This window comes from Lycium barbarum, chromosome 4, assembly GCF_019175385.1.
Source record: "Lycium barbarum isolate Lr01 chromosome 4, ASM1917538v2, whole genome shotgun sequence".
In the NCBI taxonomy this organism is placed as follows: Eukaryota; Viridiplantae; Streptophyta; class Magnoliopsida; order Solanales; family Solanaceae; genus Lycium; species Lycium barbarum.
Window position 1 is genome coordinate 129,441,795 of NC_083340.1, and position 144,179 is coordinate 129,585,973.

A 144,179-nucleotide genomic window follows, 5' to 3' on the forward strand; every position below is an offset into this window, starting at 1 on the left:
TTCGTGATGTTGTTGAACAAGGCACATTTAAGATCTTGAAGGTTGACACAAAGGACAACGCATCGGATATGTTGACAAAGGTGGTTCCTCTTGTCAAGTTCAGTCATTGTATGAATTCGGTTGGTGTTCGCATCAACTGATGCATCAGGATGGAGAACGGCAGGGCAAGGTAGAGCTACTAGTATGTACAAGGTTTCGGTTAGTGTCTCTTGTTTCCTACACGGAGTCAGCTCACGTAGGCTTAGAGACATTGGACTGAATGACATTCATATGGAAGCTCGAAATTCATCTCAAGGTGGAGATTGTGAAGTTGAGAAGATATTCAAGCCAATTCCTACTCAAAAGCGGAAAGAAATAAAAGGAAATTTTTTTCTTTGTTGGTTTTCGAGTGTTATTGGGATTTAGATCCTTTATAGAAAAGGATTAGACCTAGTAGTGTAAATACATGCTAGCTAGGATTTATTAAGTAGGACACAACATACAACCTAAGGGGTCGTTTTGTACACGGTATTAGCTGGGATATTCCAGCACTAACTGTGGGATTAATTTTATACCATATTTGGTAGAAGGTATAAATTTATCCCAGTCCATCCCAACTTAAAGATGGGATATCCCATCTTATCCCATTAATCCTGGGATAAATTAGTCCCAAGAGATGGGATAAATTAGTCCCAGGATTATAATCCTGGGATAATTTTGTCTACGCACCAAACGACCTCTTATTCAATCTTGTAACTTACTTTCTCTCTTGATATTAATAAAAGTGTCGGCCGTTCTCTATGGACTAGGATCACATCGATCCGAACCACGTTTTGTGTTTTTATCGTTTCCGCGCCAACAGAAACAAAACATACTTATTTAGGTTTTAATTTCAGCAATGGACATTAACAATGAAGGCAACTTATTAGTAAGTCTCTGGGATCAAGTGATGTTATTTTTTTATTTCAGTCCCTAAATTAATAAAATTCAGACTCAGAAAATTATATGCATTGCTATCGTTCTCTTTATTATAGGAATAGAAAGAGAGAAATTCTCCAAAAATACTTGGATAATAAATTCTGAAAAATGGAAGGGATGGATGAACATTTTAGTTATTAACTGCGGGCACTCAGATAATGACACGTACAATTATATAAAATTTCTCGTTAGCTAGGAACTATGAGTGTTTATTTTTTGAATAGAAACAAGTAATTTCATAAAAAAAAATGATGTTATTATTTACTAATATCATGTGAAATTGACCATATAATTAAAATAATATTTCTGCAGTGAATCACAAAATGAAGTCTTTCAAAAAATAATGAATATGTCATTACTTAATTTAAAATTTTCAAAAGAATTTTAATAGTTCAAATAGCATGGATATCAAATTATCAGTTATGAAGCTACCACTTTTTAGCTATTATCTCGAAAGTCACAATTCAATGCTGATCCGCGATGAGCTTTTCGAAAAGTGAGGGTGCATTTTAACCTAAACCTAAATCGTTTGCTATTATTACATTTGTAACTTACTAATTAACGGGATCTGTTTTATGAATCATTACAACAAAAAATATTATATTATTTATATTATGACGATCTAAAAACTATTTGAAGAAAATATATAACATCGGTGCCGGACAAGAATCCTGAACTTCTTATAAGGCTTAGACAATCCTCCTCTCTTTGAGCTAGCTTTGGGGTGTGAGTTAGGCCCAATGCCTAATTTGATATAGTATCAGAGTCAGGCCCAGACCCGATCGGATAAGGGCTCCCAAAAAAAAAGTGAGGGACAGAATGCCAATTGATCGGTGATTGATGGGGGGTGAAAATGCCCCCGGTCCGTGAATGTGCACGCTCCAGACCGGGCAGTGGATCCCGGATAAAAAAAATGTCCGGATTTGGGCATGAGAAGCAGGGGGAGGGGGGTGAAGAGAATATACCACATCGGTGATAGATGAGATCCTTGGGCTTTTTATTAGGCTTGAGCAATCCTCCTCCCATTGAGCTAGCTTTTGAGGTATGAGTTAGACCCACTGCCTAAATTGACATGGTATCAGAGCCGGGCCCAGACCCTATCTGATGTGGGGCCCTATAAAAAAAGGGACAGAATGTCCCCGGATAAATTGACCGGTCCGAACCGGTGCAGGGTGTGAAAATTCCCCCGGTCGATGAATGTGCACGCTTCAGACCGGATAGTAGAACCAGGATGAAAAAATGTTTGGATCTTGGGTGTGAGGGGGGTGAAGAGAATATATCACATCGATGGCGGACGAGAATCGTGGCCTCCTTATAGGGCTTGGCAATCCTAGTCCCTTTGAGCTGGCTTTTGGGGTGTGAGTTAGGCCTAATTTGACATGGTATCAGAGCTAGGCCCAGGCTCAATTCAATGTAGGCCCCCGAAAAAATAGGGGGCACAGTGCCTCCGAACTGATAGGAGGTGAATATTCCCTTGGTCCTTAAATGTGCATGCTCCAGAGCTAACAATAGACCCCGAATAAAAAGAATGTCTGGATCTGGGCGTGAGGGTGGGGGGGGGGGGGGGGGGGGTGACGAAAATATACCACGTCAGTGACGGACGAGAACTCTAGGCTCCTTATAAGGCTTGGGAAATCCTCCTCCCTTTGAGCTAACTTTTGGGGCTGTAAGTTGGGTTCAATGTCTAACTTGGCATGGTATAAGAGCCAGAACTAACTTGACATGGTATAAGAGCCAGACTCAAGCTTGATCTGACGTAGGCCTCCAGAAAAAATAATGGGGGTGAAAATGCCCCCGATCCATGAATGTGCACGCTACAGACTGGACAGTAGTCCCCGAAAAAAAATGTTCGGATCTTGAGCGTGAGGGGGTGAAGAGAATATATTACATCGGTGGTGAACGAGAACCCAAATTAGGCATTAGGCCTAACTCACATCCCAAAAGCTAGCTCAAAGGTTGGAGGATGACCCAAGCCTTATAAGGAGTCCAGGGTTCTCGTCCGTCACCAATGTGGTGTATTCTTTTCACCCACCCTCCCTCACGCTCAAATCCGAAAATTCTTTTGTCCGGGGTCTACTGTCCGGTCTGGCGCGTGCACATTCATGGACTGGGGCATTTTCACCCCCATCGGCTCCCGACCGGTTAATTGGTCCGGAGGCATTCCGCCCCATTTTTTGGGGGGGCCCACATCTGATCGGGTTCATGCCTGCCTCTGATATCATGTCAAATTAAGCGTTGGGCCTAACTCACATCCTAAAAGCTAGCTCAAAGGGAGGAGGATTGTCCAAACCTTATAAGGAGCTCAGGGTTCTCATCCGTGACCGATGTGGTACATTCTCTTCACTAACATAGTAAATTGATAAACATAACATATGAAATATTTATAGTCATTCTCTTTTTATTCAAATTCTAACGTGTTAGTGACGTAATGCTTGAGGCGGAGGTGGAAGTGAAGATATAGGCACAAGTCATACCTAAGAAAGGAAGCTTTAAGTATCTTGAGTACGTCAATAATTCAAGGAGACTAAAGATTGACGATGGTGTCGCACATCGTATTGGAGTGGGGTTGGTGAAATAGAGGCGACTGTGCGATAAGATCAATGTATCACCAAGGCTTAAAGGTAAGTTCTATAGAGTGGTATGCGATAAAAGTGTTGGCTGGTCAAGAAGGTCCACGTTCAAAAGATGATGGTAGCGGAGATGAGGATGTGTTGGCATATATATTAGAAACTAAGTAGGCATTTGGCCTTGAAAACCAAATATTTTTCACTTTTTTTGGAATTTTGAAGTTGAAGTTAAAGTTGAAGATGGAGCTGTGTTTGGTTATAGATTTTCCTAAGAATATTTTGGTTGTTTGAATGTAGTGAAAGTGAAAAAAGTGAAAACAAGTTTTTAGGTGTTCTCCAAATTCCAAATACAACTCTAAGTTGTATTTGGAATTTTCATGGCCAAACGCTGATCTCCAAATAAAGTGAAAAATTCTCATGGCCAAACGAGTCCTAAGTTCTGTGGGACAATGTGAGAGTGACCTCCCTGTCGGACAAGATGAGGGAAGCGATGCTGAGATGGTTCGTGCATATAAGGAGAAGGTGTGAGGATGCGCCAGGAAGGAGGTGTGAGAGATTGACTGTAGCAGGAGTTAGGATAGACAAAGGTAGTTCGAAGAAGAACCACGGGAAGGTGATTAGACAGGACATGACACAACTTCAACTAACTAAGGACATGACCTTAGATAGGAAGATTTGGAGGTCAAAGATTAGGGTAGAACGTTAGTAGGTAGTTGAATGTTGTGGCACTTTATGTGGGAAAGGTCGGGGGCTAGCTTCCTCATATCCTCTTCTCCTTTTTAATAGTACTAGTTTTCCACCACGTGTGTTGCACATATGTTTCAAGTCATATTGTACATGATTTTGTAAGATAAAGATTAATATTGTAAAAAGTATTAACTATAAGTGAAAGAATAATATAAATGAAAGAATAAAGTGCTAATTTATGTGAATAGTCAATGTGGATCGTCAAAGAAATTGCTTACCTTGCACTTATTTGATACATGCAACCAAATTGTATACCAATAAACTGATTTCATTTGATGAAAATAACAACTTTAACTTTAAAACATCTGTTAATACCATCATCACAACTTGCAAATAAAATATATTCATCACATAATAAGCATCTATCCTAACATTTGCAGAAACTAAATTTTATGAACCATATAAAATACAAAAATAATTAAAATGAGCAAAGAAAGTAGATCTGATTTTGTTGTCACTTTCTTCTAGATTCATGCTATGTAGGGGCGGAGCCAAGAAGGGCTGAGGGGGTTCATCTGAATCCCCTTCGACAAAAAATTATACTATTTATACAGGGTTAAAATTATTTTATATGTATATATAGTAGATATTGAGCCTCCTTTGACTTTTTCATATTTTGAACCCTCTAGTAGAGACCCTGGCTCCGCCATTGATCACTGAATACAACTTCCCCTAGAGAACATCATTTTTAGTCATGAAACGACGTTGTTGAGTCCGGAGCCAAAATGGCATATTTTTACAGCAATTAGACCAAAATAGGCTGTCTTTTTTTTTTATACCCAAATGGGTATTTCGTTGACCATTCAACGAAATACCCCAGTTACTGTTCATAGCAGCAACTCTTTTTTTTTTTTTTTTTTTTTTTTTTTTTTTTTTTTTTTGCTATTTCATGGATTGTTCCACGAAATAGCTTTTTTTTTAATTTTTTTTTGCATTTCGTGGAACAATCCACGAAATAGCTTTTTTTTTTTAATTTCGTGAAAAAAATGATTTTTTTTTACATATCATGACACAATTCACGAAATAGATGTTTTTTTATTTTATTTCGTGAATAAAAAAAGAAATAGGAAATTATAATTTTTTTTTTGTTTTTGCATTTCGTGTATTAAAAAACGAAATAGGATAAATATTTTTCTAATTTCGTTCGTATAAAAAGGAAATTGGAAAATATATATATATATATATATATATATATATATATATATATATATATATATATATATATATATATTATTTCGTGTATTAATGAAGGAAATTGATTTGTTTTTTTATTTTTTTTGCATTTCGTAATCTAATGAACGAAATAGGTTTTTTTTTTTTTTGTATTTAGTGAATAAAAAAATGAAATAGGAAATTATATACATATATATATATATATATATATTTCATTCATGTACCAATGAAATATTTCGTGGATTGTTCCACGAAATGCAAAAAAAAAAAAAACAGTTTTATTTATATTAACGAAACTGTTTTATTTTTTAATTTAAAACTGTTTTTTTTTATTTTTTATTTTGCATTTCGTGGAACCATCCACGAAATATAAAAAAAAAACAGTTTTTTTATATATTTTTGAAATTGATCTTATATATATATATATATATTCCAAATTGATTAAAAGCCATTTTTTAATTTTTTTTAAAATATATTTTTCAAAAAACTTAGTGTTTAACTGTAAGGTTATTTTAGTCAACTTTATATATCGAGAAAATTAGTCAGCTTTATTTTCAAAAATTGAAACCGCAGAAGTGAAATTGACATTCACAGATACATTATCCCTGGATTTTTACGTTGAAATCTATTGCGTATCATCATCTTATAAGTAAATAAAACTGAAAATTTCATGCCAATTTGGGGAAAAATTGAAATTGAATGTGATAAAAGGCGTTTTTTTAAAAATCGGCTCGGCCAAACTGCCTTGTGGCAGTTTGTGTGCATAGATCTCGGAAAAATACCCAAAATCAAAAAAACAATCGCGTAAATCGGACGTCCGAGCGCAAAGTTATGACCATCTAAAGTTTGACGACTTTACAACTAGTTTTTCTCCCTATATTTTTTAGAATTATATTTATATTTAAAATAAAGTTATGTCTTGACTTTACAACTATTTTTTTTTTCGTTTATTAAAAAACGAAATAAGATTTTTTTTTATTTCGTGAATATATAAATGTTTTTATAAATGAAACACAAAAATATATATATATATATATTCATCCTATTTCATTGGTACATGAATGAAATATATATTCCTATTTTTTATTTTCCTATTTCGTTTTTTAATACACGAAATATATATATGTATATAATTTCCTATTTCGTTTTTTTATTCACTAAATACAAAAAAAAAAAAAAAACCTATTTCGTTCATTAGATTACGAAATGCAAAAAAAATAAAAAAACAAATCAATTTCCTTCATTAATACACGAAATAATATATATATATATATATATATATATATATATATATATTTTCCAATTTCCTTTTTATACGAACGAAATTAGAAAAAAATTTATCCTATTTCGTTTTTTAATACACGAAATGCAAAAACAAAAAAAAAATTATAATTTCCTATTTCTTTTTTTATTCACGAAATAAAATAAAAAAACATCTATTTCGTGGATTGTGTCATGATATGTAAAAAATAAATCATTTTTTTCACGAAATTAAAAAAAAAAAAAAAAAACTATTTCGTGGATTGTTCCACGAAATGCAAAAAAAAAATAAAAAAAAATAAAAAAAAAAGAGTTGCTGCTATGAACAGTAACTGGGGTATTTCGTTGAATGATCAACGAAATACCCATTTGGGTATAAAAAAAAAAAGACAGCCTATTTTGGTCTAATTGCTGTAAAAATATGTCATTTTGGCTCCGGACTCCATAATTGTTGATGATATTGGTGAATCCTGAGTCCCTATTGATTCTTTTATGCAATCGGAATACTTTAGTTCGACATTAACAATAGAATTACCGGTAATGTATTTCTTTTGTTGATGACGTAAACTTCCAACAAATCAAGGCTTCTTGCATTCTCAATTAGCTTCTTTGGGTTAAAAAATCTTTTTGAGGGGCTGCCAGATGAAGTGGATTTTATGTTGAAAACAGAGTGTTGCTTAGCTAATTAATTTGAGTGACTTAGTTCAAGTTGGTAGAATTTTTTTTTTTTTTTTGGAACTATGTATAAAAACAAAGGAGAATAGTAAGAGGTATCAACTTTCATATCCACTTTTGTCTAATTAATTCTACTGTTTCATAGATTATTTAATGCGTGACTAATTTATATTAATGATGAATGATCATTCATATGGAATGGACGAATTCGGTCTTATATTGAACTAGTGTACGTGACCGCCCTTCACGCGGTTATAAAAGCAACAAATTAAATTTATAAAACATTTTTGTGGATGTAGCCAAGATCAAGGAGATAAAATATGTAAGAACATAACAAAATTAATTTTATAACTTGATAAATCACAAGTATAGTGTTTATCTTCATGGACAACTTGATTAATTTTCCAGAGGATGTTATTACATCCATTAATGTGGAATAATTGAGATTTCGCTTAGTAGTGGTACTGGTTGTTGATTTCTTTAATAAGCTTGGTCAAAAAAATGTTTTAATCATATTAAATGTATTTTAAGGTAAATGAAAATAAATGCAGAAATATAGCAGAATTTGGATCAATTGGGTAATTTGGAAGTACGGAATTTTCACGAAGCATAAAGGTATAAAGTCAATGTAATAATTAATATTGTGACTTGGGACATTTATTTACTTCTGATTTTTCATTTGTTACACTTATATTGGAATATCTTATGTAGTTTTAGTTTGATCAAATGAACTTATGACGCTTAACCAGTTAGTCACTTTATACGACTACAGAGCTACTCTGTCCTACTGTTCCTTGTGGAGTTGTCCGTCTGCGTTCCAATTTATTTGTCACATTTAATTAGAGGCGAAATTAAGGGAAAAAAAAGTTTCTAATACGTAAGTCGAATAAAATATCATAACTTTACCTGTATTAGACAAATTTTATTCTCCTACAAGTAGTCATGTCATAGCAAAATAGAAATGTAAGAATATGTAACTGATAAATGTGTGCTAACATTTTTTCAATTAGATAAAACAGAGAAAATCAAGTTAGAATTCAGATAAATTAGACTTGAGCAGGAAAAAAAAAACTCAATGCAAGCTTTCTTTTATTGTATTGATATCACCCTCGTGTCTCATGGTATGATTCCGACTGTTATCTAATCTCTCAAAATCATGTAAAAACAAAGAAAAACTATCATATATTACATCTCATTAATGATCAACATAGTGAAGGAGAAAATTTTAGTTTGTAAACCGATTAAATCACATATCAATATATACAAAATTAACTAACTATCAAAATTATCGTATATTTTATCACAAACTAAACAACCTGACAAAAAAAAAATTGTTACCATCAATACGAAAAAAACTAACAACTGACATACTTAATACAATATATATAACATCGTAGTATTTCATCAAGCCAGCATAAGAAGAACCAGATAAGTTTACCATACCAAGCTCATAAGAACTTTATATGAAGCATTTTAGGCTTGATGTTTCAAAGAAGTTTTGGCCATTACTGTACAAGCAAAAAATATGATTAACAGTGGAAGCATTACCTGATAGTATCCAAAAAGAGAAGGACTGGAAGGGTTTTGTTTTGTCCTTGTTTTTTTGGAATACTTTTCATTTTATACATGAACTTTAACGTTAGAGAAAGAGTCTGTCTTTACTTTTGTATTTAATGGAAATTATGAGCTGAATGGAAATGGACAGATTTTAATGTTCTTTTACACCTCTTCAGATCAATTGTCGATAGGAAAAGAAATACTTTTGGGGAATAAAATATGACTCTTTGCTACCCTCATCTATTACAATAATAAATAGGAGTAAATAATTATTGGAAAAGGGGAGATGGGGAAAAAAAACTCAAAAAAATGACAAAAAAAAAGATAAATAGCATTCTAGGCCATAGAGAGATGCCACATCATCTTGTCTATGCCTAGCTTTATATTATATATAGATATAGATATAGATTAATTTTGCAAACTTTGCAACTTTAAGCATTTTAACCATAGTGAATTGGTGTGGTTTGGGGAGCATTAAAATAGGGCTGCTCAACTTTTTTCTTTACTCACACCTAAATATGATTAATTAGGAATTAGTTGCACATGTTTAGAGAGAAGTGAATGTGGAGCATTAAAATAGGAAATATTATATAATGTAATTATAATGTTACTATTTAATATTTATTATATTAGTTTTTATGTTTTATTACATTTTAATTAATTTACAATAGTGGCAAAATCGTAATCCAACTTTGAAGGTGGAAGCTTCCCACTTTTAATATAACTAGTTTTCGAACACGTTCATGCTAATCAGTGTATATGTTTTGGTAGTAAACATGTTGCTATCGTTGATGTATAATGTTTTGACAATAAAAATTAATGCAACAAAGTAATATTCAAGTACTTCAATCACACATTTCTGGTAATATATCATATATTTAATTTTACAATTTTCTTGTCTTTGATTTTCAACAACATACATTTTACATTTAATTATAAATATCGTTGGCAATTGTTGCAATCACTTCACATTTATAATTTTTCGGCTTGTCTTTAAGAAGTTGTAGCCTCCTCCTTTTACAGGCCTATATATATCGTGAAGTTGTTGTCGAATAAAAGTAACACGTGTAGAAGTACAAAAATTCAATTAGTAAATATCCCTCTTATGATGGCTAGTAAATTATTCTTAATTTCTTTGTATACATCTGCAAAGAAGCAATATTGGCATCAATTTTTTTTTTAATAAATGTATAACTCATGGTTACACGTACATGTATCCTTTTTCTTATTCAAAATTATGGGCCTTCATCTATGAATTTGGTAGGAGAACACCATCAACCTCTTAGACCTTAGTGCTTCACCTGCATGATTTAAACTAACAACCAAACATTCCAAATCAAAATTGAAAAATAAGAAAAGAAAAAATCTCATATTCAATCAGAACAATCAGGACTTGATCGTTTTCCTTTTGTCCTCCCTTTATGCTTTCTGCTACAGATAATAAGGAACTATCGTGCCTACAAAATTTGTGAAGAGAAATAAGCTTGTGAATGAAATTGCAAGCTGTTGGAAGTTATACTTGGAAGAATCCTGTTATTTCTTGAATATTAACATTGTAAATTTTAAATGTATTAATAAATCTGCAGTAAAGATAAAATAAAAGGAAAAGGAAAAGGAACAGACCTGGAAACTTTTGGAGCTGTCCTCTAGTGTTTGTTCTAATGGTGAGGGTTACTTATTCTTGATTTATATGTCCATTTATATAAGGTAATTATTTAGCAGAATTTAACACAGCAGATAAGATAATTCATCTTCACAGCAGATAAGATAAGTCATCTACTATTTAATTTTGATAACTGAAGAAACACAAAAGCTTTGTAACGTAGGAGCTGAAATGTTAAAACAAATGTTATGAAACAGATTGAACGTGCCGAAAATGAGGAGAAGAATCTTTAAAGGAGGAAAATTATGAGAATGAACAAAGACTATTAATCTTTCGCCAACAACCAATTAAGGGATTAGTGAATACTACAACTCTTCGTTGTCTCGCTATTGCAACTCTTCATTGTCTTCAGCAATTAAAATAATAAATAATTATAAAAAGGGAAAGCACCAACTTTAGATATAATAGGCTATAAATAATACTTATTATTTAATTGGATATTAAATTACATTTTTATTTAGCGTAAGGGCAAAATGATAATCCAACTTTGAAGATAAGAGCTTCCCACTTTTAGTATAATATGATATAATTATTTGGTTATCGCATAGTTCCTTATTCTTCAATGTGCATAATTACTATCTATTGCTTCTTTTGTTTTGTCTCTTGATAAACAGGCAGGCTCTCTACCCCACAAAAGTACGTAAAGTGAGGTCTGCGTATATCCTACCCTCCTCAGATCACATTTGTAAGATTGCGCTAGAGTATGTTAATACTTAGCTTTAGTTGTTACTACTTAGTTTCCTTGTATAGTTTACTTGTACACTTAGGCCCTTCTAGTTTCATTCATTCAACACTTATGACTTGTGTATATATGTAGTGTTGTATACAGAAGCAAAGCTGCTAGGTTCATTTGTAACAAAGAAATAAAAGCTTCTTTCTCTCTCTATATTCTCCAACCCCAAACTCGAATTTGTTGCTTTCTTCTTCAATAATTCCGCATTGTAACATGGTATCAGAGCATGATTTTTGTAGATTCGGATAACTCTTCATTTCCTCTTTCGATCGATGTTACCCTTGTTAGGGTTTTCATATATTTCTATCAAATTCGTTGATTTCTTTGTGGAAAATTAGGGTTTCTGGAATCGCCTTGTTCTTCAACCGTGAAATTGGGGATTTCACTTTATTCGTTCATAAATAGCTAATTCAAAGGCAAATTTGATTGGTACTATCTGTTTTTTTTTTTTATCAATTTTGGTTGTGATGCCCTAATTCGAGCTGATTTGTGTTGATATTGTTCCTATTTCGACTATTGTGTTGACTTCTGTTGATTTGTGGTACGTTACTGTTCCAGTACTCGTTGATTTGTGTGGATATATGTGATATTGTTTGTTTCAACATGGTTACTCAAGTAAATAATACCACTCCAGTAGGAAATTCGACTCCGATAGCTACTGCTACTACTAATGCTAATACAAACCCCAATGAGAATACTACAACATCTAGTGATGGTTTTACTCCTTTTTCTGTTGAATCTTCACATCCCTATTATCTACATCCATCTGACAGCCCAGGCATCATCTTAGTTACTTCTAATTTTAATGGAACTGGCTATGGTGGGTGGAGAAGAAGTATGTTGATAGGATTATCCTGTAAAAACAAATTAGGTATGGTGAATGAAACCCTAAGTTGACCAGATCAACATTCTCCTTATTTTGAGCCTTGGTGTAGAGCAAATGATATGGTTCTTGCCTAGATTTTGAATGGGTTAGAACTTGAAATTAGGGAGAGTGTGATGTATACAGAGATTGTAGAACAATTGTGGAAAGACATTGAGAGGAGATATGGTCAGGCAAATGGTACAAAGGTGCACCAAATAAGGAAAGAAATTGCTTCAATCTCCCAAGGCTACTCCAATATTTCTTCATACTTCTCTAAGATAAAGAAATTATGGGGTGAGCTTGCTTACTCTATTACCTATCTTGTTTGCACATGTGGTTGCAAAGAGGTTTTTCAAAAAATGGAAGAGGAACAAAGGTTGAATCAATTTTTAATGGGCTTGAATGAAGTATACTCAGGTGTTAGAAGAAATATTTTGATGATAAAACCATTACCTGATGTTGATACTGCATATTCTATGTTGATCAATGATGAAAGTCAACTAGAAGCACACAATGTGAGTCCCTCTTTCAACACAGATGTTGCTGCATCCTTTTCTACTGGTTTGTAGAAGCCTTATTCAAGCTCTTATCCACCTAGAAACTAAGCCACCTATTCACAAAAGGTGAATTTTGACAACAAGAGAGACCACAGAAACAACAACAATCTGTTTTGTAGATATTGTAAGAACCCTGGTCATGTCATTGCAAATTGTAGAAAACTCTAGTATCTCAACAGTCTTAATAATTGTTCCACACCTACAAACAATTATTCAAACCAAAATCAAAACCAGTACAGAAGAACTGTTGCTTGTGCTCAAGGTGTTCAGGGTCCAACTGTTCAAGCTGATACTAGGACTGAGGCTTCAGGAAAGCCTAACCAATCTGATGGTAAAGGAACACAATTGACGCAATTCTCACCTGATCAATTGAATCAAATGATGAACATGTTTCAGCAGTTGAGGAGTTCTTGCACTGAACAAGGAGCAAATGACACCATATATGCAGGTTTAGTAAGCACTTCTGATTTTAGTAATTGTTGCTCTTTTGCATGTCATATGTCTAGGGTAGATGATAATCCTTGGATCATAGACTCATGTGAAAATAATCATATGACACCAGTTAAATCCTTTTTAACTAACATCACTCCTCTTCCCATTCCTTATCTCATTACTCTGCCAAATGGCTATATGGTGAAAGTCACTTGTACTGGCACTCTTACATTATCCCCAGACTTAGTTTTAAAAGATGTTTTGTTTTTGCCTTCATTTAGATACAACCTGATTTCTTTACATAAATTGTTATACCAATTCAAATGTGGAGATTATTTGACTATTTTTAATTGTGTTATACAATGCCCTTCTCTGAAGAGGCCACTGAAGCTTGGTAAAGTGTCAAATAGGCTCTACATTCTTCATCCTAAGTCTCTTATTGTTTCTTACTCTATACTTAAAATGCAGCTACTGCTTCTATTGATAATAAAGTTGCATTATCTTCTACTGATTCCCAAAATGTTGTGTCTGATTCTGATTATGTTAGTTTGTCTTCACCTGCTTCTAATATTGATTTACTTTGGCATCTAAGACTAGGATATATGCCAAATCATAAAATGAAATCCATTCCTTCCCTTAAAGACAAGTTATCTAAGAGACAAGACTTTATTTGTAAAATTTGTCCTATGGCTAGACAACCGAGATTAGCTTTTCCTGAAAGCTCCATTAAGACTACTTCCCCTTTGCAACTGGTCTACATTGATTTATGGGGACCCTACCATACTCAAACTTACAATGGATATAAACATTTCTTAATAATGGTGGATGACATTTCCAGAGCCACCTGGATCCACTTACTCTCCACAAAATACAATGCTTTCACTCTCATCAAATCATTTATCCTCATGGTCCAAACTCAATTTCGTACTTCAGTGCAAACTATTAGGTTTGATAATGCATTTGAACTAGGTTCTAGTTCTGTAGCAGCTTTCTTTTTCTCTTCCCAAGGAATGATCCAGCAACTTCCACTCCTCATACTCCACAACAAAATAGTGTAGTGGAAAGAAAACACAAACGTCTTCTGGAAACAGCTAGATCACTTTTATTTCAGTCCAAACTCTGTTAAGTATTGGGGAGAATGCATCCTTACTGCTACTTATCTCATTAATAGGTTCCTTCACCCTTACTGAACAATTCCACCCCTTATGCTCTTCTCCACAAGTCTGATCCTTCCTCCTCCCACCTCAAGCCTTTTGGATGCCTTGTCTTTGCTGCAGTTCCCAAACTTTATAGAGATAAATTCAAGTCTAGATCTCTTACCTGTGTTTTTCTTGGCTATAGCATGACCAAAAAGGCTTACAAACTTCTTGATATAACCAAGCATACTGTGTTCTTTTCCAGAGATATTCAATTTCAGGAAGCAATCTTCCCATACTCTTCTCTTTCCGATCCTTCCCTCTTTCCCTCTCATATTCCTCTCATTGATGATTTTACCTCCATGCTCCTACAACCATCTTGTTTCCTCTCCTGGTTCTCCTTTCACTGAACATATTTTCCAACCATCCTTCCTCTTCTATTTCCCCTAGGTCTTCCTCTTCTGAAAATCCTGTTTCTTCTCCTGATTCTTCTTCCCCTGATTCATCTCCTCCAATTTCTCTGAGAAAGCCATCTAGAGCTGCTGCTCCACCTTCCTACTTGCAACAATATTTGTGCTATAATACTTCAACTTCCAAGGATTCTTATATACCTTATGATTGTGATTTAATTGAGCCTCAATACTATCATCAGGCTGTTTCTAACCCTGTTTGGCAGGAGGCTATGCTCAAGGAGTTTCAGGCTTTGGAAGCCAACAATACATGGGAAATTGTCCCTCTTCTCTCTGGTAAGAAAACTATTTCATCCAAGTGGGTGTATAAGATCAAACAGAAGGCAGATGGCACTATTGAACGATACAAAGCCAGGTTAGTCATTAGGGGTGACACACAACAAGAAGGGGTTGACTTCACTGAAACATTTTCTCCTGTTGTAAAACTTACTACTATTAAATGTTTGTTGTCTGTTGTTGTTAAATATGGGTGGGAAATTCATCAATTAGATGTCAATAATTCATTTTTGCATGATGACCTTGATGAAGAAGTCTTTATGAAAGTTCCTTTTGGTTTACAAGTTCAGCCCACTTCTTCTTCTTCTTCTTCTTCTTCTTCTTCTTTTTCTTCTTGATGGCCTTAGACAGGCTTCTAGGCAGTGGTATGCAAAGTTGTCATTTACTTTACTATCTAAGGGATTTCACACTAGCAAAAATGATTATTCTTTCTTCCTCAAGAGTGTAGGTTCCTCTTTTACTGTTGTAGCTGTTTACGTAGATGACATTCTCCTCACTGGGAATGACTTAGTGGAAATTCATGATCTTAAGTCTTCTTTGGATGCTCAGTTTAAGATCAAGGATTTAGGCTAGGCTCACTATTTCTTAAGGTTGCAACTTTTCAAGTTTCCCCAGGGGATTCTTGTGAATCAACAAAAGTTTCTTAACGAACTCTTGTATGAGTTCAACTGTACTGCAGTATCACTAGTGGTGTCTCCCTTGGATTTTCACATCAAGATTTTAGTTGACTCATGTGATCTTATGCTAGATCCTTCACTGTCTAGAAAATTGGTTGGGAAATTAAATTATCTCCAGCATACCAGACCTGACATCTCTTTTAGTGTTCAAATTTTGAGCCAGTTTATGTCTCAACCCAGAGTTCCGCATTATGAAGTAGCATTGTATGTCCTCAGATATTTGTCAACCACTTTAGACTTTGGTTTACTTTTTAATAACTCTCCTAGTTTTTCTCTTGTGGAATATTGTGACTCTTACTGGGCCAGCTGCTCCTCTAGCAGAAAGTCTGTAAGTGTTTATGTTCCATTACTTGGTGGTTGCCCTGTCTCTTGGAAATTAAAAAAGCAAGTCACCATTGCACTCTCTTCTGCAGAGGCTAAGTATAGGGCTCTCAGAAAGTTAGTTGCTGAGATTGTTTGGCTGGTCAGGCTCCTAGATGAGCTTATTGTTCCCTTTGTTGTTCCTGTTTCTATGTACTGTGACAACAACTCTGCTATACACATTGCTAAGAACCCGGTTTTCCATGAACGCACTAAGCACATTGAGGTTGATTGCCATATTGTTCGAGATGTTTTTCAGAGTGGCCTTATTGCTCTCAATTGTGTCTCCAGTGATTCTCAGATTGCTGATGTGTTGACCAAAGCTCTCCCAGGTGTTCAACGTGGCACTTTATTCTCCAAGCTTGGCATGGTGTCCCATTCCAGCTTGCGTGGGATGTTAATACTTAGCTTTAGTTGTTACTACTTAGTTTCCTTGTATAGTTTACTTATACACTTAGGCCCTTCTAGTTTCATTCATTTAAGACTTATGACTTGTGTATATATGTAGTGTTGTGTACAGAAACAAAGTTGGTTGGTTCATTTGTAACAAAGAAATAAAAGCTTCTTTCTCTCTCTATATTCTCCAACCCCAAACTTGAATTTGTTGCTTTCTTCTTCAATAATTTCGCATTGTAACAGAGTATGTTGTTGTTATCATTATCTAACGTGTCAATAGGAGATTTTATCCTACATTAGTACTTAATACTAGTAGTAAAGTACCAGTCAAACTCTCTCGACTCGACAATAAAAGTGCAGCATTGAATAGTCTTTAGTTGACTTGCTAAATTTACTACAATTTTCTGAGAGGTAGAAGGTCACCCAAATATGGGTAATGATCTCCCAAAGTCATGTTTCTTTGTTTTGTAACAACAAGGTCACCCAACTTTTCCTATTTCACATCAAAAGTCACCCAATAAATATTTGACATTAATTTAATCCATATGAAATTTTTTTTTCTCAATCCATATGGCAAAATAAATCAAGTCTTTGCATTTTTTTGTCAAACAGAACAATTTTATTCAACCAAATGGACAAGTTAAAGTACAACAAGCTCATTGTCACTCTAGAGCTAGATCTCAAAAACAGTGAAAACCTACCAGCTATCAATACTACTAATTCTAACTAATACATAGCAGTGAATAAGCAGTTAACTGGGAAATCGATTAACTCTTTGCATTCTTAAGACATAATATCTTGGTTAAATACGTTATAGCTTGCAAAATAAATTCATCAGGATGGTCTTATTCTGATTAATTATTATGCTACCAATATAGGATAGGAAATACGATTTGTGGGTTAGAAGGAATGGCCAGACTTCAGGAACTACATTTACTTAATGTCGTTAAAAAATCCTTATGGACTTCGTCTGAGAGAAGGAAAAAGAAGATGACACGATCTTATTAAAATGATGGGTCAATTGTTTCAAAGAGTTAAACTCAATATTAATTAAGAGAGAATAGGTTTAATAAGGGTTAATTTGGGCTTGGGTCGAGTCGGATCTTTTTGCCATGTGGACTGAGAAAAAGAAAAAGCTCATGTGGACTAAATTAAGGACCCGTTTGGCCATAAGAATTATTCACTTTTTTCTGGAATTCTTTTTCACTTTTTTCAAAAATTAGTGTTTGGCCATGAAAATTCCAAATACAACTTAAAGTTGTATTTGGAATTTGAAAAACAAGAAAATTTTATTTTTCAAGTTTTCACTTTTTTCACAACCAAAACAAGTATATTTCAACAAAAAAATACTATTTCCAAAAATTATGTCCAAACACAACTTCAACTCCAAAATTCTAAAAAAAAAAAAAAAAGTGGAAAAGTTTTTTATTTCTATGGCCAAACGCCTACTAAATGTCATGTCATATTTTGTTAGCCAAATATTTATTGGGTGACTTTTGGTGTGATATAAGGAAAGTTGGATAACGTTATTGTTACAAAATATATAATTTTAGGAGATCATTATCCATAATTGGTGACCTTCTCTATTAATGAGGTAGGCTCTACAGCGGATCTTAGACTCTAGGAAGAAAAGCAAAGCAGAAAAAAGGAAGGATATTCTTCTATTTTACTATATCATTTTTAAATCTATAAATGTAGTAAAATTCTGACAATTAGTTGTAAATGTCATTGAATATCCTGACTCATACCACATTTAAATCAAAAGTCATTATATTTTGTGGCTTTCATAAATGTCATTATTCTTGTGACTACCCTGAAAAAAGTCAAGAAATCAACTTTTTGCCGACATGAAATGTCACTGATTAAATATCGTCTTATCCTATATTTCTTGTAGTGGATGAAGGGCAATTGAACATGGAAATTTGAAAGTAAGGATTTCTTTTTGTTTCTTCAAGTGAAGCAATACAATAAAGGAGGGAGAAGAAAAGAAGAATCACAAAGTTATAAGGGGTCACTAAAAGAAGTTTAAAGCATGCCACTTTCAACTCATAATCAAACAATTACTAACTTGTATCTAAACAACAAAAAATTTTTGGACAACCAACATCAAGTGGGACACCAGAGTATAGGAGACAAGAAAAGCAGAAAATTAAGGGTAAAAAATGGAACTAGGTCAGTTTTGGCTTAATGGAAAAAGAGGTCAGAGTATGATGTCTGAATTCCGTTACACTTATTAAGAGATCTCAAATTGAGAAAAGACATCATTTAACCCCTGAACTTGGGACGAAAACTCACTTTAGCAACTAAACTTAAGTTGTATTTATATACCCCCCTTAACAACTTTCATTTCAATTATTTTCCACCCTAAAAAACTAATATCACTCTCACAAGGTGAGGTGTATTACACTCGCGCCACGTCATTGCCACATCGTTGCCACGTCATTGTCATGTCAAAAATTACCAACACTTTATTTTTTGTTTTTCTTTTATTATTTTTTCTCTTTCTCTTTCTTCTTCTTCTTCTTCTTCTCCCTTTTCTCTTTCTTCTTCTTTCTCCTCATCCTCACCCTACTTTAGCAACCACTATGCTGCTGCTGCCGCCCGCCAAAAAAAAATTATTATTATTATTATCAGTCCAAATTGGACAAACTGCCCTTCAAAAAAAAAAAATCATCACCATCATCTTTAATCCACACCCACCACCATCATCTCCCCACCAAATTTCATCCAATTCCTTCTCAAATTAGTCTCACTTACACTCAAATTCGTCCAAATTAATTGTTTTGGTTGTTATTGTTGGCCATTATTAGTTTGGACAAACAGCCCTTAAAAGAAAAAAAATCACCAACACCATCTTTAACCCACACCCACAACCACCGCCATCATCTCCCCCAACAAATTTCATCCAACTCCTTCTCAAATTAGTCCCACTTACACTCAAATTCGTCCAAATTGGTTGTTTTAGTTGTTATTGTTAGCCATTATGATTATTATTAGCAAACTCATTTCTTCCATAACCATTATTCCATAACTTTATTTTTTAAAGAAAACAAAAATCAAAATCAAGAAACCAAAAAATGGTGAAAATGAAAAGAAAAGATTGATGAGAATATAGAGAGAAAGAGGGATTTGTGGGGCGGGGCTGTGGGGGTGAAAAAGAAGAAAAAGGTGGTGGGGCGGGGCTGTGGGGCGTGGCAACGGGGGAGGGGGCGGCGGGACTATGGGGCGTGGAAACTGAGGGGGGGGGGGGGGGGGTAGGGGTTATGAAGAATGGTGAAGAAGGAGAGGATGAACAAGGAGGTTGAAATTATGGGGCCCATCTTTTTTTAATTTTTATGTTTATTTTTTAATTGTATATTATTTTTATTTTATTTTTTAATTGTATAATATATATATATATATATATATATATATATATATATATATATATATATATATATATATCAGCGGGTCCACTTTTTGTGTTGTTTACTCTCTTAATTTTTTTTATTTTTTTTATTTTTGTCACGTCAGCATTTGGGGTGGAAAATAATTGAAATGAAAATTGTTAAGGGGGTATATAAATACAACTTAAGTTTAGTTGTTAAAGCGAGTTTTCATGCCAAGTTCAGGGGTTAAATGATGTATTTTCTCTCTCAAATTCGATCTCTAAAAATGAAAATACTCTTAGGAAATGTTTCCTTTATATAGACCTTATCAAAGAGTGAGAGTGTGTCATAATGATGTTCGAATGGATGGAATTTCTTTGCCTTTAATAAGAGATCTCAAATTCGATCTCTAAGAATGACAATACTCTTAGTAGAAAAATGTTTTTTTATATAGATCCTACACGATATATTTTGAATCAGTCATGAATTTGATCTCTAAAAATGAGAATACTCTTAGTAGCAAATGTTTTCTTTATCTAGACCCTACGCGATATATTCTGAATTGATCTGACTTTCGAATACTAAATGATTAAAAGAAAAAAGAAAAAAAAGAAAAAAAAAAGGTAAAAGAGATTTTGGATTGGTGATTTGTGGTATGTGCCTGTACAAAACCAAAAAAACAAGAGGCAGCACCAGCAGCTGCAACATAAAGAGAAAAAGAGATGTCAGTAATATTGATACGAAGGCCTTTAATCTTAAACTAGTAAACTTATCCGCGCTTCGCGCGGTTGTAAAGGAAAAATTATTAAAAATTTAAATATATGAAAGAATCCTCTTAATAATATTTTGATAAAGAAATTATGTTAAAAAATCATTTTAGTGTTTCATATCCGAATAGATTAAACCAAAGCCTTGATAGAATATTAGAATGTGTATTTAACTCATTTGCATAATTGCGTCTTTGCATTTTCTATTTTATTATTAGTTCGATCAATGCAGTAATGTTTTACTTTTTATTCTTCCATAATTTTGCTGTTAACTTGAACTTGAAGAGTTTCCAACTGTGCATGATATTGATTACAGTTGTTTTTTTACTTGGAAATACGTGCAATCACTTTCTTGTCTATATCAAAAAGTGGTCACTATTTGAATTATTTGCAATTCTAATGATATTTTCTTGCAAATTGACTGTTCATGCTTCGAGCAAATTGAATTTTCGAAATACTTAAACTCGTTCTTTTTTTAGTTATCTGAAAATATTAAATTTCAAGTTTTAACTCATTATATTATTAACACAGTTTTATAAACTTTTCACCACTTGGCTTAGGTTATAGTCATCAGGAAATAGATTTTAATATCATATAATATTATTAATTTTTCTTAAAAGAGCACGTTGAGCAAGATAATAATTTTTTTTTATCACTTCATGTGTATATGTCTAAATATTTGGATGGGTTGTAGTCATCAAAAAAAAGATTTGAAAATCATATAATATTTTTTTCTTAGAAGAACACGTCGAGCAAGATCAGCATTTCTAGAATTTTATCCTTTATGTGCATATCAGCATATACATGTCTAACAAAATTTGGATGGATTTTCCTTATGTGCGTTGATTAATATATGTATATTTCTAGCTTTTTCCCTTTTGTTAGAAAATTTGATTTCAATGCTTTCATAATATTCTCCTTGTTAAACCTAATAAGAACGTAAAGAAATATAGCAACAACAAAGATGAATCGAAAGGAGTGAAAATACGAAATCTTATTTATCGATCCAAATCTGCGAAATCAAGTTGCGTGAATTTCTTCTATTATTTTTGCTTAATTTAAATGAGAAAAAAAGGTAATTAGCTATTCTGTCTTTCTATCACGTCATTTCTCTAGTTTAAAGATGAAAACAAATACAAAGATGAAGGAGAAACATAACGACTTTTTGGTTTTGGTAATAAAAGATAGGATGGACCAATTATAATTGACGATCATTGGTTTTCTAGAATCTCCTAATTGCATGTTTCAAGTTCTCATAGTACAAAATTTCCTATTTGGAAATCCTAACAATCCTATTTATGAGTTATGACATCTAAAGATTTTTCTTCTAAATGTGAGTTTAAGGAAAGAAGCTGGGTTATTGAGACTTCATTAGTATCGAACCCAAATCATCAAGGCAAATTCCTTTGAAAGAGAAGAGGTAATTCATTCATGAGAATCAACATAAACTTACTATCATTTTTCAAATCAAAGTGAAAGAGAGAGAAAAAGAAATGAGTCTTATACTGTTATAAACTACTCATTTGTAGTTTCGCTGAGCATTGAGCGTTCATTTCATCCAAAAGCTACATACAAAATAGGAATGAGTGTCAGTTATTAATTAATGGAGTAAATCATAGTATCAATTATGAGAACTTCTGGAAATGAAGTAGGAAGACAATATAAATAAGACCACTTACCCGTACTTCTTGTTCAGAATTAGTGCATTATCCACAGATATTTATATAACCAAAATATACAAAGCAATTATGATGAAGAACGTGGGATGAAAAATGGGATGGGGAAGATGAAGAGTGTGCACATATTGTGCCTAATTAACCCCACTTCATCGTTAATGTGGTGTAATATGAATCCTTCCCACTTAATTGAGTATGGAACGTTTTTTTACAATGAAATGCCAACTCATTTAATTGTGTAGTAATTGCATTCATTTTTGTATAATAAAAATAGAGAAATAGGGGAAATTGTCCAAAAAAATGAGAAAAAAGATAAATAGAAATGGAGGTCATAGAGAGGTGTCACATCACCTTATCTATGCGTAGCTTTATATTATATATAGATTCTGACCAAATGCTAGCAGTGGCATCAAAGGCTCTTACACAATGAACGCGTGAGAACACATACAAAATTTGAGTCTAAAGTGTATAATAGGTACATTTTATTATGTGTCATACGCTCAACTGACACAAACCATAGTTCGAATGTCTAAATGACATTTATTACAAATTTAAGGAATTGTTGATACATTTCGCCTATTTTAAATTTTTATTTGGGCATATATGCGGTGTTGTTATATTTCTAAGAATATAGTATATATTTTTCTTGTGAGGAACTAAAAAACAAATACTACTTGAATTCTCATCCTCATAATATAACACGAAGGGAAGTTACCCTATTTTCAACCTTAATCAAAGGTCTCGAATTCGAATATTAGAAAAAACAGAACTTCTGACGGAAAATATTCTTCCTTTCATATACTCTCTCCGTTTCAATTTATATGAACATATTTGACTGGGCACGACATTTAAGAAAGAGAGAAGACTTTTGAAACTTGTGGTTCAAAATAAGCCTTGAAAATTTGTGTGGCTGTAAATCATTCATAAAGTAAATTTGATTCCAAATTAGGAAAGAAGTCATTTATTTTAGCACGGACTAAAAAGAAAATAGATTCAAACAAATTGAAACAGAGGGGAGTATCATTTGGGCTTTACCCAATGCAAATTCGAAATAATTAAGTCAATAAATTGTCTCATATCTATAAATAAAAAAAGATCAATGGCTCTTATATATACATCAACAAAGAAGGCCCCTCTCCTTATTCACACTGTCTTGTCTCTGTCTCTGTCTCTTAGCCTTCTTGATTACTTTGGAGTTTTCTTTTGTTTGAATACTACTACTAGCAAAACTTTGGGTTCTCAATTCTCATTATAGTTATGCTGTTTTAGCTAAGTACAAATTACAGAAATCCATAGAAAGCTGCAGTCCTTGACCTCAAAAGTTGTGTTGAAGAATCTGACAAAAAAGGAGAGAAATGGGCTAATCTAAAATTAGTGACGCCTTAGCCCTTTTCTTGATTTTCTTCATGGAAATTTCAAAGTTGGATGGCAAGTCCTTTTTGGAGTGGCAACAACAACAACAGTATCAAATTTTACAAAAGAAGAAGAATCATTAGTAACACAAATATTTCACAATCAAAAGCTGGAACATCAAAAGCAGTACAACAAGATTCTTCTGAGTCTGGATCCTCAGAGGAAGAAGAATCTTCATCACCATTATAACAATCAAAATGTAGACGATGACGAAGACGACGAAGAAGAAGAAGAAGCAGAAAAAAGTCAAGAACTCCATTTCCATATCCACTCTCAACAACAAGTTTTTCATTTTCAACAACCCCACGAACTATTTTTACACTATCAAGATTCAGAAACTCAACAAACCCAACCCAAGAAACGCGCATATTTTCCTCCTCTTTCTTCGTCTTCTTGCCAAAAGCAAAAAGTCGAACATGCAATGGCAACGGGAAAGTCAACATCATCAAGATTTGGTTCAAGGAATTCTGGTGACCGTGGAGAGATTGTGGAAGTGCAAGGTGGGCATATTATAAGGTCCATTGGTAGAAAAGACCGGCACAGCAAGGTTTGTACAGCCAAAGGCCCGAGGGACCGGCGAGTACGCCTTGCTGCACATACAGCCATTCAATTCTACGATGTTCAAGATCGACTTGGCTATGACCGTCCGAGTAAAGCTATCGATTGGCTTATAAAAAAGGCAAAAGCTTCTATTGATGAACTAGCAGAACTTCCCCCCTGGAATCCAAGCATTGGTCCCACAACAAACACTACTTTTGATCAAGAAAATAAGCAGCAACGTGAGAATGGTACCATCCACCATGAAGATGCTAAATTGGTTGGTAATAATGTTAATAATGTTATTGGGCAGTCAAGTAAAAGGGCAATGCTTATGTTGGGCAATGAAAGTGATTCTAGAGTTTTGCACCAGACAAACAGTGCAAGCTCAAGTGGTGAAAATTCAAATGCAAATGTGAGCTTTTTGCCTCAATCTTTAGATTCTGATCACATTTCTGACACTATTAAGACTTTTTTCCCTATGGGTGGTTCAAATGAAGGTAATAATTCTTCAGCTATGCAGTTCCAGAGCTACCAAGAACATAATATGCTGTCAAGAACTAGTAGCCAGAGTCAAGATTTAAAGCTTTCATTACAATCTTTGGAACAAGATCCTATTTTGCTTCACCACCAAAACCAGCAATCTCAGCATCAAAGTCATTTTCAAGCAGCAAACTTCTTTACTGGAAGCACCCCGCTTATCGGGTTTGATGTTTCAGGCTGGCTGCCTGAGCATCAGTATCAGCAGCAGCCAATGCAGAGATTGGTTGCTGCTGCGCGTGCCGGTGGAGACACCACCGGCATCTCTCTTGGTGGCGGGGCGGTAACAGGAGCAGGAAGCGGGTACTTGTTTAACTCGCCTCCTCCTGCCCCACCACCACTATTGCTACAGCAGTTGTTCGGCCAACAAAATCAGTTTTTGTCTCAGAGGGGACCCCTTCAGTCCAGTTACTCACCTTCGATTTGTGCACGGATAGATCCATCAGCGATCGCTATTGCCACAGCTGATCCAATTCATCACCATCAAGCTGTGCTACCTATGTATTCAACATCATTTTCCGGCATTGGATTTGCCTCGGAAGTAGGTGGATTCTCCGGCTTTCGCATTCCTGCACGACTACAAGGTGAAATAGAGGAGCATGGTGGTATTTCCGACAAGCCATCCTCTGCTTCCTCTGATTCACGCCATTGAGTTAGCTCGACAAATGCTCTCCCTTGACTGCCTGACAGGTGAATCACTTCAACTCTTTAAGTCTCATTCACTACTGAAAAAAAAAGGATTAGTGACGGACAAATTATGTAGCTAAACAACAAAATTTGTTGCTAATTCTATTTAGCGACAGATTATCAGAAATCTGTTAGCTACGAGTAATTTAGCGACAGATTAATGACAAAGTTCGTAGCTAATTCTAGTTTTTTTTTGGAGGGATTTCAAATTCCATGGCGTTCTACAGCCGTTCTTGAAACGTAGTTTACTGTTACATTGAACTTAATTTGCAGGAAAGAGTACTATACTTCAAGATGGAAATGGGAAAGGACAGGTCAGAGAAAGGGCGATGGTTCATTATCGAGTCTGATTCAGTGGCAATGCCCCGTGGAAGAAGAATCCTGAGCATAGTTTCAGGTTTTTTTTCTTCAATTAAATCTCGGTGTAATATTCTATCTTAGTTCTTGTATCAGTGTGTTTTTCTAGCTCAACTGCTAATTTAGGATTGCTGTATTTCTGTTTGCCAGACTTGTCAAGTTGCTGTTGTTTTTGCTTATTATCTTCAGTTCATGTATTAGAGATCTTCAAGCTAGAACAAGTAATTTTCTGTTGAATGTTTCTTTAATCTTGAGTGCCAATTCTGGCTCTATCTTTCTGTTGCATTTCTTGCTAACCTGATTGCTTTGGTATGCATCTGAGTTGATTGTGGCCCTTTAAGTTTCAAAATGTGAATGAGAGGAACTAATTAAATGCTTTCAAGTGTTTAGAGGGAAGGGTCAATTTTTTTCGTGTGGATAAATGAAGGACAACTATGTTGCTCGGACTCTCAAAAAATGTTGCAGCAACCGTGAGAGACCCTCCTCCAAAGATGCTCTACTTTTGGAGGATCCGATACTTATCCATCAACATATTTGAAGAGTCTGAGGAACATATTAGGATAGAGCTTTCTTTTGATTGATTGTTGTTTTACAACATTCTAACTGAAATAGTTCATGTTTCAATGACTGGAAAAAATACCTTATCTTCTAATATCACTATCACTGCATGGACGAGTTTTTTGAGCATTAAAAGTGGAAATCATTTTCCGGGAACAGTTAAAGTAATTAAGGGTGGTTTTAGAAGGCTATCTGATAGCTAACTCTATTTTAAATTTACTTATTTGAGGTCTTTTCCTATCTGATACCTGAAAACTCAACACATTTCTTGTGCAATCAAATTATTAAGCATGCATAAATAAGTGGAATGAGAAGTCTCTGGCTGTCCATTTTAATCGGTCAATTGGTGGACCTTATGATGTGATTTATCTTCCCATGGAAATAGAGGGGCTTATTTATTTAATAACTAGTGTCATTTGGTCCCGGCCCAAACTATATTAAAATTTATATTTACAGTCTTTTTTGTTGGTTTTTTTGCTACTCTTATTTTTTTGTTTTGTTTTTGTAACACTATATTATTTGTAATGGTAGTTCAACAATTTCTGAATGTTTTTAAAATATTGAATCATATAAAAGTTTTTTAAGTTAGAAACAACATTTTTCTTAGGTATATTTAGACTTCCTTTTTGTTTTCAAAGAAATGGATGCACCAAAGTTCTTCTCCTTTTTATTATACTGAAATTTTTTGGGGTTAAAATTTTTAATGATTCAAATTGAGTTTTACCTTTTGATTAACTAATTTTTTTATGTTTGATTAACTAATTTTTTCTCAATTAAACTTATATTGGGTAACCCATTTTTGGGAAAAATTAAAATATTTACGGTTTCAAGTAATATTGATTATGCTCCTCCGGAAGTATCTACTCGTTATGCTTCTAGGCAAAAATGATACTACCCTAATCCAGTACACTATAGGATATAAACCATACTTACCTAGTAAATGATATTAGAAATATTTAATGCTACAAATTGGTGTATGATGACGTCAAAGAAGTTAACTTATAATTAAAAATAACATTTAAAATTAAATAAATAACAGTCTTGATATGACGAAATACTTTTGTAGATGTTCCTTCAAATTAAATAATACAAAAGGAACTGAAAAGTTAATGAAATTGTTTGTTTTTCTTACTTTAATCACTCCTTTTTCTCAAAAAAAAAAAAAGCATGAGAAGAAATGATGTATTTTTGCTTTTTCTTAATTTAATTTATTTTTAAATAAATTTATATTGTAATTTCTTAAACGTGTATGTATTACTTTTTTCAAATATTTTTAGCTATATATAAAAATAATTTTTAATTTAATAATTAAGCATGTACTAAGGTAGAAAGAGAATGTCACGATAATTTTTTACTTGTCTAAAATAAATTTTATAGGAAAAGAATAATTTGAAACAATTTGATAATCATTTCCACATAAAAGAGAGACAACAATTTTTTAACGATTTTAAATTTGGTTGAATAAATCAATTTTTTTGTAGTGTCACTATTACCTTTTCCACATCATCACTCACTTGTAGTATTAAATAGCCTATATAGTTATTCAAATTTATCAAAATAGGGGAGAACTTGCAAGGTAATTAGGTAACTAAAACTTCATTTGGGAGGAAAATGGAGAAAAAAAATTATGTGAATGACTATAAAAATTGAGAATTCTCCCTTATATATGGTAGTAATAAGTAATAGCAACATGTCCTCCATTTCTTCAATAGTTACCATACTGAGGGGTCAGCCACTGCACGTGCAGAGAAGGTTGTAGTAGAGAGCAATACAGGAAAGCAGAGCTAAGTGGTGTGGCCTAGTCGTCAGCGGTAGTAGAGACCAAAAAAAAAAATTGGTAATTTCTTCTCAGCTATTTAAATCTTGGTGAATAGAATTATTCAGTATTTATGTTGTTAAGAAGTAGCAAGTATCATGTAATTAGTCGAGGTCAGTGCAAGTTGACATGAACACCAGTGAATAGAATTACTCAATATTTGTGTTGTTAGGAGATAGCAGGGATCAGGTAAATTAATCAAGGTTTGTGCAAGTTGATCCGAATACAATGAACAGAGTTACTCGTTATCTGTCTTGTTAGAAATAGCAAGTATCGGGTAGACTAGTCGAGGTTGGTGCAAGTTGACCCGGACACTAGTGAATAATGTTACTCGATATATGTGTTATTAAGAGGTATCAGGTATCAAATAAAATTAGTCAAGGTCAGTGCAAGTTAATTCGGAAACCAGTAATAGAGATCTATGCAAAGTTGACTCCCAACAATAATATGAAAGACATAGGAAGGTAGAACTAAGTGGGGCTAGCTAGAGTTGAACAGAATGAGAGAAAAGTGAAGGGATGCAATCAATTTCTTCAATAAGATGAAACACAAGCTGAATAATTGAAAAACTACAGAGGCAGATACCACCAAAGTATGGTAGTACTTGGCAATGAATTTGTGGCCCCATATTACACTGCAGAGCTCATTACTGTCATAAAAAATCTTTCTAGCTGGATGTCATGCCTCTTTTCTTTTTGTTGTTTGTCCGTTTATTTCTTTTTACAGGAAAAATTAAATTCACTTAGTAACTCATGGCTTCTATCAAGATAGCGACCATTGCTTAGTGGTTGTTGTCGCTTCTTTATGATTTGATGAGTTACTATTCAAAAGGCAAGAATGATGTTTCTATTTATATTTTTTAAGGGCGTCTCTTATTTTTGGTCCATCCGCCTAAATTAATTACCGGTGCTAAGCCAAAATATTCAATATATATGCACTGATTATACTAAATATACAAAACATAGACATTTACCAGCAACTATCTTTCACGGAGGCCCAAAAAGGTAATTATCCCTTCTTTTGAAGGCCGAAAATTGTGTTGTTTTAGTGTAAATCTTGTGCATGATTAGTTTAAATTTGTAATACATATGGTAGTTGATTGATTTTATATTTGAAGTCCACTAGTATGGCTGATTTGAATTCGGGTCGGGTAAACTCGCTAAGGGTAGTAAAGCACTCCTCTTTACCGGAAGGTTCTTTCTGGGACTCTAACTCTAGAATCTCTTGTTAAGAATGAAAGGATGACAACTATTTTATTACACCTCTTGATAATTAATCTAAAGGAAGCAGGTACCCCGTAAAATTAATCGAGGTGCGCACACACCATGGTTATTCTTCGTATGATAAGAATGATTGCTAAAATAGTGAGATTAATGTTGTTGAAGTGCTTGGATGTCATCTGGTATTAAAATGGACAGTTAAAGAAACAGAAATTCTGCAATATGTATAATGGTCAATGGAGTCATCACTTGGAGCTTACTGTGGTTATATTTCTTTAATGAAGTTCGTACCCAACTAAAAATATAATCCAAAGAAAGCTATCTTTTCACAGTTGACTCAACCCTTATGTTGTTACTGTTTGAGCATTAAAAAAAAAATTTAGTGTAATACATTCAACCAATATGAATATTGAATAACATAAAACAACACAAAGACAAAAGTTTCCATCACCCAGTGCATCATTGATACCAATTCTTTCTTATATTTTAAACAGGAAAAGTTCAAAGCCACAACTCCACAATCACATTAAAATATACAATGCCAAAAAAATAAACATGTCAATCAACCAAAATAATATATATTCAAGTAGAAAATGGGATGGGTTTGTCAAATCAAATATCAGCCTCTTGTGAGTTGGACAACTTTCTTCCTTTTGTAGATTCTTTTCCATTTGAAATGGTTGGATTTTTAATTGAGACAACTAGTTTCATAGGTCCCAAGTTTGTAGGCTTAGTTATCTTGGTAATTTGGTGGTTGTGAGAGACTTTTGAATTAATAGGATTTGTTTGAACTCTGGTCTCCCATGGTCGAATTGCGACCCAACGCTCCATCCAACTCCATCCCCAGCTCTCCTTGCCAAGATCATAATATGCTTGTCCGAAATACTGATTCGAATTGGCTCTCCACTGAAACGTGTATAGCGTTAGGATTGAATGACCAAGTATCATGCGAAAACTAACAAATCATATTTTGGATGACGATAAATGATAGAAATATAACTAAAGGAGACACGCAAGGTTAATGTGATTCAGTCAATTGACTAGCATCTACGGACTGAAAAATCCACTATTTCTAGAATTATACTTATTAAAGAGAGTGCAAAAAATATCTAAAAAATAATTTCATAAAGTTTACTCTTAAAGAAGTTCATACAAGTGACGGTTAAAACATGTCTCACAAGTTCCATCCCTAAAATGAACACTCTAACTCTAAAGGGATCGTTTGGTTCCAAATAGAGATCTAGGGATTAACAATTTCAGGATTATAATCTTGGAATTGTTATTCCACATCCAATGTGGGATAGCTAAGACCAAAATCTTGGTATAAAATTTATACTGAAATTAGTTAATAGCCATAATCTCAAATTTTATCCCGAAATTAATATCCTAGTCCCAATAACCGGTCTACCTAGTGGAGCAATTTATAAGAGTCCATAATCTTTTTTTAACAAAAAGCAAAAGGCCAACAATGGAAGATTTATATTCCCTATAATTAGAAAAATAAAAATCAATTATGATAAATATGTTGTCCTTCTTTTAATAGATAAGAAAATAAATAAATAAACTTAAATATGATAAAGAAAATCAGGGCAGACAACTAACACATTGTCTCTAGTGTACTTAGAGTTGTCAATATGGGCTTGGCCCGCGAGGCCGGCCCAACCCAACCCTTTATTTAAGTAGGGTTGGTTAGGATTTCTTTGGCCCATATAGAAGTGAGGCTCAAAAGCCTAGCTTCTTTTGGCCCGCCGGTCTCAAGGGTTGGGCTGAGGCCAGAAAAGAATAATAAATTATTATTTAAAAAAAAAATATAAGTAAATTAAACAAAAAGATAAAAAGTAATAAGAAAAAAAGAATGTACTTACTACTAAGTAGTAAACTAGAAACTAGAGTAATACTTTTTAGTCTTAGAATTTATATTATTTTTAATTTCTTTTGAACGTGATCTGAATTAGTGATCAAAAATAATAATTTATATTTGTTCTCTTAAATTTTTTCTTCTATGATATGAATTTGCGCAAGAATGGGTTGTAGAAGATTCTATTTTATATTGCAAAAGTTTCATGTTCAAATTGTACCAAAAATCACTCAGAAAAATGTTATTTCGAAAGACCAAAAAAATTAAAGGGTTGGCCCGTCCTAACCCACGGCCCGCTTAGGGCTGGGTTGGGCTGCCATTTTGCAGGCCCTTCAATTAAAAGGGTCAGCCTGTCCTAGGCCATTTAATTCTTCGAAAAGTGCCAAATATACCCTTCGTTATACTTTGGGTCCAAACATACCCCTGCCGTTATACTTTAGGGTCAAATATACCCTTCGTTATATTTTGGGTTCAAATATACCCCTTATTTTAACGGAGTGACACGTATCATCGTTCTATTGGGCTATTTAAATCATCTCCTAATTAATTAAAATGCAACTCATAACTTGATATCTAGTTAGAAGACCCATACCCATACCCCGTATCAATTATGAGAAATCATAACTGAAAATTATATCAATTTGCTGATCAAAGGGTGAATTCTCAGGTTTAACTGAAATTAATGACGGAAGTGAGTATTTTGACTTATCAACATTCGACACTTTAGTAAATCAATTAATCATGTGATTATTCTCCAAAACACTTGGATTTAGGACCATATTGTCCGATGAATTATTCGATGGAATTAAAACGGAATTAATGATGGAGGAATATTTAGGACTTGAATTTTCTTTTGAATAAGATGGATTTTTGCCATTTCAGTCAATTCTGCTCTTAACCTAAGAGCATATTCAACAAGGTTCATCAAATTAGAAGAAAATTTGGGAGAGTGATTTCACTTCTACTACTAAGATCAGTACTATTTGAGAGAGTGAATTGACTAGTTAACATCTCTGAATCATGTTGTTGATGTTCTTCTTAGCTAGCCATGGAGGAATCTGAAGGAGGAGGGAGCAAGCTTTCATTTTAATTGGATATCGTGGATATGGGTCTTCTAATTTGATTTTGGGTTATGGGTTTGAATTTTAATTAATTAGAGGATGATTTAAATATAAAATTATGACGCATGTCTCTCCGTTAAAATGAGGGGTATAGTTGAACCCAAAATATAATGAAAGGTATATATTTGGGCTTAAAGTATAATGGCAAAGGTATGTTTGGACCCAAAGTATAACGAAAGGTATATTTGATCCTTTTTCAATAGTACAGGGGTATATTTAGCCCTTTTCCGTTAATTCTTTGACCCTTTAGGGCTGGGTTGGGTTGGGTCAGCCCATATTGACACCTCTAAGTGTCCTAACCATCCAAAGAAAAGAAACAAAAAAAAAAAAAAGAGGGTCGCACGCAGCTAACTTGCCTGATGAGAAAAAGCATAAGCCATTGCCCTCTCCCTCTTAACTGCAGCTTCTTCTTTCTGTTGTAACTTCTGGAGTATTTCTTCTATGGTTTCAGCACTACTGCTCCATTCCACCTATATATTTATCAAACCAAAATTAGGTGACCATCTCCACAAGCAACTATTTAACTTCGGTAGAATAGTTGAGGTGCGCAAACTGATGCAGGCGCCACGATTAAAAAAACGAATAAGATAAACTTTCAATAGGCTGACAGAAATTAGTTTGTTATTTTGTGTTTATTTGATGGTTGGGTTCTTCCACATTCAGTCAAATGTGTCTCGTGTTTGAGCAATGGAAATAAAAAACTTTTCGACAAGAAGCGCATTATCTTCCTCAGTGCACATATCGGATGTGAATTAAAATTAATCAGATCAATGAGCTCCGAATATTGAATGGTTTAATGGGATCTGCAATGGATATGATGCCTCTTGAAAAACAAAGTAGGTTAACAAATATCTCCCTAATTAACAATGATATTACGAAAAAGAAAGGAAAAGAACTACCCCAAAAAGATCCAAGAGAAACCAAGTAAGCTTACTAAGAAACAGCCACATAATTCAAAAGTAAGTGATTGATATATGCCATAGACATTGTACAACCATATCAATTATTGTAATGATGTTTTTATTTTGTTCGTGGTTGTACTACTATTCTGTCTTTTCGTGCCTTAAATGGGGCAATAGAATTATTAGTAGTAGTTTGTTTGTGCAACTTTGTGAAAGTTTAATTCTTGGAAATGGTGTTAAGTTTAATATTCTGAAACATTCTTTTGCAAAAAATGGAAAACAAAATTGAAGTTGACGAATGTCTTTAGTTACAAGCTGTTTTCATGAAACAATTCCTTTTATTTTAACTCACAAGTTACAAATCTTTTAAAAAATCTATAAAAATACATTAGACTTTATATTAAAAAAATTATTAATTAAAAAAATTATTAAGTAAAGCATGGTTGAAAAAGAGACATTAATGCAGTGTGCCTAGGCGATCAAACAAATTACACGAAATACTCATTTGAAAAACTATCATTCTCTATACTTAGGAAAAGTACTTCCAAAGTATCTATTGCAAGTTGTATACCTTCAGTATATATAAACAATGCGATTCAATTATTCTTACTATTAAGGTATACAAAATATGAATTGTATATCAAGAAGATATACAACGTACATAACAACTGCAGTGTAATTATACAAGGGGCGAATTTTATAAATGAGAGTAAATATTTTGTCTCGCTCGATAATCATGAAAAAAAAAATTGATACACGAAAGCTCTAATGCGCGCATAATTCAAGAAAGATTGGTTCCGCAGTTTGAACCCATGAACTCTTGATGATACGACGACAACTCTAACTATTACGCCACAATTTTTTGCATGAATAATAAGCGAAAAAGATTGATGATGATGGTAGGGGTAAATACTTATTTGTATCATGTTTCACAACAAATCATCTTAATCTTAGTTACTTAAAAATTAAAATAAGATGCATATCACTTAATCATGGTTAAATAATAAATACACATAAAAGACATTACTTATATTACTATTTAGGTGTAAACATTCGATACGGATAAGTTTTTACTGCACAATAGTCGGTAGGTATACCTCAAGCTCGTGAAGCTTAGCGTCCAGTTTTTGTTGATTTTGAATTTTCTTCTGCTTATTGCGACCTTGTGTCACCATATTCAGTCGTCTTGCTCTGATCTCTGATTGTATTTTGCTCCAACAATGTATTTGCTTCAAAGTCCCTGCTATTTGGTTATTTACACTTAGCCCTTCAATTACACCTTGGAATCTCACTGCACCCCTTACACGTCGAAGAGTTTTTTTGGCCTACACAATTCATGTAAAGTTTATAGTTAAACCCCCAAAAAAAAATGTTTATAGTTAGGACTAGGAAATAACTGGACCTAATTGAAGGAGGAAAAAAATATATAATTGCACTTTTGGTTCCCCAACTATTAATTAGTTTTGATTTTGGTTATTGTGATATTTGAATAAGCCCGTTTGATATTGAATTAAGTCAAATATGTGATTTTGGTCCAGTCATATAGGAAATACCTGCACTTACACAATTTTGAACTAATTATCGTCAAACTATGGGGTAAACATATAAGTTTAATATAATACATAGGTGATTAAATACAGGGGCAGCTCAACAAATTTGGTGGCCTAAAGCCAAACTGCAATATGAGACCTTAATTTATTTTGTGTCACTTATTCCAATTCAAAATGTAGATGACTTAAAAAGATCTATATTCAGAGGTAATGAGAAGGTCTAAATGAGTTTTAAAAAAAATCAACGAATCAATCATAATTTTAAAAAAAAATATATATATATATATACTCGTTCCATCCTAACATACTTGTCATGTTTCGTTTCTAAAGAGTCAAATCGTATACATTTTGATCAACATTTTAAAGATATTTTTTTTATTATATTGATATGAGAAAAATTGCAGCTTACGTACTTTTCGTGTAGTTTTTGAATATCTAACTTTTAACATATTGAATTAATCAAATTTAATTTAGTTTCGAATATTAATCAAATTGACTCTCGAGAAATGAAAAATACTAATTATTATGAAATGGAGGGAATAAATATTTCATAGTTTTTACACTACACCTTTTAATATTTATTTTTTTAAAAAATAACATATACACATGCTATAATTAGAAAATGGGCCCCCCAAAATTTGGGGGCCTAAGGCAATGGCCTTAGAGGCCTTACTCTCTAGCCGGCCCTGATTAAATAGTTTAATAGTTAATAATTTATTAACTAAGAAAATTCACAAGTATATGGATTAAAAGAGCACACTACTATTAGAGTACGTTTGGCTTAGCTGATTTAAAGTAGCTGATAAACATTAAGTGATGATAAGTATTTTTAAGTGCTGAAGCTGATTTAATAAATTGAATTACGTATTTAATAAAAGTGCTGAAACTGATAATAAGCAACTGAAGTGTTTGGCAAAAAGGTGCTAATACACATTTTTTTTATTAAAATGACTTAAATGTCCTTAAAGTTATTTACACTAATAACGATGCGATTCTTACAAGATTTTAAAATTCAGTTTAATTCAAATACAAAATAATTTATGTCTTATTTATTTTAATAAAAAATAATTAAACAACATTATTTTTTATAAATATAAATTATTTTACTGTAAGCTAAAATATAATCATAAGCTATAACATAATAATTAACTATTTGACTAATTTATTCTAGTAAAAACATACTTAAATAGTACACAAAATATTGATGTCAAGTTGGATAATAAATATCTTAGAATATAGAGTAGTGGGAGAAGGTTTCATGTTTTACAAAAGCAACAAATCAACGATATTGATGTCAAGTTGAATAAGGGTTCCATGCTTGGTCGTGGAACTTGAAGAACTAAAAATAAATTAGAGAGAAATCTGTTACCCCACATAACGCCATGAAGAACTGCAAAATTGTTGTTACCATTAAAGATATGGAGCAAATTTTAAGTTTGGAAGAACATTTGTGGGAGTGAAATCATGGGGAGTGTCAGGAATTTTATTTTAAAGTAACGGATTTTGAAGATTATATAAAAATATTAGGGATAAAATCGTAAAAGATTTGCTCAAACTAAAAGTGTTTATAAACTGTAAATTCATAAGTTGGGGGTGACCAACTTATGACTTATAGCTTATTTTGACTTATAAGCACTTTTAGTGTTTACCAAACGCGTAAATAAGTTAGAAAGTGCTTATAAACTCATTTAACCAGCTTATAAGCTTAGTCAAACACCCTCTTAGTTGAAGCTTAATTATATGTGCTCAACGATATATCAAAAAATATCAAAATTACTAATAATTGGGGGACCAATTATGCTATTATCCCAAAACAAAATACTCAACACAGGGGTGGACCCGCCCTATTAGGAGGGGGTCACGTGTCCCCCCTAACCTCGGGAATACCCTGTACATATATACCTTAAAGAATGTATATGTATTAAAAGGATCCCTAACAAATATCCATTGCTTTGGTGCATTTGGTTGTTGTGCCTTTAGGTCCTTATATGACACCTAGGTTCGAGTCTCACTTGCAGCACCTTTATTTCTATTTTTGGTTGAGTTTATTTCACATAATAAGTGACATATTTATATTAAGGCAGTGGTCATTGGTGCCCCCTTTGCGTCAAAATCGTGGGTCCGCCTCTGACTCAACATTGGTAATTTGTACCAAATTGATGAATGTAATAAGTGTCTTTGTTATACATAGGGGTGTCAATGATTTTAAAAAAACCAGCTTAACCGATCGAACCGTACCGTACCGAATCAATTTTTAGGTTTTTTTTTTAATAAAATCGACGGTTTTTATATAAATTTATTACCGTACCGAATAATTAGGTTGGTTTTTAATTTTATAAAATTAAACCGAAAAAATACCTAACCGTACCGAATAAGTTTATACGTGTAAATATAATAAAATATTAAAAATTTCACCTTGGGTTCACGATGATGAAAACATAATTAACACATAAAGTTCCAACTCTGAACCTATTGTACTACTACTATTGAAATTAAATTAGTTCTAGCATCTCGAGTAGTAACTAGCTTGTAAACTATAAGGTATTCCAACGATATCTTTCTTCTTGTATGATTCTAAATTTATCTTATTGGATAATCTTAGTAGACTACGTTCTTGATTCCCATGTTGATTGATATTTACCCCCGTCTAAATTATACCTTTTGTCTTTACTTAACATTGTTTTACACAACATTGTAAAATAGTGGGATCAATCTTTATTCTTGTTGTCTTTCATGTTTTCTTGATTCATCACCCTTGAAACAGTAAAAATTCTAGAGAGTTTTTGTCAAAGTCCTATAGAAGTATGCATGATATCATGTCTTTAACTGTTACTAGTGACTATAACATAATGTTCTTTTTCTAAAAAAAAATGAAAAATTAACTGAACCGTACCGATACTGAAGAGAAACCGAGATGATGGGACGGTTTTGAAAAGTCTAGTTTTGGTTCTACAAAATCAAATAACCGAAAAATTGATATGGTATAAATTTTATAAAATAACTCAACCGTATCATTGACACCCCTAGTTATACACATTAATCGCTTAACCACTGTTAAAGTGTTAAAACAATATATATATCTAAAACTCTTAAAAGTTTAATGATTTAGCATTAATATGAGTTAGTTGACAAAAAAAAAAAAAAAATTACCAAATGAGCTCTGAAGGCAGTCTGAATTCTAATAGCAGCAGTATTCTCAGTTAATTTAGTCTTGCGAACGATCTTTCTTGAAGAGGTTCCATTTGAATAATTAGCGTCTTTACCACTAGCATTAACTCCTTCCTTTGGCTCATCTGATGCGCTGGCATCCTGCAAATGTCAAATATTAATCTAAGTCTTATTTTATGTAAATTTTGTTCAAGAACAAATATATATAGTACGAGTCGAAAACATAGTGTGCATGGTCACACTTTGTGGCAGATTTATCGTTACGATTATGGTTCATATGACCTTACGCTTCCTCCACCAAACTATGAATGCTTAGCGTATACAGAAACGGATCTCGATTATAAATTTAATGGCTTCAATTTTACGATTTTCAACATTAAATTCATTTTAACGTTAAAATTAAGTTCAGATATGATATTTCCTGAGCTCGAATATAAATATAATGACTTCAATTTTACGAATTTCAACATGAAATTCATTTTAACGTTAAAATTATGAGTTCAAATATGATATTTGCTGAAATTCCAGTAGATTTTTACTTATTACATATCTATACTCCGCATATATTCGCTGCCCGTGGGCCCTGTGTTGTATGCTAAGTATCTGACCAATGTCTTATTGGGAACTCATCAAAATAGAAGTGTTTTACTATACTTTGGTTAAAGAATTAACGAAGAGATTGTTACATTTAGATCTGGCATTCTATATTCGAGAACCAATGTTCATTTTGTTTTAACTTTTTCTTATTTGCCATTCATTCTTTTTCATTTCTTTCTTTCGTTTTCCCCCACCTATTATTCATTTTTCTTTTTGTCATTTTCCAAGTTACATATGTTATTCCCTCTTATTTCTTTATTTTCTGTTTTCTTTTTCTCATTTTGCTAAGTTCGCTATTCCTTTTTACTGAAAATTTAATTCTATATGATCTAGTATAAAGAAAAAATTATATATATTAAATGTATTAGACTTCTATTTTTATCTATTTTGATTTATCATTTGTAAGTTGTAAATCATTGGCTTGTTATGCTACATAAAGTTGTATAATTAATCACTAAACTCGTTAAAAAATTGGCATCTTTCCATATAATTTCTTGTCTAACTCCTTTCTCATCACCTACAACTCTCAAGCGTTAGCTTAACAAATGCTAAAATTACATGTCCAACATCCTGCACCCATGACTTGTCTCATTCCTGTCATCCATGGTGCACCGATCTTCTTGAAATTCAAGATCTGCCACCGGACTCACACTTGGTGCCAAAGTCTAGATTTGCCGTTACATTTGCTCAATAATGTATGACAATACGCAGGGGCAGAGACATCCTTTATGAAGGAATGTCATTTGATACTGTTTCGGAGAAAATTTATTATAGATATGCGTGTATACATATTTTCTTAGGTTAATGTTACTTGAAAATTAAATAATACAAAGCAAATATCAATTTGTGAGGGAACATAAAGAATCAAAACCAATAGTCCTGGATTCAAACTCACATATAAGCCGAGTTGTAATGATAGAGCTAAACAGTTTATATAAAATCTTGTATACGTTACTGCCAACAATAAAGAGAAATGTACCTTGAGGTGTTTGGATTTACGTCGTTTGTTCCTCTTTAGCCCAATAATACTCTTCAAGCAAAAACCTGAACCCATGGTATATATTGAATGATCAAAATTCAGAACATAAAGCAAATAGTTCCATACCTGAGAACTTTATAAGTTATAAGCACGTAATAGAGATCTATGGTTGTGTTTAATTTTTTATTGTGAAGCTGTTATGGAAGTACTGAAATAAAAAGGAGGTAGGTGATCTTTTCTTTTCTTTGCTTTTTTAAACTTTAAGGCTTGTTTGGAAAGCCACCTGGTAATTGGAATTGGTGTAATTACTAGGGTAGTAATTACACAGCCTAGTAATTACACAGTTGTGTAATTACAACGACCTGTTTGTTTGTCATAATGTAATTACATTGTAATTACAAGAGTATTGTTTGGTTGCACAAATGTAATTACACAGTTAAATTAATTTTAAAATAAAATTTAATTATAAAAAATTTAAAATTAATATTTGAAAAATATTTTCCTCTATAAATAATATTAAATTAGTTATTTAATAACACATTGTTTCTTGAAATATATTAATTAATAATCATATATTTGTAACATATTGTAAAAAATAATTGATATATATTTTTCAAATTAATAATATTTAATTTTAATTAATTATAAAAGTTAAAAGAAGACTTTTTTTGTGAGAACGTCATGGATTGGATGTTTGACAAAAAGAAAATTATAAATATAATGCCATAACATTATTCAAATGTTTGACAAGAATCCATCAAATGTAACTGGAAATAAAACAACATGTAATATTAAAGCAAATAACTTAAAATTGAAAATATGACCTAAATTCAAAATCCAAAAGAAAAAGTTTAACATAAAACTCTTATGTCAAATTCTAACATTACATAAGTAAGTCCCAACGTAACTTAAGTAAATAATTCAAAAGAAAGGAAAATATAAGTCTATAACCTCATTTACAACGAAATTCTACTTTAATAACGTCACTCGTTATATGTCAAGTTTGTTAATGACTCATTCTTTCTAATATCAAGAGGTGTAGTTTCAAAAATTAGAATAATAACACAGTTATGCTAAATGAATAAAATATTACAAAAAAAAAAATACGAGCAATTACATGGAACCACAAGAAGTAAAAGGTTGGGAGTGAGAAGAAAGGAAATGAAAACTAAATAATATAAAAAGAAACTTACATTTTAAAAAATAAAAATAGTCACAAAGTAAAAATAAAAAAGGAATTAAAATAATAGAAAGAAATGATAAATTAAAAATCAAAAGTTAAAATAATAGAAATAAAAATATAAATTAAAAATAAATAGAACTTAAAATAAACAAAAAAGAAACAAACTAAGAAGTAGCCCTGTAATTACAGGGTGTAATTACACCCAATTCTCAATCCTCCCTTGAGAATTGGAGAGTATAATTACACCCTCTCAATTACACCCAATTCCCATCTAACTGTGTAATTACTTGGTCAAACAAACAGGTTAAACTGTTTAATTACACTCAATTACACTCAATTCCAATTACCTGGGTGGCTTTCCAAACAGGCCCAAATGTAAATAGGAGAAAGATATAAGTAGAAAGAAATGCTATGTACTTTTGTCACTAAACAACATGCCAACTAGAAGGAATTTAGGTGGAGAAGCGAGGGTGGCGTGTAACTTTTTGAAAGTTAAGCAGTCAATTTGGCAGGGGTTGCCACATTCTTTTCCACAATGTAGGTGCTTTGATCCAATCAATTTCAATAAAGAATTATCATTATTATTAAAAAATTATTATTATTAATAATAATAATAATAATAATAATAATTTTTTATTGAAATTGATTGGATCAAAGCACATTCTTCTTATGCTCATAAATTAGTCGAGAAAATGACAAAAATGATCCCTTACGTTTGAGGCAGATCCAAAATGATCCCGTATATTCTTGAACAGTTTTGGTCCTTAAAGTTTGTCAAAAGTGAGCACTTTTGATTTTTGATCTATTTCTAGAGCGTGCAAGTCTTTTCTAGGTGCGTTCTATACTTAATTTATTTCTTTTTGGTTTTTGATATACTTTTGAGATTTGACGGGAGTTTTGGTTAAAAAAACAAATCACGATTCTATAAAATCTTATAACCAGAATTTGTTTTATGTTTGATGAACACTAAAATTGTTCACTTTGACAAACTTAAAGAACCAAACAACTCAGGTTTACATTGAAAGACCAATTTGAAACTATCCGAAACATAAGAGATTAATTTTGCCATTTTCTCTAACTTAGTCAGTCAGATATCGTACAATTCTCGATTCCTCTACGTATAAGCACGTCTTTAGCTGGAATTTCCTCTGTCAAATAAAACTTAGCTTCGGTTTATCTCTTCCATTTTCTTATAATTTATTAGCTATAAAATATATGGAGCTAATATTTGTCTATTGGGAAAAGGGGAACTTGTTTTTGTTGACTGCATGTGGTAAATATTATGCCATTAGCTTTTGGCTAGTGGTTTGGTTAGTTGAGTATCTATAAAAATATGCAAGTATCTATTCATATCTTTGACAAAAGTTATGGTTAGTTAAATTTTGGCCAGCAAGGAGAAAAAAAACAAAGAACTACAATAGTTGATGAATAACAACAACATATTTAGTGTAATCTCACAAGTACGATCTAGGGAGGGTAGAGTGTACGCTGACCTTAATTACCCTTACATTGGGAGGTAGAGAAATTGTTTCCGATAGACCCTCGGCTCAAGGAAAAATAGTTCGGAAAATGAAATACAAAAGTGAAGAGCCCAAGTAAAACAACAAAGAAAGCATAAAAATGCACAGTAACTACTAAAAACAACAACAAAAAAAAAAAAAAAAAAAAAAAAGATAATCGATGTACAGAAAAATAACAAAAGGTTAATATGGTAAATATTATGCCATTAGCTTTTGGCTGGTGGTTTGGTTAGTTGAGTATCTATAAAAATATGCAAGTATCTATTCATATCTTTGACAAAAGTTATGGTTAGTTAAATTTTGGCCAGCAAGGAGAAAAAAGAACAAAGAACTACAATAGTTGATGAACAACAACATATTCAGTGTAATCTCACAAGTAAGATCTAGGGAGGTTGGAGTGTACGTTGACCTTAATTACCCTTACCTTGGGATGTAGAGAAGTTGTTTCCGATAGACCCTCGGCTCAAGGAAAAATAGTTCGGAAAACGAAATACAAAAGTGAAGAGCCCAAGTAAAACAACAAAGAAAGCATAAAAATGCACAGTAACTACTAACAAAAAAAATAATAATAAGATAATCGATGTACAGAAAAATAACAAAAGGTTAATATGGTAAATATTATGCCATTAGCTTTTGGCTGGTGGTTTGGTTAGTTGAGTATCTATAAAAATATGCAAGTATCTATTCATATCTTTGACAAAAGTTATGGTTAGTTAAATTTTGGCCAGCATAAAATGCACAGGAACTACTAACAAAAAAATAAATAATAAGATAATCGATGTACAGAAAAATAACAAAAGGTTAATAAAAAGAGATCCTTTATAGCATCAGGAAGATATGGTCCCGGCGGGGCTCGAACCCGCGACCTTCGGCTCATAAGACCAACGCTCTAACCAACTGAGCTACGGGACCTTAAGATGTTGTCAGGTTGTCATATACTTTATTTAACTTATTTTAGGGATGAAAAGTTATGACCTATGCATCCGTAGATGGCAGGAATCCGTACGTAGGCTCACAAAAATTCCTCTTTTGAAGCTTTTCAAATTGATTTTCCAAAGAAGTATATTGTACGTACTAGAAGATACCCAAAATATTTGAGTCAGTCCTATCCAGGGGTTGGAAAACCAAGAAAAAAATCTACATAGTCACACACTCAGTGGCTTAAATTAAAAATAGCAGGCGGATATGTAATATGTTTATAACCGTAGTACATGATTTATATATAATGACTAGAAAAAGTAAACAGTAAATACGGTCGACTATTTGTGTAAAGATCCATAAAAAATCAATTCGAACTAGTGGTACTCAAAAGATTGTCTGACTTTCCTCGTTAGTTTGTCCCAAAAAGATTGACACATTTTTATATTTAGAAACAATATAATTTTATGAAATGATTTACAACAACACAAATATCTAAGGCTAGTTTTGAACCACACATTTCAAAAGTCTTTATTTATTTCTTAAATTCCGTGCAAAGTCAAACTAAGACAATCTTTTTTGAACGGAGGGAGTACTATTTTTTCTCAAGGGTTTGGTAAAACACTACAGCCGTTAATATTTTTGAGCTTTAAGATATACATAGCTATGAAGCTTCACAAAATTACACTTTAGCTGAATAGTCTTGTATTCTATTTCGTTTGATTTAATTTTTAAGTTTAATTTGCTCTAAAATATTGGCCTTTGTCTTAAAATGATGAAAGCTATCGTTTCCAAAAAGTTCAATATATAGTAGTACTTTTTTTCGACGTCAACATTGTATACCAACAAAGATGAATTGTGCTTTAGGCCCAACAATTGCAAAATCATAATTCTGATCAATGAGATTTGTGAATAAACACATTTAATTTTTAATTAGTAAAACTTCTTATGCTAGGACAGATTTTTTTTTTTTTTTTAAGTACTTCTTCTCCTTATTTCAAGTTAAAAGGTCGTTAGATTTGTATAAATTTGTTACTGGAATTCATGACGGGAACCAATTAGTTACTCCCAATATTTGCACCTAGCAGTAGTATATATGACGAGTTGACGACGACGTAAAGAGTTGGAACATTATTAGTGTATTTGAACTTGCTGTAGCAAATAATATATCTAAATTACAAATTGCTAATTACATTTATTATTGGCGATTATTCAAAATTATCTTTTATGTGATCCAATAATAATTTTTTTATACATTATCAATATAGAGAAAGTTAAACTCTTTGTCATTTAATGGAATTTTTTACCAAAGTAAGCCATTATTTCAGCCAATTCACCAAAATAATATATTCTTTTGAAAATTTACAAAAGTAGAATAAGCGTATTCCGCAGTAACATACTATGCATTATTTTATTCAAAAAATTCAACGGGCAAAAAAGTTAAAGGTTAACGGTGTTAAAGGATAATTCGTTACTGTGAGTAACGTTTTATGGTTAATACGTTACTGTGAGTAACGTTTTATGTTTAATTAATGGTTTCAATGTTCCACTGATTTGAGTTCTTTATTTTATCCTAGCTGATTTGAATGCTTTATTTTATGGAGTATATATGATTCACTAAGGTCTCTTAGTCTACAACTTGATGGAAACCATTCTTAGCTACCGTTTTGCTTTATACAAATTTAGTTCCAGCGCAGTGAATTAAGAGACCAAATTTAGCTGTTGTTTTGCTTCTAGAAGATGGAGTATTTTTCGTTAAGCAGTAGATATGAAAGATGGTTGCTTCTTAATTTTCATATATGAAAAGATTGTGATATATAAGCATTAATTACTAGTAGTTATTGTTGTAAACTTACGACATTGTATCTTTAATTTCTTTAGGGTCTTAACCATCTTGCACTTTAAAATGTATAAGAAAATGTTGAAAGGGAGAATTAACCAACTTCTGCTCATATAATTTCCCACTGCTGGTGTTGTTTTGAAATTGAAAAACTGCTACTTTACTTGGCTAATCAATACTTTTTTTATAAGGCTAATCAATTTTTTTTAATCCTAATCAAATTTTTTAAGGCTAATTAGTATCTTTTTGTAAGGCTAATCGATACTTTTTTTTAAGGGTAATCAAGATTGTCGGTAAAGTTTTATAATTACATCAATCAGAAGGGTTCGTAATTTGAAGAATTCTTTGCAGGATTTAATTGCTCGTGCCTGGATTCTGTAGAAACGTTACTGTCAGTTACGTTTTAGCCTCAAGTTGTAACTCCGAGTTACGACTTTAAGATCAATCAATGTCAGATTTTGTATTCTTTAGAGTCGTTACTCACAGTAACGTATTAAGCATAAAACGTTACTCACAGTAACGAATTACCCTTTAACACCATTAATCTTTAACTTTTTTGTCTATTGAATTTTTTGAATAAAATAATATCTAATACGTTACTGTGAAATACGTTTATTCTAGTTCTGTAAATTTTTTAAAAAATGTATTATTTTGGTGAATTGGCTGAAATAATAGCTTATTTTGATTAAAGAGTCCATTTAATGAGATAAAGAAATATCATTTCTAACATGTATCAAATTGTAAGTGGCCCTAATGATGTGACTTAGAAGAAAAGTTTAGAATGTGCAAAGTAAAATAGCCGTAGATCAACTAAGTATAGATTGATAAATAGGCTACTATCAGAGTTGACGCAAAATTCCACAGCTAAAAAGCTTAATGTCAAAAATGTTAGAAAAAGAATTATATCTAATCTTGTTTAGCCTAGCTAACTGCTAATGCCTTATAGCTGACTATTATATTAGTGTAACGCATCTTCCCTCCTTTTCTCATTTTGTAATAGATGCTTTAGAATTCGCGACTTAAGTGAGTCAACAAAAAAAAAAAAAAAAGGGGACCCAAAATAACACAAAATAAAATAAAATACCAAACTAGTATTCATGCACGCGTGAAAGGATCAAACTGTAACTTTTTTAGTTTGGTCCTTTCACGCACAAATTCTGTACGTGAAATAGGCTACATTTTTTTTTATTAAGCTATTAAAATCACGTTTTTTTCATACTTTGGGCAAAGCCCGAAATATCAATATTTTATATAGGACTTAATATCTTTTTTTTGCGTATAATAATGTCGGCTCATTACATCAAGTATAACTAAACGTTTGGATCATCGTTTAGGGGTTCCAAAGTGCCCCAAAGTAAATTTTGTTTGTTTGAAAACTTGTCTTCTTTAAGTTTAAGTGTCATATTTTATAGAGTTTTGATCTAAGTGTTTTATTATTTAGTCAAATCGAATGTACAAATAAAAATATTTTGATCTACCTTTAATTTTTTATATTATGTTGTTATTTTTCTTTTTTATCTTTTTTGTTTTTGCAATGCCTTTTCTATGATCCGCTTTTTTTTTAATGTAATGTGTATTTTTTATTGTTTGGAAACTTGTTATCTTTATGGTTAAATATTATATTTGAATGTACAAATATAAATATTTTATTTAATAATAATTCATCCAATACGAGAGGTTTATACTTATTCAAAAATAATTCATTCCATTAAATTACAATACTAATTCAAAGCAATATAATACTAAATTACAGTAACAGTACAATCTTCAAGTTCTAGAGACTCTATTACTTCCAGACGTGCTTGTACCACCACGGACTTGTTGCCCACGCGAACGCTTGTCATGGCCATATTGCATACATGTAGAGCACTTGCGAGAGTAAGTTCTTTCACTAACATCCATTTGATTGGGTCTATGACTCCGTGAGTTAATGCCCAATTTCCTGATGTAATCCTTGTTAGCAACCATCGAAAACGGCTCATTTGGTCAATAAGCTTCATTACCAAGTGGGTGGAATTGGCCGGAATATGGTCTAACGTAACTGTGGACCTTGTATTCCCCCGCCACATAACTTGTTACCATTTTTTTAATTCTCTCAAAGCACTTTACAGCATGAGAACACGGCATGTGGTACGTTTGTCACTTACCACAAGTGCATGTTCTTGTTGCCTCATAAATGGTATGCACGTTTCCATCCTTGCAGTTGTAATAACTCGTCATAACTTCATATACACGTTGAATAGGGTCATACTCGGTCATTTGGTGAAGCTCACATTTTTTTCTATAATGCTCCATCTTATTGGAGGGCTTTGGCATCCATGTCCCGCTTTTGGCTAATATCGCTCCGGCCTGCCTTATCCTAAGCACAAATCGCTCCACAACCTGCTTAAAAGTCATTCTCACCATTACGGTGACAGGTAGTCCCCGAGCAGATTTCAGCAAGCCGTTGAAAGACTCTGAGCTATTTGTTGTAAGCATGCCCCATCTTTTGCCACCATCAGCATGAAGCGTCCATTTTTTAATTTCGAGCTTCATCAACCAAATGTATGCGGGTTCACTAACTGCCCTGATCAGATTCATTTTTGCAGCCTATTTTCTTTGTTGATACTCCATCGCAGCCGCCCACATCAATTTGTTTAGAGTGCCATTGTAAAACTTTGATTGAAAATTTGCCTTCAAGTGCCTTAAGCAATAGCGATTGTAAACAAGGGGAGGCTGCCACCCCGAAAAATTATCCATACAGTGCAATATGCCTTTATGACGATCAGACAACACGCATATGCCCGTACGATCCTTAATAACATGAGTCTTCAAATGCGTCAAAAAGACCCCCCATGTGTTATTGCTCTCGTTAGCTGCAATTGCGAAAGCAAGAGGGAATATTGACCCATTGGCATCCATTCCTAATGTAATTAGGAGCTTGATGTCGTATGCACCATATACATGCGTGCCATCTATGGATATCACTGTCCGGCAGTGAGCAAACCCATCAATACATGGTTTGAATGTCCAAAATACGAAGTTGAAAATTTTACCCTCTATAAGCCGCCACTCTACACAGTACCAACATTAAAATGTTGTAGAGCCGTGATATACCTTGGCAGCGATTGAAAAGAGGTATGCCAATTTCCAAAGATCATCTCAAAAGCGCGTCTATGCCCGAGAAATCCCTTTTTGTTGCTTATAGTTTTACCATATGCGGTTTGAACGTTTATAATGCAATCTTTGATGGGGATCCTGCACAAGTTTAAACAAACAACATTTAGTAATGATCTTTTAACTGATATAAGACATATAATGTACTAGGTAGGATAAGTTACCTTGGCGTTTCAGCAACGTCTTTAAGTAACACTTGAGCAATCATGTTTGTATCTAAATTATAATGATCTACTTGATTGTCTTCCATATCACAAGTGTGTTTTTGGCAGAATTTTGTGATAGCCCACACATACCATCAGGCTTAACATTTCCCCGAAGCAATCACTCACAGCCTTGATACCGTCGTCTATAAACTAGCCTCCATATCTTTGTGTTTGACTGATCAACCTTAAACTCCCTCATGTCCTTAAAACAATAAATTTTGACAGCCCGTTGCAACGCCTTTTTGGATGCGGACAACATTCCTTTTGCAAGATAGCATTGATCTCTGTTGAGATCCTTTGGTTCAATCCAGTTTTTTAGGCGACTGTGATCATCTTCTCTTGTGAAGACAAATGCATCATCACGACCTTGCAGGCTATCAAGATAAGGAATATTGTTAGAATGCCACTGAATTGGGCTTTGAGAAGTTGGGTTTTCCGCCATCGATGGTGGTGCATTGGTTCTTGTTAGTTTTGGCTTTGAGGAATATTGTTGGTCATACCAACTTAAACATCATCATCATCGGTTACCTCTGCATTATTAGCTATTTCATTGTTATCACTTAATGATGACTCATAATAATTTGAAAAATCTTTATTATCAAGTGCATTCCTCCTCCTACACGAAAAGTAACATATTCTAAATACCAACATCGTGTGTGTGTATATATATATATGAGGATTATTTAATATCAAGGTGATGAACTTACTGTTGTTCATAAGCACTGTCATGGTGTGGAGAATGATCAACTCCACCGAACTGAGAGGATTCACCAACATCCATACTTGGTACCACTGGCGAGTTTTGAGAATAGTTCCTATAAAGATTTGAAAAATGATTATTTACCAATTCATACAACAAACACGTGCTACTACACACAATAATAATATAAAAATGCATATTTACCAATTTTCATTGTAAGCTTGATTAAATTGCTGGCTTAGATTTTCCAGCGACGCTTGACCACTCAAAATGGCTCCATAAGAACTAAAGTCCCCAATAGTGTTACCATGAATAGGCTGGACTGGAGGGACTTCTTCTCGAGGTATCTTTTCAACATACATCTCAAGAACATTAATGGATACTAAATCACTATATTCTTCCATCGATCCCAAATAATCACTCAAAGATTAATCATCGTTGATATTGTGCATGCCATAACGCACTACAACGTTTGATATTGTTTATGAATATCTGCCTGTTATTGAGATTCCAAACTCAGTGGGTGTAATTTTCATTCTTTTGTGCATGTAACTGACTACTGTTTCATAATTTAAAGTTGTTGAAAATTTAACATGGGCTTTTGGTTTGATACTATAATGAACGGAGTAATTGTCCTCAACGATATCTCTATCCCAAAATAGTGAAACCCTAACAGTTGAAGCATTTTGAGACATTTTTTCTACGAACTTTGATTTTTTTTTCAATGACTTGTAAGACTTAGACTTATGAAATTGATGAGTTTTTCACTCGTCCAAGCCTACATGTTAAATAGATTCCTGAAATTGTCATGCGTGGTGTGTTGTCAAATCAACACTTACATTGCGCATTAAAATGGTGCGCAATACAAGTGAGAGACATATTAAAATGATCAAATAACGTAGCATTGTATTGTCAAATTAAGCCTTCATGTGTCATAAATTCCTGAAATTGTCATGCGTGGTGTGTTGTCAAATCAACACTTACATTGCGCATTAAAAGGGTGCGCAATACAAGTGAGAGTCATGTTAAAACTATCAAATAATGCAGCATTGTATTGTCAAATCAAGCCTTTATGTGTCATAGATTCCTTAAATTGTCATGCGTGGTGTGTTGTCAAATCAACACTTACATTGCGCATTAAAATGGTGCGCAATACAAGTGAGAGTCATATTAAAACTGTCAACTAATGCAGCATTGTATTGTCAAATCAAGCCTTTATGTGTCATAGATTCCTGAAATTGTCATGCGTGGTGTGTTGTCAAATCAACACTTACATTGCACATTAAAATGGTGCGCAATACAAGTGAGAGTCATATTAAAACAGTCAAATAATGAAGTACTATATATAACATGATTGACAATTTCTGGAAGCATTCACATTAAAATAAGTTATCATGTCATTTTACACTCAATTTGGTAATCTTGATTCTATTACATATTTTACCCCATGAAACATATTCGAAGCAATGGGTAGGATATAGGAACTAGATGATGATGATTTTCAATACTCAAATAACCCTAACAACAGATTCAATCGAAAATACAATAATGAAATGAGAGTGGAGTGGGATTGACATGTTAGGGAGGCTACAACACTGGAGGAAAAGTTAGCGTCGGTAGGGCTTAAACACCCACAAAAATGTGCTATGTCAATGCCTCGTGGAACTCCACAAGAGTTTAATTTTGCTCTTAACCGTTTTCGCGAAGAGAACAATCGGATGCAAATACGTTACCCTAGGGTAGAATATGGTGTACATGGTAGCACAAGATTTAGATCCAAGTGGGATTCGGACTGTGAGATGTCCGATAAAGATTGATATTTTTTTATATAAAGTAAGTAGGTAGGGTCATAAAGACCCCTCCCCCCCCCCCCCCACTAAGGGTACATGGGGGGTTTGCAACTATATAAGTAGTCTTTTCTTTTGTTATTAGACTATAACGTATTCAATGTCGAGTAGTAGAAACGCAACTTGATCTTTTCTCCTTCCAAAAGAACCAAATAGCAGTGATGATGAGAGTTCAAATCATAGCAGTTTTTCGAGTGATAATAGTGATTTCAAACTAGACGAGCTAAATCCCCACCTTCTTAGAAAGCGTAATGATGATTTCTGCAGTGTGAAATATTCAAATCCGCGAGAATATTATTGACGTTTACCCCGAGAATGGTCACATCGGCTTGCCGAATCAGAATGTCTTGTTCGTGACTTGAAAAATCTCAACGCTTCAATCCCAACAAGGTACTCAATAACCATGCCTCGAGTAGGTCCAGAAACTTGCGAGCTTGCCGTTCAAAGGATTAGAAAAGAAAACAACAAAATGCTCGCAAGACGTTGTAGATTTTACATGCTAAAGTTGGCCGAAGAACAAGCATCATCAACCGGTAGAGAACTGACATCTACTGAAAAAAGATATGTCTTAAGAAACCGCCAATATTTAAGGACGATATTGAGGACTTTTATTCTGATGAAGATTAGGGGTTATTTAAGTTCTTTTAAATTTCTGACTCATGCGGTTAATTTTTATTGTTAGCTTATGATGAAGTCATCAATAAGAAAAAAATTAGTAAGTTTTAAATTTGCTTTGATTGTTTAAGTCTATTATTATTAATTTCTAGAGTTAATAATCCATAAAAAATTCAACAATAATAACCACATTTAAAACATCATGTTCTATAGCAAAGTGTGTTGAAGGGGTGAAAATGGAAGAAATCAAGGAGAAGAGTTTGCTGAAAAATGGCTAAGTGGGGAAGAGAAGGCACTCCATTTTTCTCCATGGAAGTTGGTTTGAACTCTTCAACCTCTAAGTTAAGTGTTTTTTAGCTGAAATTGTTGTTGTCATTGCTAAAATAAGAACAACAAGAGAAAAAGAAAGAGAATATAATGAACTTTTATAAGATAGATGAAAGGGTGTTGTATGGTATCAAAGGTTTAATTAATATTAATGGCTTTGTTAACTCGTGCTCGAATTTTCTATGTGACACGGATGAACATCTTCCGGTTGTTTTCTCTCCTCCGAGGAACGGTGCATCTAGCTTGACAAAGCCAATACCTATTGACAAACTGGCTCTAGGTCCTCCGGTTCCTTCGTCCCCTCCTTCGCCCAATGATGATTAATTAGAATCTTTGTTGCTATATAAGTTGAACCAAAATAACACTAACAAGTTTCCAAATAAATAAAACTTACTTCGGGGCACTTTAGAACCCCTAAAACGACGATCCAAACGTTTAGGTGTACTTAATGTAATGAGCCGACATTATTGTACGAAAAAAAATATTAAGTTCTATATAAAATATTGATATTTTGGCGTTTTGAAACATGACTAATCTTCAGTCAAAGTACGAAAAAAACGTCAATTTTTTAAAAAATTGGCCAAAGAACAAAGGGGGCAGGATTTGTTGCCCTCTTTCACGCACGAATTTCGTGCGTGAAACCTACTTATGTAATTTTATTTTATTTTTTTGTGTTAGTTTTTTTTTTTCCATACTAAAAAAGTCGCGGGCTCCTCTATGCTTTATAAATGTGTACTCAAATTCACATGCATCACAGAAAAAATATTCTAAAATTAATTTTATTTAAAAAAAAAACATTCCTGGAAAATAGTCTAAACACTACCAAAGATGAAGCAAAGAAATTTGCCAATATTAGTTAGCAGCTCAGAATAAAGGATTGAAGTGTCTCAATAATTGTGTTATGGGACTTTTAAAAACTTGAATAAGGACATAAATATGAGAATATATTGTAGGTAGAAAAGAGAATCTTGTGCATAGATGCAATATTGGTTATGCTTGTTGCCTTGTATATCTTGCATATCTAACAAAATCTTGACACCATAAATACCAAAACAGATTGTGTCATTAAAGGGGTCCACTGAATGTGGCTTGCTGCCTGTCTTGGCCCCTCTTCCAGACACACGATTTTGTTTTGTTTCCTTTTACTCACAGATAGTTTGTTGAGGCTAAGGTGGGCCATTTTGAAAGGCAAAATCCAATGGTATATGACAATAAGGATCTTGATGACTCTATTTTTTGTTTTTTCTTATGTGAAATTTACACCATGTGTCAATCCAAACAAAAATTGTTATCAATTTTGGTTCAACTATCAATTTTTTACCTTATCTATATTTTTTTTTTACACAGTTCTTCATCGTTACTCCAGCACGTAGTAGTACCACCACCATTAGGACTAAACACCATTGAAAATCCACTGAACTCGTTACGGTTGAAAGACTTTGAAATCCGCCATGTTAAGCTTGAAGCTCTCCGATCTAAGAAGCGAAATCGGAAAAGTATTTTAATTTGAAGTGGGTGTTCAAAAATCTTGTTGATAATACTTGTGTGAAGCTTATACTAAATTTTGATCTCATTTAGGATTGATTTGAAGGGTTGCTGGTCGAAATTTGAGCAGGTGCATCGAAGACGACTAGTTGAAGCACAATGTATATCTACATATATTATCCCGTATACTATGTATCACTTGTATATCTATGTATATCTCCTATGTAAATCCGCAGATAATACGTATCTGTGATTTTCATGAAAATATGTGATATACAGGACATACACGTTATATACATTGTTGCAGTGATGCTTACTCGGTCAATTTCAACTTTGAATTTTGACTCCAAATAAGTGCAAATCACCTCCAATCTTCCTCAAATTTTGCATGTAGCCTTCTCCATGTGTTTCCAACGAATTTCAACCACATCCACTCAAAAAATAACTACTAAATAGGATTGTTAGGCTAGTTGCTTGTATATAGAATTGTTGGGCTAATCACTTGTAAATGTTTTCTAATTGCTATATATTTTTTAAAATTCTCCTTTTTCTTTTTGCTATTTGTATCTGTTATTCGAAACATATTGGTCTGACTAATTTTTAATTCTACCTGATAGCTCTAGCAAAGAGGGTAAAACACTTCTTACCAATAGAATATTCATTTAATTTCCAAAGCTATTTCTAAAATATCTGATTAAGATAGACCCACAAGGTGACTCTATAGGATTAGACAACCTTTACCTGTAAATTTTCATTTCCCTCTTTTCCATACCCTTTTAGCTCACTTTGGATCTGAAGTCTTTTTGGTTACTTTTGTAGTTATGTAAATAAGGAAAGGGCAGCCCAAAGCAGTTGTTTTGGGTTTTGAAAGGATCCAAAAAGGAACGTGTTGTTTCCATATATGGAAAGTTTCTCCAATGTAATCTGTGCTCAAAATTACTAAACAACTTGGGATGGGCTTTAATAAATTGCTTGAACAAATCCAGCCTCAATCCATCTCATGTGGCCTGAAAAAGGATGTAATTAACTGGCTGTTGACATACAAAATATCTCTTCATTCTTTAGTCAAAACAAGTAATTAATCTATAAGAACATTTCATTCTCTTGTATGCATTAATTCTTTTTCTTTTTCACATAGTTAACCGAAAATAGGAAAAACTTAACTGCACTTGTCATTTAAATTGTGATATTTTGACTATTAAATTGTCTCCTTTGCGGACATTTGTTTGTATAGATATCTACTTAATTATTTTTAGCGTCATTACTATACATATACCATGTTGCACAAATTAAAGTTAATTAATGAGAATAGATATTACATTTGAATAATAGATTGGAAAGTATCCATACATGGAAAGCCAGCACTATATTCCAACTGTTGAAGAGAAATACTGTATAAGGCATTCAATAAATGTGAAAAGTGTATCAAGCATTGTATTAACTATTAAGTACAAAGAAATCATTCATCACTATGTTGGCAATTGGACTACTTTCTAGGGGGATAAAGTGGCAAATTAAATAAGCAGAGGGAGCATTTGTTAAGATTCTTTCCAAGTATTTAACTAGTTACTAGTTATATTGAACAAATCTTGGTAAGATCTTTTATTAAAGTTCCTATAATATTTGCTTCATGTACAGTACATAATACACAGTACGTTATTTTTTGTCTGGATGAATAAGATTTTGTAGAAAGATAAAAAAGAAAACTTTGGTTCATTAATCATTTTTCTAGATACTATGGCAATTAATAAAACTTCATATTAGTAATTTTTGAACAACTGCATAAGAATAAACACAAGAAATATTATAATAAAAAGAGTAGAAGTTTTTGTGTTGAAATTATATAATATTTACACCATCATATTAAATTATTTATCAAAAAAATATTAAATTACATGTAATAATAGATAAGCATTTAAAATAAATGTATTCAGTAACTTGAAAAAGCAGAAAAACTAACATGCTATAAGATGTTAAATTATATTAATAGCACCTTATATAATTGAAACCCTTAAAAACTACTCCTGATTTATGTAAGTAATACATTGGATTTTTTAATATTAAAATTATTTATTTAGTGATAGATAATGAAGAAATTATTATGTAATGATTATACTATTATTAATAATAAAAAGATTGTAATATAATCATACCTTTCTATATCAGTCGCCGACACGCCCTTTCTAATAATGTTTCACTATCCTAGGCTAATTTTCTTTAAAACTGATTCTTTTCATGTTATATTTTACCAGTTTATAACAACCATTTACCCTATAACAACAATATCCATTATTATAACGATACTCTTTTATTTTTTTTTATTTTTTAAATTACCTCTATATAACGTTCTTACTTTTTTTACCTCTCCCCCAGGAGCTCCCCTTTTTGCTCCCTTAGGTGCGGAAGGAGGAAGGGCCAAGGGGGTTCGGATCATCCCCTTCGGCGAAATATTACATTATTTATACATGGTTAATTTTTTTTATATGTATATGTAGTAGACGTTGAACCCCCTTTGACTTCTTCGTGTGTTTACTTTTTCATATTTTGAACCCCCTTAGTGAAATCCTGGCTCCGCCACTACCCTTGGTGATTCGAATCCACAACCTTCAGGTTGGAGGTGAAGGATGCTTACCTAGATATCTAATATTATTATAGATATACAATAGTCAATTGTTATAAAAGACAATTAAAGGTCTAGACAAATTACACTACTATAGAGAAGCCTTTTTTTTTAAAATTATTATATAGAGATATTTGATTGTACAAGAATTACTAACTTTAAAAAGATATTTATATCTTTAAATAGTTTGCCCATATATTACTAGTTAATACATATACCTTTTTGTATAAAATAATGCATAATTTTTTTACATGACTGATTATATAATCATTTATTTATAAGACCGACCAAATATTGTATTTTATGCTAGGACTAATTCTACAATTCAATCAACCAAACGAAATCTTTTTCTCCACCCGATGTTCGATATCCGCATTGGAGCTCGACTGTATCCGGATTCGCGTTGCATAGGGCCATTCGGAGAAGAGCTCCCTAACAAAAGGTTTTTCATGGGCAATTCGCACAAATGCCCTATCTTGGGGTGGCCTTTAATTTTTGCCCTTCGGGTACTTTAAGTAATAAAAAAATGGAGAAAATATCCATGATATTGAAAAAATAAAAGAAGAAATTTGGATCTATGAACTAATTTCGCAAGGCAAAGATTCTTGGGGCAAAGTTACATAGGAACTATGCCTTGTCCGGTACAGTTCTGTAGAAATTAAGTTATCAAGCATAACTTCATTTCTACGGAACTTATGCCGGACAAGGCAAAGTTTTTATAAACTTATGCCGAGCGAATTAGTTACTACACAACTGATGTCGGATAACTTAATTTCTACAGAACTATGCCGGACAAGGCAACGTATTTATAAACTTATGCCGAGCGAATTAGTTACTACACAACTTATGTCGGATAACTTAATTTCTACAGAATTATGCCGGACAAGGCATAGTTTTTATGTAACTTTGCTCGACAAGACATAGTTTATATGAAACTTTGTCTTGCGATTATTTTTATTCTGTTGGGGATCGAACCTAGAATATCTACTTTTGTAAACCGGCGAATAAGGATACTTTAGCCTACATATTTCCATTAAATGAGAAGCAAGGATAAAAATTAAAGACCAGCTATTTGAGGGGCAAAAGTTAAAGACCAGCGATTTGAGATGCAGAAATGAAAGACCGCGATTTGAGGGGTAAAAATTAAAGATCAGTCCGTATGAAAGACAAACTACACAAAAAAAAGATTTTTTCATACATAAAATCTGAACCCAAGATCTCTAATTAAGGGAGAGCAACCTCGCATCCTTTGGCGGTAAACCTTTCTATTTTGGGACGTGTCATTAAGATGATAGTAATAACTCAATATCTTAGTATAATAAAAGGTTAGAGCGGGGTATTGTCTTCATTTGGAATGAAGTACTGTACTTTTCACTTAAAAGAGAGAGAAAAAAAAGAGGGAATTTTATAAAAGATTAGACGAAATGAAAAACAAGACTACTTAAGAGTCGGTCTAGCAAGAACCAAAAATGTATAGTCCACCGAAAAATTTGGCCTATAAATTTGATGAATTCCCACATTTGTAGGTTCCTTTAGATTTGCACTTAAAAAACATTGAATTTTCTTTAGATTTGCATTTTAAACTTTTAATTTTTTTTTTTCAATTTTAATGATCTGATATGTCTCTCAGATACACTTCCTTTCTCTTTCTTAACCCTTGCTCTTTATAGCTTTATACTGTATCTTTTTTGTACATTTTGTGTGTGTATATATATATTGTTTACATTTTAAAAAAAAAAAGTTGTAATCTTTTAGCTGAATTATGGGGTTTGTTTGTATGTAAATTTCTTTATTAATCTGCTACATAAGTTTGCAGATCTTGACTTGATGACCTACAAGATTTTTATGTAACGTATAAATGGGGAATTGGGGTTCTTGAATTTGGCTTTTTTCTTAATTTTCTTGAAATATTTTCCATTTGGGGTTTTAGATTAATTGTATCTTAACATTGTTACAATGTCTATAAATATTTGTCCTTTAGGTTTTTACTTAAGTATTAGTGTATAATTTTTTCTTGCATATGATGCCTAGGACAACTATAATGGCTATAGAGGAACATAACCATAGGTGTAGTAATAGTAGTGGTGGTGGTGGTGGGGGTGGTTCAAGTGGTAGTGGTGGTGGTGGTGCTACTAGTAGAGCTTGTAAAAAATTGAAACAAAAAAAGATCCCACAAAGAGGACTTGGTGTTGCTCAACTAGAAAGAATTAGATTAGAAGGTGAAGAACAACATAAAAAAGATCCAATTTTTCAAACACCTAGTGTTTTGGTACCAAAATCAGTTCCTTTTAGGCCGCCAACGATGGATCTACCTTCGAAAAATTGTGTCTTTAGAACAAATCAGTCTGCCTTAGTTCTTGATGGTTTTCGTTCGAAGCCGTTACAATCATCAAAATCACTAGGTGAGTTAAGTTGGTCATCCGTTTCGGGTCCAGGGAGTGGTGATAATTGCCCTAAATTGTGGAGTTGTGAGTATAGTCCTGAAAGAGAGAGCCAACAGGGAAATCAAAATCGCCATGGTGTTGTTTTCGGGCCTAATGTAGACTTGCCTAATGAACTGCATAACCCGATTTTGCCTTTGCCTGGTGTGCTGCAAAGATCACAACAATATCAAATTTCTTGTTCTTCATCAATGGTAAGCAATGTTATATATCATCATTAGCTTATCGCGTTTAAGATTTTGTTTTGATGTGTTTGAAATGCTGATTAAATCGCGTTGTCGTAACTGCAGATGAATATCTCTTCAGGGATTTCATCATCATCATCATCTGTACTAAATTATCAGATGGAGCCCCCTTCAAACCAAAATTATTATTCCTGTAATTATGTGCCTCTGTGGCCTGAAGAAGTGAAGGTAATTCTTTTATTCTACTAGTTAGTCACTATCTTTTTAGTTAAAATCAACTTTATTTACGGTCTCTTGTGTCAAAGGCTGAAATACAGTTTACCTGGATATCCTATTGGTTCTAGTAAGGATCTCAGTTTGTACAAAAGTGTTACGGGTATGTGCTTTGAATTATAACGATGCAGACATGCCATTTACTTCCGATTTCTTTAACATCTCTTTCTTCTCTATGCCTCCTCTTCATTTCTTTGAACTTGATAGAAAAAAGCTTTAGTAATGCCTTCTACTGCCCAAACTAATTTTCGGACTAAATTGACCCAAGTCCATGGTTGAAAAGTGCATCTTAAAAGATAGAATAACAAAATGCTATAGTCCTAGTAGAGACAAACACTAGGTGATTTCTTTCTATCTATCCTAGTCTTGGTGGACAGAGTTACCTGGTACCTGTTGTTGGTGGGAGGTGGCAGGTAGCTCGTGGAGTTAGTCGAGGTGCGCGCAAGCTGGCTCAGACACCACGGTTATAAAAAAAAAAAAAAAGGATGGGCTTCTGGTTGAGGCTGGAAAAGGGAGAAGGGGAGACGGAGATGCGGGAGTAGAGGGTATATTAATTGGAAAGGGAAGTCCGATGGTTTGAGTGTGGTATTTTATTTAACTCCAGTTTGAGAAGGTTTTCTTGTTCTAGATGAATTTGCTTCATGGAGGATTTTGTCCACAAACATAGATTGGTGAGATAACATGTCTCCAACCATTACTTCAGGGGGAAAAAGTGGAACTCACAACTAAAGAACCAAGACTAGTAGCCTGTTTGGCCCAAGCTTTCAGAAGCCAAAAGTGTTTTTTTTTTTTTTTTTTTTGGTGTGTGTGGTTAAAACATGCTTATTTTGAGGAGTTAAAGTGTTTTTCCAAGCTTTTAGGAAAAGCAGAAGTTGTTTTTAAGAAGTTAAAAAAATGTAGCTTCTTCCCAGAAACACTTTTGGAACCTTGGCCAAGCACAATATGTTGCTCTAATATTACAAAGTGCTTTTCGCATTGATTAGCCAAACACAAACTGCTTTTCTCCAAAGGTACTTTTCTGAAAAACACTTCTGGCAAAAAATACATTGAAATAAGCAAAATTTGGAAGCTTGGCCAAACACACTATAAGTTTCTAGATGGTTTATTTTTAACTTTTTTGGTTGATGGCTACATCTTTGATTTCTGATGATGTATTGTAGATGGTTGGCATGAAGAGACCATATCCCTTCTCTCCGGAGTTTCCGCCAGTCCCTGCATTTCACTGCAAATTTCCTCCTGACTATGTTAACCTTGCATCCAGATCACCTGAATCAGCATCTTGCAGTAATGAATGTGCAGCCAGTTTGGAATCAGGAAATCTGCTCAAAAGGTTTGATATTTCCAGCGATCATTGCATAATTTTAGTGCTTCAAATACCAGCTTAGACTCTTTTCGCACTTTTCTCCAGAGAAATTCCTGCAGGATCACGAACTCTATCTGAGTCCAAACCAAGAAATGTTGTCAGACAAAATAAAGCTCTTAATGGAGATTTCCTCACGTTGGCTCCTCCTACATCTAATTCAGCCCTTCAGAGTCGAGATATATTTATATTGGAATCAGTAACCTGTCAGGTGAGAACAAAGGTTCTACCATTTTTATGTTTTGATACCTTTAGGGGTTGTTTGGTTGCTGGCTAGGAAGGAAATTATTCATGCATTAAAACTAGTGTAGTTAATACCAAGTCTGGTGGCTTTTAGTTGCTTTGTATAAAATTCAACACACTAAGTACGGTGTTTGGTTATCATTTAACAATTCCACATAACTAAAACATGTATAAGTTTTGAGTCAATTCATGTATTATTTTATACAGGGTAGAAGATGGAATAACTAATACATGAATTACTAAACCCTGCACAACTCAAACCAGCAACCAAACGACTCCTACTTATTGGTTTCTTAATTTTGGTGTAACGTTCTTCTGCCTTTGTTAAATCCACAGGGAGTTGCTGAAGAACCTACAACAAGCTCAGCCCTAAGCAGATCAGTTGAACAACCCATCTTTGGATTCTTCCCAACTGCCAAGGTACAAATCGACCAAGAAGGAACGAACAAACGCAACTGCCACGTTGAAGTAGGAGGAAACGTTGATCTCAATCTGAAGCTATAGACGTTAGTCCATTTTTACATGGTTGTGCTTTTTCCAGGAGAATTTCTGTATATCTCCTGGTGACATGGCTCGTTGTGTTTCTGCACGGCTTTCCTTCCTCTATGTGGTAGAATAGCATTCCTTCCAATGAATGTCCTCACCAATTAACATTTGTAGTTAAACGTCGATTGTAACTTCTGTGAACTGTTATTGTATTATCCATATCGAGTTGGATTATTTTGGCTATTAACTTTCACATGTCTTGAGTCCCTCAAGGTAAGTCAAATGAGGAGAATTCTGGTAGTAATATGTTGCACTTGCTGGGTCTATGAATGTTCATTAGATCAGGGACAAGTATAGGCAGGATATCAGTCACCTAAATGCTTGAGCTATTAAAGGTTTTTGCTCAAAACAATATAAATATAAAAAGAGGCAGATTTTGGAAAGATGGACAATTTTCTTTTCTTCAGAAGAATTAACTTTGTGTACATCAAACATGTAGAAATTGTATTTTATCAAGTTATTTTAGAAGTCATTTGTAGAAAAGTGATTAGTAAAATAGAAAAGACGATTAGTGAACTTAGGAAAAAATCAAGAATGAGGAGAAACGTGGAATATCACATTGGGAAAAAAAGAACGCAAAAAACAGAACAGGAAAAGAAGTATAAAGGAGAAATAAATCATTTAAAAGACCTAGAAATATCATATCACTATTTAGTAAACTAAATGGTGCCTTGAAGCAACGCTTTTGCATTATCGAATGGCCAAACTCTTCCCTCAACTATGAATAATAGACATTCTCCCTTTTTTATCCTACGCAATGTTTATTTTACCTTTGACATTCTCAATCCTCCATCTATGTAACACCTTTTTATATTATATAATTTTTTTTAACCTAGGTATTTATAGATTTTTATTTAAATTCATATTATAAAAGTAGAATAATCGTTTTGATGAATTTATCACAAAATCTAATGTTACTTTTTATGATTTGATATTTTAAATATACACACAAACATATTACCTGTTATTTTTACATATATATATATATATATATGTGTATGTATATTTAAGTTTCACTTCTCTTTTATTCTCTATTGTCAATATATAAACGAGTTTTGATTGTCATTAATGAAATATGTTAAATTATTATTCTAAATTAATTTATAATATAAATAGATAATCTTTTAGGAATTTGTTATAGAATATTCCTCTCTTTTTATTAATTATTTTGTATTACCTGTATTAAAATATATTTATAAAGTTATTATTACCTATTATTTTTACTTCTATAAATAAATATTAGAGTTTTGATTATTATTAATAAAAAAGAAATTCTTATTCTTCTCATTTATTTCATTATAGATGGCATTAAGTTATATACTCAACTAGTATTTCTCATTTTTCTTTTTCCATCTCGAAAATAATATTTATTTTTCATAGGAAATTGTTACATAGATTAAAGAGATAAAAAATCAGGATTTTTATGAAGTAAAAGAAAAAAAGACAAGTTGATAATGTAAAGGTAAAATATGAATCTAAAAAAGTCAATTAGAATAAATGGGGGAGAATGATTATTGTTCAAAGTTGAGGGGGGAGTTTGATTTTTAAAACAAAGTTGGAGGGTGAACATGATTTTCACCCCCAGTGTAAATACATACTGCTAGTTTATAAGAAGGGAAAAGGTAAAAAATATCCCTCTACTTTCATAAATTGGCTACTTTTACCCTCCGTTACAAGTTGTTGCCAAATATACCCCTACCGTTAGCAAAGTATTCAAAAGTATCCCTCATTTCTAACATATTTCCACATGAGCAAGCCTAGTCATTGGAATTGGGTGACATGGACGCCACATGACATTTAACTTATTCTATGTGGTGCCTACGTGACAATTTATTTTTATAAAATAATCTGGAAAATTGTTTTTTTTTTTAAATAAATCTGAAAAAATGGCTTTTATTAAAAATCTGAATTTTCCTTTGATTTTATAAAACCCGTTTTTTAAAAATATATTCTTGAAAATTGGATTTTTTAATTAAAAAATCTGAAAAATGATTTTTTAATCTGGAAAACTGTAAAGTATTTTTTAAAGTGTCCTAAAAATATTTTTTTTTTAAATATGAAAAAATTGATTTTAAAAAAATCATTTAAAAAATTTTCAATAAAAAAAATCTATTTTTCCAGTTTTTTTTCAAGAAACGGGTTTTATAAAATTAAAAAAAATAGATTTTTAATAAAAGTCATTTTTTCTAGATTTGTTTTTAGAAAAATAAATTTTTCAGATTGTTTTTTAAAAAATTGCCACATAGGCACCACATATAATAAGTTAAATGCCATGTGGTGTCCATGTCACCCATTTCCAATGACTAGGCTTGCTTATGTGGAAATATTTTAGAAATGAAAGGTATTTTTGAATACTTTACTAACAGTAAGAGTATATTTGGCCCAACTTATAACGGAGGATAAAAGTTGCCAATTATGAATGTAGAGGGGTATTTTTTACCCTTTTCCCTTATAAAAATTGTATTTGAAATGTTAAAACAAAATGATGTTATAAAAGCTTTCAACAAACTGTTATGAAATAGTATCATATTTCACACTTTTCAAATCTTCCATAGAATGCTCTGTGATATATATAGTCTTTCAAACTGTTATATTCTCCATGATCTTTGAGATCCTTGCATGAAACCATCTAATTAACTTAACTATAGTAGGTAGGGGTATATAAAGAAAACCGCATCAAACCTATAATTATAGTCAAATTGAGAAAAAAATCCGGTTAATGATTTGTTCTGACTTGATTTGGTATTAAAAAAATAAATCCGACCATAATTGTTTTGGTTTGATTTTAGCTAAAAAACAGTTAAACCGAACCAAATCAACCCAACATTATATGTATTCAATTTTTAAAAACTTTTATACATAAAAATATTAATTTGTAATGAAATTTATAAATATTTCTTAACCTTTTTCATAGTTTTTGTCATTTAACATATTATTTCAAGCTTGAACTTAAAATTTTGGATATAAATGTTACACCTCGGAAAATTTCCCGTTGATGCACAGTGAATGGGCTAACGAAGAGCACGAAGTGTATGGTATTTCAATAAGCAAATAATGACATGTGATGACCCTAAGTAAGATTTCAAAGACATCCGATGTTAGACAAGAAAGTTGCCAAGAGAAGGCAAGGCACACGATAGGTATCAGACGAGAATTATGAGTAACAAGTTGATGACGGCTTACTGATGTTGTGGGGAAGAGTTATAACGTCCCTTAGATTGTTAACGAAGTGTTGAACAAGTGTTAAGAAGATCCCATAAGGATTGAAGATCAAACGAAGTGGCGAGAACAAGTTCAGTGGACTGATGGGTTATACGGCTCATTATACGGACCGTATAATGGACCGCAGAACCATCACAGTGAGGGTCACTCACTGGTGGGATTATACGGTCAGTTATACGGACCGTATAAATTTATACGGCCCGTATAATGGACCGTATAATGGTCACAGAGACGAGTGGATGAAAGGTCCCTTTCACGGTCCCGACAGATCATATTTTGGGTTATTAAAAAGGGGACCAAGTTCATTATTTCATTTCCACATTTCACCCCTTCTCTCTAAAACATCTCTCTACATTTATTTCACAAATTCAAGAGATATTCGTGATCTTCTACATCAAGCTAAGTGAATCAAGTGTAAAGAACCCATTAAAGTTCATCCAAAGTAAGAAATCCAAGTGAAGGTGAAACTAGGGTTTTTTCACAAGTGAAGTGTTTGCACCCAAGGTTCATTCCTACACCATGTAAGGTAAGTTTTATGACATTTCCTTGTTGTTTAAGATATTTGAAAGTTGAAACACTTGGATTATATGAGGAAATAGGAAATGGGTTATGAATGTGGGAATAGTGTCACTTTTGAGTAAATGTTTGAGTTGAGTTATGATTCTTGATACATTATGATTATAATCATGTTATAAATGACATTGAGAACGTGGAATATACTATGTATATGAATGAACGAAATTGTGTGATATGACCATGAATATGGATGAATTGGGGTGAAATGAGAAGTAAGGATAATGTGGATAAATAAAGACTATTGTTTTGATATTGTGAATGTATTATTGACGTTTGAGAGTTGATTTACGATATGGAAGAATGTCGTATAAACAAAGGAGATGCTGTCCAATTTTCCCTCGCTTTAGTCATGAATGCTAAGCTATCAATTCTCTAATGTTAGTATGCACTCTAATGAAGGTAGAAACGTGAGCAATGAAGAAACACGTGCAAGTGATAGAATAGTCGAATGGAAAGGTATGTAAGGCTAACCCTTCTTTCATAAGGAATGGTTCTTTGGCCAAACATCTAAATCTTCCACAAGTCTATGATGTCTTTCAAATGATTCGATCTTCCAAGCTATTGAGCTCACGATTCTTGATATGCTACGATTGTACTAAGTTCCTCATATGACGAGTAAGCCTATAAAGATAGATGTAATGAATGACGATAATTGTGATAATGATACGGATGACGACTATAATGGTAATAGCGATGACGATAACGATGGCGATGATGATAGTGATGTTAATAATAAAGATGCTTATGAGCTATTATGTATATGTATCTATGTATGACTATTATGGGACCCCGAGCTTATAAGGCCGGGTAGAGTATGCATATGATTATGTAACGCGCTCACACCTCTGCAGATGGTACGGATAACCCTGAAGCCTTAGTAGGGCCAGGTAGATGTAACCCTGAAGCCTTGGTAGGGCCAGGTATGTGTAACCTTGAGCATTGGTTGGCCAAGTATGTATGAAACACCGATCCTTCATGGTCGGGTATGCTATGCGAATGCTATGTATATAATATGATTATGTATATGATATAGATATGAGTATGAATATGAATATGATATGAATATGAATAAGACTATGCATATGAATACGGCGATGAAAGCAATGTAAATGAGTACGAATATGGATGTATGTACACAAATACGCATTAGAATTGGAAAGTTCCTATGAAAGGCAAGTAAGTGCTTATGACGATGATATTACTATCTCCCATCCTATACTATTTCATATGTTGTATAATATGCTTCTATGTTGATATTGATCATGCCTTACATACTCAGTACATTCTTCGTACTGACGTCCTTTTGTTTGTGGACGCTGCGTCATGCCCGCAGGTGCACAGGGAGACAGACTTGATCCATAACTACATTCTCGGGGACTACATAGCGGAGCTCCATTTCATTCGGAGCTATAGCTTTTGGGTACTTATTCTTTTGTGTACATAATTATGGGCATAGCGGGGTCCTGTCCCGCTTATGTGATATGACACACTCTCCTTAGAGGCTCGTAGACATGTGTATATGGTTAGATATGTTTGGCCTTGTCGGCCTATATTTTGTATATCATTTTGTAGCCTGGTCGGCTTATGTACATTGATATGGCATAGATGTCAATGATGATAAAAAGGCATTGTTGTCTAATGAGACTAGTATGATTGATGAACAAAGAATGTATGATTAAATATGTGGCTCACCTAGATGTAAGTGTAAAAGGTATGTTAAGGGGTGCCCGGGTGGGCTAGCACCGGGTGCCCGTCGCGGCCCCTAGTTGGGTCGTGACAATAAATAATTTTATAGCCCATAAATGTTACTAGTAACTCAAATAAAGTTCAAACCAATATCAACTCAACACTAATGCTAACAAAAGAAATTCAATTCTAACGCTAGGAATGACAATAACAAAGTACCTAACTTATACTTTTTTCTTTGTCATGTAATTAATATTTATTAGCCGTACTTATATTAGCATGAGTTAGTATTTTTAAATTATGATCATTTTCTTTATGTCTTACAAATTTGCAATATTTATTTTAACTGATTTTACTATCTTTTTTGTTGAATATTTTAATATAGTGTCATCACTCATCTCATATTTTGTATTATTTTCTTAATAAACACCTTAATTATATAGTAATATCTTACTAGGACTAAAAAAATATTTGAAGTAAAAGTTATATGCTTTGTATGAAGACTTTTCCGGGAAAAAAACCCAAAAAATAAAAAATAAAAAATCCGATTTTTATTAGTTTGGTTTATAGATTTAAAATCCCGACGTAATTAATTTGGTTTGATATTTGAAAAATCCGAACCAACCCGGTCAGGGGTAACTTTCAATCTTGTTTAGTTTGTGGCTAAACCAAAAGCACCAATTATAAATTGATATTTATATAAGATTACTAAAGTGATCTAGATTTCTTGCGTTTACGACAGTTCCAAAACAAGGTAATATGCTTCAACGGTGCTTCCCAAAACCTCACGTCCTCAAAAAGTTTGATACAGTTGTTTGCCCGAACCGCCGTAATTGTCAAATGAACCCTCGTAATTTTCAAGTACGTAAAATGACAGTTTTCTTTTGCATAATATGACTGTTTGAACCACTCTAATATCAGCATCACAAAACAAGTTTAAAGTTTCAATGAATCATTCAACATCAAAAAGACCAAAAGAAAACCATAGTTAATTCTAACAAAACACTAATAAACACCCATATGACCCGAATTGTTACTTCGGTCAGAAGATCCTCTTGACCCAATCGATGACAAAGAGCCACCTCTAGTGCCTGCAAAAGAATGAGATAATAAATACAAGTAACTACTATTTCATTATTTGTTATCTGACAAAACAAGTCGCAACAACCAAACAGAATTCAGATACATATCGGCATGTATCCTATTGTTATACTCTATTTTGTCATAATGGACTGAAGGCTCAACTTTGATTTCTGTTTAAGAAAAGAAAAACATTTTACTACAAAAATATAGCCTTCAGAAAGCATTTCCACAAATCTTCCTCTCTATCATGAACCCAACTCAGTATGTCATTTTTTGTATAAGGAAAAAAACAATCCAACGATAAAGGCAAGAATTGTGGATATGACTGGTTGCCTTTATAGGAAAAAATTAATCTCACTAAAGGCAAGAATTGGCTGGTGGCCAGGATCAGTTATGAAAATGAATTCATTTTGCGCTCACTAAATTATCAAGGGATGTTCTAGTGGCCGTAGAAACGGCCTCTAGCAGAAATGCAAGGTAAGACTGTGCACAATAGACCCTTGTGGCCAGGCCCTTTCCCAAACCCCACGCATAGCGAGAGCTTAGTGCACTGGGCTGCCCTTATGTTCTAGTTGCCTGATTTCTTAGAATTAGCCATTGTATAATGGTGAGGAATACTAATAAATATGCTAAAAAAGATGCCAACAAAGCTAGCAGAGAATCCTAAATCTTGTTCAGCCATTATCTGCACGATTTTCACTTTTTTAAGTTCATGTACACCCAGAAAGTCAAATATTTACATAAATGATCACACTGTGTTTTTTGAACATTTCACATATAAAATCCACCTAGTAGTCTGATCCTCTCATATGAGCTACACCTTCGCTACTAACAACATACATAGACGCCTAAATCTAGGTACTAATTTAGTTTTTCAAAAAGTGGCATTTCTGTATACTGAAGGAGCTAGCATCAAAGGTTCCCCTTGAAAATATGCATATTCATCCAGATTTTCGAATTTACAACGCAAGCTATACATAATGAGATTTCAGCTTAGCAGTTTCAACTACATGAAAGAAACTACAAGCACCCCCCACTGACACACACACAAAACTAAAACAAACAAGTAATTAAACAGCATGGCCAAAAAAGACAAGACAATGTATAGAGAATGTAGATGACCTTGTAGATTTACTAGAAGCACTGTAAGTTTATCTTTATCTCTAAAATCTTTTTTCTTTACTGTCTGTTTTTGGAGGTCGCCAGCATATCCTTAATGCTGAGGAATACAACAGTACCAGTTTCTCAAAAAAAAAAAAAAAAAAAAAAGAAGAAAAAAAAAAGACAAGACAGTAAAGAAGAAAAATCCATGTTACTCAAAAACCCGATAATGGTTCATGTCAATGCTTAAGTCAAATGAATAGATATATTTGAATTATACATCAGTTAAGAGGCTATCTACTACTGACTACAAAATCCTGAGAACTATTTCATCTTTCTAGATGTTTTTACGCAGTACCAGCAAAATAGAGATTATGAAGAAGCAAAATCTTGTAAGCACGGACAGTAAGTTGAAGTAGTAGAACCATATATATTAGTAACAAAGAAGAGAACTTCCTATCACCCAAGTGAAGAAAAAAAGGGTGATTCACATCGATGTACAACTAGAGAGAAGGTCAATCGATCTACTGTTAACATAGGTATTTACTGTTCTAAGATTGTTATTACAAATTCAGGCTTGACGAAGACTGGTAATCTTTACTTGAACGTAAGGCTAAGGGACGTGCAGCTGCTGATGAGGACAGGGGTGTTACGTTTACTGCCTGGGGATATCATGCAGACTGTTGGTTAATTTTTCACTCATCTGTTCTTTCTGGTATACTTCATATCTATTTTAGCCAAAAAAAATTATTTATCTCAGTACATTTCGGTTTATTAGTGTATTTGAGACATCGAAATTTGTTATTCCTTTTACAGTTTAAACTAAGTGGTGATTAGAGTTCGAATTTTCAGAAATAAAACTAGAATTAATTCATCCCTCCTCTTTACCTTCTCAAAAAGAATTCATCCCTTCTCTTTATATATCTTCAAAAAGAAGATAACAAACAAACAACTATCGTGGTTCTCTGTTAGAAGAAAGGCAAATTTGCCAACCTGCTAATTTAAAGTTAAATCTCATAAGAATGTTTTAAACATTGGGTTCAAAATCCCATCATAAGCAATCCTCTACATTCGGCGCATGCTTCCTACCAATGATCTGTCTAGGTTTACCCACTGATCTTCCATTATGATTTGGAAGTAAACAATAATTATGACCTCAACAGAGAGCAGAGTGACATAAGTTTTACAACCGTTTGGATCCGCAGACCGCCAGGACTTCAAAGTAACATCATATTAGGTGCAGTGTTCTTCATTTCAAATTTTCAGTTCTTTCAGACCATAATAAATAAGAATAACTTTTTAATCAGGGATAGTATCACTTTGCTGTACCATAAGCGCATCAGATACAACCCAGCAACCAGCACAAACACAAGAAATTTTAACCAAACCCTAGAACTAATCATGAAAAATTTGAAAAACCAATAACGAATCACGAAGTTAAAAAAAATGCAGAGCAATCGGTAACAATCAGATAACCAATTATACTCAGAGTGACGGAACAAGCACAACAATGACGAGATTGGAAAATAATCAGAGGAGATAAAAGACTTTGGGTGGTGCGAAAGGCAGCAGAATATTACAGGCTAGAGGAACAACAACTACAGAGAAAATCTACTCATTGCAATTCATGCAGTCAGCGGGAGTAGATTAGTTGTTCCTTACATCAGCATTCACTTCTTGAAAGTTCAATAGTACATAACAGTTAACAAAGCACCTCCCAGATAAAAAGGAGTGTAGATTTTAGGAAGTGCCATATGCAAGGCTATCGCCACCGGCCACGCATGGTCTACGTTTAACATGTAGCAAACATCACTCTTAATTAGAAACTGCATGCCTAGTTTAAGGTAAAGTATGAGCTCCATTTCCCTACCAACTACATCTAAGACATGTCAAAGTTGCTTCTATTCAACTTTTAAGCAATGAAGAGGAACAAATATATAAAACTTATCTGATATCTAGATGTAACATGAAACAACTTGGTGTGATTCTTCGAGTTAACAAAGAACCAATCGACCAGGATCTTATTCTTGAAGCGATTGATGGGCAGAATTCAAGAAACGGACGTAAATCGGGCTATACTTCTCGGAATTATGTGATTTCAAGACGAGGAGAAAGATGACGATTTGAATATAAAAATAACTATTGAATCGTTTAAAACAAGTAAATATTAAGGGCACAACGATGGAAAGGAAATTAGGATTCTGGGTATGAAATAGAACGAATTGGTTTTCAAGAAACGCGTTCTTGAATGATCAAGAACCAACAAAATTCCTAAGTCACCACTTGAAATCAACTTACGTGATAAAGAAACACTACACGCTATTGAAAACAAGATAAAGACTATCACCACCTTGCTTGGAACCAAAAACAAGGATAAAGAAGACCAAATAGAGAAAATAACTCTATTGCAAACTAGGGTTTATGCTCAAAAACGTGAATAGCGTTTAACAAAGAATAAGAACCCTTTATATAGGCCTAGGGTCTCTTCTTTGATGACTACAAATCCCTATTATACTCTAGAAAGGAAATAGCTAAAAACAAGGAAAGTAAAATCCCTATTTTATAAGGAAAAGAATAAAGAAAACCAAAATCTTACTAGAACTAGGATAAAGATCTTACTAATTATAGGAAATTTAATCCTACTATAATATAAATCAAGAAATAAGAAACCTATTTAGAAAAGGATTCAAGAAACAAGAATTGGAAATAATCTTCAAGCTTGAGCTTCTTGGACTTTTCTTTTTCTTGAATTTCAGTCTTGTGTTTCTTGATTTTTTTGAATTTCTTGATATTCTTCATCTTTCATCATTCTCCCCTTGTTGAGAAAGACTTGTCCTCGAGTCTAAAGGCTCCATAAATGGTGAAAGATTAGCAAAAAAAATTGGGAACAATCAATATTCACCAGGCTCTAAGTTGCATTTTTCTAGCTTGTCATAGACCTTCATCATGTTGTCAACAAGCTTTGCATACGGTCGAACCAAATCCCACTTTCTTAGTAGTAACTTTGTTCCATGATTTCTCAAATATATCATCTTAAATTTATCTTCAATGTTTAAGCCATGATCAAAACTTATTTCTTTTTGATCTTCATGAATCTTGAAAACTCTCGTGCCTATGTGGTGTTTGCATGAAAAATCTGAGATAGTGCCATGAAAACTTTTATATAAATCAAATTCAACTACCTTTGGATCAAGGTTGGAGATCAAATCATGTCTTCTTAACAACTCCTTGACAAATTTGCTACTCCTAGATTTGACATGGTTATAACCATTAACGTCAATGAAATTGAGAGATCTTAAATTGACACATTCTTGCAAAGGTTCATCGTTTCGAGGAAAAATTCTTGCTCGAACTACATCATATAATAAACTCTCATTCATAGACTCTTTTTTCATAAACTCGTCCTTTTTCCCTTCCAAATCTTCATAGACTATTGGTCCTATGCAATACGCTGCTTTGGTTGGTGTGGAGTAAGAAACAAAATCTATATTCTTTTCAAAAGCTCTTAATGGTGGAAACTCAATCTCACAAATGGTTGGATGTTCTAATGGATCCTCATCAAACTTTGGAGGTAAATCCTCAACTTGTGGATCTAATTCATTCTTCTCCTCCGTTTGCAGTTCTACATTGATGGGACCAATGATTTGTAATTTGGTCACAAAAGAATCATCAACATACTTGGAGTTTTTAGCAACATCTTCTGGATTCAAGGGAACCAACTTAATTTTTCATCCATCCTTTGTAAAAGAATAGGTATTACGATATTCATCATAGTTAGCACACCTTTCATACACCCATGGTCTTCCAAGTAATAAGTGGCAAGCATCCATCTTTGTTACATCACACCAAACAACGTCTTTATATATTTTGTCAATAGAAAAAGAAACTAGGCATTGACGAGTTACCTCTAAACCACCATCATCATTCTCAAATTTGATGCTATAAGGATATGGATGAGGTTTTGTTGACAAGCCAAGTTTAGAAACCATCTCTTCAGAAACAACATTAACATGACTTCCTTTATCAATGATTATCGAACATACCTTATCATGGGAGGTACATCTAGTGCGGAAAAGAGATTTCTTTTCCATAGTTTTTCATCTTCTTGAACCAAACGTCCTCCTCTTGGTTACATACTCATCCTACTCCTCAACTGTGCTCTGATACCAAATTGATGTGATTCTTCGAGCCAAGTTTAGAAACCATCTCTTCAGAAACAACATTAACATGACTTCCTTTATCAATGATAATCGAACATACCTTATCATGGGAGGTACATCTAGTGCGGAAAAGAGATTCCTTTTCCATAGTTTTTTCATCTTCTTGAACCAAACGCCATCCTCTTGGTTGCATACTCATCCTACTCCTCAACTGTGCTCTGATACCAAATTGATGTGATTCTTCGAGTTAACAAAGAACCAATCGACCAGGATCTTATTCTTGAAGCGATTGATGGGCAGAATTCAAGAAACGGACGTAAATCGGGCTATACTTCTCGGAATTATGTGATTTCAAGACGAGGAGAAAGATGACGATTTCAATATAAAAATAACTATTGAATCGTTTAAAACAAGTAAATATTGAGGGCACAACGATGGAAAGGAAATTAGGATTCTGGGTATGAAATAGAACGAATTGGTTTTCAAGAAACGCGTTCTTGAATGATCAAGAACCAACAAAATTCCTAAGTCACCACTTGAAATCAACTTACGTGATAAAGAAACACCACACGCTATTGAAAACAAGATAAAGACTATCACCACCTTGCTTGGAACCAAAAACAAGGATAAAGAAGACCAAATAGAGAAAATAACTCTATTGCAAACTAGGGTTTATGCTAAAAAACGTGAATATCAATTTTGGTATCACCTTTTCTTTTTCTATATATAATGAGTATAGGTTTTATAGAGTTAACCTATCAAATAGGCGGAATGGCCTGGGAGACCCCTGGATTTGTTCCCATTTGTCATCCCGGTCGCTGTACTCCACAAAGTTTCAACCAGACACTTGAACTCGATCAAATCTAGTCTTTTAAACCACTTTGTTGCTGTGTGTTCCTCACTCGCCCTGACATTGATGACACATCATATCCACGTCAGAAAAATTAATGCCACATCATATATATATATATATATGACATTAATTTAATGATCACAATAAATTTTCTTTTTATTTTATTAAATAAATGAGAATGGAGATCATCTTCCTCCATTATGATCCCCCACCCACCCACACACAGGATCCACTAATGTTACTCCTCTGTCCCAAAAAGCTTGTCTTAATTTCCTTATTAGTTTGTCCCAAAAAAATTGTCACATTTCTAAATTTAGAAATAATTTAACTTTATAAAATATTTTACAAGCCACGCAAATATGTAAAGGCTTGTGCCACACATTTCAAAAATCTTCCACTATTTCATAAACTCCGTGTCAAGTCAAACTAAGACACAATCTTCTTCAACATTAGATGTTTTCTTCGACACTCAATCTTGAAAAACTTCAAAAAAAGAATTGACTGCACTTTCAACCAAATCAACAAGAAAAATCCTGAACCAAAATCAAACCTAGAAAATTTAAAATAACCACTTGAAAAGAAAGGAAAAAGTAAAACTGGTTATAAGCAAAAAGCACTCACCAAATAGAGAAATGAGAGCTGGTGTCAAAATCGAACCTTGTATATCTGCCTCTTTTTTTACCCTTCTCTTTTTATTCTTTCTTTTCAACTTTTATCTATGCCTCTTATTTTCTTCTTATTTTTCTTTTTTAGTTTTTTTAATCAAAAACCATTACACCCAGGGACGGAGCCGGGTAGGGCCAGAGTTCATCCGAATCCCTTTCGATGCAAATTTACACTATTTATATAGGGTTAAAATTATATTTTAAAAGCGTGAATATAAATGTTGGTTGACCAAAATATCCTTCAAATATTGAATGACTTATATACCTTTTTAGTCTAATTCTACCATATTTCTATTAATTGTTTTAGTAAATAAAAATTTTAAGTTAAAAGTAGAGTTTTAAACAAATTATACTTCTGAATTTTGATTCCCAAACTAATTAAATAAAGAATTTTTGCTATCACGTCAACTATAACCTATTTTGGAGAATCCCAAAACCATCACAATTCTACCATGCAACCAAGCTTTTGGTCCGCTTATGAGTTCTAACCATAATGGTCATGTTTATTTCGGACTGACTATTTAGATGTACTGCTTGCTTTTTTATCTATTAATTTTCTTACTACATGTATTCTAATGATAATTCTAATTTTCCTAATTACCTTTATTAAGCTTATGGTGGCAAATATCAATTTCAAGTCTGAATGCCAACGGTTTTGCCATCTTCCAATTTCTTATTTGCTTTTGAGAATAGCTTAGCCAGCGGCTTTCTAAATTGCTTTTGTTTGTTATTATCTTCTATTTATATATAATAGGAGAGACAAAAGTATAATAGGCTGACAAGTGTCAGCACCAGAAAATTTCTATTTTAAAAAAATAAAATAAAATAAAAAAGACAAAAAACGAATTAACATTCAAATTCAAAATACAGATGTTTATCACTTTTCTTGAAAGTTGCCATATATATCTCCACGTTTTGCTTCCATAACTCCCATTAAGTCTTTCAGTTACATTCCCGTTTTTGAATTATTCTATCTAATTGAAGGGCTTATTATTTTTAATCATTTTTAGGCTTTTTAATGTTTACCAACTGAAAAAGAAATATTTCCAACGGTTGTACACGTTCCTAAAATGGCAGTTACTATTCCCACTCTTTTACTGTTGTTAATGCTCCATCCCATTATTATATTTGGAGGAAAAGGAATGCCTAGACATATAAGGTTATTCGGTTCTTCAACATCAATTTCTTATCCTGGTGGCTAGAGATGATGATGTTATCAGTTTGATTAATCATTTTTTCAAATAAGTAAGTGAGCATCATCCTAGAAGATATTAAGTAAGTATTTATCACTCAACTTTTAAGTTATGCCATGCATTTTAATTTTAGTGATGAAAGAAAGAAAAAAGTCGAGTGAAGGATCATGCTGTTGTTTTTTTACTGGTGGGAAGGGCAGTTTGATAATTATTTCTTTCATGTCGTATATGGCGATTTTATGTAGCCAAGAATCTGTGAGTTTTTTTTTTAACTAAATACTGTTGTTTTCTGTAGTGTTTTCTGTAGGTGGGAAGGGCAATTTGTTTTTCTTCATGTCGTACATGACGATTTTATCAATCAAGAATCATTGCTTATATTGTTTTCATACAGTGTTAATGCTTTTGATGGTTTTAGCAGAAAACAACTTCTATTATATTTTTTGTTTCAGAGAAAACTGTGGAAAGACTCAACGGATAGCAGAGAAAATTATACAAGAGAAGTTGTTAGCAGAATGCTTAGAACTTTACTTTGCAAGACGTTTCTACACTAGAGGTTAATTTTTTTGTTTATAGAAACATACAAGTTCATTGCTTGCACTATATAGAATTTCTTACTTCATTCAGATATTTTACTTGATTTGAGTTTCCTTTTCAAGTCGTTTTATGTTTTGTCCTAGCAAAGTCAAGAAAGGAGTTTGAAATCCAACATCAGCAACTAAGACTACAATAAGAGAGGTATTATCAAAGAAATAAGGAGATGATCTCCGTTAAGTCTTTGATTCCCTATTCGCATTGATTTAATTCATTTTTTTTTTGAAGAATAAGTAAGATGTAAGAAATAGCACTTAATTTTGTTGATTTTTGCGTTGTATGTATATAGTGATTGAACAAAAGTGCAATCATTAAGATAGTAACACAAGTAGCTTCGAGTATGTCTTCGGCCAAGGAAAACTGATCTTGCCTATTACTGTACTTTTTTTTTTCCTCAAAAATTTTAAATTCCTTTTTCAGCCAATTGTAGCAAAATGTTGTTGTTATTTTGTGCAAGATTTTAAAAACAACTCCCAAAAGAAGATAAAAATTGGATTAAATATTTTCCTAAATGGTAAAATTGTGTAAACTATAAATACATAAATTATTCATAAAAATCTACTTAATTTATTTAACAAATTTAACATTTTATTAAGCTCTGGCATATTTTGGTGCTAGCACTGTGTGGTAAGAAAGAAATCAAAGAATATTTCAAGGAAAGAAGACAAGTATTGAAGAGATTAGTAGATAAATTGGGGAATAAATCCATTGTCCAGGGTGCTACATGCATATAGCTAGAGGACTTAAAAACTAAATTTTTTTATTCTTGGTACTGCTTGGTGATATGATAGGAGAATAGTAGGAAGAAGTCTTGATTGGTTGTAAGTTTTTTTTTTGTTTAATTGTACATATTTTCTTTGTCAATCAAAAATCCATACCTTCAATTATCAAAATCTTACAAAAATTTTCAAATTAACAAATACTTTATTATAACCTTATTTATTTTATATTATCCATTAGATGAAAAGTCATATCGTGTACGTAATTAAAGTTTTGATACATAAAATCAAAACCTAATAATATTGGAGAAATGTTTTTAGAGATATAGTGACATATGTGTATTAATAGCAAAGCCAAAACAAACAAAACAAATTGAATAATAAAAGAATTTCAACAAACATATTAAAAATTTACAACATAGATAATTTTTACATGTACGAAATTTTAATATTTTATATTGAAACTGAATTTTTCCACATTGAAACTAAAGAGAGTTTATGGATAGAGGGGAGATGTTTTTACTGTCGATTAATTTAAATATTATCGATGAATTTAAACAACAAATTAATCCAAAGCAATAGAATAAAAGTATAAATTTAAATTAATTTTCAGAGTAAGAATAATCTTAATTTCCCTATCTATATTATATTAAAGCGGATTAACAAGCAAGACATAGGACAAGTGGCAAGTTAATAAGAAGAGTCGCTTAAAAGCCTGTTAAAGAATCACTTAATAATTCTTAATTAAGTATTGAAGCAATTAAAGTTGTTGTGATATTACAAATAAGATTAACTACTACAGTAATTTGTGACTATCGTGCATCGCGCGGGTACTACAACTAGTTAATTTTAATATTTAATATACAAAAAAAGTGATTATTTGTAAATGATTTTCAACACTTCTATATTTTTAAATGACAATTAATTATTATATGGTCACTTAATCCTTAATATTGGATTATCTTAGTTGCAGCATGTTTTTTTTTTTTTGAAAAAAAAAAAAAAAAAAACTACTAACAACACCAATTTCAAAGAAGTATTAAGTGGATACAATCTTATATCATACCAATATTTTCGTACCTCATAAAATAAATGTATATGATTAGAAATAATATTATCTAATATTTTTTGCGATGAGAGAGAATGACAGGAAATGACGTGCAAACCACGTTTATAGTACTATTGCATAGTTCAACTACATGTTTTTTTAAATATTAATCCAGTTAAAATTTATCTTTTACACAAAATTTCTAATAAATGAAAATTTCTAAAGGCGACGTGGCAACACACGTCTATAGAGACTAGTGTGTGTGTGTGTGTATATATATATATATATTACTGTGTTGAACTCCTTTAGCTTCTTCGTATGTTTACTTTTTTATATTTTGAACGCTCTTGGTGAAAATTTTGGGTCCGTCACTAATTACACTCACTGTCCTTTTGTTGAAAATCCCAGGGGAATTCGCAAACCGCTACCCTTTGGGTGCACACTGGCTAACCTGCTTACTGTTGAATAGCTCGCAAACCACACAGGAGATGTAAACTGCATTAGACAAGCTTGGTGCGACGAGCTCTGACTGAAAAGGCTGCTCGTGAGGGGAATCAATCCCGGGTCCCCACGTGGGAAACCAAAACAACTAACCCAACCAATTCATTGAACCCTTGCGGGTACACTCACTATCTTTATTTGTGTATCTTACACCTACTTTGTCCAATTCAATTGCGTTTGGTGTCACCGTTAGCACCTTCTGCTATATATTACTCATACATATTCTCTTCTTTGTCTTGTGTTTTTCCCCCTGAAGACGGAAAATTATAAATTAATTACTTATCTTATATTTTCTTTAATTAAAAGTTCTTTAAATTTTTCTATAAATAGAATTAGAAGGTCTTTATTTTCATTTTCTTTCCTTATTGATTTAGAATAGAAAAAGTAATCGAATAGAAGAGAACAAGCTTGGTTACAAATCAGAGGAATTTAAAAGAGTAGATTTGACCGATCTGATTAAAATTTTATGGAGTATAGGGACCGGAATGACAAACCGAAACAAGTACAATAGTCTTTCAGGCCATTTGGCACAAAGTACACAAAATGTGCTTTAACTTACTATATAAAGTATATATTATTATTTCTAAAATTTTGGTAATATTTGTAAGGATTTAATCAGCAAATTATTTAAATTATCAACTTGGATATGATATTTTTCCGATTAATTAAATCATTTTATTTTTTTGTTCACTATAACAAAAATTTATATAAGTCTAATTAATATTTTCAGTTCTACTCCACGTAAGCAATGATATTATAATTTCAAATAGCAACATGGAACAATTAGATTTGATCTCACACTAATTAAGGGGGAAAAGGAACTACAATGTTCCTACAATTTTCTAAACTTTTTTTTTTGCGCAGATTGCCCTTCAAATGCGCTGGTTTTTTATTTTTGCCCCTCTAATTCGTGGTCTTTAATTTTTTCCCCTCTAATACGTACGGTCTTTAAATTTTGCTCTTCCGCCTGGTTTGATGAATTTTTTCGGACCTTATTACCCTTACCTTATTGAACCCTTACTATTTCGTTTTTTTTTGTGTTTCTCGGCTCTTTCTCTGTGTCTCTCATCTCTCTTTCTGTTGTTTCTTTTTATCTGTACGGATATTTAGGTACACATTTATATTTTGAGCTTGTTTCATTATTTTTAATAACTGTTAATATTGTTGTTTTTGTACTCGATGTTGTTGATTGTAGGTATATTTTTTTTTTTGTTTGTTTGTTTAATTTTTTGTATGTAATTGATCATTTCTGATTGTAAACTATGGTTTTAGTGTTTAGTCAAAGTTTCTATATGATTTTTTCATGGTTAGTTCGTGTTTTCATTGTATTTGGTGGTATTTTTATATTTTGTTTTATGTTGTTGCTCCGTTTTTGTGGATTTTGATATGTGCTTTGGTTTTCTTTGTGTTGAATGCTCTAAGTTTTGCCTTTTTAGCATCAGTTTTAGTGTTTTAGTGTGATTTAGTTCATAATTTTGGATTAAGATGAAGAGTATGTGTAAGTTATGAATGAAGTTATTTTTGTAATTGTTTCTGTTCCATCATGTGTTGTGTTATGAGGGTTGTTTTGTTTATCAAACTGAACTTTTGTCTATTCTCTTTCTTCTATAATGCAAGTGATTTTTTGGTTTGTGTAGCAGTCCAGTAATTCATTGTATTATGGCACATGTTAATTGTTTCTTTCTTTTTTAATAAGTCGACTGACTTTGGAATCTAAAGTTATGTCTTAAGACATGTTAATTCTTTCTTTCTTTTTTAATAAGTCAACTGACTTTGGAATCTAAAGTTATGTTTTAAGACCTAATTTGACTAACTTTGGAATATAAAGTTCTGCCTTAAGACCTAATTTGACTATCTTTGGAATCTAAAGTTCTGCCTTAAGACCTAACTTTGATTAACTTTGGAATCTAAATTTCTGGTTTAAGGCCTAACTTGGCTACCTTTGGAATCTAAAGTTCTGCATGAAGGCCTAACTTGACTAACTATTGGAATCTAAATTTCTGCTTGAAGGCCTAACTTGACTACTTTTGGAATCTAAAGTTCTGCCTTAAGGCCTAACTTGACTACCTTTGGAATCTAAAGTTCTGCCTTAATGTCTAACTTGACTACCTTTGGAATCAAAAGTTCTGACTTAAGGTCTAACTTGACTTCTCTTCATATTAATTTTTCTTAAACAGGAAGAAGATCGTTTGGATAAGTTTGAACATTGGTTTGAAGCATATGGTGTGTGGAGTGGTGATTTTCGATTTAACAATTTGACTATGTCATTTCTGAGTATCTCTCATTTGGAGTTGTTAAAAAAGGGTGTGTTTGGAAAATTTATGGAGTTGGGTGATGTGCACTTGTGTGATAATATGTTCCATTTCTTGATTTTATCCCAACTTGCTTCTAGTACTGTTAATGTGGTAAAGTATAAGATTTTTGGTCATGAGTGTGTATTTGATCGTGAGTGTTTCCATCTTATTACCGATTTGGATAGTTGTGCTGGTGATTGTAGTGTTGTGTCTACTAGACCAAACAAATTGTTGAACCACTATTTCCCAAATGTGGAAAGAATAAAGTTGTCTGATCTCAGGAGTTTCTTATAGATTCGTTCAACTAATCGGCCTGCTGTTTTCTGGTCAAGATATAGTGATAATGTTAGACTTGCTGAGGTCTATATAGTGGAGAGGGTGTTGTTGGGTTGAGATGAGCAATCTTTTGTTAAAGATCATATAATGAAGATAATTGATGATGATGTTTTTCGGGTTTCTTATCATTGGGTACTCTTGGTTTTGATTGGTTGGTACGGTCACTTCGTGTTTGTGTGAGGACTTTCAAGACCACGCCATTTGGTAGTCTTTTGAGTTATATGATTAACGGGTTTCCTTATGCTTTAAATGTCTGGGCATATGAGGTTTTCCCTATTTTTTGAGGATTTTCAAAGTACAAGGGTCCAAAGTTTCCTCGTATGTTGAGTTGGGGTCCATCAAAACAAGCTGATTATCGTGTTTTTACTGAGAATTTCTTCCATGCTGAAAATGTATGTATTTTTTCTATTGTTGTTTCTTTCTTTTTGCTTTTTAGTTATTTTTTTTAATGTATCATGTGTTTTTGTATTATGTCATAGAGATTCAAGAAGTATAATTTCAACGTTGTTGTTGCTAAGAGAGGCACGATTATGCAGTTGCATTTCAATTTCCTGTTGATTCAAGCTCTTGTTCTTCCAGCATGGCTGTCACGACCCGACTAGGGGGCCGCGACGAGCACCCGGTGCTATCCCACTCGGGCACCCCTTAGCTTACACTTAGACTTGCATCTAGGTGAGCCACATCATTAATCATACATTTCTAAGCATCGACCATGCTAGTCCCATTGGACGACAACATCTTCAATCATCATAGGCATATATGCCACAACAATGTACATGGGCCGACGAGGCCAACAAAATGATATACAAAATATAGGCCGGCAAGGCCAGACATATCTAACCATATACACGTGACTACGAGCCTCTAAGAAGAGTAAAACATATCACATGAGCGGGACAGGACCCCGCTATGCCCATACTTATATACACAAAAGAATAAGTACCCAAAAGCTATGGCTCCGAAGGAAATGGAGCTCCGCTATGTAATCTATGAATAAACAACTATGGATCAGGTCTGTCTCCCTGTGCACCTGCGGGCATGACGCAGCGTCCACAAACAAAAGGACGTCAGTACGAAGAATGTACTGAGTATGTAAAGCATGATCAACATCAATATAGAAGCATCATAGACAATATATGAAGTGGCATAGGAGGGAAGACAATAATATCATCATCATGGCACTTACCTGCCTTTCATAGGAACTTTCAATTTCTCATGCGTATTTTATAATAGTGCAATCGTAGTATGTATCAAGGATCGTGAGCTTACAAGCTCGGAAAATTTATCAATTGAAGGCAACATACGCGTATAGAGGATTTATAGAATTGGCCAAAGAACCATGTCTTATGAAAGAAGGGTTAACCTTACATACCTTTTCATCGGACTATTCTACACTTGCACGCTTCCTTCCAATGCTAGCGTCTATACCTTCATTAATATCATAACAATGGCCATTAGTCATTCATTTTATCCACATTATTTAGATTCCTTAATTTGCCTCTAATTCACCCATATTCATGGTCATAACATTCAACTTCGTCCATTCGTCTAAAGTGTCTAGTTCATGATCTTAGTACCATTTATAATGCATTCATATCACAACACAACAACATTCATGATTCAATTCAAACTATTCCTCAAAATGTCACTATTCATCATTCATGACCTACTTGACCATATTTTCTACAATCCATGTATTTCAACTCTTCAATACCTTAAACGTCATGTAAAAATCATGAATCTTACCTTAGAAGTTGTAGGAACAAGTTTTGGTTAATAATACTCCACTTTGAGCAAAACCCTAGTTTTTCTCCATTTGGATTTCTTGACCTAGATAATCTTTGATGATGTTCTTACTCTCGATTCACCTTGTTTTATGTTGTTGATCCATAAATATCCTTGAAAACTTGTATAATAAATGTAGAGAGAGGTTTTAGAGAGAAGTGGTGTAATGTTGTAATGAATTAAAACAAGTCTTGGTCCTCATATTTAATGAATTGAAAATCTGTGCTGAGGTGAACAGTGGTCGTCCATGGAGGTTTACGATCCGTATTCCAGTTTACGGACCGTCCCTCGTGGTCGTCTTTAACTCTAAGCAGAACCCGAAACTTTGGCTGCATGCATGGTGATTTACGACCATGGTTTACGGGCCGTAAATCACTTTACGGTCCGTCCACCAGGTCGTTTTTAACCATTTACTCGACTGGCAGAAAGTTGAAGTTTTTGCATGCCACTTTACGACTGCCAGTTTACGGACCGTATTCCATTATACGGTCCGTATTTTGCACTTTACGATCACTGGGCAGTTTTGCCAACTTTCAACTTTTCACATTTCTCGACTTTTCATTCTAATCATTCTCGTCCATATACGCACATTGCTCATGAAACATTATACACTCGCACTCCTCGCACACATCACTAGTTCGTTTACTTGCGTACCAACGGAAAATTTTCCGAGGTGTAACATTCTTCCCCCCTTAGGAACATTCGTCCTCGAATGTTAAAGTCTCGGGGAATTCTACAAAACTTTCGCTAGAGTTCCCCTTATAATATATGGCGCTACCATCCTGCCACAACAACCCATAATATCGATGCCACACAGGGCCACAACGTAATAACATAAAAGTTTTGGCCACACATGACCCAAAAGCATAAAAGGAAATATACATACCTTATGATCTTGACGTCTCATCTTGGGCTTCTTCCAAGGGCTGAAATAAATGTGGGTATTTAGATCGCATACTTTCTTCTGCTTCCCATGTCATCTCCTCTCGTTTACTGCTTCTCCATAGAACCTTAATCGAGGCCACCTCTTTGTTTCTAAGCCTCCGTACTTGCCCGTCTAATATGGCAATGGGTACCTCTTCATAAGTCAATTTCTCTGTCACTTGCACATCTTTTAATGGGACGATCCTAGTGGGATCTCCAACACATTTTCGAAGCATCGAGACATGAAATACTGGATGGACTGACTCCAATTCCGGAGGTAGATCTAACTCATAGGCCACTTTGCCTATCCTTCGCACAATTTCGTATGGCCCAATATACTGGGGACTAAGCTTCCCCTTTTTGCCAAATCTCATAATGCCTTTCATTGGCGACACTTTCAAGAATACCCAATCCTTCACTTTGAACTCCAAGTCTCTTCGACGATTATCCGCATAGGACTTCTGACGACTTTGGGCTGCTAACAATCGATCTTGTATAAGCTTGACTTTCTCTATAGCTTGCTGGACCAAGTCTGGCCCTATCAATTTAGTTTCTTCGGTTTCAAACCACCCAATTGGGGATCTACACTTTCGCCCATATAAAGCTTCATATGGTATCATTTGAATGCTGGAATGATAACTATTATTGTAAGCAAATTCAATGAGTGGCAAGTGATCATCCCAATTTCCTCCAAAGTCTATCATACATGCTCGCAACATATCCTCCAGAGTCTGAATAGTACGTTCAGCCTGCCCATCGGTCTGTGGATGAAATGTCGTGCTATGGCTAACTCGGGTCCCTAAACCCTCTTGGAAAGACCTCCAAAACTTAGCTGTAAACTGAGTCCCTCTGTCGGAGATTATAGATACCGGGACGCCATGAAGTTTTACTATCTCTTTAAGATATAGCTTCGCATAATCTTTTGCCTCATAGGTCGTCCTGACCGGTAAGAAATGAGCTGACTTGGTGAGTCTATCCACAATCACCCATATGGAATCATACTTACGTCGAGAACGGGGTAAGCCTGAGATGAAGTCCATGTTAATCACTTCCCACTTCCAAGTTGGGATTTCCATAGCTTGCAACAATCCACCCGGCTTTTGGTGTTCAATCTTCACTTGTTGGCAATTAGGACACTGGGCTACGAATTCCGCTATATCTTTCTTCATCCCATTCCACCAATATATAGACTTAAGATCATGATACATTTTTGTCGCCCCGGGGTGGACAGAATAACGGGAACAATGGGCTTCCCTCAATATTTGGTGACGTAGGCCTACCACATCGGGAACACATAACCTGCCTCGACATCGGAGAACTCCGTCTCCCGAAATATCAAATGATGACTCCTCTTTCTGAGGGAGGGCATCTCTGTACTGCATTAGCATGGGATCCTCATATTGTCGCTCTTTTACTTTCGCTACTAGCGATGAAACTACCGAATTCTGAATAGTAGCCCCGCTGCTACCTGAGTCCACTACTCGGACTCCTAGGCTAGCAAACTGTTGAAGCTCACGGGCCATCTCTTTCTTTTCTGGTCGTACATCACTTAGACTTCCCATCGACCTACGGCTAAGAGCATCAGCCACCACATTTGCTTTCCCAGGGTGGTACAGGATCTCAACATCATAGTCTTTTAGAAACTCTAGCCATCGTCGTTGCCGCAAATTCAACTCTTTCTGCTTGAAGATGTATTGAAGACTCTTATGATCTGTGTAAATATCCACGTGGACACCATATAAGTAATGTCTCCATATCTTTAATGCATGGACCACCGCAGCCAATTCTAAGTCATGGGTAGGATAATTCTGCTCATGTTTCCGCAATTGCCTTGAAGCATACGCAACCACCTTGCCATGTTGCATCAACACACAGCCTAGCCCAACACCTGAAGTGTCGCAATACACAAAGCATCCTTCCAATCCCGCTGGAAATGTCAGAACTGGGGTAGAAGTCAATTGACCCTTTAACTCTTGGAAACTACGTTCGCAAGCATCTGTCCACTGAAACTTGGTTGATTTCTGTCAACTTTGTGAGTGGTGCAGAAATAGAGGAAAAACCTTCAACGAATCTCCTGTAATAACCTGCTAAGCCCAGAAAGCTACAAACCTCTGTAGGAGTTGTGGGTCTTGGCCAAGTTTTCACGGCCTCAATCTTTTGACTATCCACTCGAATACCATCGGCTGCCACAATATGCCCTAAAAATGCCACTAAGTTCAACCAGAACTCACATTTGGAAAACTTTGCAAACAATTCTCGAGTTCGAAGAAATCCAAGGACAATACGCAAATGATCCGCATGTTCTGCTTCGGATCTAGAATACACCAAAATATCATCAATGAATACGATTACAAATAAGTCCAGAAAGGACCTGAACACATTATTCATCAAACCCATGAATACCGCTGGCGCATTAGTTAGCCCAAATGACATCACCCGGAATTCAAAATGACCATATCTCGTTCTGAAGGCTGTCTTAGGGATATCTTTCTCCCTAACTCTCACTTGATGATACCCGGACCTCAAATCAATCTTTGAAAACCATTTGGTGCCTTGCAGTTGATCAAACAAGTCATCAATCCTTGGGAGAGGATATTTATTCTTAATCGTTACTTTATTCAGTTGCCTATAATCAATGCACATTCTCAGGGAGCCATCTTTCTTTCGGACGAACAATACGGGCGCTCCCCACAGGGATGAACTAGGCCTAATGAAGCCTTTATCAAGCAAGTCCTTCAATTGCTCTTTCAACTATTTCAATTCTGCGGGTGCCATTCTATATGGGGGGATAGATATAGGTGTGGTGCCTGGCAAAACATCAATGGAAAAATCAATCTCCTGTTCGGGAGGAAGGCTTGGAAGCTCTTCCGGGAACACATCCAGAAATTCGTTCACTACGGGAACTGACTGAAGAGTCGGCGATTCAGCTTCTACATCTTGAACTCGCACTAGATGATAAATGCACCCTTTTGTGATCATTTTCCTTGCCTTTAGATAGGAAATAAACCTACCTTTTGGTGATGTCGTATTTCCTTTCCATTCTAACACTGTTTCTCCCTGAAACTGGAAACGAACCACCTTCATCCGGCAATCAACGTTGGCATAACAAGAAGCCAACCAATCCATGCCCATAATGACATCAAAATCTACCATTTCTAGCTCATGCAAGTCAATCATAGTACGACGATCACAAATCACAATCACACAATTCCTATATACTCGGCTAGCTATTACCGATTCACCTACGGGTGTAGACACCTCAAAAGGTTTGATAGACTCCGGCTTAATTATAAATCGACCCGCAACATATGGAGTAACATATGATAATGTGGAGCCCGGATCAATCAAAGCATATACATCATGAGAGAATACCGATAATATACCTGTGACCACGTCAGGAGAAGACTCAAGATCTTGGCGTCCAGCCAAAGCATAAATACGGTGCTGAGGACCGCTGGTACTGGGAGCTCTGCCTCTACCTCTACCATGGCCGACTGGCGCATGTGCACCTGGCCCCGTAGGGCGTACAGATGTTGATGATCCGACTGCCGACCCTGATGGCTGGGTCCTACCTCTACCCTGTACTGAGGGGCAATCACGCATGATATGGCCTGGTTCACCACATGAATAGCAACCATCCGAGCCCAATCGGCATCGACCCCAATGCAACTTCCCACACTGGGAACATCGTGGTACAGTTGGCCTTGACTGGCTTGAATCATCTCTGAATTGAGGTCCTGAATAACTAGGACTCGGCCCTGAACGAGCAGATCTATCAAGGCTCTGGCCTGGAAACCGTGGAGGTGCACTGGTCGTAGAATAGCCCGAATGTCTAGGGAACTGTTGCCTGTGTCCGCCTCTGGACTCACTTATTGGGCCCGAAGATCTGGCCCTCTTGCTATGTCCCTTATCCTGTTCACGTTCACTTCTCCGCTGCTGTAGGCTTTCCTCTAAGTTCTGAGCATGTGGCTGAATGCGTGCAATGTCCATACCGTCCTGAAGGGACGCAGTCAAGGATTTGTCCATCAGGTGGGGCCCTAGGCCCTTTACAAATCGGTGTACCCTGTCGCCCATATCTGCTACCATGGCCGAAGCATACCTGGCCAAGGAGTTAAAACGGAGGCTATACTCTAGGGCACTCATACTACCTTGCCTCAAGTTCAAGAATTTATCGGCCCTAGCTCGCCGAACTTCCGGAGGCATATAATGACGGAGAAAGGCATCAAAAAACTCTTGCCATACCGGGGGAGGTGCATTGGCTCCCTGCGAAGCTATCCATACTGTATACCACTGGATCGAGACATCTCTCAATCTATATGACGCTAGCTCTACCGACTCGATGTCTGAAGCATGTATCAACCGGAGCGTCCTTAGCATACCATCAATAAAGTCCTGGGGATCCTCCTCCGGTTTTGACCCAAAGAATTCCGGAGGGTTCAAAGTAATGAAATCACGGGCTCTTGTACTAACAGCCCTATCACCATACCCTGAACTTTGCCTCTGAGCCTGGGCCGCAACCAACTGGGTCAACAAATTAATTGCCTCTTTCACATCTTGGCCCGAAGCATCTGGTGGAGGAGCTGGAGGTGCTGGAGCTGGGGCTGAGGCTCCCTCGCGCCGCTCAGAGACGGGCACTGTCTGGGAGGACTGAGATTGAGCCGCACTCTGGGACTCATCTTCCTCTACTACCGGTGGCGGTGCTCTTTCAGCCCGCTTTTCTGCCACCGTCTTGCCCTTTTGGGCTGCTGTAGCCTTTTTCTTTTTAGGCATCTCTGAAATACACAACACACGATTTAGGAACAATAATTTCTTACTTCATAGCTCTATCGCACGATTCTTATAGAGAAAGAAGGTCAATCATTCCTAAAATGTCCGCAACTTCTTGTTTATAAGTGTGGCGCGCAACACACCCATAACCAAGACTCTACTAGACACGGCTCGTAGACACACCCTAGGACTGAACTGCTCTGATACCACTTTTGGCATGACCCGACTAGGGGGCCGCGACGAGCACCCGGTGCTAGCCCACTCGGGCACCCCTTAGCTTACACTTAGACTTGCATCTAGGTGAGCCACATCATTAATCATACATTTCTAAGCATCGACCATGCTAGTCCCATTGGACGACAACATCTTCAATCATCATAGGCATATATGCCACAACAATGTACATGGGCCGACGAGGCCAACAAAATGATATACAAAATATAGGCCGGCAAGGCCAGACATATCTAACCATATACACGTGACTACGAGCCTCTAAGAAGAGTAAAACATATCACATGAGCGGGACAGGACCCCGCTATGCCCATACTTATATACACAAAAGAATAAGTACCCAAAAGCTATGGCTCCGAAGGAAATGGAGCTCCGCTATGTAATCTCTGAATAAACAACTATGGATCAGGTCTGTCTCCCTGTGCACCTGCGGGCATGACGCAGCGTCCACAAACAAAAGGACGTCAGTACGAAGAATGTACTGAGTATGTAAAGCATGATCAACATCAATATAGAAGCATCATAGACAATATATGAAGTGGCATAGGAGGGAAGACAATAATATCATCATCATGGCACTTACCTGCCTTTCATAGGAACTTTCAATTTCTCATGCGTATTTGATAATAGTGCTCGTATTCGTATACATGCCCCTATTCGCATTCATATACATAGTATTTTCACATTCATATTCATATTATACACATAGCCATACACTTATATACATACATAGCGTACCCGACCATAAGGTTCGGTGTTTCATACATACTTGGCCCTACCAAGGCTCAATGTTATTTCTACCTGGCCCTACCAAGGCTTCAGGGTTATCCGTACCATCTGCAGATGTGTGCGCGCGTTACGTAATCATATACATACATATATATAGACATCCATATACATATATTCTACCCGGCATTATAAGCTCGGGGTTCATTATAGCCCTGTATAGGCACACATACGTATAATAGCCCATAGGCACCTTTAGCATCATTATTATTATCGTCATCATTACTATCCTTTTCATTTTCGTTACATCTAGATCATGGGCTTACTCGTCCTACGAGGAGCGTAGTGCAATCGTAGTATGTATCAAGGATCGTGAGCTTACAAGCTCGGAAAATTTATCAATTGAAGGCAACATACGCGTATAGAGGATTTAGAGAATTGGCCAAAGAACCATGCCTTATGAAAGAAGGGTTAGCCTTACATACCTTTTCGTCGAACTATTCTACACTTGCACGCTTCCTTCCAATGCTAGCGTTTATACCTTCATTAATATCATAACAATGGCCATTAGTCATTCACTTTATCCACATTATTTAGATTCCTTAATTTGCCTCTAATTCACCCATATTCATGGTCATAACATCCAACTTCGTCCATTCGTCTAAAGTGTCTAGTTCTAGTTCATGATCTTATCTAGTTCATGATCTTAGTACCATTTATAATGCATTCATATCACAACACAACAACATTCATGATTCAATTCAAACTATTCCTCAAAATGTCACTATTCATCATTCATGACCTACTTGACCATATTTTCTACAATCCATGTATTTCAACTCTTCAATACCTTAAACGTCATGTAAAAATCATGAATCTTACCTTAGAAGTTGTAGGAACAAGCTTTGGTTAATAATACTCCACTTTGAGCAAAACTCTAGTTTTTCTCCATTTGGATTTCTTGACCTAGATGATCTTTGATGATGTTCTTACTCTCGATTCACCTTGTTTTATGTTGTTGATCCATAAATATCCTTGAAAACTTGTATAATAAATGTAGAGAGAGGTTTTAGAGAGAAGTGGTGTAATGTTGTAATGAATTAAAACAAGTCTTGGTCCTCATATTTAATGAATTGAAAATCTGTGCTGAGGTGAACAGTGGTCGTCCATGGAGGTTTACGGTCCGTATTCCAGTTTACGGACCGTCCCTCGTGGTCGTCTTTAACCCTAAGCAGAACCCGAAACTTTGGATGCATGCATGATGATTTACGACATGGTTTACGGGCCGTAAATCACTTTACGGTCCGTCCACCAGGTCGTTTTTAACCATTTACTCGACTGGCAGAAAGTTGAAGTTTTTGCATGCCACTTTATGACTGCCAGTTTACGGACCGTATTCTGCACTTTACGACCACTGGGCAGTTTTGCCAACTTTCAACTTTTCACATTTCTCGACTTTTCATTCTAATCATTCTCGTCCATATACGCACATTGCTCATGAAACATTATACACTCGCACTCCTCGCACACATCACTAGTTCGTTTACTTGCGTACCAACGGAAAATTTTCCGAGGTGTAACAATGGGTTTTCCATCTCAACTGATTGATCACATAGTTGATGTAAGTCATAATTTTGTATTTGTATTTTTTTGTTTTTGATTTTTTTTTAATGAGAACTCTGAGTTAGGGCCTTGTTCAAAACTCCTAATTATATTTTCCTTATCCGGTAGATATTGTTTGTTATGTTTTTCTATGCATGTATAGAAATGCAGACAGGTGATTCAACTTATGCCTTCAGGCCTAACTTGTTAAAAAATTATGCCTTAGAAGACAGAACTGTGGTACAACCTCTGCCTTCAGGCCTAACTTGCTCAAAACTCCTTAGTTTATGTTTGCCTTCAGGCCTAACAATACATGTTTTCTTTTTCTTATTTGATTTATTTATATAGGGTGTTATGTCCAGTGGGAAGAAGAAACTGGAAGATGAACGCTCTACTATTATCAAGCAAGTCACTGTATGGTTTTATTTGTTACTATATCTTTGTTTTTTTGTTTTTGTTTTTTGTTTTACTTTGTTTGTATACAAGTATTGTTCTTTTTTGTTTGTTCTTACTTTCTTTCTGTGTTTTTTTTTTGTCCTTTTTATAGGATTGTGTGAATAGCCGTGTTGAAAAATTGGATAAAAAATTTGCTGGTGTGATTAAAGCCGTTGACAATTTAGTTCATGTCCACGATGAAACCAAATCATTTGTAGCAACTGCTGAAAGTGTCGAAAGGACTTGTTTAGAAAGGAGAATTGACAGTTTGGAGAGTAGATTTGTTTCTGTGATCGATACTATTGAAAGTTTAACTCGACTCCTATTTGAAAACAAATCATGTTTAGCTTGTGGATCTCCTAAAAGACAATCTGATTTAGGTGATCTGGTGAATGATAGGGTCAAGTTAGATCCACATTTTCAAGAAGATTTGCAGCAATTTTCGGAGGATACTCTTTGTAAAGCAACTTCTATGACAAATGAGCCTACCTCCCTGTTCAATATTCTTTGTGATGTTACTGCTTCTACATCAAGTCAGTTGTCTATGAGAACTCAAACCCTTTCTCTGATCGAAATGGAAATTGCGAAAGAAAAAGAACAATGTGCAGCTTCAGCTGTTGCAGAATTTGAGGAGCAAGTTAGATGCTGATTGGTTTGTTTGGAGACACCTAGTTCTTTTTTTTTTAATTTTTTTTTGGGGACAACTAGTTCTAATGAAGGGCTTCCGTAAAAAATCTACATGAAGTAGCAACAGTCAATGCAGTTTGCAGAAAATGTCATAGATGCGAAGATGGCAACAAAGATGATTATTGTTGTCCTTGTTGGGATTTGATTATACCGGAAGATACTGTAGTTGAAAAATGTTTGAGTTCTAGGATTTATATGCAGAAGAATTAGGAAAGTGAATTGATGGTGTTTTCTTTAATGTGTTTTGTTTTTGTTAGGAGTAGCACAATATTGTGTACTTATTTGTGTTTTTTTATGAAGGCAAGTGTTATGTTAAGATTTATGAGGAATGGGACGATGGGTGTCACCTCGGTAGATTCAGCTCGATGAAACGACACTACAAAATTGTAATTAGCATAATCGTCATGGGTAAGACTAGTTTTTGATGAAATTGCTTAGATTTTTCTTAGGTAAAGCAAGGATTCTTTTCTGGCGAAAGAAAATCATGATTTGGATTTGTGGCATGTGTGGTCCTCCGCCACGGCGGGACCCTCGTGCCACTACGGCAGACAAAAGACACAAGAAACTTTTTGTTTTTTCACAATCCCAAATCTCGAAATCTGACAATCACCCGAGACCTCCCAGATACAAATCAGACATGCATTCAAACATAAAAACACGCTACGGAATCACTGGATTACGGCCCGTATAATAAGATACGGTCCGTAGAAGTTTCCCGTAAATCAACATTCTTCACTTTAACACTTTGCTTCACTTTCTCCTTAAACACGATCAGAAATACGGTTCGTATAAATATATACGGCCCGTAAAACCTCACACAGTACCAACTTATGCAACTTGTTTTTGGATCTTTCTATAATGTATTACAGGTTCAAACCTATGCTTACAATGTCTAATTAAGAATGCTTTCACGGGGGAAAATTCGACAACATCTGGGGTCCTTGATGTCGTTGATGGGTATCCGAGCTAACAAAACTATCACCAAGATGCTGATAGAATTTTGGGATCCTGCTACAGTAACCAGAATGTGTTTTCCTTTTTCCAGTGATGTATATTGATTTGTAGTCTTCAAGTCTAGTTTTTTTTAATATGCAGATAGAAGTGCATGCAGATGATTCAACTTATGCCTTAAGGCATAACTTTTTCAAAGATCCCTAGTGTATGTCTGCCTTATCCAACAGAGTTTGGAGTTTCTGTTTTTCTATAACGCATATAGAATGCATGCAGATGATTCAACTTATACCTAAGGCATGACTTTGTCAAAGATCCCTAGTGTATGTCTGCCATATCCAACAGACTTTGGAGTTTTTATTTTTCTATAACGCATATAGAAGTGCATGAAGATGACTCAACTTATGCCTTAAGGCATAACTTTTTCAAAGCTGTGTAGTGTATTTCTGCCTTATCTGGCAGACTTTGGAGTTTTTCAATTTTTAGTCAACTCATACAATAATAAATGTGTCCGTTACTACTCCCCCTATATCCACGCCCTTTTCCTTTAAACCTCTATACACACGTCCTTCATTTTTAAAAATGTACACACACGTTGTTTTCCCTTTTATTTTAAATTAAATAGTTCATCATGTGTAAATTAATATTTTTATATTTAAATAAAAAATACATCATTTTTTGGATTTAAGATAGTAAAAATAATATTTTCAGTGAGTTTCATCTCTGTCTTTATATACCTTTCGTTTTTTTGGTTTTTATAGTGTATAAGCAAAAAAAATTAGTTTTTGGGGGGTAATCTAAATTATGCCTCTTCAGGCAGAACTTTATTTTTGCTCACACACAAAGTTCTGCCTGAAAGCCTAATTTTGTGCACGTGAGATTTTTAATTCATGTGCACGTGGGTAGTTTTAAAATGTTTTTATGACATATATAAATTTCCCGCCCTTTCGTTTTTTCTTCATTTTATAATTCTTTTTCTCAATTTCGAAAACTTTAGAATCAATTTGGTGTTTGTGATGCTTTTCAAGTTCCATTTTCTCTTTCAAAGTTGAATTCTCTCACTGGAAGTTCCATTTGAAGTGTGAGTTCCCCTTAATAATTATATTTTTTTGATAAGATTTTCAATCCAAATGTTTGTATATGTATTTTAATTTTTATAGGGTTTTGTGTGTGGTTAGTTTTCTTCACTTTTTCCGAAATAAATGAGTTTTATCCTCTTTTTTTTTATGGGTATGTGTTGAGTGTTTTTGCTGGGTTTTTATTTCTGTGTTTGGATGTCTGTTTGGAATTTATTTTGTTTTTGTAATTTCAGTGTGTTAAATCATGAGTGGCAATGATGATCGATTTGATGATTATTATTACCACCTGAATGATTGGCCACATATTACTGTGTGGCGAGGGGATGAAAGTTTTATTAAAACTGTTGAGGATTTTCTACCAAAATAACAGTTGGAAATATTGAAAGGGTGTCCAATTGAGAATTTTATGAAGCTGAATAATGTGAAGTTGTCTGGAGTCTTATTGACTTGTATTTTGGTTGTTGCAATTTCGCACAACTGAATCCAATGTCATGTATTTAAATTTGAATGGGAGGGTTGTGAAATTCTCAGAGGCTCAATTTAAGAGAGTCACTGGTTTGTCAATTATTAATCCTCTTAGTTCTTTTGTTGAAAATTTTTAGACAACGGATGGCAATTCTTTGTTGAAAAAGTGTTTTCAAATTGAGGACGGTAAAAAGAATTTGGAAGTGAATAAGTTGAGGGCTTGATGAAAAAATGAGATGGACATTGATGTTGTGATGCTAGCCGAGGTATATATTCTAGGTCGTGTATCATATGGTGGTAGAGACGATAAGATTGTGCAGTGGAAGCATACTATATATATAGAGAATATTGATTTATTTGAGCAGTATAATTGGGGGTCTGAGTGTGTTTCTGAGCTTTTCAAATCACTCAGAAGTACTTTCAAACAAGGGCCAAGTATGTGTCCAAAGAATTATCATCTTGTTGGGTTTGTCCATGCTTTATGATTTGGGTTTGGTCTCGATGGGAATTGTATCGCGAGAAATATTGTGAAGTTAGTGACAGAGTTCTAGAACCTACTATGCTGTCATACGTCCACAAAGGGCGTGTTGCACAATTTGAAATTATCACGACCTATTTTGCCTAAGCCGTGCGGGCACTTACCCTTCCCACCTCAGTAAGCGAACTCTCAACTCAACAATAAATAAAGACATGAATAAATAATCTATCAAGAGGAAAAGAATAAATACGTAAGTCTCACAATATTATATATAATAGAAATAGTGCGGAATGAAGAAAATACCCCCAGCATCATACAAGAGCATCTAAAAGGGAATAATACAAGTTTGGATAATATCTGGAATAATAATACATAAAAATGTCTATGTCTCTGAATAGGAATAAGACATAAATAATATAGAGGTCTTCAAGGCAGCGAACGACCTTGCTCACCCTGGAAACTAGGAACAATGCTGAAGAAGTTGATCAGCCACGAAAGATGGAAGTAGAACCAACCTGATACTCTGCATTCATAAAGAAATACAGCAAGTGCAGGTCAGTACAACGCAATAGTACTGGTAGGCATCATCGGCCGACTAAGCATAGCTAACACAATTCAGATAATAAAGCAGATGGGCAGATAAAACAAAAAACATAAATAAAACATAATCGAATCCAAGTACATGTCATTGCCTAAATAGAGCATCTAATCCCAAATGTGTCAAGTCTCAATGTACCAAAACCAACATAACAAGTACAACAACAAGACATCTCAAAGTAACCCGTGAATGCAATGCAATGCAATAATGTATGGGTGCAATGCAATGCCATGCAAATACTGTGTACACATGTACTCCGGACGGAAATATCGACATCTCGGTAGCACAACCAAAGTGACTTGCGAAGTCTAAGTGCCACCCGTCCCGGATCTTTGCCCAACAGATAGACAGGACCCCGGATCTTTGCCCACAGGGGGTTCTCACCGACACCACTCTAGGGGACCCGCGGAGTCCATGCACTCACTCAATCCACGATTCTGGAACTAACATCGGATATCGGACTCTCACGTCACTCTTATTTGAAAACCGAGCCCAACTCATCACATTGTTTCATCAAGTACCAACAGTATCTCAACAATATGTCATGAGAAATTAGAGTGCGTGCAATGCATGAATCAACATCAATAATTATGCTCAATATCACCAGTATCAACAATGGCACGCCAACAATATATCAATATCACAAGTACCAACAGTGGGTACGCCAACAATATCATAATCAAGTTGGAAAAACAGATTCCAATATGTACCAACAACACCTGACTTCAAGCCAACACAATAGAACAATCAATCACAACACAACGGGGTGGCTAGCCCCGGTCATGCAACAGGGCTCAACCTAAGACTATATCCAACCCAACTTCACACCCGAAAGTTTACGTGCTTTCTCTGACGATATAATCTAAATATATGCTTCGCTATACGAAGTCTCACTAAGGGTAAGCCATAACCTACCTGGATGGCCGAACAACAACACCAACAAATCACTCTTTCACCTTTCCGTTTGCTGAGACTCAAGATCAATAAAGTCTAGGCATATTCAAGATCTAGATTAGAAATCATGAAGAATGATACTAATATTGCTATCTACTAATTTAGGTCAAATCTAACCCTAGAATTTGGGGAAACGGGGCCCACAAGGACAAAACGGGAAATTCGAAAGCAAAATATCAAATTAAGCACTAGGTAATCATAACCCAACCACTAATTGCTGATTTAGCGTATGGATTAGCCTAATTTCGAAATTGAAGCAAAACCCCTAAATTTGGGTATAAACCCTAACTCTTTGATTCAAGAATTCAACACTAATAATGGAATATAAATGATTAACAAACTTAGATTCATCAAAATCTAGCATAAACACCATCTATTTCATCATGAATAAGCCTAGATAGAATGTTCATCAAAACCCACTTTTATCTTCCATAACTAAGGAATGGATAAGGGAAGAGGAATTCTAAGATGATAAGGATTACTGGAATAGTAAAAGGACTAGAGGAACTTACCACCAAGAATCTTCACTAAAAGTCTCCAAGAACAGATCCCAAGAGTTTTATTTCGTAATGGTATTAAATGAGGGATTAAAGGCTTTTAACACTTTATTAATAACACTCACTGTCCGTCACCTGCTTTGGCGACGCTGGGATAGCCTCAGCGGTCCTTTGACCTCTTCGGCGGTCAAGCCCAAATGGCTTGGACCGTTCTAGCGGCAGGGTGATCGCTCCAGCGATACTGTTGCCGCGGTGTTGGTGTCGCCAAAGCGGGCACCAGACACCAAAAAATTCACCCAATTTCACAATTCAATCAGATTTTCCAACTAATTCCCGAGGTCATCTGCTCACATACCACACATAAAAATACGCTACGAACGCGTTCGTGGCCTCAGAATTCCCAACGGAGGCCTGTTGACCGAATCAACCCCCGTTACCAGGTTGCTGACCATCTCTCTCGGCTTGAAGAGGCTGGGAGGCCTTCTGATGAGCTTGATATAGATGATGCTTTTCCGGATGAGAGGGTGTTGGCTGTGTCAATGGAGGTAGCACTGTGGTATGCTGATATTGCCAATTATTTGGTAACAGGCATAGTTCCAGAAGATATCAAAGCCTTCCAAAAGAAGAAATTTGCGGGATGCTCGGTAGTACTATTGGGACGAGCCTTATTTGTTCTGGACATGCGCTGACAACATCATTCGGCGTTGTATTCCGGAAAGTGAAGTGATGGCGATTCTAAAGGCTTGCCATGACTCTCTTGTTGGGGGTCATCATAGCGGAAATCGGACTGCAGCTAAGGTACTTGAGTGCGGCTATTACTGGCCGATCATTTTTCATGATACTAATTTATTGGTGCGGTCCTGTGATCAATGTCAAAGGCAAGGTAATATCGGCAGATGGCAAGAGATGCCGATGAATTTTGTTATGGAGGTAGAAGTGTTCGATGTCTGAGGATTGACTTTATGGGACCCTTTGTGAGTTCGGGTGGCATGACATACATCTGGGTTGCTGTGGACTATGTGTCAAAATGAGTAGAAGCGGTGGCTTTGCCTAATAATGAGGCCAAGAGTGTTATGGGGTTCCTTAAGAAGAACATATTCACTCGTTTTGGTACTCCGAGGGCTATAATTAGCGATGGTGGATCCCACTTTTGTAATAGAGCTTTCGCGGGACTGATGCAGAAATATGGTGTGAAGCATAGGGTGGCAACGCCTTATCACCCTCAGACAAGTGGACAGGTTGAAGTGTCCAATAGGGAGATCAAGAGTATTCTAGCGAAAACAGTGAATGCAAATAGAACTGATTGGGCCCGCAAGCTCGATGATGCTCTATGGACATACCGGACTGCTTTCAAGACTCCGATTGGGACTTCACCCTTCAAGATTGTGTTCGGGAAAGCTTGTCACTTGCCGGTTGAACTTGAGCACAAGGCTATGTGGGCGCTGAAGAAACTGAATATGGATTGGGAGGAAGCAACCAAGCTCCGGTTGTTTCAACTAAATGATATGGATGATTTCGGTACCAGGCATATGAGAGTGCAGCACTTTATAAAGAAAGGATGAAGCAATACCATGACAAGAAGATCCTGAAGCGAGAGTTCTACAAGGGTGATCATGTATTGCTGTTCAACTCTCGGTTGAGGTTGCTGCCTGGTAAGCTTAAATCAAGGTGGTCTGGTCCGTTTGAGGTGGTAGGTGTTTCACCCCATGGAGCAATCGAGTTAAAGTCCGGAGGTGGAACTCGGACATTTAAGGTGAATGGGCAGAGATTGAAGCACTATCACGGAATGATCTCGGATGATAGGATTGTTGATCGCCACAGGTTGAAACACCTCGGAACGAACAATGATCTGGTGTACCAAGATAAGGAGTGAATGGTCACCACCGTCGTGCCGCGACGTTTGTTGACACCCAATTTTGTCCCGCCTCTCCTCCAAAATACCTATTTACGCTTCTAATATTTTTAGAAAATTAAAAAATATATATATTTATTTTTTACTAAATTATTAGCCTCTTATCAATACCGGCACTGCATTATTCTATTACGATTACTATCATTATTATTATTATTATTATTATTATTATTATTATTATTATTATTATTATTATTATTATTAGTACTATAATTCACAATTTTTTTATCATTTCGACATTTTACCAGCTTACGCACACACATCGCATTTATCTTTGCATAATTAAATAATAGTATTTATTTTACTGTGGATTTTCAAAATATTATTGCACGGCTATTACAACGTCATTTTTTTTATATCTGAGCATTAATGATTGCATATCTCATATTGAGCAATATTTTAACACAAGTTATTTAAACAGGTCTTTATTTAAATTTAGAAACCAAACTATTTTTTGTGCACGTAGTCCGTATTTTTGACTTACCGGACCCCAAATCAAAGTCCGATTAACTCCTAATATTTTTTGGACTAGACCATGTTTTTTATCTCAATTTTTAGACCAGTACATGTTTTAATTCACTAGTCCATCCTTTTAAAACCCGGTCCACAAATGGACCGGGTCCGATATATTTTCATCAAAATAAGGGAAACCTAAAAAGGGTTCCCCTCATTTTTTTTTCCTCCGCCGCTCCCTTCCTCTTTCTCTCTCTCTTCGCTCCCTCTTCTCTCATCGACAGCCCCACCACCGCCGCTCCTCTTCGTCATCTCCTGTTCCCCGCCACCCACACCACGCCGTTCCCTTTTCCCTACCCCCCGCTCCTTTCTTTCCCTTTCATCATCATCATCGTCGTACCCCGCTACCCCACTCTCCACTCACCGCCGCCCCTGCTTCCCTCTTTCATCATCACCTACGCTCCCTCCGCTCCTCTTTTTCCTTACTCTATAAAGGGGGGAGATGATAAGTTTATTAGGGGGAGAGGAAAAAGTCTTTGGAAGAGAAAAATCGAAAACCCCAAAGAATCTGAAATTTCATTTTTTCTTTCTGGTCACGAAAACCCCAAAATTACCTCAACAAAAAATAGTTTATGAAGCTCCTAAATCATTCTTTTAGCAATATTATTTGATATCGAGTCGAAATCCACACCCTTTTTGTTCTTTTTTTTGCCCTTGGCATCCGTTTGGATTCGATGGTATACAAATCCGGGATTCGCAGTGTTTCGAAGTAGATTTGAAGTGTTCAAGTGTAGATTGAAGATTCGCACCCACTTCGCTGCACCCGAAGAAGGTAATTTCCCCTTCCCCTTTTATTTTCCGTCTTATCTGTTTTTTTAATCGCTATGTAGTTTTAGGACAGGCTGATTAGTTGGTTTAGTTTGGTTCAACGGATAGTTTGTTTGTATGTTGATGTTAATTCGGGCTTAATTAGTTTGTATGATGGTTTAATTATCGAGTTCGGACCTGTTTATGCAATTACATATGCTATGTGTGATAACTTGGATTTAGTTAATTCAAATGCATGAGTTAATCGCGCTAGTTGGTTTAAGTCGCATATCGTTACATAAATCTGGACAATTAGTTTGCAGGATATTTGAGTTTGTTTAAGTGTTTGTTGCTAGGTTAGGCATGATTACTGGTTAAATCTGTGATTGATTTCTGTTTGCTTCTGATTATAACACAAGTTTGTTTAATGCAATCCAATAATGACATAGTAATATGGAGGGCTGAAATTGTAACAGAGAGAAAGCATATCCAGTTTGTACTATGATAAGGGCGATGGTTTGTGGATAAGATAAATAAATCTGGTCTAAAATTAGCATAAGGTAAAATTGATGTGTTGTTTGGAGCTATTAACATCATCAGTTTCAGTTCTTAGGCTTGGTATATATTGTCTTAAGGAGGTTAGATGTTGTTTCAGGTTTAAACAATCTAAAGATGTCTTTTGAACATACTTGACCACCTGGCAACCTTGATACATAGACATTGATCCCTATTTCTCCCCACCTCAACTCCCTAGTCCTGTCGATGTGCAAATTGTTCATTTTTCACACCATCAGTCTAAAAACAGATCTGGCCTATTCCCTTGTTATTTTGGTTTTAGTTCCTATATAATAATAAGTAGTTTGTTCTGTGTTTAGCTATTTAGTTTGTCTTGCTTAGTGTTGTAATTAGTATGGAATTTACACCCAAAGTGTCCTAATTTGTTTGCTCAATTTGAAACTGTAATCATAGTTGAAGTAGAAAGATCCTTCTGTTTGCTTGGTATTTGAATCATCTGGCCAGCTTAAGTTAGCTTAATCCAGTGAAGCCTTATATGATAAGTGATTTTATAATTAAGCATGACTGTATTTTTTGCCTGGTTTAAACCTCCTTAACTGCGTGTTTCAGCTTAAGCCTATATGAACAAATTCTTTATTTATAAAGGGTCTCGTCCTTTCACGATTTCTTCATCCGAGATGGGTAAAGTATGATTTTGAGAGTGAAAATTAATTCTGTATGTTTAAAGGGAATCAGATTTCCAGAGTTGTTTCTGTGCTATCTTTAATGTCTCTATCCTAGTCCATGAGTTGGTTCTGATAAGTTTTGGTGTTACATTGTGCCATCAGCTGCCTTCAACTTCTGAGATTGGTCTTAGTGTGAAGCTTGAACATGCATTTTTATCTATGTTTAGTTCCAGTTTTCTTTCCTTGTGTGTCACAAATTGCAATCTGGTCATCAGTTGATCACACATCATAAGTGTTAGAGCTGAGTAAAAGTTTGAATGTGTAAGCTCCAAATGATCCTTCAGGTTTCCCATATACATGTTTCACTAAGTATATTATGCATGCTAGGTGTCCAGGACTTGTTTGTCTGTAGCTGGGATGTCTTCTGAACTGTAGCTTTTGGCTTTTGAGACTTCTATGTGACTGTCACATTTCGGGATAAACTTGTTGCTTCCCTGTCTGCCATTTTGTTGATGTTGTTTGCAGTCAAGCATGCTGATCACTCTTAAAGTACTCTTAATGGATTAAGTGTTGGAAATGAGTATATATGATATACTCGACGTAATGGTTGCTATTATAAATTTGCTGCCTTTTTAGAAAAAGCAGATTTCTATACTTTGATGAAATGTCACTAATTCAAATAAATACTCCAGACCCTGCGTTTGCTCCTGCTTTCTAACTTCATTTGTGTGCTTACACTTGCTTTCTTTTATCCCCATGACTACTATATTGCTTTCTATACGCTGTATGATTCCATGTACGTCTCCAATTAACTCCTAATAATGCATATGTGTGCACCATTGCTGTTTTATTCCTGATCTATGCGTACGTATATACGAAGTATACCTCATGTATATGTACATCACTTATGTAATGTATAGTCTATATTATCATTTGGTGTTGTTCAAATTCTGCGCGTCGCTAAAAGCATATTTCAGTTGGTTATGTGTATCTGCGCATACTACTGGTATATCTATATTTAAAACCGCTACAAATGCGTATACACGAAGTATACTTGAATATACATAATATGCACCCAATCTACCGACTTGTTTGAGTTTATATTTCATATGTTTAACATTATTCACTGATCGTATACTGATCCTTTTCCTTTCGTTTTTTTTTGCATGATCACCGCATACGAGTCCGAGGGACTCGTTCTTCTTCCATATTCGGGGTTGGGCTAAAAGCCCAACAAAACCATCTCCGCCCAGCCCAATCCGCAGCAAAAACCCAAAAGAAAGAAAAATGGAAATTCTGGGCCAAGGCCCAATAGCGTGGACAGTTCCCAGCAGTCAAAAAATGGGCTGGCCCATTTGATATTTATTTCCCTCTTTTATTCTATTTTGTGCATATTAATTTGTATTATGCAACTAACTCTTTGCTTGTTTTGTTTTCTTAATTTAGATAAATCCTAATGAGTTAATAGGTTTAGTTTTAGTAATGGGTAGTTTAGTTGAAGGAAAACTAACAATTAGTCCTGTAAGTTTCATTTTCTTCCGTTATATTGAAGTTATTTGAAGCATTTATAATATTTAGGATAATTAATTTTTCAATAGGAATCATGTTTTACTATCTTAGGAATTTCAAAACGTCACTAACACGCAAATAGGAACTAAAGAATATTTTGTAGACATCTTAAGGTTTCATCCAAAATTATGCACACTTCAGTCAAATGTAGTTAACGAAACATAATCTCGGGTATTTCTAAAGCGCCAAGCTAATTAATACATAATTGTTAAAATTGTTTCATATAGTTATCAAAAAAGGTATGTTACAAATTCGCATTTCTTCTTTCTATGTATATATTATATGTAAATTTTATTTCAAAGAGCATTATTATTTAAGGTCTTAGCAACATTTTATAAGTTTATTTTGAATGGCATTTGAAATTTCCTTTTATGCAAATCATCACGTTTTCTACAGGTCTCATTCTAAATAGCATTTTGTATTTAAAGTTTTATCAATTTCTATCAATTTTGTTTGAAATGGCATTTGAAAATCTTCTTTCATGCAAATTATTATATTTTCTTTAAATCTTATCTTCAACAACATTCTTATATTTTTCTTAAAAAACCTTAGCAACATTTCTTAACCTTTTTTTGTTTTTCTTAAGGTTTAACGTCTTATTTAGCATTAATTAATTAACCTAAGTTTGGTCGGATAACCGTAAGTTAACGGATTCTAAAGGATGCCTAACCCCTTCCCTTTAGGATAATATAGAGCCCTTACTTAGAATCACACTGGTTAAGCAGACTACTAATTGAGGTTTAGTTTTAACTTTGCCTTAGTTAACATTTAGGTGTCCTAATTCACCGTTAAATCAATTAGGTGGCGACTCCTTAAAACAAATAAATAGGAATCACCAATATGTTGTGCTCCTAAATCCGATCCGGGTTAAATGGGGTGCGACAGCTTGGCGACTCTGCTGGGGACTTTAGGTTCTTAACCATAACAACTTAGGTTAATAAATAATTTGTTGGATGTTTTGTTTGTTTTGCTTTATTTTTCCTGTATTTTTGCTTTATATGCTTTTAAATGTTTATTATTGTTTTATTCTTTATATGCATTTCTATGTAATATGTATGTTATTGCTTTCCTTAAATTGGCATTCCGCTCATATTTCTTCCACTCCTGGAAAACTCACACATATTCACACACTTAAAGCGGCTTCGCAGTTTGCGCCCGTGCACTACTAAATTACCCCTTTTAGTTGGATTGGTCTTGTGGATTTAGTCGATCGGCGGTGCAGTCGACGGCCACGGACTTTCCACTTCCAAGTTGTCCGCTTGGGGGAGCCTTGTGTCATAGGAAAACCATTCTTAGTCTACCTAGGTAGAGCGAAAACCAAAACCTTGTAAGGACATGCATCATTTTAAACCTAGGAGGCTTAATACCCTTGGTGTATTAAGTCCATTAGTCAACCTTACCAAATGTCCAAATGAGTCTATGACTCTAAGTGACACTACTCACTATCTATGCGCATTATTTGGAGGACAAATATGTGGATTATGTGGACCTAATACTCTATAGATAAATATTTCAAGGAAACTAACCTTTTGTTGCAGGTTGTTGTGGAGCATCCAAAATTAATGCCGGAGGTTTGAAGACAGCCAAAGGAAATTAGTGGAGTTGAAGTATTAGATATCTTAGATTAACTTTGAATTGTATTATTGACTGGCATGTAATAAATTTTTATTACTCTTGTAAACTAGTTTTAGAAAGAGTTATGGAATGACACATCAAAAAACATGTTTGTCCTTCAAATGTTCGTTAGGCCTACCTCTGGCATAAAGAGGTCCCTTGCATTATAGAACGTGATGTATTATGTGCAATAATGTGTTTATATGCAATAATATGTCCTTACCGTATACTGACTCATTTTCTTTTTTCTTTTTCTTGTTTTATCTTTTTTTCTTTTTAAAATTTATTTTCAAAATAAAAGGTTGACTTGTGATAAAGGGGAACTGGGGGAGCATCCATATTTCACACGGTCTAGAGCCAAGAAATCAGACTCTGACTCATCACTAATCATCTGGTTAACTAAAAAGACTCGTTCTAAAATGGAGCAAAGTTTGATCAATGCAACCACTTCATCTGAGCCATCTCTTAGTTTACCGATCACGAGTGATCCCACATCTTCTAATCAACCAGAAACACATTTGGAGATCATTGCTCGTTTGGAGCGACGAGTTGCTGAATTAAGTCACATGGTACTTCACAACCGGTCATTTTCTCAAACGCCACCACATATGACTCCGTCCCAGGGAGTTCGTCAGACTTTGCCTATGCCACATCCATTCCCAAATTTGGACGAATTTAACCAAGCAAATTATTTTACCACCTCTCAGCCGGTTCGTTCCGAACCCCTCACTCAAAATGCTCCCCTTTTATTTACAGCCACCTCTTCAAAAACTCAGTTCATACCGCCGGCACATGATGTTACCAATACACATCAAGTTCCGCCAGTATATACTTATACCACAGCTCCACCCATGACACAAATCCAGGGACAATGTCGCACAGATGTCGATCATTATGTCGAAGTTGAAAATGAGGCACGGTCAATTAATGATGAAATGATAAATAGAAAGCTCAAAAGTTTGGAGGATGCCATGAGAAGTTTGCGTGGACTTGGTAGTAACCAAAGCGTGAGATATGAAGAATTATGTGCATTTCCTGAGGTAGAATTGCCACCAGGTTACAAGATTCCAAAATTTGAGAAGTTTGATGGGTCGGGGAACCCTTTCTTCCATTTGAAAGTCTATTGTGAAAAGTTGATTGGTGTGGGGAAGAATGAAGGGATAAGAGTCAAACTATTCAATCAGAGTTTGAGTGGAAAAGCCTTGGAGTGGTATTCTAAGCAAGATACAACCAAATGGCGTACTTGGGATGATTTGGCAAATGCTTTTGTGGATCACTACAAGTTTCATGTTGAGATCGCTCCTGACAGAATCTCAATTACAAAGTTGAAGAAGAAGTTCACCGAATCATTTCGAGAATATGCTATACGGTGGAGGGAAGAAGCATCTAGAGTACACCCACCCATGGAGGAGATAGAAATGGTTACTTTCTTCATTCAAGCGCTAGAGCCGGAATACTATGAACGTTTGGTGACAATGGGTGGAAAGACTTTTGCAGAGGTGATCAAAGCCGGGGACATGATTGAAGATGGCATTAAGACAGGGAGAATAACAAGTCTTGCGGCTTTACAGTCTACTAGTAGGGCCATACAAACTGGTACTCTCGGAAACGGAAAGAAAAAAGAGAAAGAAGCAGCATCGGTAATGGCTTTGGGAAACACATCATACCACCATCAACAACCCCCGCGATATCATTCTAACGCTCACCACTCACAATATTTCCAATATTCTCCACATCCATACGACCAAGCTTTATCTTACCAACCTCAATCACCACAAATATCCTACCCTGTTTACAACACACAACCAGCATATCGAGCTCCACGACCACCAACATGCCCAGCTCCACCATCACAATCTCATCATCCAAACAATGCATCCGCACCTCGCCCAAATAGACCTTTCCGCAATTTTACACCGTTAGGAGAGCCATTGAGCGTTGTTTTTGAAAGACTGCAAGCTTCAGGTTTATTGTATCCTGTGGAAGGTAGAATTCCAGATCCATTACCTAGAGGTTTTAATCCCACTAAAACATGTGCATATCATTCGGGGGTAAAAGGCCATTCCACTGATCGTTGTTACTCATTAAAACACAAGGTTGAAGATCTTATTGAAGCAAAACAGATCATGGTCAAACAACCGGCACCAAACGTGGTTAACAATCCACTCCCGACCCATGATGGGGCCACGATAAATATGATTGGAATAGATGAAAATGATGACGATCCAGCCAAATTCATAGTGTCTGTGGATAGCATGGAAAATCATGGTTTTGTAGCTGTTGCTTCTCCGGCTGTAGTGATAAGGGGTTGTGTACCTGTCGAGATATTAGGAGCTTCATCAACACCTGTGGAAGTAGTTCAAGCACCAAATCAGTTACCAGTGCTCGATACCAAAGCCGTACCATGGAATTATCAACAAGCTGTGATGGAATGTCGAGAAAAGGACACGATCACTGACAAAATTAAGACATCAGGAATGACAAGGTCTGGAAGATGCTATTCCCCAGAAGAGCTAGCTAGATTGGGGCAAGCTAAGGAAACCAATGTACCTCCCAAAAGGGTCGTGACAGAATTCGAAGCAGAAGAATTTTTGAGGAAGATTAAGGCCAGTGAGTACTCGGTCGTGGATCAGTTGAAAAAGACCAATGCTCAAATTCCTATTCTCTCTTTGCTTTTGAGTTCGGATATGCACAGAAATGCACTGTTGAAAATCTTGAATGAAGCATATGTCCCGAGCGAAACAACTAGTGAGGCGTTAGCTGGGATGATTGAGCGCGTACTTGATAGCCATCGAATCAGTTTCGATAATGAAGAACTGCCGCCAGAAGGATGCATGCATAACAAAGCGCTCTATATAACTGTCAAGTGTCGTAACATGTTTGTGGCTAAAGTGTTGATTGATGGGGGTTCTGGACTTAACATCTGTCCATTAACAAGTCTGAAGAAGATCGGATATAATGTTAGTGAGCTCAAGACAAGTGATGTGAATATTCGAGCATTTGATGGGGCTCAAAGGCGCCCTATTGGAGAAATAGAGTTGAAAGTGTTGATTGGTCCTGTTGAATTCATTATGGATTTTCAAGTACTAGATATTTCCACGACATACAACATGCTGTTAGGAAGACCGTGGATACATCTGGCTGGGGCTGTACCATCTACTTTGCACCAAACTGTCAAATTCGAGTGGGATCAGCAACAAATATGTATACATGGAGAAGGGGATACGTCTTTCTATCGAGAGCAATCCATCCCATTCATTGAGGCAGAAGGAGGGTTCGACGGAGCAGCTTACCACGCTTGGGAGGTTGTGAATGTCACTAAAGTGGGTGAAGTCTGTCAAACTCAAGAGTTTAAAGGGTCATGCGCCGCGATTATGGTTGCAAAAGAAATGCTGAGAAATGGGTACCAACCTGGATTTGGGCTAGGGAAGACATTAAATGGGCGGGTTGAGCCAGTCGTTCTCCCTACGCAACAGTTTACATTCGGTTTGGGATATGAGCCAACTGAGGAAGAAGTGAAGAAAGCACGAAAAAATAAAAAGAAAGAGGTTCCATTGCCAAAACCTATTCCTACCATTGATCAAACTTTCTCAAAACCTTCAGATCTAATTATTGAGGTTGCCTATGATGATATCGTGGAGGGAATCAAGAACCTGTTCGTGGAAGATGAAGATGATCATGCTGTGATAATCAAAGACTTTGCTGAAATATTGACTTTATAGGCTGTTGAGCCAGGACCTGAGTTGCAGAATTGGACTTCTATCTTAGCCCCAGCCCGCCGGGGGTTTCAGTAATTTAAGTTTAAATTTCCTTTGTAATAGGCCGGAGGCATCAACTAGAACATTTAGTTCCTTTTGTCATGCTGCCTCTATGTTTTGTTACGGCCTTTTTGAATTCAGAGTTTGTCATTTTTGTTTTATAACGAACTACGTTTGGCCTGACTTCCTGTTGGATACGTAGGCAGCCCACATCGGGTTCGGCCACTCTTTTCAAATCATTTCAGTATCTTTGTTTGTGGTTGGAACTACGTTTGGCCTGACTTCCTGTTGGATACGTAGGCAGCCCACATCGGGTTCGGCCACTCTTTTCAAATCATTTCAGTATCTTTGTTTGTGGTTGGAACTACGTTTGGCCTGACTTCCTGTTGGATACGTAGGCAGCCCACATCGGGTTCGGCCACTTTTTCAAAATATTTCAGTGTTTTTGTTGTATGGGTGGAACTACGTGTGGCCTGATTTCCTTTTGGATACGTAGGCAACCCACATAGGGCTCGGCCCCCCTTTTTATCAAAAAAAAAAAAAAAAAAAAAACTCAAAAGTCTTTATTTTTATCACGAACTACGTCTGGCCTGATTCCTTTGGGATACGTAGGCAACCCGAGGCGGGTTCGGCCCTTCTATTTTAAAATTTTCAATATCTTCGGTTTGTCCAAACCATTTTAATTCCTATAAGATACATAAGGATTTTTTATATAAGATTTCGGTCTTCCCACTTTTTAAATTCATGTGTCTTAGTATCTTCAAACTGGGACAAAATTTTGAAATCGGTCAAATCAATTTCAAAAACTTTAATTATAAGTTCTCACTTTTCAATCGTTTAGAACCAAGTGGCTTCAAGACTGGAAACTGGGACAAATTTTTAGAAGTAGCATAAAAGTGGTCTTAAATGTTTAACAATTTTAAATAAAAGTCCATCCATATATTTCTAAAATGCGGATAAATTCAAAAATCGAGTCTTCATAATCATTTTACCGATTAGAGCCACTAAGTATTTCCTTTCGAAGTCATCAAATCTCATTGCTTTTATTTTCAAAATACACTTTTTTAACTGAAACTCCCCAGGCAAGGCAAAATATGGAATGAGGTATCGAAGAACATGAACGCGACCGAAACAAGGATCAATTCAAGGGCCAAGTTCCCCGACATGCACAAGTCAACCAATTTTCTTTTAAACTCACAATTTTTCTTTGATGAGACAGGTTCATTAACATGAATGTGGTGCATATTTGACTCTTCTTAAAATTTTAATTATGCACGTGATCAAAGAGTTAGCTTTCTTCAAAAGGCAAATATTCTTCAATGTGGATGTAAAGTCAGCCTGCGCTAAACGATGGACGTTGTTCCACTCTTCATGAAATTTTGATCGCAACAGTGGACATGAATTTATCTTCCCAACCAGGGACTGCGAGCGTAATTCTTTCAAACCCAGCTATTTACATATTCTTACCACTAACAGTTGTTTTAGCTCGTGGCATTTCTCGATGGATCAAGTGCACATAATCGTGGATTTAACTTTCTTCAAGGTGGATACGGACATGATCACCTATTAGCGGGTTAAATTCCTCATCTTTTTCATCACTTTATATATACTTATTTATTTCAAGTTGATAACATGTTATGTTTTTTTTAGAATGTGATATTTACTAAGATACAAGATCGAAATCTTGCATCATATATTAAATTGTGGGGATAATTATAGATTTAACTTCCGTCACAACGGGACATGGATTAGGATGTGGATATAAACGTGGATACCTTTCTACAATACTATTTTTTAAGTGGACGTAGACTTACATTTTTTTTACATTGTGGATGTGGACGTGGAAGTAGATTTATATTTGTACATTATAAAATAAAAAAAAATTGTGGAAGGGGATGTGGATTCATATGAACATTGTGGACGTGGAAGTGGATTTATTTTTAAAGTTTGTGAAAGTGGAGGTGGATTTATTTTCTTGCACCGTGGAAAGTGGATGTGGATTTATTTTTTTGCATTGTGAAAGTGGATGTGGATTTATATTTTTGTACCGTATAATACAGACGTGGAGGTGGATGTGGATTTATTTTTTTTGTACCGTATAATACGGACGTGGAAGTGGATGTAGATTTATTTTTGTACCGTATAATACGGACGTGGAAGTGGATGTGCATTTATTTTTTATACCGTATAATACGGACGTGGAAGTGGATGTGGATTTATTTTTTGGTACCGTATAATACGGACGTGGAAGTGGATGTGGATTTACATTTTTTGTACCGTGAAATGCGGACGTGGATTTATATTTTTGCACTGTGGAAGTGGACGTGGATTTATTTTTCTGCACTGTGGAAGTGGATGTGGATTTACATTTTTTGTACCGTGAAATGCGGACGTGGATTTATATTTTTGCACTGTGGAAGTGGACGTGGATTTATTTTTCTGCACTGTGGAAGTGGATGTGGATTTACATTTTGTACCGTGAAATGCGGACGTGGATTTATATTTTTGCACTGTGGAAGTGGACGTGGATTTATTTTTCTGCACTATGGAAGTGGATGTGGATTTACATTTTTTGTACCGTGAAATGCGGACGTGGATTTATTTTTCTGCACTGTGGAAGTGGATGTGGATTTACATTTTTGTACCGTGAAATGCGGGCGTGGATTTATATTTTTGCACTGTGGAAGTGGACGTGGATTTATTTTTCTGCACTATGGAAGTGGATGTGGATTTACATTTTTTGTACCGTGAAATGCGGACGTGGATTTATTTTTCTGCACTGTGGAAGTGGATGTGGATTTACATTTTTGTACCGTGAAATGCGGACGTGGATTTATATTTTTGCACTGTGGAAGTGGACGTGGATTTATTTTTCTGCACTGTGGAAGTGGATGTGGATTTACATTTTTTGTACCGTGAAATGCGGACGTGGATTTATATTTTTGAACTGTGGAAGTGGACGTGGATTTATTTTTCTGCACTGTGGAAGTGGATGTGGATTTACATTTTTGTACCGTGGAAGTGGACGTGGATTTATATTTCAGTTCAGGCGCCCACCTCCGAATGCGGGTATTTTATATTTCAGTTCAGGTACCCACCTCCGAATGCGGTTATTTTATATTTCAGTTCAGGCACCCACCTCCGAATGCGGGTATTTTATATTTCAGTTCAGGCGCCCACCTCCGAATGCGGGTATTCTATATTTCAGTTCAGGCGCCCACCTCCGAATGCGGGTATTTTATATTTCAGTTCAGGTGCCCACCTCCGAATGCGGGTATTTTATATATTAGTTCAGGCACCCACCTCCGAATGCAGGCACCCACCTCCGAATGCGAGTATTTTATATTTCAGTTCAGGCACCCACCTCCGAATGTGGATTCAACTTTCAAAACAAGGGTTGCAAGTGTAACTTCTCCAACCTCGTCTTATTTACACATATATATATATATTTTATGGCTAACATTTGTTTTAGCTGGTGGCTTTGACCAATATCGAAGTTGGCATCACACATCAAATCGTGGAACTTTTTCTTCGGCAGCGAACTGGGGCAATTTGTTGGGAAGGATAATCAGACTTCCCGACACGGGTCAAAGATCTACCTCGAACACTCATCTCTAAATACAAGTATTCTCTTGCATTCCAGCAATTCAATTTTTTTAAGAATTCTCGAGTTTCTATCATAATACCCAGTGTTATCATAATTCAACACTAGGACAATTTTTTGCAAGATTCGCGCCAATCAGGGTTCATTAGTCGTTCAGGTGTCGTAGTTGTCCCAGAACTACACTCGACCTGATTATCGTGCAGCCCGAGATATGTAGGCAACTCAGAGACCGGAGTTCGGTCATAATCCTCTCAAGTTTCCTTTAGCCGGGACAAAATAGGCTACCGAGTCAACGTCTTTGCCCGACAACTCTTTTCATCATTATCGGGCAAAGAGGGACAAGTTGTTGACACCCAATTTTGTCCCGCCTCTCCTCCAAAATACCTATTTACGCTTCTAATATTTTTAGAAAATTAAAAAATATATATATTTATTTTTTACTAAATTATTAGCCTCTTATCAATACCGGCACTGCATTATTCTATTACGATTACTATCATTATTATTATTATTATTATTATTATTATTATTATTATTATTATTAGTACTATAATTCACAATTTTTTTATCATTTCGACATTTTACCAGCTTACGCACACACATCGCATTTATCTTTGCATAATTAAATAATAGTATTTATTTTACTGTGGATTTTCAAAATATTATTGCACGGCTATTACAACGTCATTTTTTTTATATCTGAGCATTAATGATTGCATATCTCATATTGAGCAATATTTTAACACAAGTTATTTAAACAGGTCTTTATTTAAATTTAGAAACCAAACTATTTTTTGTGCACGTAGTCCGTATTTTTGACTTACCGGACCCCAAATCAAAGTCCGATTAACTCCTAATATTTTTTGGACTAGACCATGTTTTTTATCTCAATTTTTAGACCAGTATATGTTTTAATTCACTAGTCCATCCTTTTAAAACCCGGTCCACAAATGGACCGGGTCCGATATATTTTCATCAAAATAAGGGAAACCTAAAAAGGGTTCCCCTCATTTTTTTTTCCTCCGCCGCTCCCTTCCTCTTTCTCTCTCTCTTCGCTCCCTCTTCTCTCATCGACAGCCCCACCACCGCCGCTCCTCTTCGTCATCTCCTGTTCCCCGCCACCCACACCACGCCGTTCCCTTTTCCCTACCCCCCGCTCCTTTCTTTCCCTTTCATCATCATCATCGTCGTACCCCGCTACCCCACTCTCCACTCACCGCCGCCCCTGCTTCCCTCTTTCATCATCACCTACGCTCCCTCCGCTCCTCTTTTTCCTTACTCTATAAAGGGGGGAGATGATAAGTTTATTAGGGGGAGAGGAAAAAGTCTTTGGAAGAGAAAAATCGAAAACCCCAAAGAATCTGAAATTTCATTTTTTCTTTCTGGTCACGAAAACCCCAAAATTACCTCAACAAAAAATAGTTTATGAAGCTCCTAAATCATTCTTTTAGCAATATTATTTGATATCGAGTCGAAATCCACACCCTTTTTGTTCTTTTTTTTGCCCTTGGCATCCGTTTGGATTCGATGGTATACAAATCCGGGATTCGCAGTGTTTCGAAGTAGATTTGAAGTGTTCAAGTGTAGATTGAAGATTCGCACCCACTTCGCTGCACCCGAAGAAGGTAATTTCCCCTTCCCCTTTTATTTTCCGTCTTATCTGTTTTTTTAATCGCTATGTAGTTTTAGGACAGGCTGATTAGTTGGTTTAGTTTGGTTCAACGGATAGTTTGTTTGTATGTTGATGTTAATTCGGGCTTAATTAGTTTGTATGATGGTTTAATTATCGAGTTCGGACCTGTTTATGCAATTACATATGCTATGTGTGATAACTTGGATTTAGTTAATTCAAATGCATGAGTTAATCGCGCTAGTTGGTTTAAGTCGCATATCGTTACATAAATCTGGACAATTAGTTTGCAGGATATTTGAGTTTGTTTAAGTGTTTGTTGCTAGGTTAGGCATGATTACTGGTTAAATCTGTGATTGATTTCTGTTTGCTTCTGATTATAACACAAGTTTGTTTAATGCAATCCAATAATGACATAGTAATATGGAGGGCTGAAATTGTAACAGAGAGAAAGCATATCCAGTTTGTACTATGATAAGGGCGATGGTTTGTGGATAAGATAAATAAATCTGGTCTAAAATTAGCATAAGGTAAAATTGATGTGTTGTTTGGAGCTATTAACATCATCAGTTTCAGTTCTTAGGCTTGGTATATATTGTCTTAAGGAGGTTAGATGTTGTTTCAGGTTTAAACAATCTAAAGATGTCTTTTGAACATACTTGACCACCTGGCAACCTTGATACATAGACATTGATCCCTATTTCTCCCCACCTCAACTCCCTAGTCCTGTCGATGTGCAAATTGTTCATTTTTCACACCATCAGTCTAAAAACAGATCTGGCCTATTCCCTTGTTATTTTGGTTTTAGTTCCTATATAATAATAAGTAGTTTGTTCTGTGTTTAGCTATTTAGTTTGTCTTGCTTAGTGTTGTAATTAGTATGGAATTTACACCCAAAGTGTCCTAATTTGTTTGCTCAATTTGAAACTGTAATCATAGTTGAAGTAGAAAGATCCTTCTGTTTGCTTGGTATTTGAATCATCTGGCCAGCTTAAGTTAGCTTAATCCAGTGAAGCCTTATATGATAAGTGATTTTATAATTAAGCATGACTGTATTTTTTGCCTGGTTTAAACCTCCTTAACTGCGTGTTTCAGCTTAAGCCTATATGAACAAATTCTTTATTTATAAAGGGTCTCGTCCTTTCACGATTTCTTCATCCGAGATGGGTAAAGTATGATTTTGAGAGTGAAAATTAATTCTGTATGTTTAAAGGGAATCAGATTTCCAGAGTTGTTTCTGTGCTATCTTTAATGTCTCTATCCTAGTCCATGAGTTGGTTCTGATAAGTTTTGGTGTTACATTGTGCCATCAGCTGCCTTCAACTTCTGAGATTGGTCTTAGTGTGAAGCTTGAACATGCATTTTTATCTATGTTTAGTTCCAGTTTTCTTTCCTTGTGTGTCACAAATTGCAATCTGGTCATCAGTTGATCACACATCATAAGTGTTAGAGCTGAGTAAAAGTTTGAATGTGTAAGCTCCAAATGATCCTTCAGGTTTCCCATATACATGTTTCACTAAGTATATTATGCATGCTAGGTGTCCAGGACTTGTTTGTCTGTAGCTGGGATGTCTTCTGAACTGTAGCTTTTGGCTTTTGAGACTTCTATGTGACTGTCACATTTCGGGATAAACTTGTTGCTTCCCTGTCTGCCATTTTGTTGATGTTGTTTGCAGTCAAGCATGCTGATCACTCTTAAAGTACTCTTAATGGATTAAGTGTTGGAAATGAGTATATATGATATACTCGACGTAATGGTTGCTATTATAAATTTGCTGCCTTTTTAGAAAAAGCAGATTTCTATACTTTGATGAAATGTCACTAATTCAAATAAATACTCCAGACCCTGCGTTTGCTCCTGCTTTCTAACTTCATTTGTGTGCTTACACTTGCTTTCTTTTATCCCCATGACTACTATATTGCTTTCTATACGCTGTATGATTCCATGTACGTCTCCAATTAACTCCTAATAATGCATATGTGTGCACCATTGCTGTTTTATTCCTGATCTATGCGTACGTATATACGAAGTATACCTCATGTATATGTACATCACTTATGTAATGTATAGTCTATATTATCATTTGGTGTTGTTCAAATTCTGCGCGTCGCTAAAAGCATATTTCAGTTGGTTATGTGTATCTGCGCATACTACTGGTATATCTATATTTAAAACCGCTACAAATGCGTATACACGAAGTATACTTGAATATACATAATATGCACCCAATCTACCGACTTGTTTGAGTTTATATTTCATATGTTTAACATTATTCACTGATCGTATACTGATCCTTTTCCTTTCGTTTTTTTTTGCATGATCACCGCATACGAGTCCGAGGGACTCGTTCTTCTTCCATATTCGGGGTTGGGCTAAAAGCCCAACAAAACCATCTCCGCCCAGCCCAATCCGCAGCAAAAACCCAAAAGAAAGAAAAATGGAAATTCTGGGCCAAGGCCCAATAGCGTGGACAGTTCCCAGCAGTCAAAAAATGGGCTGGCCCATTTGATATTTATTTCCCTCTTTTATTCTATTTTGTGCATATTAATTTGTATTATGCAACTAACTCTTTGCTTGTTTTGTTTTCTTAATTTAGATAAATCCTAATGAGTTAATAGGTTTAGTTTTAGTAATGGGTAGTTTAGTTGAAGGAAAACTAACAATTAGTCCTGTAAGTTTCATTTTCTTCCGTTATATTGAAGTTATTTGAAGCATTTATAATATTTAGGATAATTAATTTTTCAATAGGAATCATGTTTTACTATCTTAGGAATTTCAAAACGTCACTAACACGCAAATAGGAACTAAAGAATATTTTGTAGACATCTTAAGGTTTCATCCAAAATTATGCACACTTCAGTCAAATGTAGTTAACGAAACATAATCTCGGGTATTTCTAAAGCGCCAAGCTAATTAATACATAATTGTTAAAATTGTTTCATATAGTTATCAAAAAAGGTATGTTACAAATTCGCATTTCTTCTTTCTATGTATATATTATATGTAAATTTTATTTCAAAGAGCATTATTATTTAAGGTCTTAGCAACATTTTATAAGTTTATTTTGAATGGCATTTGAAATTTCCTTTTATGCAAATCATCACGTTTTCTACAGGTCTCATTCTAAATAGCATTTTGTATTTAAAGTTTTATCAATTTCTATCAATTTTGTTTGAAATGGCATTTGAAAATCTTCTTTCATGCAAATTATTATATTTTCTTTAAATCTTATCTTCAACAACATTCTTATATTTTTCTTAAAAAACCTTAGCAACATTTCTTAACCTTTTTTTGTTTTTCTTAAGGTTTAACGTCTTATTTAGCATTAATTAATTAACCTAAGTTTGGTCGGATAACCGTAAGTTAACGGATTCAAAAGGATGCCTAACCCCTTCCCTTTAGGATAATATAGAGCCCTTACTTAGAATCACACTGGTTAAGCAGACTACTAATTGAGGTTTAGTTTTAACTTTGCCTTAGTTAACATTTAGGTGTCCTAATTCACCGTTAAATCAATTAGGTGGCGACTCCTTAAAACAAATAAATAGGAATCACCAATATGTTGTGCTCCTAAATCCGATCCGGGTTAAATGGGGTGCGACAACGTTAAATCAAGCGCTTCTTGGGAGGCAACCCAAGTGTAATGTTTATTTTTCTTTTGTTTTTTTGGCTACATATAGGGTAATGGTTGTTTTGGTGCAGGAATATATTACAGAGAATATTGCTAAAAAGCAGGTAAGTTCAGTTGTAAGAAACTGTCTCGTAACATTGCAAAACACGCCTGAAGCTTACGGACCGTATTTCACTTTACGGCTCGTAAACCAGGGCGTATTTAACAATGTCACAAAACAGTAAGCACTGTAATGTCACATGACAGTTTACGACCATGGAGGACAGGACGTATTTCACAATACGGTCCGTAAACCTGATCGTAAACTATCATAAGACAACACAGTGTACTGCCCACATCAACATCTCTAAATACGGGTCGTAAATCACTTTACGGACCGTATTTAGAATAAATAAATAATAATAAAAAAGGGCACGATTTAAATATAATAGGAGCAGCGTTTTAAATAAGGGCAGAGAACCGTTCACCCCATTCCATTCCCTCCATTAAATCCCCTTTCATTAACCGTTCCCTCCTTAACTCCTCCTTATCACCACGATTTCCCACATAACCCATCATCTTCCATCTGTCCAATGAACATAAATACACAACTCACACCCAAAAACAAACCCACTCTCACCAAAATTCGTAAGCTCTGCCCTAGGTTTAAAATTGTTTGTGATTCAAGTTGTGTTCTCTCAAAATCTGTGCCTATAGTGATCTCTTGGTTCATCATTGAAAGGTATGATTGACACTCCCTATTCTTCTATTACATCTGTGAGTTTGAACTTGGTGGTAAGTGTTGAGTAAGCTGGGTTTTATGAAATTAAGTGCTTGGCGTACCTTGGTTGATGATCTTGTGAAGGGATAGATGTGTTAAATTCTTTCAATCCTCGTGGGTCATTGTTAATAAAACCCAAATGGGTTGGAGGGCATTCCATACTTTAAAATTCAAATTTTGAAGTTTTGGTCTGCCCACCAATAGCTTGACTCTTGTGGGAATTATGACAATTGGTAGAAAAATAGGTGAAGTTTGAGTAACCTAATCCCCAAAACAATGTGAAACCGAGATGTGAAATGAAATCCTAAAATCAGAACATGTCTCTGTCTGTGATGCGAAACACGATCACACTTTACGGACCGTATTTCAGTTTACGGTCCGTATTTAAGCATGTCTAATGGGACGGTATAGTCTCCCAGAAGTTGAGCAATTTACGATCGTGCTTTACAGACCGTATTTCAGTTTACGGACCGTATTTAAGCATGTCACGAAGGGACAGAATGTCTGGCAATAAAATAGCAGTTTACGATCGTACTTTACGGACCGTATTTCAGTTTACGGTCAGTCTTTTGAGTTTACGACCACAGACAGAACATAAATTTTGTGCACAGTCAAATTGTCTTATCTTTGGTTGGATGTTCCATGGTAACTAATATGCTGTGTCTTTTGCAGGAATGGGTCAGAAAAGGAATGCAAAGAAATCGGGGGCCCAAAGCACGGGCAAAAGAAAGAAAGCGCACTCGGATTCAAGGTTGATAGATGAACCTTCCAATTCGGAAGGGGAACAATCAGGATCTGAGTACCCCGAGGTTATACCGCCACCAAAGGTCAGGGGGGGCCCCACGCAAGACACAGCGGCAACGTCATTACAACCCTCACCTATGACACCGTCCAAGTCTGCGTCGGAAGCCTCCCAGTCTGAAGAGGGGGATTCTGACGCGGAAGCATCAAGCAGGGGGTCAGCCACCCAAACGGATCCGGAGAGTGACTCAGCAGGGCCTAGTGATGGTAATGATCCGGATGATGGTACGCCGCCTAAGGATCGTAAACTGGCCGTAAGGACCAAACGGCTGGAGGAAGTAAAACTGCGGTTCTCGGTAAAAGGGTCAAAGAAATTGTATGACCAATAGATGGCCGGGACAGAAACTGGGGAACAGCCGCCGCGGAAAATATTTGAAGTACGGCGACTGATTTTCGATGGTATCTCGGCTCATCCACAGCTGGATAATACCATCAAAGGGTACAAGTTGGATGTGTTCACTCATGAGCCGGGAGAGTATGCTCCGCACATTGTGCGGGAGTTCTATGCATCATATAGGGCGGTATTGATGTCGATGAAGAAGCCGAGTCGTGCTTGGCATGAGATACCCATGCTAGAGAATGTGACGGTCCGGAACTCACTGGTTGACATTTCCTCAAAAGCTATCAACAGAGTCTTGTTTGGTGATGATTTTGTGGCTCCTACTGATCTGAGCCTGTTCCTAGACAACCGAGACAGGAAAGACAAGAAATCTGTGAGGGAATGGACTGCTGCAATTATCACATCTGAGCCACATGAACAAAAATGGACTAATGATGGTAAAATCAAGATTACTAAAAGTTGTTTGTCCACAGAGGCTAAATTTTGGTGGACATTGCTTCGGTACAGGATCACTCCAACCCAGGCAGATAATACCCTCTCCACCAGTCAGGCCGTCACTATTGCCTCATTGATGTCCAGGTACCCGATGAATATTGAGGAGCTCATAGCTAAGGAGCTGCATGTGCGGGCACACAAGCCCAACCAGAACATGGTATTTCCGTGTCTTATCACGGAATTGTGTAGACGAGCAAGGATATTTCAGCTTCCAGACTGGGATGGTACCATCATAGCTGCTCATGTGGGGGATTGTAGGAAGAATAAGGTGAAAAGCAAGAAGGACCAAGAGGCAGATCAGTCCGGTGATGACGACGACACTCAGCTAGAGTTGAGTCCGAGCCGTGCTTATGGGACTGATCCAGTAGGGTCCGAGATTGGTGCTCCCACTATTGGGACTGATGGTCCCACAACAGGTGTTCCAGATACTATCGATACACAGGCTTCTGCAGCCACACTGGGTGTTTCTGAGGCAAGACCTCCACCACCGCCTCCGGCCACACAGGGCCCTCCTTCGAGGTCTGCCACTGCCGCTGCGACAGCTGAGCCTATTGATCCAGAGCTGGAGTTGTTGCGCTTCGGCTATGTTAACTACAGCCAGATTTCAGTCAAAGCGACTGAAAGGCAAGTAGAAAAAATATTGCAACAATTTAAGACGAAAGTGGTGAGAATAGTGCAGCAGTTGGTTACTGAGGAGACCACATAAATACGTGCTGAGTTTGAGAAAAAGCACGAGGTGTATCAGGCTAGACTAGACAGCTTTGAAGCGAAATTGTTAACTCGATAGCAGACCACACCCGGTGGGGAGTCTAGTTCATTGAGGAGTGAGTTGGAGAAGCTGAAAAAGGAGCTTGAAGCACTCAAAGTTCAAGGTATGGTAGTCGCACCAGTGCCAGCACCACGTGCCATTTTGCTTACTACGTTTAAGGTACTGGATCTTCTGGATTCTGAGGAGGATGCGGAACCTTTTGTTCGCGATTCGGGAAAGAGGGTCCGTGAGCCATCTGAGGACCCAGAGGAGTTGGACAAGCGATTGAAGGAGACAGAAAAGAAGGAAATGCAGCAGGCAATCCTTCAGTCGCTGGTTGAGCCGCAGCGCCAACAGGGAGAGTCCACGAGTCAGCCGCCGGATACTGCGGGCCAGTCATGAGTTTCGCACAGCACCAAGGGCACCAAGGTACCACTTCTTTTCCCTCGTTCTTATAAGTGAAGCACTGGGACAGTGCTTGATTCTTTAGTTGGGGGTGGGCCTATCTGAATGTAGTGTAGTGTAAATATGTGTTTAGGAACCCCCTCGGCTTTTCTTTGCCAGAGTTCTTTTCCTGAGGGGGGTTTATTTTGTTGAAACTGGCATGTTTAGGATGTTGCTTAGGTTGAGTAGAATAATTTTGACTTATTTGGTGTTACTTTGTAACTGATGGCATGTGTTGTGATTTGTTGGAAATTGTGGACCCCTCGAATTTTTGAAAAATGCATATTTAGAACAGTTATTGGTTGACATGATTGATTCTTTATATGACATTGTAATTATTGGGGTATTGTGTGTGATAAATGACTACTTAGGAGCTCACAAGTGTACAAATAATTGTCCTTATGCCAATGTGTGTGTGAGTTGTTAGTTTAATTCTGTTTAAGCATGTATAATCTAGAACTTGCCTAGTTGGTCTTGTTTGATATCCGAAAGTAGTTTGGTTGTGAAACGATCTTAGGATTTCTTTGTGTAAATAGTCACTTTGCCTAAATAAGCCGTACTAAAAGCTGAAAATATCACTAGTTTCCCTTTTTGAGCCTTTTGACCTTTTTCTTGGCTAGCCGAATGAAACCTCACCCGTTGTGCAATTTATCCATCTTCGCACCCGTTCCCTCCTTGATGCTACTAGATAGATGAGGCAAAATGCCTAAGTCGGGAGTGAATTAAATATGGAGTAGATGTTAAAAACATAAGCTGGGGTGGTAGAGTTTGCTAGTGGAGATTCGATGTGGTAATGCATATAAAAAAAAAACAGAAAAATGTAACACAAAAAGAATTGCTAGTTGGATAAGAATAAAACCACATCAAGGTCGAAAACTTGAAAGAAAATAAAGGGGTTGGAAAGAAAAAAGGCGAATCAAGGTGAAGAGATGTTGTAATGTTCAAGGAGGGTGAGCCACTAATATCCAAAAAGTATCCTACCCGTCCCCAAGACTACATTAAAAGCTGAAACAAGTCCTAATGTGATCACAACCGAACGAGCCTAGGATGAGAACAAAGAAAATAAAGGCAAGCCTATGGTATTTGCATGTGTAGATATGAATTTCTTTGTGAGTGTGAGTGTGAGTGCTTTTCCCTTCTCTTTTGTCTTCGTCCCATTCTTGTTGTATATATGTGTGTTGGGACATTCTTTGGTCTATGTGAGGGCATAAGGATGAGAATTGAGCAATAGAAAGTGACCGCCTAAAGTAGCGTTTGTGTGCATCATAATATGTTCGATAATGTAATGTCATGCATTGAAGCTTCATTGTTAGTCATAGCATTCTTGAGTTGTGTATATTGCTTTGAAATAGAAAATTGGGGTGGTCCTTTGAAGAAAAACATGCATGCCGGTGGTTCAGAGTCAAAACCAATGTAGACATTGTTATTCTATGATATCTAGGTGTTAGATTGAGTCGTTGTTTGTATGGCTTCCTTGAGGACAAGCAAATACTTTAAGTTGGGGGTGTTGATGTGGCGTGATTTTACGCCACAAATCGATGCTTTTCTGTTATAAGTTTTACTTGTTTTTAAGCAAGTCTATGTGATTTTACGTGGTTTTTAGTGTTTTCAGGTGACAGAACAGATTTGGCATGACAACAGTTGAAAGTGCAGAACTAGGTCGTAAACTCAGTTTACGGTCCGTATTCTACAATACGGGCCGTATTCCATGTCGTATTAAAGAATAAACAGAACAGAAAGGCAGGCTGAGAACATGGTGATTTACGAGCTCAGTTTACGGACCGTATTTCAGTTTACGGTCCGTATTCCAACACGTATTTAACCATTCGAGCATTTGGCAGAAAGTCTGAGTTTTGGAAGTTGAAAGACGACTAGGCAGTTTACGGCGTATTTCAAAAGACGGAAGTTGATCACAAGTAGAAGGACGACCTGGTCGTAAACTGATTTACGGTCCGTATGTCACTTTACGGACCGTATTTCGTAACGATGGGACCAAAGTGCAAATCTGTAACTTTTATGTTTTCAAAACCTATAAATAGTCATTGTAGGGTTTTTAATAGACATCAGTTATTATATTTTTGTCTCTTGACTTAGAACATTAAATACTCTCTAGTTTTTTGAAGATTCAAACATCAATTCAAGTATTATCAATTCATCTTTTCTTCCAAAGTAAGCAATTATGAATTCTTCAATTTCTTATTTCTTGTTTTTTGTCATGAGTAGCTAAATTCCCTTACTAGGGTTGTGAACCCAATGATGGGTGTTTTGTGATTGGGTTTCTGAATGATATACACATAATGGATTATGAGGGTTTAGTTATTCTTCATTCATAATTAATGGTCGCAAACATTGATTAAAGCCATAAACCTTGATTTATTTGGGAAAATAGTTAGGGTTGGTAAGAATAACTAACAAGGACTCAAAGCTTTAAACTTTGTTTAATAAATTCACTTAGAAATAAGACGAATTTACTTGGCATGATTAATCGTTCTTCATGGTTACTTTCTTATATTGGGAAGATCATAGATAGACATAGTCTTTATTTATTGGGAAATAGTAGAGATTCACATAAAGATTAAGTGCATTCATATAATGATCCATTATAAGTATATCAAGATCAATACCCATGATCATACACCCTATCTAGCGGGAACACAACCTTAGTTTCTTTTACCATAAATTTCCACCAAAGCAATAGATAACAATTAGTTATAGAAAAACCAACTTTTACCAAAATCATCGGATTAAGACATTAGACCTAAAACTTAGCATCTACGACTTTAGTAACCTTTTCACACCATATTCCCTGTGGGATTCGACCCCAACCTTGTTGGGTTACTATAGTTGACAACGTCCGCGTTATACAATTAATAGGTGTAATTTGAGCGTATTACCAGGTAGCAAGATAGATTATGCCGGACCATAAAAAGACAGCCACTGTGCAGACTTGCGATGACCCAAGGCATGACCCATTCCGGGAGATGCCTGAAGAATTGGCCCAAAATGCCACAAGGAAGGAGAATACTCAGAAAAGGGCAATAACTAAAAGAGAGGCTAAAGATTTCTGGCGGCGCATGCAGCCCAAAGATTATTCCATTGTCAAGCATTTGAAGAAGACACCGACGCAAATCTCGGTGTTGTCACTGTTGGCTAGCTCACCATCTCATAGGCATGCCCTCATGAACGTATTGGATGATGCACACGTACCAACGGGAACGAGTAGTGAGGATTTGGGCAGGCTAGTGACCTATATCATTGGAGAGCATAAAATCTGCTTATCTAAGGAAGAACTGCCCGTTGAAGGGACATCCCACAACAAAGCCCTCTGTATCACCCTGGAGGGTCGTGACAAGGCCGTAGGAAGGGTACTGGTGGATAACGGGTCGAGCCTCAACATCTGCCCCGCAACCACCTTGAACAGCATGGCTACAACGTAGGAAAGATCCGCCAAAGCGTGACGAACGTCAGGGGATTCAACGGATCCTTAAGTGATTTTTTAGGAGTGGTCGATCTACAGATTCAGGCCGGGCCTGCCTCCTTCACAGCAGAGTTTCAGATCATGGCTATCACTGCCAATTACAACATTCTTTTGGGAAGGCCCCGGATCCAGTCCGCCGACGCGGTGCTGTCAAGACTGCACCAGGCCATAAAATTCAAATGGCAAGGGCAAGAGATTGTAGTAGCAGCTGAGAGGGATATCCAGATGTACCCTTACGACATCGTCCCTGTGATCGAAGAGAGTCTTCGTTTCTCCAACTTTCATATAGTGGAGTACGTGGGGGCCACCCATGCTAAAGAAGAGGTCGGCAGACCTATGCCGGCGGTCTACAAAATAATCGCCTCTACTATGCTGAGGAACAACTTTGAAACTGGAAAAGGCTTGGGAAGAATCCTCGAATGGGTAGCAGAACCTGTACCGATCCAAAAGAAAACTACCATTTCGGTCTAAGGTATACCCTTAACGAAGATGAGCTCACGAGGGCAATTAGGAGGGAGCCCAGAATAAGAAACCTACCTAGCCCAATCCCGGGTTTGTACGAGTCATTCCCCAGAAAGATGTCGATGCTGAATAAAGAGGAAGCTGGTGAAAGTCTCGAATCACGGTTCAAAGAAGAGGGATGCTACGCGGTCGCTGAAAAAAGCCAGGAAATGCCCAACAAACGCAGCCTGAGGTCAGTGGAACAAGTGAACAATTACGCATCTGCCCCTCTCTTGGCTACTCGGTAGAGAGATGGACTTTTCTTGAAATAAAATCTTTTGCTAAAAAATAGCGGCATCGGCCAAGGCTCGAGCAATCGCCCCTTTTCCTAAAGAGTATTTTGTAGTGTTTTAAAACAGAAATGGTCCGACATTGTTCCGGACCAGGACCACAGTTGTAATCAGTTGCCTTTTGAATTAATGAAAGCCTCGTAAATCACTGCCTTTTTTACCGATTAATGATGACTGGTTTTTCTTACTAACTAGGTAATAACAACCGATAATGAGCCTAATTAACTTCACCTCGCTTTTTCAGTAATAATCATAATAAAATAACAAAAAATTTCATGACATGCCACGAAATGAGCGAAGAAGGTGACCAGCAAGAGTACGAAGAGTACGATGAATCGACAATGATGCCAGAAGGGCTGGTAGAAGAGTTGAAAGAATTGGAAGAAAAGAAGAAGCCAAATATGGACGATACTGAGGTAATCGACGTCGGTGACGAAGAAGGAATCAAGGAGACATGAATCAGCTCTCACTTAGAAGCCCCACAAAGGGAAGAGCTCGTAGATCGATTAAAGGAATATGTGGACGTCTTCGCTTGGTCATACGCCGCGTGATCTGACCCGAGAACCTACCCCTGAAGGAATAGCTAGGGAGCTCGTAGGGACTCTCCATCTTGATGCCTTCGCCGAAGCATCTGTTGCCTCCTTTCCTTCGACGGCATCTCCGGCATCCTCTTCACTAATGTTTTTCCCCTTTAAAGAAGATCTCTTATAGGGAGCCCTGAAAAATCAAGCGTTCGGGCTTAGATTATAGAATTGGAAAAACGAAAAAGAAATTTCACGAGTAGCTTAAAACTCACCATGGTTTTTCCTCTCCATTCTTAGGGCGCTATACTCCTCCAAGAGCGGCCCACGTCACGAGGCGCCTAACAGGGCAACTACCCACTTAAAGATAGTGACTACGAGCTCGGGTTCGGCCGGAACCGAGGTAGGGTTCCACTCTTCGGGATAGTTTACAGACAGAGAGTGATGGTTGGTCTGTGCGAATCATAACAAATCGATGCAGCCATCCCCTATCAAAATCATTCTCGGGGTCTATAACGCCTTGAACCCCACGAGGGTATAGATGAATTATGTCTCACTGGATCACTCGGGGAACGTGAATGTGTATCAGATGATCGAGGGTAAGAGAAACCCCAGATATGTTGGCCAAAATCTCGAGGCAACAAATGAGCCTCCAAATATACGGAGCAATCTGGCCGATACAGACTCCGTATCTGCGGGAAAATTCCTCGATCACGTGGGGGATGGGAAGAGAAAACCTAATAGCAAAAGGGTAAGTATAGGCCAATGAATAACTAATGGTATGGTGGTTGATTCTTGCCCCTTGAACGACGGGGCGGATGTTGATATCCACATAAATATTATAATCGTTCCGAACTGTGGGAATGGCAGCGTCAATATAGGATTCGAATTTTTCCACAGATTCGAAGTGGTGAGAAACTTTACAGTCATTCACATATTTGAAACCAACAGGGAGGATGTCGGCAGCAAGGAACTCAAGTTCCTCCTCAGGGCTGAAAGCTCCGGCGCAGACAATGGCGGAGAACGTGGTGGTGATGAAGGGTGATCTGCACTTTGTGTTAGCAACAGTATGGAAGTCATTGTTGAAAGGGAGGTTTAGAAGCAAGAAGTTAAAAATAAGGGTTTTAAAGAGATTGGAACTTAGGGGTTTTTACCAAGTCCATGGCAAGATATGAAGTATGGACTTTATGTAGTAAAAAGTGAGAAGTTGAAAGGTTTAAAGTTTTGACAAGGGGGTGGATTTCCAAGATTTATTGGGCAGCTATAATAATGAAGAATCGGCATCGGGCTTAGTGCAAAAGTTATGGAATGTTTTTTCAAAGGCGGCTAAGTACGGTCTGCTCGGCTTTATTCGGGTCCATTTCCTAGAGTTAATACTTTCCTCCGAAAAATAGAGGGACTATCTATACACGGTAAACACCGGGATCTGCGATCCCGACCCAACGATCGATTTCCCGAACTGAAAGCGAGAGGAAGTGGATAATAGAGCTCGTCAAACCGGATAAGAATATTTCAAACTCAGACACTCGAACCCAGTAATTCCCGAAGAGTGCATTTCTAGTTGGTGATAGTGCAAGAAATTCGGTCCGTTGCGGATTTCACTCCACACGGCGCGTCCTGCAGCTATCAAGCCCGAGATTTCAGGGATCTCTATCCTTGATTGATTTAGTTACCTTGTTGAATGTAAATACTTGTAAAATAAATAGGGGTAGTAAATCCTCATAAAGGCATCTTGTTTTTACCATCTTCTACCCGATTATACTAAAAACTTGTTCTCAAAATTCTGTAAGGCATCAAAGTGATAAAATTCCCATAGATTGGTTCGAGTAGTTCAGGCCTTAGTCCGAGCCATTCGTTGCAATCGACACTTAGGATATTTTTTACCTCTCTATTCGCAATCTTTATTTTTCGCTATTGTTATCCATTTGTTCTATAAATGAATCAAGTCGCATATCCTTTAAACCACATACAAATTCAATTGTTACCTTTTTAAGGGGTAAATAGGGTGTACTACCTCACCAATGCGCTGAACAATCTCAAACAGACCAATGTACCGGGGGCTCAACTTACCCCTTCTTCCCAAACCTCATCACACCCTTCATGGTTGAAACCTTCAACCAAACACGCTCACTCACCATGAACTCTAAGTCACGAACCTTTTGGTCCGTATAACTCTTCTGCCTACTCTGAGCTGTGAGAAGTCTCTCCTAAATCAACTTGAACTTGTCCAAAGAATCCCTCAACAAGTCTGTACCCAAAGCCTCACCTCAAATGCATCAAGCCAACCAACTGGAGATCGACACTTCCTGCCATACAATGCGTCGAATGGTGCCATCTCAATGCTCGAATGATAACTGTTGTTGTAAGCAAACTCAGCCAAAGGCAAGAAATGGTCCCAATGGCCACCAAAATCAATCACACACGCCCGCAACATATCCTCAAGGATCTGAATAGTACGTTCGGACTGACCATCAGTCTAACGGTGAAATGTTGTACTAAGCTTCACTTGAGTACCCAACTCCTTCTGCACGAATTGCCAGAAATGCGATATAAACTGAGTGCCTCGATCCAAAATGATAGAAATGGGTACACTATGCAAACGAACTATCTCTCTGATGTAGATTCTGGCCAACTTCTCTGAATTGTAGGTAGTCTGAACTAGTACAAAACGAGATGACTTAGTCAAACGGTCCAAATGACCTAAATAACATCAAATTTTCCAAAAGTCCGTAGTAACCCTACAACAAAGTCTAGAGCAATTCTTTCCTATTTTTACTCAGGTTTAGGCATACTCTGAGTCATTCCACCCAGATATTTCTTATACTTTACTTGTTGACAGTTCAAACACTTCGCCACAAATCCGACGATACCCCTCTTCATACAACACCACCAATAATATTGCTTCAATTCCCGATACATCTTTGTAGCTCCTCAATGAATAGAATATCTCGAACTATGAGCCTCCTCTATGATCAATCTAGTCAAATCACTCACCTGGGGAACATATATGCGACCCTTGATCCTCAAAACCCCCTTATCATCAAGAATTGTCTCTCTTACCTTTCGTTTCAACACCTTAGCTCGAATTTTGTACAACTTTATATCATCAAACTGCTCCAATAAGGAAGGCGGTGCCTCCACACAAGTTAGAACCTTGCCAGGTTTCGAAATATCAAGTCTAACCATGCTATTAGCCAAAGCCTGAACATCCATACCCAAAGGTCGCTCCCCATCCTATAAACATGCTAGGCTAACCATACTCATCGCCTTGCGGCTCAAGGAATCCGCCACTACATTGGCCTTGCCAGGATGATAAAGAATTGACATATCATAATCCTTGAGTATCTTTAACTACCTTCGCTGCCTCAAATTAAGATCCCTCGTATTGAAAATATGTTGAAGACTCTTATGATCAGTAAATACCACACAATTCACACCATACAAGTAGTGCTTCCAAATTTTGAATATAAATACTACCGCTGCCAACTATAAATCATGAGTGGGTAGTTCTTCTCTTGCACCTTCAACTACCTTGAAGCATAAGCTATCACTTTCCGTTTCTGCATCAAAACAAAACCAAAGCCAATCCGTGAAGCATCACAATACACACTAAAGCTCTCTCCCTCTACGGGAAGAGTCAAATTCAGAGTTGTAGTCAACAAAGTCATGAGCTTTTGAAAGCTCGCCTTACACTCATCTGACCACTGAAAGAGTACATTCTTCTAAGTCAACCTGGTCAAAAGAGAAAAAATAGATGAAAATACCTCTACAAAATGCCGATAATAACTAGTGAGGCCAACGAAACTCCAAATCTCGATTACTGAAGTAGGCCTGATCCAATCACGAACTGCCTCAATATTATTGAGATCTACCAAAATCCCATCCTTGGTCACTACATGACCCAAGAATGCCATAGAATCGAGCCAAAACTCACACTTCGAGAACTTAGCATATAATTGTTTCTCCATAAGAATCCCTAGCACGATCCTCGAATGGTGCTCGTGCTCTACTGCTAGAATATATAAAGATATTATCGACAAAAACAATCACAAAGGAGTCCAAGTATGGTCTGAAAACACCGTTCATCAAATCTATAAAGGTTGTTGGGGCATTGGTCAGCCCAAAAGACATCACTAGAAACTCATAATGACCATAACGGGTCCTGAAAGCTGTTTCAGGGATATCCTCTGCCCTAATCTTCAACTAGTGATAATCAGACCTCAAATCGATCTTGGAGAAGATCGATGCACCCTGAAGCTGATCAAGCAAATCATCAATCCGAAGAATGGGATACTTGTTCTTGATGGTAACCTTGTTCAACTATTGATAGTGGATGCACATGCGCATGCATGGACCCATCCTTCTTCTTCACAAATAACACCGGAGCACTCCAAGGGGATACACTAGGTCCAGTGAACCCCTTACTCAACATTTCTTGCAACTATTCTTTCAATTCCTTCAACTATGCTGGTGCCATTCGATATGGCGGAATAAAATGGGCTTAGTGCCGGCTCCAAGTCAATACAAAAGTCAATGACACGATCAGGTAGCATACCCGGGAAATCTGTCAAAAACACCTCAGGAAGCTCCTTCACTACTCAAGTGTAGGAGTATCAACACCCATCCCTAACATAGGCCAAACACCCCTTCTCAACCATTCGACGAGCCATAAGGAACGATATCACTTTCTTTGGCGCATGGCTAGTAGCATCTTCCACTCCAACCTAGGAACTTCCGGCATAGCTAAGGTAATCGTCTTGGCATGATCATCCAAGATAGAATAATAAGGAGATAACCAATTCATACCAAGAATAATGTTAAAATCTACCATGTCTAGGATCATCAAATAAGCCCAAGTGTCATACCCCATCAAAGTCACAGTACATGATCGATACACTCGATCCACCACTACGGTATCCCCAACAGGAGTAGAAACACTAGTAGGGAAATCAACCAACTCACACAGCATATCCAAACTCCAGGAAAAGTAAGTAGACACATAAGAGCATGTAGAGCCTAGATCAAATAATGTTGTAGCTGATGGCGACAAACCGAAATAGTACTTGTAATGACTGCATCAGAAGCCTCTACCTCTGGTCTACTTGGGAATGCAAAGTACTAAGCGCAGCCACCCTTGGCCTGAGAACCTCTAACTACTATAATAAGAACCACCTCCGCCATTCTATGCTATGCCACTAGCCGGCTGTGCCACTAACCTAGGTGCAGCAATCTGAGAACCTAAGTGTGGGCCACCCTATTAAAGTCTTGGGCACTCCCTTGTGAAATGCCCTAAGTCACCAATCTCAAACCAACCTCGTGAGCCATAAGTTACTGAAACGAACCAGAATAGGCCAAATAACCACCTTGACCTTCAGACCGGTAATAAGGACCCTGAGAACTGTGCCCTGAATCATGACCACCACGACCCGAAGAACCACCCGTCGAAGTCTGCATCGCTGTCTGACCTGATCTACTGAACTGAGGATGATAACTTCTACCATGGGGACCCCTACTACTAGATGAGGTACCTCCATAACTACCAAAATTGTGGGGCTTCTTGCCCGATCTATCCCCAAACTCATTACGCCTGATAGACTTAACGCTCCTAGCAACATCCACCACTTCTTCAAAAATACCTCCCAATGCTGCCAATGCATCGCTGCGAGTCGAGGGGGGATAAGACAATCCCTGAATGAACTTTCTAATCCTCTTAGTCTCCTTAGGTAAAACGGTCAAAGCATGGCGAGACAAGGAGTCAAACATCATCTCATACTCGGTCACAAACATCCCATGCTACTCCAACCTATCAAGTTGCTCACACCTCTTATCCCTCAAGCAACAGGTAACCCACTTCACTAGAAACACGCGAGAAAACTCGACCCAAGTAAGTGGATATGACCCAACTGGTCTAGTCTCAATAAAAACCCTCCACACTGCTTGGCGGGGCCAATCATCTGAAATGCTACAAAATCAACTCCGTTGGACTCAACCAACTCCAAATTATGCAAAAGCTCATGACAACTAACCAGAAACTCATACACGTTATTATCAGGACGCCCGTCATACTTTGGTGGCTTCATCTTCTCAAGTTTTTCCCACCTCTTCTACTCCTCAACTGTCATAGTAGGCTGGGCAACTGGAAAATAGCAACACCCGAATTAGCAATCCTTAAAACTGAGGAGCCACGGCAGCAGCTAGCTATGTCCCTAGGGTCCTATACCCTGCAACAACCATCTAATCGGAAGTCTGGGCTCCAACTCTAGTCTGAGAACACTCTGGAGTACCCGAAAGTATGCCCGCCTGGGTTATACCCTCGCAAGACCTCCAAAAGTTCAATTTTTTCTTGAGCTTCCATAAGCTTAAACTACAAGTCAAACTTCACGGTATCTTTAGTGATAGGTGAGGTCGGGGTATCTCTATCAACAGGAGGCTTTTTAAACTTTGCCGCCACTATTTTATCAACGGGAATGCTATCTTCCTAACGAAAATGTTTGCAACCGCTCATATCCTATAAACATTATAAGAAAATCAGTTTTTAAAGTAAAATATGTAGATCATGTGAAAAAAATTTAAACCCTAAAAAATTGTAAAAACACTTACTTCGGCACTTTATAATGCCAAAAACGACGCCCCGGATTATCTTGGGTCCTTGATGTTCTTAGCTTACAATAATGACCACATTTACAAACATCGGGTTCTATAGCAAAGTTTGACGTTTCAGAGCTTTGAGACATGATTTTGGTGGGGGGGAGGGTGGGGCTACAGTATGTTGAAAGAGTGAAAATGGAGGAGGTGAAGAAGAGTAACTTGAAAAAATGAAGCTAGTACGGTTTTTATTAACCTCTATTTCGCACTAAATTAGTTCGCAAAGGGTAGTTGTTTTTTTTAATGGGTTATTTTGATCTCAAACCCCACTTTTTGGGTCATTTAAGTTGCAGACTCGTAGTTTTTCAGCATTTCAGTTATATGTTGACTGATTTTTAGATTTTCGAGATTTAGTCTTTTTCTATTTTTGACTTGATCATTTGATTTCTAGTTATGTGCTTTATTTCTCTCCTACTTTGTAAACTCTTCTTTTGTTTTATGAAATAAACCACTACTCATAGTGGTATTTGATTAAAAAAATGTGACATTTTTTAGATGCAATTTCTGTTAAGTTTTGTGTCTGTTTGTATTGTGGTTTCTGCAATTTTGATGGAAATTTTTTATGTTTCTGATTAATTTTTTGGCCACATTTTTCATTAAATTTAATAATCAGAATTTGATAATATTTGATAGTGAACAATAGGGATGACTTTTGACAAACTTAAAGAGAGTTCGAAGATTTAACTAAAGGTGACCTTTTAGTTGTGAAATTATCATAGGCGTTTTGTGGGGACCACATCAAATAAAAAACCAAATAAATTTGGGATTAAAAAGATTGCGTCTGAAATGTATTTTTTGAAACTCCTTAATCTTTTACAAAATACAAAAAGATCCCAACTTAATCCAAACAACCCACCAGCCCCCCTTCTCCTCCTCCCACCCCTCCCCAAAAAATTTTAAAAAAAAAAGTTTTAATTTTTTTAATTTGCTTTTTCAGCAGCCACCCCCGTCCTCCTCCTCCAACTCCACCACCCCCCCCCCCCCCCCTAAATTTTTTTAAAAAAAAAATTGTGATTTTTTTTACTAGTCGCCACTCCTCTTCCTCGCACCCCTCACCCCCTCGCCCCCCCCCCCTACCAAAAAAATATGTTTTTTAAAAAAAGTTTTGATCTTTTTTATTTGCTTTTTCATCAGCCCCCCACCCCCCAAATTGTTTTTAAAAAAAAAGTATTAATTTTTTTATTTGTTTTTTCACCAGTCACCCTCCCTCCTCCTCCCACCCCTCCCCCCAACTTTTTTTTAAAAGTATTGATTTTCTTTATTTGTTTTTTCACCCCCCCCCCCCACCTCTCCTTCTCCCAACACCACCCCCTCCCCCCTAATTTTGATTTTTTTTATCGGTCCCCACTCTTCTCCCTCCTACTTCTCCCCCTTTCCCCACCACAAAAAATATTATTTTTGAAAAGTTTTTCTTTTTGTTTTTTTGCACCCCCAACCCTTCCAAAAAAAAAAAAGAAGTATTGAAAAAGTTTTTATTTTTTTGCACCACTACCAGTCCCCCTCCCCCTACAAAAAAATATTTTTTCTTGAAAAGAAGTTTTGAATTATTGTTTTTGGTTTCTTACTTCCCCCACGCACCCAAAAAAAAATTGTTTTAAAAAACAAGTTTTGAAAAATTTTTATTTTTGGTTTTTTGCACCCCCCCCCCCCCCCACTCCAAAAAAAATCTTGAAAGGAAGTTTTGAAATTTTTTTCTGGGTTTAGGAAAAGTTTGGATAAAATCCAGGTTGTTATTGTTGTGTGTTTGTAGTGAAATATATGATTTTTCTATTGCTGTCCTGGTATGGTTCAGGGTTTAGGAAAATATATCCAACGGATAATGTTTTTGTTTTTGTCCTGGTATTTATCTGGTTCTGTTTATAGAAGATAACCAACAGATTTGTAGTTATTGCAACAAGTAGACAATCTGTTGCAATGACTCACTGATCTGTTGGATATAGCTTCAGTTATTTGCTTCTATTTGTAGAAGATATCTAACAGATTTGTTATAACAAGTAGACAATCTGTTGCAACAACTACAAATCTATTGGACATAGCTTCAGTTATTTGATTCTATTTGTAGAAGATATCATACCGATTTGTAGTTGCTGCAACAAGTTCTACACTTGTTACAACAACTACAAATCTGTTGGACAGAGCTTCAGTTATTTGGTTCTGTTTGTAGAAGATATCCAACAAATTTGTAATTATTGCAACAAGTGTAGAACTTGCTGCAACAAGTAGACAATTTATTTATGAATCAAAAAATGTTGAGGAAAGATATAGTCAAATTGAACAGCCAAACTGACAATCAATCCTCAAAAAGAGATGAAGAACAGAGGCAAGAAGCAGTAGATACAAATGAAGAAAGTGAAGAAGAACTAGAAGATGAAAAAACTGATGATGGAAATGAAGGAGATAGAGTAGATCAAGGAAATCTGCTACACCCCAGAAGGCAGTTGCTGAACAAATTATTACTTAAGTTGTGGTATTTGGAGCCAAGGTTGTTGTTGAACAATATCTTTTTTTTTTTTGTCCTTTATGTTATTTGTGAATGATATTTATGAACTTATTTATTTTGATTAGTTGTGGTACTTGGAGCCAAGGTGGCTGTTGAACAATTTCTGTTCATGAACTTATTTATTTTGCTGACTAATTATTGCAACAAATGCATACAGTTGTTGAAGAAGTTGCAATAAGTTACTAATTTGTTTCAACAAATTACTAATCTGTTTCAACAAGTTACTAATCTTTTTAAACAAGTTGCTTAGTTGTTGCAACAAATTACTCACCTTGTTGGAAAAAATCAAACTATTGCTTAAATTATTGCAAAAACTAAAAAATATGTCGCAACAGATGAGTTAATTGTTGCAACAAATCATACACTTGTTGAAGAAGTTTCAAAAAGTTACTAATCTTTTTCAACAGATGGATTAGATGTTTAAGCAAGTTGCTTAGTTGTTGCAATAGATTAATCACCTTGTTTGAATTATTGGAACAACTTACTCATATGTTGCAATAGGTACCTCATATGTTGCAACAACTTACTTATATGCTGCAGCAGCAGGTATCTCATATGTTGCAACAACTCCTCCTGTAATAATCCAATTTTTAAATAAGAGTTTAGTTGGTAATTTTAGCTAAAAGGAATTTAAAAGAAAAGAAATTCGGAATTAGAATTAAAGAGAAAATAGAAAAAGAGGCAATTTAGTGGGCCAAGCCCAAAAAGGAAAAGGAAAAGGAAAAAAGAAAAAAAAAGGGCTTTAAAATTCTGATGGCCAAGCCATCAGACGTGAATCACTAAATTGCTGAAAGAAAGAAAAAAAAAGGGGAAATGAGCCAACAGAAGGAGAAAAAAAACCAGTGGGACAAAGGAAAAGAAAGGAAGAAAAAGAAAGGAAAAGAGAGGAGAAAAACAAGAACTTTCATCCCAAATCATCAAGGTAATGACTCTAATCTTTTATTTAAGTTTATTACATAATTATGGGTGAATCTTTATGGTGAAAACATGGGATATTTTGAGGAATTGAGAAAGTTTAGTTCTAGGGTTTTTCAACCAAAATCATTGATTTGAAAGGGCAAATAGCGTCGGATTTTAGACTTCTATATATCGTTGGAATCCTCTCGTTAAGGCCTTTCCGAAAACATAAGTTTTGTCGGGTTTTGAACACATTGACCAGAGGGCATTTTCGTCCTTTAAAATTTGACTTTAACCGTTTAAGCCTTTAAAAATATAGAAGTGGTTTACCCTAAGGGTTTTGACCATTCTAAATCCGTTTTTGTGTAGTTTGAGGCAATCCGGAAACTCGAGAAGGAATTTTTGATTAATTGGGAAGTGTGCTTGAATTGTGAATTTGAGGTAAATGAGACTTTAAGCTTTGGGTACTTGCTTTTCAAAACCCGTTTTAAAAATATGTTTTATCTGCCTGGTCCATGTGTTGGGGCGAGCGTGTGCTTGGCAGAATCGGTGGTCCTTAAGGCCAACCGCATATACTTTATTTTCAAATAATCCAAAACTCTCTTTATAAATTATTTTGTGATGTGATATAGCTGTGAGCCATGATATTGGGGAATTGTGTATGCTTCCCTTAGCATTGTGTATGCTTCTTGATTATATTGGGGAATTGTGTATGCTTCCCTTAGCATTGTGTATGCTTCTTGATGATATTGGGGCATTGTGTATGCTTCCCTTAGCATTGTGTATGCTTCCTGACATATTTGGCACATTGTGTATGTTGCAGTGGATTCATAGTGTTGACTAATTCTTTAACTGTCACTTATGATGGTTCGTAGTGTAAATTGTGTTGAGATATATAATATATTTGATAAACAGTGGTTTGGACCCTGGTTGCTATTATATAATGGTATATTCATGTGCATAATATTTTTGTGCTTGTTGTGTGTTTGTATTTTCTAACACTTGTTCCAGGGGTATTTGAAGTGGCGGGTCGAGGATCTTACTGGGTTATATTTATGTATAACTCACTCCTTACCTGTATGTCCATGCAGATACTGTCGTTGAGAACGAGGCTGGTAATTGAAGACTTCGTGAGTGGATTCTGTTGCTGAGGTGAGTCACCGCATTGTTCGTGGAGGCAGCCATTGCAGCTTTATCTAGTTTATTTCTAGTTATTTCTTTTATTTTGGGTTTACATGCCCGACACTCAAACTCATGTAACTCTGTTAGACGCTCCATGGTTTAGCGTGGGATGTGAGCTAGAGATTCTTTTTATCTTAGCGTTGGTTGGTTTTCATAAATCGATCATGGATTTGGTTGGCGACTATTTCGCATTTTTATCATTAATAACGTTGTTGGACCTGCACTTATTTTCTTTTAGTGCTTTTGTAAATGATTAAGAGTATGATCTATGGTTCGCCTGGCGGGTGGTGTTTGCTGGGTGCCAATCACGTCTAGCGGGTATTTTGGGACGTGACACCTCCATTGTTGCAACATATTCACGATATTGATCATATGGAACTCCTTTCTTTATACTGAATAACATTGATCATTTGTTTATCAGTAAATATGGTTGAATTAAGTACTTCACATCAAAACACTCTATTGATCACTCGATTTAGGAAGAATACACTTCGAATTGCCCATATAATCCATGAAAATATGGGTGAATCAAGTAGTTCGCATCAAATCACTCTAATGATCACTCGATTTAGTGCATACTGACTTAGTAGATCATCTTTCCTGACTCAAATACAGCAAATTGATTAAGTATTATACATTGATCACTAAATATCGTTCATTTCCTTTGTTTATCCCTAAATATGGGTGAATCAAGTAGTTCACATCAATTCACTTTAATGATCACTCGATTTAGTGCATACTGACTTAGTAGATCATCTTTCCTGACTCAAAATACAATTGATTAAGTATTATGCATTGATCACTAAATATCGTTCATTTCTTTTGTTTATCACTAAATATGGGTGAATCAAGTAGTTCACATCAATTCACTCTAATGATCGAAGATTTAGTGCATACTGACTTAGTAGATCATCTTTCCTGACTCAAAATACATCAAATTGATTAAGTATTATACATTGATCACTAAATATCGTTGATTTCCTTCGTTTATCACTAAATATGGGTGAATCAAGTAGTTCACAGTGCATACTGACTTAGTAGATCATCTTTCCTGACTCAAAATACCATCAAATTGATTAAGTATTATATATTGATCACTAAATATCATTGATTTCATTTGTTTATCATTAAATATGGGTGAATCAAGTAGTTCACATCAATTCACTCTAATGATCATTGGATTTAGTGCATACTGACTTAGTAGATCATCTTTCTTAACTCAAAATACCATCAAATTGATTAAGTATTGTATATTGATCACTACATATCGTTAATTTCCTTTGTTTATCACTAAATATCATTGATTCCCTTTGTTGATCACTAAATATGGGTGAATCAAGTAATACCTATTGCAACAACTCTAATATCTGTTGCAGCAAGTGTAGTATCTGTTGCAACAACTGTAGTATCTGTTGCAGCAAGTGACATAGTTGTTAAACAGGTCCTTACTCTTGATGGATAAACACAACAAGTTACCCAGTTTCTGCAACAAGTCACTCCACTTGTTGGAAAACCCCCAACATATAACTTAGTTGTTGCAACAGATTGCTTAGTTGTTGAAAATCTTTTAACAGTTGGATAAAACCCAACAAGATCCTAGTTGCTGCAACAAGTCTTATTAGTTGTTGGATAAAACACAACAAGTTACAGAGCTGTTGCAACAGATTCATTACTTGTTGGAAACTGTTCGGCAATTTATTAACAAGAATACACACATTTGTGATTGAACACGATCAACGTATCATATAAACTAAGTTCACAAACACCGAGAATAAAACTACCATTCTAAAAAAGAACAACATTAAAATGTTATAAAGTTCTAACAAATAACTATTATTACAACACAGTGCAATTAACAATATGGAGCATTTCGGCTTGGACATGTTGTTTTTTGTGCTAGCGGTTTTGCATAAGGAGCATTTGTTTTTCCTCGTTCGCAATGATTCTCTGATTCCATGCCTCCTCTTTGTCCACCTTCTTCCAGATTTGCTAGGATCAACATATGGAGGAGATATCTCTGTCTCTAATTTAAAACTTTTTTTCAATTTTTTTTTTGGGGGGGGGGGGGGGGGGGGTGGGGGTGGTGCAAAAAACAAAACAAAACAAAAAAAAAATTCAAAACTTTTTTTTTGAAATAATTTTTTTTTGGTGGGCGGGTGGAGTAAGAAACCAAAGAAAAAAAATTCTTTTCGTTTTTTTTTTTTTGCTGGTGGGTTGGATGGGGGTGGGGGTGGTGCAAAAAATCAAAAACAAAAACTTTTCCAAACTTTAAAAAAAAAATTAATCTTTTTTTTGGGAGCTAGGGGGTCCGCGGGGGGGGGGGGGGGGGGGGGTAGGGGTGGGGGTGGTGCAAAAAATCAAAAACAAAAACTTTTAAAAAAAAATGTAATAAAATTAATTTTTTTATGGGCAGGTGGGGGTGGGGGGCAAGGAAGGGGGCGTGGTGGGGGCTGGGGGTGATGCAAAAAATCAAAAATAAAAACTTTTCCAAACTTTTTTAAAAAAATAAAATTAATCTTTTTTTTGGGAGCTAGGGGGACCGGGGGGGGTAGGGGTGGGGGTGGTGCAAAAAATCAAAAACAAAAACTTTTAAAAAAAATTTAATAAAATTAATTTTTTTATGGGCAGGTGGGGGTGGGGGGCAAGGGAGGGGGCGTGGTGGGGGCTGGGGGTGATGCAAAAAATCAAAAACAAAAACTTTTCAAAACTTTTTTTTTAAAATAATTTTTTTTTTTTTCGTAGGGCTAGGGGTGGTGCAAAAAATAGAAAAAAAAACTTTTCAAAATATTTTTTTTTTGTGGGGGATGGGGGGGAAGGGAAGGGAGCATGGTGGGGGGGCAGGGAGGGAGTGGGGCGGGGGGCAAAGTGTTAAAAATAAAACTTGGGGCAAAGTATTAAAAATAAAGCTGAGGGTCAAAGTGTCAAAAACGAAACTGTTAGGCAAGCTCAAAACCCCTTAATCACTAATAAAAAATCATCACCTCTACTCAATAATTAAAACTTGAGACACCTCTCCTCAATTTTAAAACTTAAAAGTCACCTATAATTAAATGCCGCAAGAGAGTTTATAACCAATATCATCCGTGTTGTTTGACCTAGACTTTCATTAACCCTTATTACTTATATTTCATTTTACCAAGACATCAATTAAGTTTCTAAAGTTGACCAAAATCCTCATTCCGCTATCTTTTCCATCCTTTTCTAACAGGTCTTTTTTTTTTTTCTCCCATGCATTTCATTCATTTTCTATTTTCTTTTTAATTTTGCACAAGATTTTTACGGAACAAAAGGAACTGAACTGTGGAATCCATCTTCTCAAAAAAGAAAACCTCTTCGGCTCTCTAAAAAATTCGCAATGGAGATTATTTAAAAAAAAAAAAAAAACATATTGTATATTACTCTCAAAGCTAACTACGTAGTGAAATTAATCGAGCAAAAAGCCAATGAAAAAGTTGTTTGTCCGCGTAAATATGTTGCACAAATGGAGGAAACTGCTGCACAAACGGAGGAAACTACAACTCAAGCTTGACCAACATATATTCTAGCTATGGGAGTTCCCATTTTGCTTTTTTCTTGAAAGGCTAAATCCATTTATGAAGTTTGCTCCGGCTATCATCTTGTTATAGTTTGAACAGGCCTAAAGTTATTCATACTAAGATCTAAATCCACAAAATTCATTTGGTCCTTGATCGGCTGCATGGAAACAAAATTGCTAATGGAACTGCAAAAAAAAAAAAAAAAAAAAACCGTGATTTCTTCCAATTCTATAAGCCACTGTTCAGTTTATGTTCCTTTCCTGACTCCTTAAAAGAGCTTGTGAGATAGAGGGAACAAATGAAGTGCAGGTGAGAAAGAGAAAGTTCCATTAGAAAAGGATGGAGAAGGATGATTTTAGAAAACTTAAAGGGTATTCTTGGTTAAATAAAATAAAATAAGGATGTAATGAAAGTTTGGGCAAACAATAGGATGATATTGGTTAAAATTCCAACTTAAAGAATTAATTTGGAGCTAGTATAAAAACAGAGGGACCATTTGTGTGAGAATAAAAGGATACAATCCCAATCCCCAAACCACCGGCAGTGTGTAAGATAAGAAAGAAAGAAAGAAAGATGCCGGTATTCAAAACGCCGTTTAACGGTTACTCCGTGAAATTCAGCCCCTTTTACGAAAACCGACTGGCTGTGGCGACGGCGCAGAATTTCGGGATCCTTGGTAACGGGAGAGTTCACATTCTTGAGCTCACTCCAAACGGACCAATTTCGGAGCTTGCCTCGTTTGACACGGCTGATGGTGTTTACGATGTTTGCTGGTCCGAAGCTCACGATTCCCTCGTAATCGCTGCAAGTGGTGATGGTTCTGTCAAACTCTACGACCTTTCTTTGCCTCCCACCAATAACCCCATTCGTTCTTTTAAGGAACATACACGAGAAGTTCACTCTGTAGACTATAATACCGTCAGAAAAGACTCCTTCTTATCAGCCTCTTGGGATGATACTGTCAAGCTATGGACAGTCGATAGAAATGCTAGTGTTAGGACTTTTAAGGAGCATGCTTATTGTGTCTATTCCGCTGCTTGGAATCCAAGACATGCTGATATCTTTGCTTCTGCTTCTGGGGATTGTACTACTCGCATCTGGGATGTTCGCGAACCAGGTAAGGAAAATCGTTAATTTTATTCAAATGTTATTTGTTTTCCTTGCTAGGGTTGACTTGTTTTCTGGTTTTCTTTTATTTGTTGTATCACCTAGAAAAGGGGGCAGTTTTTTATCTCGTGCTTGCTTGTTTTGCGAGACCAATTTGGTTGGCTAACCTGTAACTTTCACCTTTTTAATGGGGTTCAATTCCCCACCTTATAATCCCTACTATGTGTAGTAAAAAAGCTATTTTTGGTTTTAAAGGTATGGGGATGTATTCCGCCTTGAGAGTAATAATAATGACCACGATATTCATTAAAGTGATTTTGTTCCATAATTGGTAGAGAAAAACTAGTTCAGTTATTGCAAGATCATAACTTTGAGTGCTGAGGTTTGTAAAGAAGTTGATGGAACTACACATTTTAATCATTATAATTTCATTCATGATTTGTGAAGGGTCTACCATGATTCTTCCTGCACACGAGTTTGAAATCCTGGCATGTGACTGGAATAAGTACGATGATTGTATCATTGCAACCGCATCAGTTGATAAGTCAATCAAGGTTTGGGATATTAGGAATTATAGAGTGCCAATAGCAGTGCTTAATGGGCATGGATATGCAGTGAGGAAAGTGAGGTTTTCACCACATAGAGCGAGTGCGATGGTTTCTTGTTCATATGACATGACCGTTTGCATGTGGGATTACATGGTGGAAGATGCACTTATTGGGAGGTATGATCATCACACAGAGTTTGCTGTTGGAGTTGATATTAGCGTTCTCGTTGAAGGTCTATTGGCTAGTACAGGATGGGATGAACTTGTTTATGTTTGGCAACATGGAATGGACCCTAGAGCTCCTTGATAAAGGGATGTCAAACTTTTTCTTCTTTTTACTCATGTACTTTATTTTAAAAGCAGAAGTGATAAACATATCTTTTTCAGTCTCTTATCATGTCTTCTGTTGAGGTTATAGAATAATTTGAAGTTTCGTTGTATTTAAGATTATGGTAAAACCTTGATGAATAACATTTACACCAAACAACTTTGATGTTTCAAAAAATATGCACTATATTCAATCCCTTTGGGTTCTTCTGCATTGCATTTTTGGAATGTCAGTTCCCTGAATTTGTTTAATATTATTCAGAATTTTATTAGGGGCAGTGGGTGAGGTAAGGGTTGAAAAGAAGGCAATATCCTTCTGATTGTCGTGATTTAGCTTGATTTGTGCGCAGGCATTTTTATTTAAATGCCTTCAACAATACTTTAGTGGAAGATGCATTCCTGATCAAGCACTTAAGACTCATTCTTGTTATTCATAGGTTCGTGTTAGTTCTTCTAAGATGTCTTGCTTACTTGAGGGATCATCATGTCATGGGGTCTATGTTATATTTAACAATGCATTTTGACGGAAGATAGACAACTAAATATGCTCAACTACACTCTGAAGGGTTAAAGGATAAAAAATAACCGATGTTCAAAATGACTTTTAATTGGGTTTTCAATTTTATGAGAAGTTGCATTGGCCGTCGAGTTATGGTCTTGATCTATGGTGTATGATTCATGAGACTATGGGTTGAGGGCTTGAGATCTACAGATTGTGAAATTTGAAGAATGATACCCTTTCCGTGAGCATGGAGATGGTCAGAGTTCTGCTGATGATTAACGTCCTAGTTGGTATGTACAAGTGTCATGAAAATTATGAGATGCTTCTTTGTAGATGGTGGTAAACCTTCTTCAATTTAGTTAACTGCAGTCCTCATAAAACTTCTCTTTTAATCTGACTGTAAATACTGTTTCCTGGTTACATTATCACTACTGGCACAGACTTGCAGGTTGTGTCTGGTAGCAGGCACATATGAACCTTGGAAAGTTTCAGGTATACGACATTGTACTATTACACTTATGTCTGCCTGATACTGGGACTTAGTAAAGGATTCGGGTTTCGCGTTTAGAGAAGGGCTAAGATAAGAAACTAGTATAACTTTGGTTATTTGTTTACTGAATGTGTAAACAAAATGCTTACTTCACTAAATCTGTACAGCAGCAAAACTTTGATATTTCTAGAAGGATCAGTTTACAAGCAAATTGGGTCTGGTGCTGGGAAGAAGAAAGTGAACTGTTTAATGTTGGGTATAATTCAAGCCTGAAGACAGTTTGCCTATGTAGAATGAGAAGGGTCCTTTCTTTGAGGATTTGGCAATGCTATTCCTTGTCCGTATTTTGTATCTCGAGTATCATGTCTCCACATGGTTTTGCTGCTTGCATCAACATTTGCTATATTCTTCATGCTTGCACAGGGTTATTTCCTTCCTGATGTTATTTTTGAGGTACGAGAAAATATGCCATATCTCTTGCCCTATTGCAGCCGCTTCTGTTTCCCCTTTTTTTTTTTTTTTTTTTTTTTTTTTTGCTTAATCAAAAAAAAGGGAAACAGAAGCGGCTGCAATAGGGCAAGAGATATGGCATATTTTCTCTTGAAGTATAATCCTCTTGCA

The 144,179-nt window shown here is 35.7% G+C and overlaps 3 protein-coding genes, 1 long non-coding RNA gene and 1 other non-coding gene across 5 annotated transcripts; 2 read left to right on the forward strand and 3 right to left on the reverse strand.

The window, feature by feature from the left end:
• Nucleotides 1–29,899: 29,899 nt before the first annotated feature.
• On the reverse strand, nucleotides 29,900–39,803 carry LOC132636441 (protein IQ-DOMAIN 10). The gene is made up of 5 exons (XM_060353308.1): nucleotides 39,616–39,803; nucleotides 38,022–38,180; nucleotides 34,419–34,646; nucleotides 32,776–32,889; nucleotides 29,900–30,346 (listed from the first exon to the last, which is right to left on the reverse strand). Exons 1-5 carry the CDS (start codon nucleotides 39,688–39,690, stop codon nucleotides 30,053–30,055), a joined length of 870 nt encoding a protein of 289 aa, XP_060209291.1. The 5' UTR covers nucleotides 39,691–39,803; the 3' UTR covers nucleotides 29,900–30,052.
• A 3,353-nt stretch (nucleotides 39,804–43,156) lies between these two features.
• Nucleotides 43,157–43,230, reverse strand: TRNAI-UAU (transfer RNA isoleucine (anticodon UAU)). The gene has a single exon. It is a non-coding gene; the product is annotated as a tRNA-Ile (tRNA).
• A 14,152-nt stretch (nucleotides 43,231–57,382) lies between these two features.
• On the forward strand, nucleotides 57,383–61,267 carry LOC132636442 (uncharacterized). Its single transcript, XM_060353309.1, has 5 exons — nucleotides 57,383–58,667; nucleotides 58,764–58,886; nucleotides 60,092–60,261; nucleotides 60,340–60,502; nucleotides 60,871–61,267. The coding sequence occupies exons 1-5, from the start codon at nucleotides 58,053–58,055 to the stop codon at nucleotides 61,036–61,038; spliced, it is 1,239 nt and encodes a 412-aa protein (XP_060209292.1). The 5' UTR covers nucleotides 57,383–58,052; the 3' UTR covers nucleotides 61,039–61,267.
• A 6,174-nt stretch (nucleotides 61,268–67,441) lies between these two features.
• LOC132638590 (uncharacterized) lies at nucleotides 67,442–74,563 on the reverse strand. The gene is made up of 3 exons (XR_009581813.1): nucleotides 74,383–74,563; nucleotides 73,664–73,815; nucleotides 67,442–67,655 (listed from the first exon to the last, which is right to left on the reverse strand). It is a non-coding gene; the product is annotated as an uncharacterized LOC132638590 (long non-coding RNA).
• Nucleotides 74,564–141,095: 66,532 nt separating this feature from the next.
• On the forward strand, nucleotides 141,096–142,762 carry LOC132636443 (peroxisome biogenesis protein 7). The gene is made up of 2 exons (XM_060353310.1): nucleotides 141,096–141,702; nucleotides 142,140–142,762. The coding sequence occupies exons 1-2, from the start codon at nucleotides 141,159–141,161 to the stop codon at nucleotides 142,544–142,546; spliced, it is 951 nt and encodes a 316-aa protein (XP_060209293.1). The 5' UTR covers nucleotides 141,096–141,158; the 3' UTR covers nucleotides 142,547–142,762.
• The last annotated feature ends 1,417 nt before the right edge of the window (nucleotides 142,763–144,179 follow it).

Excerpts from the sequence above, each read along its gene's own strand:
- LOC132636441 (XM_060353308.1), bottom strand. The coding sequence starts at position 39,690 with ATGGGTTCAGGTTTTTGCTTGAAGAGTATTATTGGGCTAAAGAGGAAC. Across the intron at positions 38,181-39,615 it reads GTAAATCCAAACACCTCAAG|GATGCCAGCGCATCAGATGA; the intron begins GTACATTTCTCT and ends TGACATTTGCAG. Across the intron at positions 32,890-34,418 it reads CTAAGCTTCACGAGCTTGAG|GTGGAATGGAGCAGTAGTGC; the intron begins GTATACCTACCG and ends ATAAATATATAG.
- LOC132636442 (XM_060353309.1), top strand. The coding sequence starts at position 58,053 with ATGATGCCTAGGACAACTATAATGGCTATAGAGGAACATAACCATAGG. Across the intron at positions 58,887-60,091 it reads TGTGGCCTGAAGAAGTGAAG|ATGGTTGGCATGAAGAGACC; the intron begins GTAATTCTTTTA and ends GATGTATTGTAG. Across the intron at positions 60,262-60,339 it reads TCAGGAAATCTGCTCAAAAG|AGAAATTCCTGCAGGATCAC; the intron begins GTTTGATATTTC and ends ACTTTTCTCCAG.
- LOC132636443 (XM_060353310.1), top strand. The coding sequence starts at position 141,159 with ATGCCGGTATTCAAAACGCCGTTTAACGGTTACTCCGTGAAATTCAGC. Across the intron at positions 141,703-142,139 it reads CTGGGATGTTCGCGAACCAG|GGTCTACCATGATTCTTCCT; the intron begins GTAAGGAAAATC and ends TGATTTGTGAAG.